Source organism: Balaenoptera ricei, chromosome 19 (genome assembly GCF_028023285.1).
Source record: "Balaenoptera ricei isolate mBalRic1 chromosome 19, mBalRic1.hap2, whole genome shotgun sequence".
NCBI lineage: Eukaryota > Metazoa > Chordata > Mammalia > Artiodactyla > Balaenopteridae > Balaenoptera > Balaenoptera ricei.
Window position 1 is genome coordinate 4,472,419 of NC_082657.1, and position 103,203 is coordinate 4,575,621.

Below are 103,203 nucleotides of genomic sequence, written 5' to 3' on the forward strand. Positions count from 1 at the left end.
AAACTGAGAGGCACTGGATAATGGACCTGGATAAAACGCAGATTTGTTTGTAGGAAAAAAAACCCAAAGGATTATTTTGAACTCCATTTTTTTATGTTCCTTAACAAATCACAAAAGCAACCAGTGTTCATTTCTGAAAATTCAACAGAAAGTAAGTGTAGAAGATTGCGGGAACCATCCAGCACTCTTGAATTGAGTAAGTAGCATTTGTTTGTCTTGTAGATAAAGGAATGGCATATCTGACCACCTGATCCATATTGTCTATAATTCCATTTTAATTGTCGTTGAACTCTTGGTGTCATACTCCCCCTTTTTCTTGTATCTCTTTGAAAATCCTTCTCAGGTACTTTGGTTTCATTTCTTTGCTCCTAATTTAATGGTAGTTCAGCTCAGTGGTCTGATAATTAGGAAGAACTCACTTTGGGGTGGAAGAACGTGTCATCAAAGCAGAACATCCACTGAGGCCCACCTCCAGGAATGGAAATGGCCTTTACCAAGCATTTCAAGATCCCTTCGCAAATACTATCTAGAGACTTGTAATTGGTTTTGGTAATTAGCAACTTCTGGGAAAAAAAAGTTTTTCATAAATGTTCTCAACTCCCCAAGCCTGCAGGGTCATGGCCACTACAGGTGAAATGGTAATTGCAATTCTAAGGGGAGGTGAGGTCACTGAATCACAAACCCATATCTCAGGGTCTAGCTCCCTCCTTCTCACATGGTCGTGATCATACACCGAGCATGCAGACGTGGGATGAATCTGGGAGAATATTTGCTATTTCAATCTGAGAGGCAAAGTCTATATGGTATGGATGCCTATCGAGAGTAAATGTGGGTAAGTGATCATATAAAATGAAGGGATTGCTCCAGGTTTGAAGTTGATCCAGTGCCAAAGCCTCACAGGAGGAGGAATAATTCTGAAGCTTGAGCTGAGTTAGTAAAGAGAGATGGGGTCCTAGACCCACCACCAATTCCTGATGCCTCCTAAAGTGACTTAGTGTAATTCTCAATGACAGTGATTGCTATTGTTTAATCCAAGTGAAGTGAAACCTGATTTTTAATTTAACCAATGATGATAGTTCAGAAATACAGTAATCAGGTTACCTTACAGGAATCATAGAATGCATTTCCAGGGTTACTAGAGGTATGCCATTAACATCTCCATGATTAACAAAAGCTACAATAAATCTACAGGTATCATCTAAACCTGCAGAGAAACAGTGTATATAAATGACAATTGCTGGAATAGAAATATTTCCTCTACCTCTGGGTGTATGAAATTCCTTAAGGAGATATTAACTGAAAACATTCATTGCTGGTTAACTTTGGTAAGAGTGTTTTCTGTCTCCAAATTAGGGAAGGAATGTTTTTTTATGGTAATTTCATAAATGGGTTTCAGATAGCAGATATCAGGCACAAAAGTATCTAGTGACCTATTCTTTGATTTTAAAATATTCTTATATCAGTTCCAATCAATGTATCTAATTTTATTAAAATACTTAAAACTTTATTCATAATTAGTATTGACCTGTACAATAAATATTTAAAGGTAAATGGAAACTTGTTACAAAAAATATTTTAAAACACCATCAAATCTAAAATGAAATGAAAAAAGTATGAAAACAGGTAAATATACACCTGTATTTTATTTAAGAACATAACTAACTAGCTTTGTTAAATAGCATCGTGTTTAAATGCACTGGCGTTTTACCAACCTATCAAGGTTCTAACTTCTTTTTTCCTTTTCATAAAAGGGCTTTAAATTTGGACAAATCATGAATTTATCTGCCTCAGTGTTCCTTATCTTTTCATTGAAAGTACTAGTGCCAACTGCGTCACGAATTATGAAGAATAGAGGGTGTACGACATACTTGGCTTTTACACAGTGATCCATATACTGCAAAGCTCTTTCAGTGTTATATATTCAACTTTCAGACGCCTGTTTAAGAGAAAAAATATATAAATAACTACTTATAAGTGGGAACTAATTTAAGTGAAGAATATTGAAATTTCAGTTACATGCTATAGAGTTCTGCCTCATGTTCCAATGCAGGAATCTCTGGCTCAGAAGAAAAATATTATTCTTTGGGATTTGACAGATGGCCACCAGGAATTTCGCAATAGGATTGATCTTTGTATTACAGACTACAGTTGGAATTCTGGGGAATTTCTGTCTTGTTTACCATTTTCTCTTCCTTTACTTCACAAAGTGCAGGTTTAGGTCCACAGATTTGATTCTCAAGCACATGACTGTACCAATCTCTTGGTTATTTTCTCCAAAGGAATCCCTGAAACATCAGCAGCTTTGGGGTTGAAACTTTATTTCAATGATTTTGGATGCAAACTTGTTTTCTATATTCACAGAGTGAGCAAGGATGTGTCCATTTGTACCACTTGCATCTTGAGTGTCTTCCAAGCCATCTTGATCAGTCCCAGAGACACTAGGTGGGCAGAGCTTAAGGTAAAAGCTCCCAGGTTCATTGACACCTTCAACACCCTCTGCTGGATCTTGAACATGATGTTAAATATTTTGGTTCCTTTTCATATGACCGACAAAAGGAACAACACGAACATCATAAGGAAAAAAGATCATGGCTACTGTTGTGCAGTATATCAGGGCAAAATTACTGAGTCATTCTATCTGCTGTTGGTATTATTCCATGATGGTTTCTGTTTGGTGCTGATGGTCTATGGTAAGATTTCTTGCCATGTCAGCCTCCCAGATATCTGCCCACAAGGTCTGGTGGAAGAGAAAATGATGAGTCCCTTTCCTCTCTCTAAATTTAGATTAACAGGAGACAATATTTGCGTAGCTAGTTCCTTAGGACATAGTGACTCTGGTTTTGGTAAAGGAGTATTCTCATTTTTTTTTAATTGGTATTTTCCTCCCAGAGATGGTCACTGTTTTTCTTTGTCCCTTTTCTCTTCGTTCACGCGAATCACCTCATTGTTAATCATTTTACTTAATACAGATGTTAATAAATAGATAAATATATGATCTGAAATTAGTAACAATTTAGTTTCTACTCTACATTATTTTATCTTTCAGTACTGTTTCATATCTCATAGTTTAGGGCATGGCATGAGACTGTTGCATAATGCATGTAGGGAATTACCTTGTGGTCCAGTGGTTAAGATTCTGTGCTTCCACTGCAGGGTACAGGTTCAATCCCTAGTTGGGGAACTAAGATCCTGCATGCGCCATGGTGTGGCCTAATAATAATAATAATGATAGTAATTCATGTAATAGTTTCCTTTATGCTTTTGTTTGTAGCACAAAGCAAATGAGTCTTTCTGTTCCCATCCTAATATTGAGCCATGCACACTTGCATCCATTAATCCAAATTGGGATGGGGTAGATTTCTGCAGTATTATACATGTATCTTTTCAATTAGTGTCTTTATTTTCTTCAGAAAAATACCCAGAAATGGAATTGCTGGATCATATGGTAGTCCTATTTTTTAATATTTTGAGGAACTGCATACTGTTTTCCATAGTGGCTGTACCAATTTACATTCCTACCAACAGTGCATGAGGACTCCTTTTTCTCCACATCTTCACCAACACTTGGTATTTGTTGTCTTTTTGATAACAGCCATTTTCACAGGTGCAAGGTGATATCTCATTGTGACTGCGACTTGCATTTCCTTGATGATGTGGAATCTAAAACACAAAACAAATGACTGTATAAAATAAAACAGACAGACTCACAGGTACAGGTATAGAAAACAAACAAGTGGATACCACTGCAGAAAGGGAAGTGGGGAGGGGCAAAATAGGGGAATGGGATTAAGAGACACAAACTACTACCTATAAAATAGATAAGCAACAAGGATGGTATTGTACAACACAGGCAAATGTAGCCATTATTTTGTAATAGTCTATACAAATATTGAAACACTATGTTGTATACTTGAGACCAATAGAATATTGTAAATCGACAATACTTCAATTAAAAAATTTTTCTAACGCTGATAATAACCCAACTGTCCTTATCAGGTCAGATTGTGGATGCTCAGAAAACTCCATGGGAAACAATGAGGCTTCCAGAATAGATGAGGAAACATGAGGGGAAGTTTCCCTATCCAGCTAGACTTTCTATTGTTTCAGGATGCCCCGTTCAAGCACCAGTGCTAACTTAACCAATTCAATATGTATGGCTGTGAGTATAACTCTATACTGTTAGTCCCCAAACAATAATGAAAACTCTCGATGATGGATTCTCAGTGCCCAGAAGACTAGTTAACTGCTCATAAATCTTAACTTAGGAAAGTTCATCCAAGCACCTACCCCTGATACCCTAGGTTAACTATAAAATTCTGGAATGGGCCCTGGGTGGTGTGGAATGCAGCTGTGAAAACTTCCGGATCTTATCATTGTCAGCCTGATCTAGATCCCACCCTGTGAGTAAGTTACACTATCATAGATGGATCCATTGATTAGATAAAGGTCCTTGCCTCCTTTCTCAGTCTCAAGATCCTTCTCAAAGCCATACTTAGAAAATATACATGCACCACAATGTTCATTGCAGCACTATTTACAATAGCCAAGACATGGAAGCAACCTAAATGTCCGTCAATAGAGGAATGGATAAAGAATATGTGGTATGTATGTATACAATGGAATATTACTCAGCCATAAAAAAGAATGAAATAATGCTATTTTCAGCAACATGGATGGACCTAGAGACTATATATTAAGTGAAGTAAGTCAGACAGAGAAAGACAAATGTCATATGATATCACCTATATGTGGAGTCTATAAAATGATACAAGTGTACTTATTTACAAAAGAGAAACAGACTCACAGGCTTAGAAAACAAACTTATGGTTACCAAAGGGAAAATGTGGGGGGGGGGGGGGGGGGTTGGTATAAATCAGGAGCTTGGAATGAACATACACACACTACTATATATAGATAGATAACTAACAAGGACCTACTGTATAGCACAGAGAACTCTACTCAATATTCCATGATAACCTATATGAGAAAAGAATATGAAAAAGAATGAATATATATACATAAAATAAAAATTAAAAAAAATAAATATCATCATGAACTCAAGAATTAAAAAAAAAAAGATGCCTTATCAGTTCACTGGGCATTTTTTTTTCCCTTTGCCCTCGAACACAATGCAATCACATGAGATCGAAACATGGGGGTCCACGGGAATCGATCTGGCCAGTCTCTCACCCACAAGACCTTAAGAGATATTTATTTCCTGTTTACTTTTCTTCTGCATTTTGATTTGATCACATATGTATGTATCTGATACAATCAACTATAATTTGATATTTCTCATTCCCAAAATTTTAAGAAATTCTAACATACATGTACATACTTTGAACACAGTATATTATTTTCTGCAAATGTAAAATATTTATACACGTCCTTATACTGTCTAACATTTTATCAGGACTTTTCTTCCAATTGTTTTGGAAAAATCTCCTTTTTACACATGTACCTATAGTTCATTGTGTTTTACCACTGTTTGTAATTTTTGTGTGTCAATGTTCTGGACTTTTTGGTTATAATCCCTGATCTTATTGGTGTGCATTTATGTTTTTCCTTCCACTATCAATGCTCCCATGAATACACTTGGGCAATCTCATTGTTGTTATAAACAGAAAGTGAGAAGCTGAATTGCTGAGTCATCATTTTCACGCATCTTCAGGTTTAGTTTGCATAATCATGTATCTCCTGAAGTGGTTAAGCCCAAAAATCTCACTAACTCCAGAGGAGAATCTCCAGTTCCCCACATCATAGGCACACTGGATAACATCTGAATTTTTATTAGTAGTATGTATGTGAAAACTTGGTGGTGTTTTTATTTGCATTGACTTTATTATTAGCAATGCTGTATGTAATGTAACATAGTTTTCATCATATGAGTTTACTAACCTGTGAATTGTTTTGTCAATTGTTTTCCAGTTTATTGTGAATAGTTTCCTTTTGTTTTGAATTGGTAGAAATTAAACTTTATATATCTGGATACAATTTCTTTCTGAGTGATGGGAATTATAAGTACGTGCTTCCATTTTGTAACTGCTTTTAATGATATTTTCAGACAAAATGTACCAGTTCTAATGTTATGAGAAGTAATTTTAATGTAGGAACTTTGTTTAAATCCTGGCTAAAAAAACCCCAAAACCAATAAAATGTGTTTGAGTAATCTAGATTTAGAAGAATGTGAATATGAACTGGGTATTAAATGATATTTAAAATTTTTTGAAATAATTTTGTGTTATAAAGCCTGGGAGTCTTTTATTGTTTTTTATATCCTTAAATGATTACTTCCTAGAACTGATTTGATGGCTTCCAACTTATTTATTAGACAAATACATAATTCTACGATTTGCATTCAAGTCTATCATCTCCATGTCTCACCTAACACACCCCCCCCACACACACACACACACACAAAGGAGAAGTTTGAGATGGATGATCCAAGACTGGAAAAACACTGAACATTTTGAAGTGGTCTTAACGGTAAACAGAGATTCACTTTCTCTTCCTGTGTCGGGTTCCCCCGTACAACCACAACCAACAAGGTTCCTAATCTCACACCATCTCAGGCTGGGACAAGTGATAGGATTGTAGAATCCAATCAGCCAATAGGAACAAGCCACGCCCCATGAGGGTCTAATAAAAGGCAGGCGCATCCCGCCTGTGGACATTTCTGACTCTGAACCGCTCTGAGAGAGGACCTCTCGTTTGGGCTTCAAGATGGAATCGGGCACTGAAGACCTACACCCGCACAGCCCCTCCATGGAACACCCCACTGACCAGCCTCCCGTCCAGCAGGACTCCATCGAAGAAAGGGGCTCTGATGCGGAGGAGAAACTCTCCGAAGAAGAAGACAAAATATTCTCTTCCCAGTTGCAACAGAACTCCATGGAAGAAAGGGGCTCAGATGTGGAGGAGAAACTCTCCGAAGAAAAAGGCAAGACATTCTCTTCCCAGTGAAGAGACAGCCACGACCAAAGGCCAGATAGGGTCCTGGGCTGTTTGTCCGAGGCTGGAAGGAGGGATGGAATCAGGGATACCGAATTTGTGTTTTGTTGGGGTTTTATTTGGAGATCGGTGATGGGAGACGTCCCCCAGCCCTATGGGGGCTTTAAGTATTCCGGCAATGATTCCCTAGAAACATATTGCTCCAGTTCATGTGTCTGAACGCCCTCGGTAGAGAGAACTGTCCACAAATACAGGCTAGGGGTGGACTAAGGGCTTCTGTGTCCCTCGAGGGAGGACAGTCATCTCAATCCCTCTTTTTCTCCAGGGTCAGAGCCCGAGACAGATGAGGAGGAGAATTCGAAGGAAAGCGAGACACAAGACAGAAACAGCTGCACTGCTCTGTCAGGTAAGATTTCATTTTTCTGGGGAGGAGGGACAGGGCATATGGAGTAAGTCAGTCTCCCCGGGCAGGGAAGTGGGTGAGCTTTGGCAGCCAGGCCTTGCACATCCTGGACTGTAGGATGGGACACGAGCTTTGGTTGGGATCCTGGCTCCTTGTGTGTCCGGGATAGGCTAGGTTTCCAGCGTGCCGGGTGCAGGCAGTCACTCAAACTCTCACTTGATCCACAGATTCAGAACGCGGCTCCAGTCCGGAGATCTCCTGGAAGAGGAAGCTCAGTTCCAGGGTCGGCACCTGCGAGACAACAGGTAGGATCTTGCTTCTGGGTCCCGAGGTGTACAGAGAGGAAAGCAGGGAACCTATCCAGTGCGTGGGCACAAAGGGCGGTGTCCAATGGCTGAAGCCGTTTGGAGACTCTGGGATCCAGGGAGCATTGAAGGGCCCAAGATGGGCATAGCATCACCTCATTCTAGAGCTGAGGGGGCGGGGCAGGAGCAGGAGAGAGGTGGGGTTTACGGAAGGAACACTGTGAGATCCTGGGAATGGGGGTCCGTGAGAATCGATGGGGCAGGTCTCTCACCTACATGCTTGCTCCACAGGGGCCTCTCCAGATGAGCGCAGTGCGACTCCGGAAAAGAAGAAACAGAAGGTCCTTGACTCTGGCCACAGCAGGGAGAGTGAAGAAATCCGGGATGCCCGCCCCAGGAGATCCCAGAGGAGGCGCCCTGGGCGCAGCAAGAGGCCCAGATCCAGGTCCCCAGGAGACCAGCCGCCTCCACTTCGGGAAAGCCTCTTGACCTCCCTGCGCTGTATGTCGGAGGCCATTTATCAGAACATAGTTAATGTGCACAACCAGAAGGGCTATTCCCCGCTGCTCTGGGAGCAGCTGACCCAGCTGCGGGAGCCTCTGTGCACCGCGGTGCTGACCACGTACGCCATGGCCAACCAGGCGGCCTATGTCTTCCCTGCTGAGGGCTGGCTCGTCCCAACCCCACTGCCGGCTCCCTGGAGTGCAGCCGGGGATGGAGGAGAAGGTCCGTGCTCCAAGGACAGCCTACCTCTTCCCTAGACAGGCTGTCAGTGGATCAGGCTTGATTTAAACTAAGGGTACCCAAGCCTATTCAGCAGAGACTGCAGTTCCGAAAGAGAGCAAAGCCCTGCAACCGCCCAGATCCTCCAAGGTGACCGGCAGGGCCAATTTTTCACACAGGGTGTTCCTCCTAAACGCTAGAACCTGGGGTGGTCATAGGAAAGGAGCTTGAAAACTTGAGTCAAAATGGTGAAATCTGGGTTTCCTTGAGGACGAATATTACAAAGCTTTTAACATTCGTGTTAGACAATTGATGCGCCTTAGGACAATCAAGTTGCTGTATTAACCCCCCAGGCCTCTTGCCTCTCAGGAGCGCTAGCGCTGAGGTGCACATTCTACACTGGCATTATTTTAGAGTGAGGAAAGTCGAGCATTATTTTATAATGAGAACAAATATCAGGGTGTAATTCATATGCATTTGCCTACTTTAAAGTGTAGCAAAGTAAACATGTATTCGTATCCTCCCCCTTTTATTCGGAAAAGGCTGCAGCTCTTCCCTCCTTCACCTCCAGCCCGTGGAGGACAGATATCCACAAACCTTTAATAACAATCTACCTTGAGAAATGTTCATATTTTTCAGTTTGATGAAATGAAGGTGATGCCACCACATGTTTTTGTTTGCTTTTTATTTACTTTAGATAAACTGGAAGTCAAGATATATGAAATGTTTTTTGACCATGTGTATTTATTCTTCATCCGTTTCTCCTTATGTACCTACTTTAAAATTTTCTCCTACTTCATAGATTTCAGTTTGTTATATTTCCTAGAGGATATTAAATATAATATAGATATAGCCATTGGCTTTATATTAATACATTGTTATATTTAATTCTATATACTCTTTGATTTGCATTTTACACTGGGATCATGCAGTCTCAGCATATAAATGTATATAATTTTATGTAAGAAAAATAAAGTTTTGAGACTGTTTTAGCCTTTGCCTTATTATTCCCATGTCACTTAGTGATGAAATAATAATGTCTTCATGTATTGTATACCTGAATACAACCCCATATGGGATTAAAATCCCATATGGAATTTCTTTTATTGTATGTGTGGGTAGGGAAGCAGTGTTCTTTTCACCTCTACTTCATCTCCACCTTGACTTTCCTACGCCTACCAGCTCTTATTGTACGTAAGCTTAGCAATTTATCATTCCAGTAAATGGGGCCAATTCAGTGATATTATATTACAAATCAGTTTGCACCCATGACATGGCTTCAAATTATACAAAATAAGTGATTACGTATGTACAAAAATTTGAATTGACAAGTTACACTTGGAAACTGAGGATGCAATTACAAAATGATAAAAGAAAATAAACTACTTAGGAATAAATGTAATAAAAATGTGTGAAGGCCGCCACTGTCTCCCAGGCTGGTGGGTTCGCCAATCTGCAGTGGGCTGTTACCTGGGCGTGGCGCCGGGCGGCGGGGGCGACGGGAAATCCAGTTTTCCCTTGAATAAAGGACATCAAACTAGTTACTACATTGTTTTGTCATTTGACATCATTTTACTAAAAAAAAAAACAGACGAAGGAATACATAGAGCAGGTTCTGGCTCAGTAGCTTCTGTTCCCCAGCAGGAAACTCCCTCCAGCTTCTCTGTCCAGAGTTTTTAATCAGGGTTGTATTACCAGGCATGATTGGTTAAATCACCAGCCATGTGATTGAACCCAATCGCCAGCCTCCCTCCTCTCTCCAGAAGTTGGGCAGCTGCATGTTTCAATCCTCTGATCACCTGGTTGGTCTTTCTGATGTCTGGGCTCCCATTCCATAGCTTTGTACGGAACCCCCATTCAGAGTTGCCTTATTAGTATAATAGCAAAGACACTCCTATCATTCAGGAAATTCCAAGGTGGGTTTTTGGTGTTTTTTTTTCAATTGAAGTATACTTGATTTACAATGTTGTGTTAGTTTCTGGCGTACAGCACAGTGATTCAGTTAGTGGAAATTCCAACGGTTTTTGAAGTTTTGCACCGGGAGCCTGGGACAAAGGAGATATGTTTATTCACAACTGATAAATCAGTGACATTAAAAATTCAGAACTATGCCAAAGTGCATAAGAAAAGTTAATAAGCAGCAGAACTACACTGAGGATAACACCATTAGTAGTTGATATTTGGAAAATGGAAATTTCTATCAAAATGGTCTTACTCTTCACATCCTATAGCATGATGCAAGTCAAAGGAAAGAAAAATCTATACAACCATACAAAAATATGGTTGAATTCCTTCCGAAAGTTTGTTTCTCCAGCTCCTGACTATAGCCAACTCCTTGCTCAGTCTCCAACGTAGTACCTCAGACAATGACAGGTTTGGGGTTGAAATTTTTCCTCACTGATCTTTTTGATGCCTCCAAGTGAATGGGGGACAGAAGTTTAAAGTATGCTCTGGAGGGAAGTGAGTATAAAACTGCACATTCCGCACAGGCACAATTTTGCCTTTCCTGTCACTCCAGTTTCCATCACCTACTCTAAATAAAACTCAGGCTTTCGCTTAATTAAATAAAAAGCTGTAACTGCGTGGGGTCTCAGAAGTTCCGGGATCACGCCCACAACGCCAAGCCCCGCCCCCAAGGTCCCAGCGCTCGTGCCGCCCTTGGTGGATCCGCATCTTCAACCGCTCGCTGTTTTCATGTAAACCGTCCTCAACTCTCCGCTTCCAATACAAGTGGCCCGCGCATCTCTAATCCTGCACGTAGCCTGGCTCCAGAGGACACCAGACACGTTCAAAGGATTCAAAATAGAAACGCGGAGCCTGTCCGCAAAGAAGAGGAACACCAGATTCTTCCAGGGGCGGGTGCGGGGTGGGGGAGGTCAGACCCGGCTCCCGCAGGGAGGTTACACCAGAGACACCGCCTCCCCCCGCCGGAGCGTCCGAGACGCGCCCCTTGACGGCCCCGCCCCCGCTCCCGCCCCCGCTCCCGCCCCCCGGGCCCGCCCCCGACCCCGACCCATCCCCCCCGACCCGCCCCCCGACCCGCCCCGGTGCGCACGCGCAGTTCCCTGCAGACCCGGAAGCGAATCCCGCGGCGCGGGCACTCAGGAGAGTTAAGTCTCGGTTTTTCTGGGAACTGCTATGCGGTTTTCGGGCACCGCTCCACCACACCCGGGTTTCCGGGGTCTCCCGGTAAGTTAAAACCCCTGAACGCGCTCGTCGCTCTTGTTCTGAGTCTGCTCTTTCGCCTGTCTCGGCGTCGGCAGAAGACTCGGTTCGGGTCCCAGGAGTCTGGGTCCGGTTCCGGTTAAATCGCTCTGAGGCAGGTACCGGCCCCAACTTTCTGCCTTCGGTCCATGTAGACACTGACTTCCTGCAGCGATGTCTTCCTACTCTGACTCCCTTTCTCAAACCTTTGTGTGACTCCCGGCTCCCCTCCCCACCCCTATTCCCGCCCCACCCCACCCTGCGTCGGGTAAAGTCCTTATTCAGGAGGTGGATTTGCGCTCTTCACCTCCCTCCAGGGAGACCAGTGAGGGATAGAGAGACGGAAATACATGCAGCTAGTGAGGCATCAGAAATATTGTGGAGACTGACCACGACCACCCCCCCACCCGCCTTCCCCCCCTCCACCCCGCTCCAAATCTTACTCCCTTGGTTTGAATTCTCTGCTGGGTTATTTCGGTACATTTCGTAGGGGACCAACGTCCTGTGCCCCACCAAAACTAAGTTCTTAGGTTTTGGGGTTTTTTTTCTTTTTTTTTACAGTGATTAGAAAAATGAGAAGGGACTCCTGTCATGTTGGTTTCTAGTGTATGAGATACTGTCTGCTGTGTTCTGTATCTTTTTATTTTATGACTAACTGTATGGAAAGTCGTCAGGAAAGCCTTTGTCAGAGGATGGATTTAAAAAAAAAAAAAGAAAGAAATATTGTAGGGAAAGAACAACAGGTGTTGGTACAGAGATTGCAACAAAGTGAGGCCAAACAGTCTGGGGGAGGAGGAATCGAGAGAGAGGGAAAGAAAATGATGCCTAGAAAAGAGAGGAGGAAACATAGAAATGGTCAAAGGCGAAGGGAGAAGCAGAAGGACACAGAAAGACATACACAGAGAAAAAAGCACATAGTGGTGGAGAAAATGGTGTCCCCAAACCTAGGTGAGTATTGAGTAGATTGGACGTGGGATATTAAGTCCTGAAGTACTAACATGTGGCTCTATAATCTAATTTATGTAAAATTTATTGACTTGTTTTAATTATGCAGAAGAGAGTTGCCAAGCTAGGTGTGTGAGGCGTCTGCATTTTCTAATCATTGCATCAGATGATAATGCCATTTGCAAGCCCTATTCATCTAGAAGGCAGAGACTTAGTCAATTCTAGGTCCTCCTCTTACCTTTCAAGAAATGGGGAAGAATTTCTTTCACCACTTGGTGCTTTTTTAAAATGGCTATTTTTGTTTGTTTTGTTTGTTAAAGATTTTTTTTTATGTGTACCATTTTTAAAGTCTTTATTGAATTTATTACAGTATTGCTTCTGTTTTATGTTTTGGCTTTTTGACCGCGAGGCATGTGGGATGAGATCGAACCTGCATTGCAAGGCAAAGTCTTAACCACTGGACCGCCAGGGAAGTCCCTATAATGGCTATCATTAACAGCACTGTTGCCCTCTCCCTTTTCCACTGTGGCTCATGCCATCCTTTTCTAAATTTGATGTATCTTCACACTTGTTTTAACTTTAATCTCAGAACCCAGTGGCTATTCTTTAAATTTCCAGATTATTTTCCCTCTAAATTTTATTGTTCAGATTATGAGGGTTTTATGCTTTATATCCTAACTTGGAACTGTTCTTTGATGTCTGATAGATAACTTTACAGCATTTCACTATGCATGTGGTTAAGGATGTCGATAATCTTTTAACACTCAAATCCTAGTTTAACCAGTTAGTTTAATATTTAACAGCTTTTTTCTTCCCTTAAGAAAAAATGCTAAATTAGTGAGCTCTGAGCTGAAGTCTGCAGCTAAGTAGATGTTCCCCTCTAGTCCTCTTTTGTCCTTTCTGTGCAGATGTTGAAAGATGGACTGGATTGATGTAGAACTTTGTTCCAACAGAGGCCATGTGTTCATGATGGAGAGATTGCTTAGAGCTCATCTCCACAGGCGACCCTCTTCCATGTTCTCCTGCAGTAATAACTATTTATAATTTGGAATTTTTGATTCTGTTTTTTTCTGGAGTAGAGGAATTAAACGTCTGTGTTTGATTAAACCCCTGAAAGAGAAGCTTCTCTCGCTAAGGAATATGAAAGGTAATCTGGAATTGGGACAAACTCTTTCTACTTAAACCTATACAAGCCACCACTTATACTCAGTTCTGCTCACTCAACTCAGGCTTCTTCAAAGTAACTTGGTTAAATTACTTCCCCTGTGAATCTCATGCACCACCTAGAACATGGAGAAATTAAAGTAGACCAGGTTTTCTGGGTCTGAGCAAGTGAGATCCCTGAAAGGATTTTCAAAATTGGTCTTGTGTTTGCATTTGGCAGTTTTCTGGAATGAGTGCCCAGTTATAATTAGAATTTGAAACGTGCCCCAGTCCTCCAACAAGTATGAAAAACACTTAAGAAAGGGGCAGGGGCATAGGCCCAGAGACAGAGGCATACCTTTCTCTCAGCTTCTCTTTCTCTATCTCTGTATCATGGGGTAGATCTTTTTTTAAGACTTACCATGAACATTTCATAGTGTATGCAAATGTCAAATCACTACGTAGTATACCCAAAATTAACGTAATATTGTATGTCAACTGTATTTCAACAAAATACAGAAGAAAAGCTAATGTGACTTTAGAATATGTTGCTATAAATGCAACATTCGATATCAATAACATAAACGCAGATGGTTGGTCCTCCATCTCTTCAGTATAATATTCTGTTTTGGACTTTGGGCCAAATTTTAGGAAGAACCTTTGACAACGTAGGATGCCTATATGAGAAAGCAGAACTGAGCCAAAGGACTTGTGACAACTTTTTGAATAATTGCTTAATTACAATCTTCACATAAACACTGGAGCACTGTAACTGAGTGCAGAAAAACACAGTATTGTGTTTTATTGGTTTATGATGTTTGTCATAAAAAAGTACACAGTATGTTTTACCGAAGGCAGAGGTTATGAAGAAGAGATGAGACCATGTGTTTGTGGAAACTTGTAGTGTTGGATGTGTTGCTGTGTGTGTCCACACTCATCAGTATCAACGAGAGTATGAGTGGGCAGGTAATGCGGTCAAATGGAGAACAGTTCCTACTCTGATTACGTTGAGGGGGTAAGAAGGCTACTTGTTGAAGATAGAAAATGCCCCATCAATATGGACTCCCCTCGCTCCTTAGGTACTATAGCCTCATAGTTAATGCCCTGGTTCCAGGCCCAGCTGGCATAGAACCCACTTTGTAAACAGTGCTCGAGGTTGCACCCGGGGACGTGTTGGGAGCCACATCCTTGTACCTTCTGGTATACGGACAAATTTCAGCACTAGTAATCCAACAGGAAAGTAATAAAATGATATTCATAATAAAATGATATTACTATGCAAGTAATATTGCTGTAAGCACAATGACATCTACCAACTGGTGTATGCTTACTTCTGCTTCTGCAGTTATACCTCTGCTCATTCAGTGTCAACAACCTACTTCCAATAAGACATTGAAACACAGATATTTCTTTCCTAATAATTATGTTTTCATCAAGTGTTTCATCAAGTGTCATCATGATTAAGGATATCATCTCGGGAGTTCCCTGGTGGTCCAGTGGCTAAGACTCCGCACTGCCAATGCAGGGGGCCTGGGTTCAATCCCTGGTCAGGGAACTAGATCCCCTCTGCTGCAACTAAAGCTTCCACATGCCGCAACTAAAAAGATCCCACATGCCACAACTAAGACCCGACGCAGCCAAATAAATAAATAAATACAATTTTTAAGAAAGGATATCGTCTTACCACTCAAACGCCTTGTTTCAAATGGCCTATAAGTAGACCCCACTGAATGATGAGGAGCTGGGTAAGTCAGTTACTATAAGGTAGGCTTTCAAATTATGTTCAGAAGAGATCTCAGGAGATGGTTGCCAGCATGTGGAACCGAATGCAAGCTACCAGAGTGGAAAACATGTTCCCTTTTACACAGAGTTTACATTCTTTTAGGGAAAATAGATATGTGAATATTTTAAAACATACCTTGTTAAATAATAGAGGCATGCATAAACTGCAGAGGTGAATAATTCTTTCTGGGTGGGATTAAATGGGACCGTTAGGGGAAGAGAAAGAATCAGGAGAGGCAACTCTTACAGCCATTTTATCTTCGTTTATTTTTATTATTCAGGTTGGATTTAAATAGTTTATATTAATTCAACAGCTAATGAAGGAGAAGCAGCATTCCAAAAGAAAGTAAGCGTGCTGTCGGGGTGAAGAAGAGAATATCAGCATCCTGTAATGTTGCTTGGACGCAGAGCATGGCGCAGAGAGGGAAAGAAATGCAGGCAAAGCGGGGGTCCTGTCGCCAGGGGCTCACGACATCGTCTCTCCCGAGGAGCTTGACTTGATCCTGTTGACACGAAGAGGTCACGGAGAGGCTAAAACAAGGTGCTACTAGGTCAGTGTTGCATTTTAAATAGTGAACTCTCCTAAGTGTATGGATTATGGATTGAAGGAGGAAGAAATCACAGGCAAGGGAAACACTTGGCAGATCTTTGAAATTATCTGAGTGACACGTGAGGATGGGCGTGGGGGAGAAAGCATCTTACGAAAGGAAAGGATAAATTTGAAACCTATTGAGAAGGTAGAGTCTTTGTCATTCGATGATTTATTAGACGTAGGTAAGAGGAAAGGATGGAGTAATTGAAGATGATACATTGTTGCCTGGTAGAATAGATACTGTGCCACTAATTAAGTTGAAGAAACAAGTATAATTACAGATTTTAGGGTAAATCTTAAGTTTAATTGTGTCATCTCTTGGCATTAAACCCTCTTAGGGTTTCCCGTTGCCTTCAGGACAAAAATCTAAAGTCTTCAGTGTAGCTTCCGCAGGGAGCTCTGGAGCTGGGGTGGCCCCTCGGAGTTGCTGCCACTTGTCGGATGGGACAAGCATCCTATCCTGCATCAGCCAGTCACTGGATGCTGGCTTCCTCGGGAGGAGCCAGGGGCTGGGAGGAGGCACTTGCCCCTGGCTGAGGGCCAAGTGGACAAAGGACGGCGCAGTTGCAGCGCAGGGGGCGTTCCAGCAGCAGCAGGGAGGGCTTCCTGAGGAAGCGGGTGACAGGCTCACTGACTGGTCTCCTTCTAGGAGGTTATTTTGTCTGCATCCCTCCTGTTGCTGTGGTCCTTCTCTCCCCCATATTAAGGTTCTCCCTGTGTGTATACTTGTGGCAGGGGAGGGAGGTATGTTGCTTCTAAGCATTTAAGAACGTATTTTTGTCACACAGAATAATCCTACCTGAGAAAGAAGCTCAGAGGAAGAGGAAAGAAAGAAGGAATGGCCCTTTCCCAGGTGAAAGTCATATTCTTTGTGGACTGTTCTCTCCTTCCTAAAATGACCCGTTTTGGACACGCTGAACTTCTTGGTCTCTGAAGGTTCCTGTCTAAAATATTTACTCACACACAGGGCCTTCCCTCAGTCTCCTCTCACCTCCCTGGAGATTCCATCTCACTGTGACCCAGTGACGGGGAACTTGGGAAGAGCCCCCTTTTAGGTGGTCATCCCGTGAAAGGTTTTATACTGAGGCGTGGATTGGAGATGGGGAGTAGGCTCTGTGGTGTCAGTGAGGTAGGGCAGTGAGGATGGTTTAGTGCACCCTTCTGGATGCCCTTTCAGCTCCACATAAACCAGGATGAAAGAGACTACATATGTAAGTGATGTACTGCTGTGCACAAACACCTGAGGAGGTCTGGGAAGGAAGACTGACATGGGGAAACGTGCTTTGTCAGACTTTATAAATGCCTTTGAAGTTAAGTGAATCAGTGTGTTTCTGACTCCAAAATATCAGTACTTTAGAATAAAATGGGAAGTTCCAAAATAGAAATAAGGTGTAGAGAGGGTGTTTTAGTACATAATTCGTTTTAAAAAGTGGAATCAAATTAATTATCTAACGGGAAAGGCTCTATAAATTATCCACACCGCATTCATCTCACAAAGACCCAGGTGTTCCTGTAGGGACTCTCATGCAGCAGGTGTTTTAGACTAAAATGATTATAATTTAGCCAAGACATAGGAGCAGAACTTTCTACCATCAGAGAGCCTGGAGCCACATTCTGATTCTACTAACTGTTGTTCAGCGTTACATTTTTTTAAATTAGACATCTCATGAATGTATATTTGTGGTTCAGCTCCACGTAGTGATGCAGTTTAGAGACTGAGAAGTAAAACATCCGCTTCTCTGTCATGACAGTCTTCCACCATCACTTACTGTCTCCATTAGGTACAACTGTTAGCTCTTAGCCCAAATCTTATAAAAATGCATTTTATATTCTAAAGTGATTTTAGAAAATTTTTTTTGGTAAATGTTTTGTTATGGGATTTTATTCTGCAAATTTAAAAAAAAATTTTATTGGAGTTGCTTTACAATGTTATGTTAGTTTCAGGTATATGCAAAGTGAATCATTGTACATATACACATGTCCACTCTTCTTTTTTTTAGATTCTTTTCCCATACAAGCCATTACAGAGTATTGAGTAGAGTTCCCTGTGCTATACAGCAGGTTCTGTTTTTTTTTTTTTTTTTTTGATTGTCCTAAAAAGTATACCTTTTATTTATTTAAAAATATTACATACTAGTATGAGAAAATCTGGAAAAGCAATAGGAAGAACCATTCCATAATCTCATTCCATAGTAATTTCTCTCTAGTTTCTTGATACAAAATCATTTTTACAGTACTAATTGGCATGCATATACTGATAATCATAAATAATAATTATGTAATCTCTGAAAGTAAAGTTAATGTGTAGTGTGCTTACTGGAAAACATTCTGAAAATAACGAAGAAGAGAAATCACCCGGAAGCCCACACACAAAAACACTCTCAGTATTTTGGTATACATTGTCATCCTTTTCACATTCTAGATCTTTTTTTTTTTTTTTTTTTAAGATTTTTAGAAATTTCATGTAATGTCTGAAACATTTATATTAACATATTTCCATACAAATAACCCAATGAAAGTTTAGTATTAGTTGTTTTGTTTGTTTTTTTATACTGCAGGTTCTTATTAGGCATCAATTTTATACACATCAGTGTATACATGTCAATCCCAATCGCCCAATTCAGCACACCACCATCCCCACCCCACCGCAGTTTTCCCCCCTTGGTGTCCATATGTCCATTCTCTACATCTGTGTCTCAACTTCTGCCCTGCAAACTGGCTCATCTGTACCATTTTTCTAGGTTCCACATACATGCATTAATATATGATATTTGTTTTTCTCTTTCTGACTTACTTCACTCTGTATGACAGTCTCTAGATCCATCCACGTCTCAACAAATGACTCAATTTTGTTCCTTTTTATGGCTGAGTAATATTCCATTGTATATATGTACCACACTTCTTTATCCATTCGTCTGTTGATGGGCATTTAGGTTGCTTCCATGACCTGGCTATTGTAAATAGTGCTGCAATGAACATTCGGGTGCATGTGTCTTTTTGAATTACAGTTTTCTCTGGGTATATGCCCAGTAGTGGGATTGCTGGGTCATATGGTAATTCTATTTTTAGTTTTTTAAGGAACCTCCATATTGTTCTCCATAGTGGCTGTATCAATTTACATTCCCACCAACAGTGCAAGAGGTTTCCTTTTTCTCCACACCCTCTCCAGCATTTGTTGTTTGTAGATTTTCTGATCATGCCCATTCTAGCAGGAGTGAGGTGATACCTCATTGTACTTTTGATTTGCATTTCTCTAATAATTAGTGATGTTGAGCATCTTTTCATGTGCTTTGTGGCCGTCTGTATGTCTTCTTTGGAGAAATGTCTATTTAGGTCTTCTGCCCATTTTTGGATTGGGGTGTTTGTTTCTTTAATATTGAGCTGAATGAGCTTTTTATATATTTTGGAGATTAATCCTTTGTCCGTTGATTCATTTGCAAATATTTTCTCCCATTCTGAGGGTTGTCTTTTGGTCTTGTTTATGGTTTCCTTTGCTGTGCAAAAGCTTTGACGTTTCATTAGGTCCCACTTGTTTATTTTTGCTTTTATTTCCATTACTCTAGGAGGTGGATCAAAAAAGATCTTGCTGTGATTTATGTCAAAGAGTGTTCTTCCTATGTTTTCCTCTAAGAGTTTTATAGTGTCCAGTCTTATATTTAGGTCTCTAATCCATTTTGAGTTTATTTTTGTGTATGGTGTTAGGGAGTATTCTAATTTCATTCTTTTACATGTAGCTGTCCAGTTTTCCCAGCACCACTTATTGAAGAGACTGTCTTTTCTCCATTGTATATCTTTGCCTCCTTTGTCATAGATTAGTTGACCATAGGTGCGTGGGTTAATCTCTGGGCTTTCTATCTTGTTCCATTGATCTATGTTTCTGTGTTTGTGCCAGTACCATATTGTCTTGATTACTGTAGCTTTGTAGTATAGTCTGAAGTCAGGGAGTCTGATTCCTCCAGCTCCATTTTTTTCCCTCAAGACTGCTTTGGCTATTCGGGGTCTTTTGTGTCTCCATACAAATTTTAAGATGATTTGTTCTAGCTCCGTAAAAAATGCCATTGGTAATTTGATAGGGATTGCATTGAATCTGTAGATTGCTTTGGGTAGTATACTCATTTTCACAATGTTGATTCTTTCAATCCAAGAACATGGTATATCTCTCCATCTGTTGGTATCATCTTTAATTTCTTTCATCAGTGTCTTATAGTTTTCTGCATACAGGTCTTTTGTCTCCCTAGGTAGGTTTATTCCTAGGTATTTTATTCTTTTTGTTGCAGTGGTAAATGGGAGTGTTTCCATAATTTCTCTTTCAGATTTTTCATCATTAGTGTATAGGAATGCAAGAGATTTCTGTGCATTAACTTTGTATCCTGCAACTTTACCATATTCATTAATTAGCTCTAGCAGTTTTCTGGTGGCAGTTTTAGGATTCTCTATGTATAGTATCATGTCATCCGCAAACAGTGACAGTTTTACTTCTTCTTTTCCAATTTGTATTCCTTTTATTTCTTTTTCTTCTCTGATTGCCGTGGCTAGGACTTCCAGAACTATGTTGAATAATAGTGGTGAGAGTGGACATCCTTGTCTCGTTCCTGATCTTAGAGGAAATGCTTTCAGTTTTTCACCATTGAGAATGATGTTTGCTGTGGGTTTGTCATATATGGCCTTTATTATGTTGAGGTAGGTTCCCTCTATGCCCACTTTCTGGAGAGTTTTTATCAGAATTTTGTCAAAAGCTTTTTCTGCATCTATTGAGATGATCATATGGTTTTTATTCTTCAATTTGTTAATATGGTGTATCACATTGATTGATTTGCGTATATTGAAGAATCCTTGCATCCCTGGGATAAATCCCACTTGATCGTGGTGTATGATCCTTTTCATGTGTTGTTGGATTCTGTTTGCTAGTATTTTGTTGAGGATTTTTGCATCTATATTCATCAGTGATATTGGTCTGTAATTTTCTTTTTTTGTAGTGTCTTTGTCTGGTTTTGGTATCAGGGTGATGGTGGCCTCATAGAATGAGTTTGGGAGTGTTCCTTCCTCTGCAATTTTTTGGAAGAGTTTGAGAAGGATGGGTGTTAGCTCTTCTCTAAATGTTTGATAGAATTCACCTGTGAAGCCATCTGGTCCTGGACTTTTGTTTGTTGGAAGATTTTTAATCACAGTTTCAATTTCATTACTTGTGATTGGTCTGTTCATAGTTTCTGTTTCTTCCTGGTTCAGTCTTGGAAGGTTATACCTTTCTAAGAATTTGTCCATTTCTTCCAGGTTGTCCATTTTATTGGCATAAAGTTGCTTGTAGTAGTCTCTTAGGATGCTTTGTATTTCTGCGGTGTCTGTTGTAACTTCTCCTTTTTCATTTCTGATTTTATTGATTTGAGTCTTCTCCCTCTTTTTCTTGATGAGTCTGGCTAATGGCTTATCAATTTTGTTTATCTTCTCAAAGAACCAACTTTTAGTTTTATTGATCTTTGCTATTGTTTTCTTTGTTTCTATTTCATTTATTTCTGTTCTGATCTTTATGATTTCTTTCCTTCTGCTAACTTTGGGTTTTGTTTGTTCTTCTTTCTCTAGTTTCTTTAGGTGTAAGGTTAGATTGTTTACTTGAGATTTTTCTTGTTTCTTTAGGTAGGCTTGTATAGCTATAAACTTCCCTCTTAGAACCGCTTTTGCTGCATCCCATAGGTTTTGGATCGTCGTGTTTTCACTGTCATTTGTCTCTAGGTATTTTTTTATTTCCTCTTTGATTTCTTCAGTGATCTCTTGGTTATTTAGTAACGTATTGTTTAGCCTCCATGTGTTTGTCTTTTTTACGTTTTTTTCCCTGTAATTCATTTCTAATCTCATAGCGTTGTGGTCAGAAAAGATGCTTGATATGATTTCAATTTTCTTAAATTTACTGAGGCTTGATTTGTGACCCAAGATGTGATCTATCCTGGAGAATGTTCCGTGCGCACTTGAGAAGAACGTGTAATCTGCTGTTTTTGGATGGAATGTCCTATATATATCAATTAAATCTATCTGGTCTATTGTGTCATTTAAAGCTTCTGTTTCCTTATTTATTTTCATTTTGGATGATCTGTCCATTGGTGTAAGTGAGGTGTTAAAGTCCCCCACTATTATTGTGTTACTGTCGATTTCCTCTTTTATAGCTGTTAGCAGTTGCCTTATGTATTGAGGTGCTCCTATGTTGGGTGCATATATATTTATAATTGTTATATCTTCTTCTTGGATTGATCCCTGGATCATTATGTAGTGTCCTTCCTTGTCTCTTGTAACATTCTTTATTTTAAAGTCTATTTTATCTGATATGAGTATAGCTACTCCAGCTTTCTTTTGATTTCCATTTGCATGGAATATCTTTTTCCATCCCCTCACTTTCAGTCTGTATGTGTCCCTAGGTCTAAAGTGGGTCTCTTGTAGACAGCCTATATATGGGTCTTGTTTTTGTATCCATTCAGCCAGTCTATGTCTTTTGGTTGGGGCATTTAACCCATTCACGTTTAAGGTAATTATCGATATGTATGTTCCTATGACCATTTTCTTAATTGTTTTGGGTTTGTTTTTGTAGGTCCTTTTCTTCTCTTGTGTTTCCCACTTAGAGAAGTTCCTTTAGCATTTGTTGTAGAGCTGGTTTGGTGGTGCTGAATTCTCTTAGCTTCTGCTTGTCTGTAAAGCTTTTGATTTCTCCATCAAATCTAAATGAGATCCTTGCCGGGTAGAGTAATCTTGGTTGTAGGTTCTTCCCTTTCATCACTGTAAGTATATCATGCCACTCCCTTCTGGCTTGCAGAGTTTCTGCTGAGAAATCAGCTGTTAACCTTATGGGAGTTCCCTTGTATGTTATTTGTCGTTTTTCCCTTGCTGCTTTCAATAATTTTTCTTTGTCTTTAATTTTTGCCACTTTGATTACTATGTGTCTCGGCGTGTTTCTCCTTGGGTTTATTCTGTATGGGACTCTCTGCGCTTCCTGGACTTGGGTGGCTATTTCCTTTCCCATGTTAGGGAAGTTTTTGACTATAATCTCTTCAAATATTTTCTCTGGTCCTTTCTCTCTCTCTTCTCCTTCTGGGACCCCTATAATGCGAATGTTGTTGCGTTTAATGTTTTCCCAGAGGTCTCTTAGGCTGTCTTCATTTCTTTTCATTCTTTTTTCTTTAGTCTGTTCCGCAGCAGTGAATTCCACCATTCTGTCTTCCAGGTCACTTATCCGTTCTTCTGCCTCAGTTATTCTGCTATTGATTCCTTCTAGTGTAGTTTTCATTTCAGTTATTGTATTGGTCATCTCTGTTTGTTTGTTCTTTAATTCTTCTAGGTCTTTGTTAATCATTTCTTGCATCTTCTCAATCTTTGCCTCCATTCTTATTCCGAGGTCCTGGATCATCTTCACTATCATTATTCTGAATTCTTTTTCTGGAAGGTTGCCTATCTCCACTTCATTTAGTTTTTTTCTTGTTCCTTCTTCTGGTACATAGCCCTCTGCCTTTTCATCTTCTCTATCTTTCTGTAACTGTGGTTTTTGGTCCACAGGCTGCAGGATTGTCTACAGCAGGTTCTTATTAGCTGTCTATTTTATATATAGTAGCGTGTATATGTTAATCCCAATCTCCCAATTTATCCCTCCCCCCCATTCTGCAAATTTAAATATTTACATGTCATATGTGTTGGAGTTATTTTCATGTTAGTAAACATAGAGATGACTTTCTCTTTTATTTCCTCATTGGACTGTTCTCTTAATGAAAACACAAGGGTTTTCACACTTTCTACTGTTAAAAAAAAATGCCATAGTGGCTGCTTTTGTGCAGGCCAACTTCAGTACAGATGTCTAAGGATTTCTCCAGATTGGGCAGCTTAACCATGATTACTGCATTAATGATGGTGTTTCCGAGGAAGAACAAACATTGCAAGTACTAAGTAAAGATTTTTTTTTTTTTTACAGGAGTCACTGAGCTTTATGGTTTCATTCGGCCCCAAAATACACTTTTAGGGGGCCTCAAATTACTAGACATGTGAATCTGAACGTTCCCCGCCCCCAGGTCCCTTCCACCCTTCGGTTCCTCCGATGAGCTCCAAAGCCGAAGTTGAGTCTGTCCCACTCGGGTCATTCCACAACGGCTCTGCTCCCTGGGGGCTGCAGTTGTGATGTGAATGACAGTGACATTCCAGCGCAGGGGCCTCTGCCGGCTGCTGTCACATGATCGCACAGCATGAGTTTTGCTTCCGGGCCGTTTTATAAAAGGCTTTAAACTGTATTCCCAGCGCTTCGGACTTGGACACCAGGTCATCTAGCTTCCCGCCTCACTCTAACAGAGATTCCGTGGTGTTCTGCAGGATGATTTTGGTCTCATCTAGTTCAGCCTGCACTTTAGTCATGGGGTGAGCTTCTCGGGGGTTCTGGTATCTACTGAGGTGACCATCCAGGCCTGCGTACTGGCTGGTACCAGGGGATCCAACTGGCCAGTCTATCCTGTCGACCTGCTTGGAGAATTCGTCTAGTACCTTCTCCAGCAAGGTAAACGCCACCCAGGATGAGTATTCACTGTCAGCAATGACCACTCCCGCCAGACTGTTGTTTGTCATGTAGACATGGCACAGATATTCTTGTTCTTTGGTAGAAGCTTTGCTGCCTTTCAAGGAGCACTCCACAATCAGTTGACTTGTGGAGGCCATGAATTCCTGAACGCTGGGTCTCTGGAAGAAGCTGAAGGAGGACATATCGTACGCGGCTTTGAGCAGCACCGCTTTGGCATAGCCTTTGTACAGGACGCTGAGGCTGTACAGCTTCATGGCACCGTGCCCTCAGGCTGGCTACCCGCCTGGCCACGGGACCAGCTCGCAGGCAGCAGCGCAGCGCCGCCCCTCGAGACCACCGATGGCTCCTAAATAAAGATTTTAAATCAACTGTCTTAAACATACTCCAAGAGCTACAGGAAACCATGAACAAAGAACTAAAGCAAAGTAGGAGAACAGTGTTTCAACAAATAGAAAATATCAATAAAGAGACAGAAATTATAGAAAAGAGAAGAAAAAGAAATTCTGGAGCCCAAAACTACCATAGCTGAAATTGAAAATTTATTACAGGGTTTTGACAGCAGATTGGCAATCAGAATAAGGAGTCAGTGAACTTAAACATACATTACTTGGAATTATCCACTCTGAGCAGAAGAAAGGTAGAAAAAAGAAGAACAATGAACAGAGACTAAGAAACCTTTGGGGCACTCTCAAGAATACTAGTATAGGGGACTTCCCTGGCGGTCCAGTGGTTAAGACTCCGCACTTCCAATACAGGGGACACAGGTTCGATCCCTGGTCAGGGAACTAGATCCCTGAATGCCGTGTGGCACAGCCAAAAAATAAAAAAATAAAAGAAGATGCACATGGTGATTCTTAGTTAAACAATGTGGGCACAAAATGAGAACTCGATAAACATTTGTTAAAAAAAATAGAAAAAAAAAAAATAGAATACTAGTATACATATAATAGGGGTCGCAGAAGGAAAGGAGAATGGGCAGAAAGAATATTTGAGGAAATAAGAGCTGAAAACCTCATAAATTTATTTAAAAACTACAAATGTAGGAAACTCAACAAATTTCAAGTGGATAAACACATAGAGAGCCTGGGCAACACACATAACCAACTCTTAGACAAAAAGAGAATGGGGAAAGTAGCAAACAGAAACAACTTCTCGTGTACAGGGATCCTCAATAAGATTAACAGCCTATTACTCATCAGAAACTGGAGGCCAGGAAGGAGTCTGACAATATATTTAAAGTTTGAAAGGTTAAAAAAAAAAAAAACTACCAGGAATTCATTATCAGGGAAAGTATGCCTTAAAACTGATAGTGAAATTTAGAGATGCCTACATAAACAAAAACTGAAGGAGTTCATGCTGACTCACTTATCCTACATGAAATATTAAATGGAGTTCTTTAGACTGAAATAAAGGGATAACAGCAGTACCTCAAAGCCATGGGAACAAATAAAGAACAGTGGTAATGTAACTACATAGGCATACCTAAAAGCCAGTATTATTGTATTTTTGATTTTTAACTCACTTTTTCCTATGCAACTTAAGAGATGTGTAAAACAATAATTGTAAATCTGTTACTGAGTGCAAAATGTATAAAGAAGTAATTTTTGACAATAACAGTATAAAGGGGGACAGTATAGGAGCAATTGTTATATGCTGTTAAAGCTAAGTGAGTATCAACTGAAACTCAGATATTAGTTTAATATAAACTAATAAACTGTAATTTCCAGGGTAACCACTAAGAAAATAATTTTAAAATATACAGAAAAGTAAATATGAAGGGAATCCAAATGTTATGCACACAGAGACACAAGGAAGCAAGGGAGGAATTACAAAACAAAGAAAATATTGGACATATAGAAAACAAATAGCTAAATGGCAGAAGCAATTCTTCCCTTGTTTAGAGTTACTTTAAATGTAAATAGATTAAATTCTACATTAAAAGGCAGCAATTGCAGGAATTTTTAAAAAATGATTCCACTGTATCTTTCTACAAAATGCTCACTTTAAGATACTCAAATAGGTTGAAAGTGAAAGGATAGAGAAAGATATTCCATGGAAATAGTAACCAATCCTAGCTATGCTAATATCAGACTAAATAGACTTTAAGTCATAAAATTGTTACCAGCAATTTTTAAGGACATTATATATCAATAAAAGGATCGATCCATCAATATGAAACAACCATAAATAATATGCACATAACAACTAAACCCCAAATATTTTGAAGCAAAAATTGAAGAGAGATGGACAGTTCAACTATAATAGTTGGAAACTTCAGTACTCCCCTTATAATAAGTAGAGCAACCAGATGGAAGACCAATAAGGAAATAAAGGACTGAGCAACTCTGTAAACCAACAAGACGTAACAGACATGTACAGAACACTCCATGTAACAAAAACAGAGTGCACTCAAAATTAATAATAGAAGGAATATCCTTGATCTGAAAAGGCATGTTTATTAACATCCCACAGCTGACATCATACTCACTGGTGGAAGACTGAAAACTTTCTTATAATGTTAGGCAGAAGACAACGAGCCCCATTTTGCAACTATACTTCGATATTGTACTGGAAGTTGTAGCCATACAAATTAGAAAGAAAAGAAATAAAGGGTATCAAAATTGGAAAAGAAGTCAAACTATATTTACAGGATACATGATGTCATATTTAGAAAGACCTAAAGAATCCTCAAACTACTAGCAATATAAGCAAATTTACTGAAGTTACAGAATACAGTATCAATACTCAATATCAGTTGTATTTCTGTACCTAGCAATCAACAAATTCAAAGTAAAACAATTCCATTTACAACACCATCAAAAAGAATAAGAATTTAACCAAGGAAATGGAAGATTTATATAATGAATACTATAAGTATTGCTGAAAGAAATGAAAAAAAACTTAAATAAATGTAAAGATATCCTCTGTTCATGGATTGGAAGACTTAGAGTTGTTAAGATGGCAGTACTCTCCAAAGTGTTATGAAGATTCAATGCAATCCCCATCAAATCCCAGCAGTCTCTATTGCACAGATGGAAAAGTTGATCCTAAAATTCATATTGGGGACTTCCCTGGTGGCGCAGTGGTTAAGAATCCACCTGCTAAAGCAGGGGTCATGGGTTCGAGCCCTGGTCCAGGAAGATCCCACATGCTGAGGAGCGACTAAGCCCATGCGCCACAACTACTGATCCTGCGCTCTAGTCCGTGAGCCACAACTACTGAGCCCACGTGCCACAACTACTGAAGCCTACGCACCTAGAGCCTGTGCTATGCAACAGGAGAAGCCACCGCAATGAGAAGCCCGCGCACTGCAACGAAGAGTAGCCCCCGCTGTCCGCAACTAGAGAAAGCCCGCGTGCAACAAGACCTAACACTGCCAAAAATAAATAAATCAAATAAATAAATTAAAATAAAATAAAATTCATATTAAATTTGAACAGACCCCAGATAACCAAAGTAAATGTGAAAAAAAACAGCAAACTTGGAGGACTTACTGTTCCCAACATCAAACCTTACTACAAACCTAGAGTAATCAAGACTGGGGTTCTAGCATGAGGATAGAAATGCAGATCAAAGCAATAGAATGAGAGTCCACAAATAAACCCATACATCTATGGTCAATTCCTTTTTTTTTAACAAGGGTGCCAAGAATATACAATGGAAAAAGAATAGTCTCTTAAGTGGTGCTGGGACAACTGGATATCCATGTGAAAGAGAATGAAATTGAACCTCTGCCTTTCTCCATATAAATAAATAAATTCAAAATGAATCAAAAACTAAATGTAAGAGCTAAAACTATAAAACCCTTAGATGAATGCATAGGGGTAAAAATTCATGACCTTGGGCTTGGCAGTGGATTTTTTTGATACGACACCAAAAGCAAAAAACAAAGACAAAATACATAAATTTGTCTTCAACAGAATTAATAATGGTTGTGCACTGAGTGACACAGTCATGTAAGTGAAAACATAATCTACCAAATGGGAGGAAATATTTGCAAATCACATATCTGGTAAGGGTCTACTCTATAGAGTATATGAACTTCTACACATCAACAAAAATACAAAGAACTCAATTATAAGATGGTCAAAAGACTTCTAGTAGACATTTCTCTGATCCTAAAATTCAAGAATAGAAGATATAGAAACAGCCAAGAAGCACATGAAAAGACGTTCAACGAAATTAGTCATTAGGAAAATGCAAAATTAAAACCACCATGAGACATCATTTGGGACTTCCCTGGTGGTCCAGTGGTTAAGAATCCGCCTTCCAGTGCAGCGGACACAGGTTCCATCCCTGGTCGGGGAACTAAGATCCCACATGCCTCTGGGCAACTAAGACTGCACGCCGCAACTACTGAGCTCGCACACCACAGCTAGAGAGAAGCCTATGTGCTGCAACAAAAGATCCTGCATGCCGCAACTAAGACCTGACACAGCCAAAAATAATAAATAAATTTTTTAAAAAGAGATATCATTTCACACCCACTAGGATGAGTATAATAAAATGCAAAATAGCAAGTGTTGGTAAAAATGTAGAGAAATGAGAATCCTGACACATTGCTGGTAAAATGATGTACTGCTGTGGAAAACAGTGTGGCAAATCTTAAAAAGTTTAAACCACGTGATTCTAATTCCTCTCTAGGTATATACCAAAAAAAATTGAAAACAGGTATTCACACACATATTTGTACATGAAAGTTCCAGCAGCACTATTAACACTAGGCAAGAAGTGGTAACAAGCTAAATGGCCATCAAGAGATGAATGAATAAGTAAAATGTGGTGTAGTCATAGAATTAAATAGTATTCAGCCCTAAAAAAGGAATGTAGTACTGATACTACATCATGGATGAACCAAAAACACCATTCTAAGTGAAAGAAGCCACACAGAAAAGATCATTTCATATCATTCCATTTATATGAAAATATCACAAATAGGCAAATGTGTAATGACAGTAGGCATTAGTGGTGTACAGGGATGGGGGCAAAGGAGAATGGGAAGTGATTGCTTAATGGGTAAATTTCCTTTAGCAATGATAAAAATGTTTTTGAACTAGACAGGTGGTGTTTGTGCAACATTGTGAATGTACTAAATGCCTCTGAGTGATACCTTAAAATAGTGAACCTTATGTTACATAAATTTCACCTCAGTTGAAAAAAAATCGAAAAATGTAACTTGCTCAAAATTATCTTATGGATCAGTGAGAACATTTGCTCTAGCCAGAGCTGCTTCTGTAATTTTGTGTCAAACTCAGAACTCTCTCCTTGTCCACTTGGTGAAATGTGCTGTCCTTTCAGGGACTGTTGACATTCAAGGATGTGGCCATCGAATTCTCTCAGGAGGAGTGGGAATGCCTGGACCCTGCTCAGAGGGCCTTGTACAGGGACGTGATGCTGGAGACCTACAGGAACCTGCTCTCCCTGGGTGAGGGTAACTCTTCTCCGGAAGTTGGTAACTACTGTATATCTTTGCATTTTCCCTTCTGAGTCTTTTATGAGCCCCTAGCATGCTTGTGAGAGTTTCAAATCTCTGTTCTTGAGAGAGTGATTGAAGCTGTTTGGATTCAGAATGAAAAGCCTTCATAATGTGGCTTATGACTCTATAACTTCTCGTTTCTTCAGAAGTTCTGCATTCATGCTTGATTAGTGGTGGTTGCAGAACATCAGCAGTCAGAGAGCCTTACGGCAAATTTTTAAAAATATCTCATTCTGTGGTTTCACTCTTGTGCTTTTGATTCTGTAGTTCTTGGAAGAGAGCTAGATATCTGCATACTTAAAATAATCTAAGCATTCAGGAGGCAGTCAGTTGACTAATTTTTATAATACATTTCTAGACCCAACTATAATTTTCTTTCTTCTTAGCTGAACAAAGAGCTGGGCATGTGTTCTGGAACAGCATAGCATGTCGTACTCCATTTTACTTTATGAATTGAAATCTCTCTTAAGCTGAATATTACCTCCATTTTAGAACAAGGGAAAGAGCCCTGGACTTTGGAGGGTAAAGTGAAAATAGGGAAAAATCCAGGCAAGTGGGAATATATCGAGATGTGAGCTCAGGTGGGCACAAAGTAAACTGCTCCATTAAATATTGTTTAGGAAATTCTCCTCAAATGGGAAGGATCTGTGGAAGAATACAAGTTTGTTTCTTATGGGTGCTCAAAGGGAATCCCTCCCACACACTCAAACTTTTCACTCTGTTATTCAAATATATAAAAGTTTAAGCTCCCACTCTACCGCGAGGCTCCAGCTCATTCAGACCTGAGGAAAAGCTTTGTCATGACCTACAATACCCTATTTTCTGACACCATTGACCATTTTGGTGCCTTGGTTTGAGAGGGACTGAGATGGCTCTCTCTGGAGTCCTCTTTCCCCTTGATCTCTTTTGGTTTTCATTTAATACATATCGGGGCTAAGTCCTCTGTAGTCCTGACTGCAGGACCTATTTAGTTTCCTTTCATATTTTATATCCTTGGAAGAACTCAGGAGATAGACAAAGTTCAGTGATTCTCAACATATATTTCACTTTTCCTTTTATATGTTCCTTCTAGAATGTAAATTCTTTCTTTGGTTTTTATGGAAAAATCCTTTAGAATGCCAGAGACTATTATTTTGTATAATTGTGGTTACTTATTAACTTACCTGCTAGATTTATCATGGGTTACTAAAACATTTTATTAATTATTACTGTGATATACAGACTTTTTAAAATATCTTTTTTCTTATATATTTCTACATGTTATTGAACACATTTTTTGTATAATTATGTAATTCAATATAAAATATTTATTTTCCAACTGATTTAATAGGAAGCCTTTCTGCTGGATTTGCAATCAAGGAGTTATCACCAAGAGAGGACATTAATAAAGGAGAATTATACCATCTAGTGATACTGGACAGAAATGAAAACCATGGCATCAAGGATTTTGAGCTCAAGGAAGTCTGTGCAGATGTGCAGGAGTGTGAGAGTGAGTGGGGATGTGATGCAAGAAATGACAAAGAAGTACTTTTGACCCATAACAAAAATCTCAGTCATGGAGAAGATCACAATAATAAATCCTTAATTAATTTTCCTCAGAGTGTTTCTGTAAGAAGTAATACACGTGAATATTTCACGCATGACAAGCCATTCATAAGAAGTTTGTTAACAACGAAAAATAACGTCAGCGTTGCTGGAAACAGAGATCTCAAGTGTTTGGAAAGTAGACCTGGAGTGAGGCTGCAGGCCCAGGCGGCTCAGCTGCAGAGATTTCCAGCTGAGGAGAAAGTGTATGCATGTGGTCAAGTTGAGAAGCCAGTCAGCAGTGGTTCCTCAGTTTCACCCCTTCACAGAATTGCTCCTAGTGTGGAAAACACTTTGTCACCTGCACAACACAGGAGAACACACTCTCGAGAAAAACCTTACAGCTGTAATGACTGTGGGAAGGCTTTTAGCAAAAGCTCAAACCTCAGGAATCACAGGAGAATTCATTCTGGACAGAAACCTTACAGATGTAATGTGTGTGGCAAAGCCTTTAACCAGTGTTCTAATCTCACTACACATCAGAGAGTGCATACAGGAGAGAAACCATATAAATGTCATGTATGTGGCAAGGTCTTTAGTCGAAATTCACACCTTGCAAATCATCAGAGAATGCACACTGGGGAGAAACCATATAAATGTCATGAGTGTGGTAAGGCCTTTATCCAACATTCACTCCTTTGGAGTCATGAGAAATTGCATACTGGTGAGAAACCTTACAATTGTAATGAGTGTGGCAAAGCCTTTGCTGAGCGGTCAAGCCTTAACAAACATAAGAAGATCCATACTGGAGAGAAACCTTACAAATGTGTTGTGTGTGGCAGAGCCTTTACCATGCGATCAAATCTTACTCAGCATGAGACAATCCATACTGGAGAGAAACCGTACAAATGTAATGAGTGTGGCAGAGCTTTTACCCAATTTTCACGCCTTACTAGGCATCAGAAAATGCATGCTGGGGAGAAACCACACAAATGTAATGTGTGCGGCAAGGCTTTTATTGAACTTTCACAACTTTGGGGTCATGAGAGAATTCATACTGGTGAGAAACCACACAAATGTAACGTGTGTGGCAAGGGATTTACCCAACGTTCAAGCCTTATGGCACATCAGAGAATTCATACAGGAGAAAAATCTTATAAATGTAAAGACTGTGATAAGGCTTTCATCCAACGTTCACAACTTTGGGGTCACGAGAGAACTCACACTGGAGAGAAACCATACAAATGTAATGAGTGCGGCAAAGCTTTTACAATGCGTTCATATCTTACTCAACATAAAACAATCCACACTGGAGAGAAACCTTACAAATGTAATCAGTGTGGCAAAGCTTATACCCAATTTGCAAGCCTTACTAGGCATCAGAAAATACATACTGAAAACAAACATAAACCTAACATATGTGGCAATGCTTTTATTCAAAGCTCAGGCTTTGGAGATCTTCAGACAATTCACAGCAAAAAGAAACCTTAAAAGGTAATGATTGATACATAACTTGTGCAAGTATCCAAGCCTTACTCAGGCTGAGAGACTCCCATCATGGAAAAGGAAGACATACAGATGGCCAACAGGTGCGTGAAAAGAGGCACATCCCTAATCATCAGGGAAATTCAAATCGGAACCACAGTGAGCTACCACCTCACACCTCTCAGAATGGCTGTCATCAAAAAGACAACAAATCACAAGTGTTGGTGAAGATAAGGAGAAAAGGGAACCCTTGTGCACTGTTGGTAGGATTGTAAATTGGTGCAGCTACTATGGAAAACTATATGGTGGGTCCTCAAAAAATTAAAAATAGAACTGCCATATGATCCAGCAATTGCTCATCTGGGTATTTACCTAGGGAAAACAAAAATACTAATTCAAAAAAATATATGCACTTCGTTGTTTGTTGTATCATTGTTTATAATAGCCAAGATAAGAAAGCCACCTAAATGTCCACTGATAGATGAATGGATAAAGAAAATGTGATACATATATACACATGCATACAAACACACACATAATGGAATATTAGCCATGAAAAAATGAAGTCTTACCATTTGTAACAACATGGATAGCTCTGCAGGGTATTTTGCTAGGTGAAATGTCAGAGAATGGCGTAGCACGTGACTTCACTTATATGTGGAATTTAAAAAACAAAATACAAGGAAAATAGACTCATACATAGAACAAATAAATGGTTGCCAGAAGGTGGGAGGGAGGGTTCGAGGTGTGTGTGAAACAGGAGAAGGGCTTTAAGAAGTACAAATCTGCAGTTACATAATAAAGCACGGTGGTGTAATATACAGCATAAGGAATATAGTCAGTAATAATAACCGTATGGGGACAGATGACTACTAGACTTACCGAAGTGATTATTTCATGATGTATGCAATTGTTAAACCATTATGTAGTACACCTGAAACAAAATATTGTATATCAACTGTGTTTCAGTGAAGGGGAAAAGAAGACTCCATCATGGAGAGATACCGTGTAAAACCAATGTGTATGGCAAAGCCTGTAGCCAGGACTCGTACCTCACTTGATATCAGATTATACATCTTTGAGAAAAACTACACAAATGCATGGAGTGACAGAATATAAATGTAAAACTGTTTTCTAAATTACTGTGCTTTTGGGGGTCACAGCCCCTTCTCTGGATTTGTTGATAGGACTCAGGGCCTCTGTTGATGATTATAGGAAGGGCCTACTCTACCAGCTGATCATGAAAGAGAGCAGGACAGGATATTGCGAGAATGAGGTTTTCATGTGAGTAGAATGATGGGTTACTAGAGATGGCATACATGGGAGAAAAAATGGGGTGGCGGAGAACAATGGTCTCCCTGTCCTTTGAAAGGGAATGGCTGCTGTATATATAAAATAATAAAAATTAGTCTTATTTTTGGAAACTGAAGACTGAAGACACAGTATGATAGAGGACGGTAATCAAAAGAACCAGAGTAGAGTGTGCTTGTGAAGGCTGCAGATTTGGCCTCTGGAATTGCATTTTGACACCATTTTATTTAGAATGTATAAGTAACATGTCGGGACTTCCCTGGTGGTCCAGTGGTTAAGACACTGCAGGGGGCATGGGTTCAATCCCTGGTCGGGGAACTAAGATCCCACATTTCTTGGGGCGTGGCCAAAAAATAGGAAAACAACAACAAGTAAGTAAAATATTATCTTTTTTATAACCCTTAATTAATCATGTGCCTTCTGTTACCCACGCATATCCCACCGCATTGGGGCGCTTTATAATAATGATCACTAATTACACATCATCATGCTTTCTAAGTTGAATGACATCTGTAACAATTTCTATGTTAGAGTCAAACAGCAGTTTTTGAAATACATGTATATTCATAATTTGCATGTGAGCTATGAACTCCATAGTGCAACCCAGATTATTTCTGTAACTATAATGAAAATACCATAGCAGTACAATTTCAGACTCAAACCCCCTGAAACCTGCCTCCCCATTTGTAAATATGCACCACATGATCAGATTTCTACATACCTTTTTTGTGTGTGCCAAAACAAGACCCCTGGGTTGCACCTTTACATGAGATGAAGATACAGTAAGCATGTAAAAAATATTAGGAAATAAAATTTCAGAAATAGGGATAAAAATAATCTCTTTTTTGTGCTTGGAGTTGATGAAATAAAATTTGTATTTTAAGGCAAGACAAGATAAAATTAAGCATAAAATTCTCTGTGTGTGTTCGGGCCTCCTCCCTCCCGAATGTGCAGCATGCATCTGCATTACACATTACCCACAGCTCCTCAAACGTGGGAGTGCCTGCTCGACCCTGAAGATCAATTTATTTTTTTCTTCTGACACTAGTGATTTAACTTCTTAAAAGAATACCGTTTTTTCCCAACTCTGTGGGAGGTCATGGTGACTTGCTGCTTGCTCTGTATGTACTAACCTGGATATGTATCCTTGGTGAACTTTATGAAAAATTATCAGTATGTCATTTTGATGAACGATCCTTTGTCTTGAAATTGAATACAACTGTGCCTTTGACTTCTAACAGAACAGTTCTCAGAGCTTTTTGAGAGTCTGTTTCCCAAGTTAGAATCCTCAGTTTGGCTCAAATAAAATTCCCTTTTTTTCTCCTTGATTCTTAATTGAATTTTTGTTGACATTTTCTTGTTGTACTCAGTATGATACCAGAGACACCTATCAGAGGACACCTGGAGTCTACCCCAAACCGATGGGTCCTTTGAGACTCATCCACTTCTCGGTACTCCTCAGCTGCTTTGATGATTTCTCCTGATATTCAGACATCATTGCTTTAAATGACATCCTGAATTTTATTTGAGCTGTTTTTTTCTTGGGACTTGGAGTCCTAAGAGGGAGTATGGTACATTCCCTAGGCAGGGACCTGGGAGGGAACTTGGGAGTGAATTGGGTTGGCTGGTCTTTTTTAAAATTTGGCTTAAATTTAAAAGATTATATATAATCTGAACAAACCATTTGATAGTAGAATGAGAGACTGAGCCTGCTTAGCTCCAAACAAAAGGAACGCTTGCTCTTTCCAGCCGCAAGGCCTTCTCAGGTTATTGAGAACCTAGTGGACATATCTGAGGATCAATCCTTTAGATGTGCTGCGGTCCTACAAGGGACCCCACTACAACCATTCAGTAAATTCTCACCGAGGGGCACAGCAGTTTTTGCTGGAGGGAGAAACCGAGACCTGTAAGAGGCTCCAACCGACCCAAGAGTAACTCCTTAGGGAGCTAGACTCAGGAGCAGCACAAATGCCATCCATCACAGCGCCCTCAGAAGGTTGTTCAGATTATATCTGAATTAGGCTCCCAAATTAATAAAGAGAAACTGCACTTCAAAGGCTGACCAGCTCCCTAATAAACAGCCACTCCCTGGAACTCTGGCCAGCTTCGTGTGCAGTTGGAACAAAGCCAATACTTGCAAGCATTTAACTTTTAAATGGCCAGGATGGCACTCTATTGACATTCCAAAACTGTAGAGAAAGCTGGTTTAATCTTTTCGATTCTGACCTTGAGAGAACAAAAGTATTCCCAGGAGAAATCTTAAAATTTACAGTTCTTACCATATCCTTGAAATGTAGCCCATGGTGCCTGACCTACAGCCTTGGGTCAATTAGTAGAATTTAAAGCTGGAAAAAAACAAAGGGCGGGGGAGGGGAAGGACGTTTAAACTCAAGCAGGAAAACTGAGATCTCTGTGTAGGGGACTTTCCTGGCAGTCCAATGGTTAAGACCCTGTACTTCCACTGCAGTGGGCCCAGGTTCAATCCTTGGTCGGGGAACTAAGATCCCACATGCTGTGCAGCGTGGCCAAAACAAACACAACAAAAAAAAGATCTCTGTCTGTGTCTATCTGGACGAATGTATGTCTATCTATACATAATAAATGTGATATGTCCCTAACTCCAGATGGTGTTATTAAAATTAACTTCTAAAGGAGCTCTATTGAATTGACTTACAAGTAAGTGCTTACAAATCAAATATTTGTAAATATAACAAACTAGCCCAAAATTTCTTTTTCATTTATTTATTTTATTTATTTATTTTTGGCTGCATTGGGTCTTCATTGCTGCATGCGGGCTTTCTTTAGTTGCGGCGAGCTGGGGCCACTCTTTGTTGCAGTGTGCGGGCTTCTCACTGCGGTGGCTTCTTTTGTTGTGGAGCACGGGCTCTAGGCGTGCGGGCTTCAGTAGTTGTGGCATGTGGCCTTAGTAGGTGTGGCTCTCGGGCTCTAGAATGCAGGCTTAGTAGTTGTGGTGAACAGGCTTAGTTGTTCCGTGGCATGTGGGATCTTCCCGGACCAGGGCTCGAACCTGTGTCCCCTGCATTGGCAGGCGGATTCTTAACCACTGCACCACCAGGGAAGCCCCCTAATTTAGCTCAAATTTTTAAAGGATCACATGATCTAGGATTAATCTTTACTGAATAAAAACAAGTTTAAATTGATGGCTTCATTAACATAGACATGCCTTTAGAGTCATCAACGTTAAGTATACTTTCATTGTACCTAGGTTTACTGAAATAAAAGTAGTATCTCTCTTTGAGATGTTCGTGTTATCTCTGTCACAAAGTTTGTCCACAAGAAAATTAACAGTGTGAATAAAATATAGCATGACAAGTTATCACAAATGTTCAGAACATTAGATTGTAAAGTACGGGAGTAAAGAATTCAATGCCACAAATATAATCACAGGTTTACTTGACCACAACCTACTGATCTGTGAACTGATGCATTGCAGTGACTTTCTTTGCAGTGATAAAATGCGTGCACTCATTCTATCAACGAGGAACGATTCTAATCACTGGTGATACAGCAGGAAATCAATGCCTATCTTCAAGTAGCTTATATTCTATAAGGGTAAGTCAGCAATAATAAAATATGATGGTGATGAATACAACGAAGGTGTACATGTACAATGATAGAGTGACAGGCCGTCCTAACTTAAACAATGCGGTCAGAGACTGCCCATATGATAAGGTGATATTTGAGCAGAGTCATTAATTAATTGAAGAGTGTCATGCAAATACAAATGGGGAAGGGCAATTAGGTGGAGAAAATAGAAGGAGAAAATCCCCAGGATGGGAACATTTACAATGATTGAGGAATAGCCACAATTGATGTGTGGCTTGGTGGGGTGTGATATTAAGTTTCCATAGGAGACATTTAAAATTCGGGACTTATAGTTAGAATTTTTTTTTTTTTTTCAGGACTTAGAAGCAACCCTATATAAACTGGCTGTGTATTCTTTTGTATGAACCAAAAAAGGGGTGTTGTTGGAAATCCCAATCTATAGCCAGTTGGTCAGAAGCACAAGTGGGTGACAACCTGGACTCGCAACTGACATCTGAAGTGTATTGGGGGGAGGGGGGCAGACTTGTGGGATCTGTGGGATTTGATCCTGTCTCCAGGAAGTGTCGGAATTGAGTTGAATTGTAGGACACCCAGCTGGTGTCACATACGATTGCTTGTGGAGAAAACGCCCACATATTTGTTGACTCGAAGTGTCAGAAGTGGAGTGTTCTCTGTGAATGTGGCAGTAGCGTAAGGGTAAAGGAGACATAGAGGAAAGAAACACACAGGTAGGAGGAACTGGATTTTTCCCTCCACAGGAAGAAGAAACAGAGTTTTTCCTTTATTAGAAACTCCACCTTACAAGAGAATTTCACACAGTCTTTCAAAGTGCACATAGTACTTTATCAAGACAAACCATTCTGGGCCATCAAACAAGTCTTGATAAATTTTAAAAGAATTCAAGTTATACAAAATATCTCTATAACCACAATGTCATTAAAACAGAAATCAATAACAGAAAAATCCATGGAACATCAAATATTTGGAATATAATGATCTACTTGTGACTAATCCTGGGACAAAGAAGAAATTGGAAAAAAAAAACATTGGAATGTATTCTGAATTGAAGGAAAATGAAAACAGAACATATCACCATTTATAATTTGCCACCAGAGCAGGAGAAGTTCAAAACAGGACCCATAGAGAAGGGATAGCAATTTAACAAAACACTAAGAGCCTAAAGGCTCTTTCATTTTCTTGTTTGCTTGGGGTTTTCGGTCATCAGTGTGAACTTCCTGTTTGTAGTAGGATTTAAGTCGTTAACTGAGCTCATCCAGGTCTGAGCCTTGCTTCCTCAGATGAAGGCAGCACCGTGTAAGAGAGCAAGTTTCTTTTTTTTTTTTTTTTTTTTTAATTTTATTTTTTATTTTATTTTATTTTTGGCTGTGTTGGGTCTTCATTGCTGTGCGCGGGCTTTCTCTAGTTGCGGTGAGCGGGGGCTACTCTTCATTGTGGTGCGCAGGCTTCTCATTGCGGTGGCTTCTCTTATTGTGGAGCACGGGCTCTAGGGTGCGCGGGCTTCAGTAGTTGTGGCACGCGGGCTCAGTAGTTGTGGCTCGCGGGCTCTAGAGCGCAGGCTCAGTAGTTGTGGCGCACGGGCTTAGTTGCTCCGCGGCATGTGGGATCTTCCTGGACCAGGGCTCGAACCCGTGTCCCCTGCATTGGCAGGCGGATTCGTAACCACTGCGCCACCAGGGAAGGCCGAGAGCAAGTTTCTTGACGTTATTTACAAATATTTGATCACGATAAACCAGTTGGAAATGTTACAACTGGGAACACACAGTCCATTGAGGGTAGTTAGACAATGAAAAGTAATATATTTGTAGGTGAATTAAAAGTAAATGGATATTCTAATGGAAAGAGTGAATATATGTAATAGAAGGAATGAGGGTAATAATTTAGGAAGGGAATTCTTGAAATCAAGATTTTAAAGGTGGGACAATTAGTACTGGAGATAATGAGCTCCTACCTGTAACCTTGAATTTGAGAGTTTCAGGTGGGTGAGGAAAAAAGAAAAGGTCATTGAAAGTGTACCAGTCAGTTTTCTGGAGGTTTTGCTATGGTAATAAATACCCCTGGATTCTCCTTGGCTTACAACAAGAAAACATTTATTTCTTCCTCATATCGTATCATTATTCACCTCTTGCTTGTTTCTCTGATTTGATTCTGGGGTTCAGGGTAAAATTCCAGTGTATCTGGGATGTACCATTCTTGCAGCAGAGAGAAGAGAGGGTTCAAAAAAGCAAACAAAGGCTTTGAAATGTTCCATTTAAAGTTAAAACATGCCACTCTACTCACACCAAATGGGCCAAGGAACTCACAAAGCCAAGCTTGCATAAAATGGGCAAGGAAATGCAGTCCTCTCAACGGGAAGAAAGAGTTGCCTAAGTCAAGAGACCAAGCTTGATATCAGAGGAACAGATGTGTATAATCTCACAGCAAGGTGATAATTAATTGGAAATAATATTTCAATATATGATAATGCTGCTTCTATCAGAAATAATTTGTCCATCCTTTGTTCACACACAAAATACATTTACCTCTGTCCCAAAAGAAAGGTTAAAAAAGTTCTACTCAAACATGAGAATCTCATAATCATCTCATGAGATTCCTCTGAACTCAGAGCCCCACGTGGAGTTCTCTTCACTCATAACGCATTGTGGTGGAACAGAGAAATATAACCTTAATAAACCCTCCCACTTAAAAAAGAAAGAGAAAGGAGGTACCCAGTAATCTTGGGTCCACAATAAATTTGCAGTCTTGCTGGCCAGATGCAGTCAGTTCTGGGGGCCAGGAATGAACAACGATCTTGTCTTGGCTCCAAGTTTTCTACTGAGAATCGATATAGGGTGGTTTGTGTTTCACTGTTCTTTTTTCCTTTTTTTTTTTTTTCAGTAAGTAAGGCTTTTATTCATATATACAACTTAGCTATGTGTATACAGCTAACCATGTCAAAAAAAACCCACCCCCACCAAAAAAAAAAGCCCACAACCCACCTTTTAAAAGTATTTCACTAAGGAAAACAGATTTAGCTTTGGCTGTTTATGTACATATTCATTTTATATCCCCACTTGTTAGCCTGTGCCTGGCACACAGTGGATGCTCTGTGAATTTAGGAATGAATTTGTTTTTCCTTAAAGGTCCCTGTCTCTCTGAGGCCTTTGTGTCTTTTTTTTTTTTTTTTTAATAAATTTATTTATTTATTTATTTATTTTTGACTGTGTTGGGTCTTCGTTTCTGTGCGAGGGCTTTCTCTAGTTGCGGCGAGCGGGGGCCACTCTTCATCGCGGTGCGTGGGCCTCTCACTATCGCGGCCTCTCTTGTTGCGGAGCACAGGCTCCAGACGCGCAGGCTCAGTAGTTGTGGCTCACGGGCCCAGTTGCTCCGCGGCATGTGGGATCTTCCCAGACCAGGGCTCGAACCCGTGTCCCCTGCATTGGCAGGCGGATTCTCAACCACTGCGCCACCAGGGAAGCCCACCTTTGTGTCTTGCGCTTATTCTCTCTCTCCAGTCTTTTCAACTACGTATTTATTTATTTATTTTTTTATTGGAGTAAGATTGCTTTACAATGTTGTGTTAGTTTCTGCTGTACAATGAAGTGAATCAGCTGTATGTATACCTATATCCCCTCCCTCTTGGCCACCCCATCCCACCCATCTAGGTCATCACAGAGCACTGAGCTGAGCTCCCTGTGCTATACAGCAGGTTCCCACTAGCTATCTGTTTTACACATGGTAATGTATTTACATCAAACCTAATCTCTCAATTCGTCCCACCCTCCCCTTCCCACCCTGTGTCCACATGTCCATTCTCTACGTCTACCTCTCTATTTCTGCCCTACAAATAGGTTCATCTGTACCATTTTTCTACATTCCACCTATATGCATTAATATACGATATTTGTTTTTCTCTTTCTGGCTTACTTCATTCTGTATGACAGACTCTAGGTCCATCCACATCTCTACAAATGACCCAATTTCCTTCCTTTTTTTGGCTGAGTAATATTCTATTGTATATATGTACCACATCTTCTTTACCCATTCATCTATCGTTGGACATTTAGGTTGTTTCCATGTCCTGGCTATTTAAATAGTGCTGCAATGAACAATGGGGTACACGTGTCCTTTTGAATTATGGTTTTCTCAGGGTATATGCCCAGGAGTGGGATTGCTGGGTCATATGGTAGTTCTGTTTTTAGTTTTTTAAGGAAACTCCATACTGTTCTCCATAGTGGCTGTATCAGTTTACATCCCCACCAACAGTGCAGGAGGGTTCCCTTTTCTACACACCCTCTCCAGCATCTATTGTTTGTAGATCATTCTTGACTTCACCTAGTTACACCTAATAGAGTATTAGAAACCATGCCTTCTTTCCCATAAATATTTACAGTCCCAAAGACTATTGTAAGTCTATGAAGTCACAGGGGTTTTTAAAAAAATTTTTTTTTAATTTATTTATTTCATTTATTTTTGGCTGTGCTGGGTCTTCGTTGCTGGGCGTGGGCTTTCTCTAGTTGCGGCAAGCAGGGGCTACTCTTCATTACAGTGGCCTCTCTTGTTGCGGAGCACGGGCTCTAGGCATGTGGGCTTCGTGGCTCCGTGGCATGTGGGATCTTCCTGGACCAGGTCTCAAACCCGTGTCCCCTGCATTGGCAGGTGCATTCTCAACCACTGCACCACCCAGGAAGCCCTGAAAGACATTTCTTAATTTTTTCTTTCTTTTTTTTTTTTTTTTTTTTACTATGGATGAGGGATTGTCCGTTTTATCTTTTGATTTTGTAAACTACACACCACTGGATATTTCAGGGGGCTGACACTCTTCCATACATAAAGCTGTTCTGTGACCCTCACCTCAGAAGCTTCCTCCTCAGCTCCTCTGCAGTTGATGAGCACGCCCCACAGTACACTCACTGCCCCGTGTTGCGGACTTGGGAGTCCACCCTCTGTCTTCCAAACAGGCTAACTGGGACCATCACTTGATGCAGAACATTCTACCTTCTAGAAACCCCAAAATTCTGTCTTGTCTTTTTTTTTCCTTTCTTTTTTTTTTTCCTGATTCACATTAATCATTTCTGACTTGAATTATAGGTAAAACCTTCTGACTTGCTTCCAGTGCACAGTTTGCCCTCCAACCACATCTGCCCATTTTACCTGCAAGTTGTTTCATTTTTGTTTTTTGGGGGGTTTGTTTTTGTTTTCATTTTTGTTTTCTTTTTTTGGCCACACAGCGCGGTATGTGGGATCTTAGTTCCTGAACCAGAGATGGAACCTGCACCCCCTGCAGTGGCAGCGCGGAGTCTGAACCACTGGACCGCCAGGGAAGTCCCAACCTGCAAGTGTTGTAAATATGCTCCCCTCCACCCTAAACGATCATATATTTTGGCTGACTACCTTTCCTCTCAGGATTTGAGATAAACACACAACACCTGGTCTCCAGTGTCCTTCAGAGTCTGAAGTACTGTGTTATCTCCAGCTCCATCCGGGACCACTTGTTAGAGAGCCAGGATTTTTCCTGCTCATGTTCAAGATCATCACACAGGCTTCCCCATTCAGCAAATTCTTCTCACACTTCTCTGCCCAGTTAACACTCAGGAGATTTTAATTGATCAGGTTTAAAGTTACATGCTCATATAAGTTTCCATTATCTCCAAGGTATTAGAGACCCCAATTTTAAATGAATTCTTAGGCTGTAGACTTCTCCTCTGCAACATTTAATAAAATGGAAATTATAAAAGCATTGCACATAATATTTAGTTGAGGGCCTGCTGTGTCTGCTATGTTACGATTTCTCTAAAGTCAGAGACACGGTCTGTTCTTCACACCCTCTCTGTTATGTGATTGCTCATTCTAGTGCTTAAATCTCTGTAAAGAATGAATGAATAAATGACAACTCTGTTTAAATAAATATAAAACACACAGCTATCTTATCATTTTTAAGGAGTCATGTAACCTTCTGCAGTGCGCAGAGAAGACACTGCAGACAGTGGGGTCACGGCTCAAGAGAACAAAGGGCTGATTGCTGGGAAACGTGAAGTGATTGGGGGAGAGGGTGATCAGCCACCAACAGGGATTATCAGAAAGACACGAACAAGAGGAAGAGAAGGAAAAGAGGCTGTGAAGAGATACAAAGGTCCTTACCAAGATGAGGATGCTTCGGGTGGCCGTCATCTCAGGGGAAGTTTGGCCGACACGTTGTTCCTATGAATTGTGCGGGACCCACTGCTTGTGTCTTCAGAGGCTGAAAAGCATGCAGACGCTGCCCAGATCATGAATCCCAAACATGCAACATGAGGGAAGTTAAAATGCTTCAAGTCGTGATTGTGTGACCTTGTTATTCCGATTACCAATTATAGTTCTTTGTGATATTTTGCTGTTCGTGTATCAGACACATAAAGAGGAAAAGTGATATTTACCAGCATGTTCAGGATCAAGTGTGGGCTGTTAGAGAGGCACATGGGAGCTTCTATCTTAAGCTCTGTCATCTTGGAGCTCCCGGGGCCAGTCGTGATGTTGCAGAAGATGCTCAAGGAGCAGGTGCTGCCAATGGATACACCACTGGCCACTCGGTGAAGGTACGAAAGAAGTTTAAATCAAAAATCACTGAGGAGGGGCTTCCCTGGTGGCGCAGTGGTTAAGAATCCTCCTGCCAATGCAGGGGACACGGGTTCGAGCCCTGGTCCGGGAAGATCCCACATGCCGCAGAGCAACTAAGCCCGTGCGCCACAACTACTGAGCCTGTGCTCTAGAGCCCATGAGCCACAACTACTGAGCCCGCGTGCTGCAACTAATGAAGCCCACATGCCTAGAGCCCGTGCTCCGCAACAAGAGAAGCCACCACAGTGAGAAGCCCGCACACCGCAATGAAGAGTAGCCCCTGCTCTCTGCAACTAGAGAAAGCCTGTACGCAGCAACGAAGACCCAACGCAGCCAAAAATAATAAATAAATAAATAAATAAATAAATAAATAAATAAATAAATAAATAAAAATTAAAAAAAAAAATCACTGAGGAGACACAGAAAACAAACTTATGGTTACCAAAGGGGAAAGGCGCAGGGGATAAATTAGGAGTTTGGGATTAACATACACACACTACTATATATAAAATAGATAACCAACAAGGACCTACTGTATAGCACAGGGAACTCTACTAAATATTCTGTAGTAACCTATAAGGGAAAAGAATCTGAAAAAACCCCCAGATATATAGTATGTATAACTGAATCACTTTGTTGTACACCCGAAACTAACACAGCATTGTAAATCAACTATACTTTAATTTTTTAAAAAAAGAATAATCACTGAGGAAATTTTTCAACCCCAAACCTGTCCTTGTCTGAGACACTCCTTTGGAGGCAGTGAGCAAGGAGCTGGCTGCAGTCAGGTGACTGAGAATCAAGCCTTGTGAAGGAATTTAACGGTGTTTTATTTATTTTTTTACCATACAGATTTCTCTTTCCTTTGACCTTGATCTTGCTACAGGCTGTGAAGAATAAAACCAGTTATTGTCATTTTTTTAAAATAAATTTATTTATTTATTTATGGCTGCGTTGGGTCTTTGTTGCTGTGCGCGGGCTTTCTCTAGTTGCAGCGAGCAAGGGCTACTCTTTGTTGCGGTGCACGGGCTTCTCATTGTGGTGGCTTCTCTTGTTGCAGAGCACAGGCTCTAGCTGCACGGGCTTCAGTATTTGTGGCACAAGGGCTCAGTAGTTGTGGCTTCCGGGCTCCAGAGCGCAGGCTCAGTAGTTGTGGCACATGGGCTTAGTTGCTCCGTGGCATGTGGGATCTTCCTGGACCAGGGCTCGAGCCCGTGTCCCCTGCACTGGCAGGCAGATTCTTAACCACTGCGCCACCAGGGAAGTCCCAACTTATTGTCATTTTGGTAGGAATCTCCATTTCCCAAATATTAAGTATTAATGATAGCTCCGCTGTAGTTTTGCTGCTTATTAACTTTTCTTCTGCATTTTGGCATAAATTTTAGCTGCACTGATCTGTCAGTCTACTCATGAATAACATATCCCCTAGAGATAGCCTCCCTCATTTTGATTCATTTCTAGAGTTTTTGTGGCTCTTATTTGCTCTTCATTCTGTAAGATTTTTGCAATAACGTTGCTAGCTCCAAAACTAACTGAAGTTGTCTATACAGGGAGACAGTAATTTTATTAATTAGCTTAAGGAGAATTGATCTTTTTGTAATATTGAGTTTTTCCAACCAAGAACAAGATGTCAATTTTCATTTGTTTATACCTACTTTCATATATTTCAGGAATGTTTTATAGTTTTACTCACATAGAGTATTTCTTTTTTTTTTTTTTTTAATTTATTTATTTATTTATTTTTGGGTGTGTTGGGTCTTCGTTTCTGTGCGAGGGCTTTCTCCAGTTGCGGCGAGCGGGGGCCACTCTTCATCGCGGTGCGCGGGCCTCTCACTGCCGCGGCCTCTCCTGTTGCGGAGCACAGGCTCCAGACGCGCAGGCTCAGTAGTTGTGGCTCACGGGCTTAGTTGCTCCGCGGCATGTGGGATCTTCCCAGACCAGGGTTCGAACCTGTGTCCCCTGCATTGGTAGGCAGATTCTCAACCACTGCGCCACCAGGGAAGCCCACATAGAGTATTTCTAACAGACTCACAGACGTAGAGGACAGACTTGTGGTTGTCAAGGGGGAGGGGATTAGGGGAGGGATGGAGTGAGAGTTTGGGATTAGCAGATGCGAACTATTATATATAGAATGGATAAACAACAAGGTCCTACTGTATAACTCAGGGAAATATATTCAGTACCCTGTGATAAACCATAATAGAAATGAGTTATTTCATGTTTACTTTCTTTAGGGTTCATATTAAAAAGACTATACCTCTCTACTAAATGCCTTACATATATTGCAAAATTGATTATTCTTTAGGTGAAAATAAATCCCAAAGTCTTCTCAAGACTATATATTTACAGGGTTTGTCATCCACACCTGACAGAACGTGCAGAAATGGAAAACACAGAAAAGAGCTAACATATATCACAATTTTTAAATTAAAGTAAACTTTCTAATAGTCTCAAAATGAACATACAGATACTATGAAATTATATTTAGATATTATTGACTTAAGCATATTAGGATGTAAACAAGTTTTTCTGAAAGATATTTGAAGGTAATCCATCGCAACATTTATAACTGTTATAAAGACAAATGTAGTTCCCATCAAAAATGAAAAAGAAATTTCTTTTGTGCCTTCCCTTTTTATTGTATCTATATGAGATGATGGAAGCTGATTAAACTTATTGCAATAATCATGTCACAATATATGTAAGTCAAACCATTATGCTATACACCTTAAACTTATACAGTGAAGTGTATCAATTATATCTCAATAAAACTCGGGGAAAGAGTTGGTTTTATTTATTTGTTTGTTTGTTTGTTTGTTTTGGGCGCTCCACACGGCATGCGGGATCTCAGTTCCCCGACCAGGGATCAAACCCACGCCCCGGCAGTGGAAGCGCAGAGTCTTAACCACTGGACCGCCAGGGAATTCCCCAAGAGTTGGTTTTTAAAAAGGCAAATAATTAAAACACTTTAGCAAAAAGAAAACAATGCAATTTATAATTTAATTGTAACAAAATATACTTATTTTAAAAGCGATGGTTACCAACCTAAATTATCACATGCCTCAGGCCTCCAGTCTCAGACCCCGTCTTGTCGACGAAAATAATCAGTAAACAGTCAATAATAAGAATAGAAATGACGTTTATTTGAGCCAAGCTGAGGACTAGCCCAGAAACCTGCTTCCCAGATTCCTCTGAGAAACTGCTTCAGGGAAGCAGGGTTTTCAGCCACACTTTTATATCTTGTCAGGACAAAGAACATTAAACAAGTCAGGGTTACATTTCTACAGGTTTCAAAAAAAAAAAAAGAACAGATCAGCACGTACTCCAGCAAGTCAGCAAACATAGCCTTGGCACCTGGGAAAGGAGTCTTATCATCAAAGGAGAACCAGCATCTGCATCCCAAGAAGAGAGGCATTTAATCTTTATTTTTAGTATGAACATTCTTTAGTTCTGGTCAATGTGCCCTTTCCTTTAATAATTAAAGCAGATGTACAATGTATGTTTGCTAGGCCGCAAACAGGCTGTTTTAGTTAACATCAAATTCGAGTTAACATCAAGTTCAAGTTAACTCATGTATAAGCCAGAATGACTTCCCTACATCTCAATATGTGAAAACGGCTTTTATCAGTCTTGTCCCTGTGAACCTCTGGAACTGAGCTCCGTGTTCAGTTGGCCTCCTGCGAGAACAGGGAATAGAAAAGGAAATGCTGTTAAGTAGGGTGTCAGTATGAAGTGGCAGAATCTGAAGAGGCAGAGTTTTGGTTTTTTTTGGGTTTTTTTTCTGAAAAAAAGTATTTTTATTTTTTTATTTTTTTTAATTTTTATTTTATATTGGAGTATAGTTGATTAACAATGTTGTGTTAGTTTCAGGTGTACAGCAAAGTGATTCAGTTATACATAGACATGTATCTATTCTTTTTAAAATTATTTTCCCATTAAGTTAATACAGAATATTGAGCAGAGTTTCCTGTGCTATAACAGTAGGTCCTTGTTGGTTATCTATTTTATATATAGCAGTGTGTACATGTCAACCCCAAACTCCCCCTACCTTTCCCCCCCACCCCCCCGTAACCATAAGTTCCTTCTCTAAGTCTGTGAGTCTGCTTCTGTTTTGTAAATAAGTTCATTTGTATCATTTTTTTTAAGGTTCCACATATAAGCGATATCATATGAAATTTGTCTTTCTGTTTCTGACTTACTTCACTTAGTATGATGATCTTTAGGTCCATCCATGTTACTGCAACTGGCATTATTCAGAGGCAGAGTTTTGTATGTCACATTCTAGTCAGCATTGCTACACAGACAACTCCAGCTCTGGTTTACTTAAACTGCTTAAATGAAATCCAATTGCAGGAAGTGTTCCTGGATCCAACCAGCGATCCCTCACCACTGAATTGCTTCAGCCTCACTAGCAGGACTGGGGCGCAAGTCACTGGCACAAATAGCTTTTGACTTAAACCGTTTTCAACTTGTTAAGAGGAAAACATCTTATTAACATCATAAGTGTTTCACACAACAGTAAGCTTTACGGTTAGAGACAGTAACTTAATCCAGGCAGGGAACAACGCTGCGTCATAAAACGCAAAAGACACTCAAGTATTCCTAAAGCGTAAAGCTACGCCTTCGCAGCGAGGCGGAAGGACACCCCCTTCCCAGCCTTCTCCTGCGGCCGCTCAGACCTTGGCCCCATGCCTCGCCCCTCGCGGTAGCGCTCCGCCCAGGCCCCGCCCCCGCCGCTCAACTCCTCGCGTGTGCGCAGTTGCCAACGGACCCGGAAGCGGAGAGCGCGGAGCGAAGGTCACAGGCGGAGCGTAAGTTTCTTCTTTCTAGCGTAAATTTGCGCTTCACGACCCCCACCCCAACCCATCCTCTGGGTGTGGGAGTCACTACGGACCTTAAAATCACCTCACCTGCCCCTCCGCCCCAAGTAAGTCCAGACGTCGCCGTCACAGGGCAGGGGTCGTTTCCGTCTGGGTTTGAAATCGCTCTGAGGCTAGTTCGTTCCTTTGGCTTTTCTTATCGCTTCTTTTTCGCTACATTTTCCTGGTTAAAATCCTTTACTGCCCTCCGCCCCCCCTGTGAAGTTCTCTTCTGCGAGGTGGAGTCGCTCCGCCTCAGCCTCGCTCTCTCGGCCCCTGGAGGGCAGCCATGGCCGCCCTGCTCCCGGAGAGCCCGCGTCCTCTCCCCGGTGCCGGGATTCTGGAGAGCCCGCCCCTCTCCGTAGACCCCCTCCCTCCCTCCCCGCCCGTCTTTTTTCGTGTCTTCCTCAGGCCGGTCCTTCAGCTCCCCCTGCCTCCGCTTCTTAGCCACCCCTTCCCCTCACCCCGCATAGGGGGAGGTGACCTGGGCCAGCCGTGTGACGCTCAGTGTTCTTCGGCCTCAAATTCCACCCCGCTGGCAAATGCGCACTTCCGCTTGGCGGGCATCTTAATTCAGTCGACATCACTGTAAATATGTGGGCGAGGGGGATCAGGAGAAGCAGAGACAGAGCGGTTGACAGAGAAATAGGAAAACTAAGGTGAAAATAAGAATGAGTGAGAACAGATGGCAACGTAGAGGATGGGTGAGGGCCTGTTTCAATGAGTACTTGGTAAGGATGTCAGTGATCTTTTAACAGTTGAAAGTGAGTTCCGTCAGACAATCTAGTATTGCGTTTTCTTCCCTTTTATGTGATCTGTGAGCTACTAAGTGGATGTTCCTCTCAAGTACCTCTTGTCTGTTCTCTGCGAGTGATGAAGAATGGGCTGGATTGACCTGGAACCTTCTTCCAACAGAGCCCCTCTGTTCACGATGAAGACGTTTGCCCAGAGCTTATTTCTAAGCTGACCCCTTTCAGCGTTTTCCCAGGACGACCAACTTCTTGATCTGCATACTGAATGCCCAGTGTCCTTCAGTTTGCAGCTTGTGTCTGTTCCTCTCGCGACCCTGTGCCCATAGGTCTCTGTGCCTTTCAGCCCTGTTTGCTCATGCATGCATGGAGGAGAGGAGGAAAGATGGAGAAAGTGGAGAGGAGCCTGTAGGTGCCTGCCGGAGGGATACGGAAGTAAGTGTGGGCTTCTGGATGAGCCCAGTGAATGGTGTGTGCACCTGTCCCAAGCAGAGTTGTGGGATCATGGGGTGTGTGGAACTGTTGGCAAGGGATGCTGCAGTTCTGGCTGGAGCATCTGCAAGTGCGTTTTTGGGTGGTTGTGGGCTGCGTGGAATGGTTTGGGGTGCCCTAGTGTCTTAGCTCATGTTTCCTGGGACACAGATGCGGAGACAGATTTGCACGCATGGGTTTAATCGAGTAACTCGTGATCACACCTGTGGAGGAATGAAGGCAGTGGATTTGGCAGAGAGAAATGTATTCCTGCGATGTTGTAAGAATCAAGGCCTGAACCGAGCCCACAGGGAGCTCTGTGTGCAGGAGGATGGTGTGTTGGTCCTAACGGGTGCCTAGAGGGTGTCCCACAGAATCCACCCCAATCAGTGACGTCTGTGGGATCTTTTGGGAAGGCAAGAATCATCATGCATCCCATATAGTAATTACAGGGAAAACCTTCAGAGATCATTTTGTGGGTTACCTTTTGTGTTTTGAGATATTTTGAGTTGCAGGTGAAGAAAGTTCCAGTAGCATTTTGGAAGATACGAAAGAGAACTTGGAGTGTTTTCTTCAAAGATGTTGGGGTCTTGTTGGGACATGTGCATCACCGGAGACACCTCTCTTAGTAGTAGTTTTTGGAGATGACAGTTTGTGCTGAGGTCACTGAATGAAAAGATGGTGTCTTCAGTCTAGTGGGTCCTCGAGGGTCTTCATGTGTACTGTTCCATCTAAATGCATGAGTTATTAGGGTTTGGAATGTTTTGTGGGGTTTCATAGTAGGATAAGGGATCATTATGGGGTGTCTTGGGAGTGTCTTGGGCCGCATGAGACTTCGTGAAGTCTGTATGACTCCAGAAGGGAAACATTGGGTCTTAAGCTGCAGATGGCAGAAAGGGTTCATAGGGAGGACCTGTGGGGGATGTGTCTATGGGCACAACTTGAGAGGGGCCATAACGCCCTATGACTCGGGGAAGGATTGTTCCAGGAATCGGGGGCAGTCAACACCAAGGTGAATTGAAGTACAGAGGCCCATTGTTGGGAAAAGGCAGCTTCTGCTTTCTTCCTGCCAGGCCAGTGGTGGGTTCTCTACTGTCCTCTGCACATCTGTCCCAAAACACTACACACACACACACACACACACACACACACACAACAGTCACAAGGCAGCTGGGGAGCAGAGGAGCAAGATGTTTTAAACTAAATGCAGAACCAATGCGAAGGGCTGCTGTGGGCTGAGCAGGGCATTTGGAGACAGGAAGGGGAGCCTCCTCTGGGGAGTTACAGCCCTGGTACTTGCGGGAAAACTCAGGAGTGGGATGAAGGAAAAGCTCTGTTCACACTCACCAGTGGATCTGGGGCTCAGCAGTTAGTAGAGTGTAGAATGGGGTGAGCTGATGGGGTCAGATGACAGAAAGGAACTTGCGTTCCTACCCAACACACACTCACCCTTCATACACGTTTCTCTGTTGTGTTCGCTAGAATGGCAGTGATGGTGGTTTCCCAGGTAGGTGACTTGAGGAAGAAAAGTGTTTTCTCTCTTTGTGCCTTGCTTCCCTCAAGTCTTCCAGCTTCCCCTCTGCTGTTCTGTTCAGACACCCACTTCCTGCTGTGCTTTTGCTGTTTGCACAATCCCAACCAACCCCATCAAGTCAGGATTTCAAGCTGTGACCCTCCCACCCCCCGGCCCCACCGCAGCATATGGGATCTTACTTCCCTGACCAGGGATCGAACCTGCGCCCCCTGCATTGGAAGCACAGAGTCTTAACCACTGGGCCACCAGGGAAGTCCCAGGTTGTGATTTTTTTTTTAAGCCAGTGTCATTGCAGAGTGAGAAATCCTAGACACCGAGACCTTTTCTCCATCGAGGGGTCTAGGCAGCCGGGAGGCCTCTCCTTTTTCTGCTGATTTTAGGCTCTTTTATTTCCGAACTGGGTCTTGCTCAGCCTTAGGCACCTACCCCTTGGTCGAGCTCACTGCGGTCCCGGTTGAACTTACACTTGCCCTTTGCACTTGTTGAGGGTAAGGGGCTTTGTCTGGATGGAGGACCCTTGGCTAGACCCACCTCTGCTGTTCCTGGTCAGCTCCTTCCTCACTCTTTCCAGGGCAAAGGACCCCTGCACACATCCGTCCCCCAAAGTGAAGACCATGCCGCAGGGTGTACGAGTTTCACTCTGTGTTCTTCTCATTAATTTGCTGACTACATACGGAGTACGTACTGTAGTCCGGGCTTGTCTTGTCTGCATCAGGGGTAAAATGATAAGCCGGTGGAATACACTCCCCTGCCTTATCCAGGTGGTTTTTCCGTCATGGGGACAAGCACACCCTGTCACTTACTCACAGCCGTGCAAGTCAGATGCCGCAAAGCAAAGGACGGGTGTGCACTCATTCTCCTGTGACCCTCCACGTCCTTGCCCTCCCTGACATCCCCATCACACCCAGCTGTGCCGCCTCTGCTGTCCCCGTGGGGCTCATCACCGCTGGGGAAAAGCACACCCCCAGACTGACCGGTCTCACTTCAGGTTCCCGGCTCTGCTCCCTCACATTCCCTGTGTCTGCTCCCTACCTTTCCTTTACAGGCCCTCATCAGCCCAGTTCATCCGCTCCCATCTTTCCTCTCAGAGACCCTGCTTCTTCTTCATGGAGCCCCTGGAGCGAAGGGAAGAGACCTCCTCTAACTGGCTCACCCATCTGCCTCAGGGCCTGTGTTCTCTCCTCAGTACCGACTGTGAAGTCTGTCCCTGCTCCTGGCTGCGGCTGACCCTGCGATTGTGCCCTTGTTGCCAACTTCACTCTGTGTCAGGACAGCGTGCCATCCTTCCTCCACTGCATCATGTATTTGACTTTTAGGGGTTTATTTTCATCAGCATACACAAATGGTGGTGTTGCCTACCTTACACACGAAGACCAACACACACACACGTGCACACACACACACACACGCCAAAACCTTTTTATGCACTCTACCATCTTTATTTTTTTAATTTTTTTTTTTAAAGGAATTATTTATTTATTTATTTATGGCTGTGTTGGGTCTTCGTTTCTGTGCGAGGGCTTTCTCTAGTTGTGGCAAGCGGGGGCCACTTCATCGCGGTGCGCGGGCCTCTCACTATCGCGGCCTCTCTTGTTGCAGAGCACAGGCTCCAGACGCGCAGGCTCAGTAGTTGTGGCTCACGGGCGTAGTTGCTCCGCGGCATGTGGGATCTTCCCAGACCAGGGCTCGAACCCGTGTCCCCTGCATTAGCAGGCAGATTCTCAACCACTGCGCCACCAGGGAAGCCCTTTAATTTTTTTAAAGATGTCTTATTGGAAGTTGCACTCTTTTTTTTTTTTTTTAATTAATTAATTTATTTATTTTGGCTGCGTTGGGTCTTCGTTGCTGTGCGCGGGCTTTCTTTAGTTGCGGCGAGCGGGGGCTACTCTTCGTTGTGGTGCGCGGGCTTCTCATTGCAGTGGTTTCTCTTGTTGCAGAGCACGGGCTCTAGGCGTGTGGGTTTCAGTAGTTGCGGCACGCGGGCTCAGTAGTTGTGGCTCGAGGGCTGTAGAGCGCAGGCTCAGTAGTTGTGAGGCACAGGCTTAGTTGCTCCGTGGCATGTGGGATCTTCCCAGACCAGGGCTCGAACCCGTGTCCCCTGCATTGGCAGGCGGATTCTCAACCACTGTGCCACCAGGGAAGCTCACTCTACCATCTTTAAAACAAAGCATTCTTAATTAACTACATTGTCCCCACTACTAAGTACCTTTTTTTCTATGTTCCATTTCAGGTCACAATGTACTACAAACTTGTTTATGTTCTTTGTCTTCAATTCTTGCCTCTAGTTCCCCTGTGAACCCCACCCAATCAAGCTTTCACATCCACCAGCGACTGATACTTTCTTTTCCAGAGTCACCAATGACCTCCTCATCTCTCAATCCAATCATTTATTTCCTCTTCTCATCTTGCTTGTCGTATCGGCAGCGTGTTGCACACTCGATCACTCCTTCCTTGAAAGACTGATTTTCTTGAAAGACTGATTTAACCTTTAAAAGTCTGTTTGCTTCAATTTTCTTCTCACTTCCCTGTTCCCTTCTCGCTGTCCTCTGATGAATTTTTCTGAACACCCTGGTTTCTGAACGTGGGAGCATCCAAAAGTTTTAGTCGTTGAACCTCTTCTCTTGTCTACATCCGCTGCCTTTCCTCATCATTTCTTCTCATGAGTTTTCAACACCACCTGCTCGTCTCCCAGTTTGCCGTCTCAAGCACACATCTCTCCCTTAGAGTCTGGAATCCTGTGTCCAGCTGTCTCCTTGACATCTCTGCTGGGACATCTAACAGGCATCTCCACCTTAATTTGTCCGAAACTGACTCCTTGAGATCCCTGGCCATGTTCCCCCTGCCATCTAACACATCTTGCTTAAGGGCGACACCGTCCTTCCTGGGGCTCTGATGAACATTTTGGTATGTATATAAAATATATAAAACACTATATTATGTGTAATTGTTCTAAAATGTAAGATACAAATATATTAGATGTTTACTTAAAATGAATGATGGAATACGTGGTTGCTAAAATTCTTTTTTTCTTATGGAAGAAAAATGTTTGGAGACCAAGGCCCTTCCTCATCAGCTTCCCCTAGTGCCTCTCTGACCTCCCCTCCTGCCGTCTCCTCCTCCTCACCCTGCTCCAGCCACCCAAGGCTCCTTCCTTTTCCTGGGGTCAAGGTTACTACAGTCCCAGGGCCCTCACAGGGGCTGTCCCTCAGATCCAGGTGGCAAACACGCTTCCTCCCCCAGGCCTTTGGTCTGATGTCAGCGTCTGAGTGGAGCCTTCTCTGACCCCCCCCTCCCATTTAACATGCCAGCCACACCCTCCCCCCCACCTCTGGTCCATAACGCCTGCTCTGCATGTTTCCTTCTGCTGCTTCCCCTTCCACTGGCTGAGTCCTGGTGAGAACCAGGCCTCAGGGGAGAGCAGACCCACAAGGAGGTGTCACACCTTTCAGAATGGCTATTAGCCAATAGATAAGAGATAACAAGTACTGGCAAGGGTGGGGATAAAAGGGAACCCTCCTACACTGTTGGTGGGAATGTAAATGGTACAGCAGTTGTGGAACTCAGTGTGGAGGTTTCTTCAAAAATGGAAAATAGGTCAGGCAGACCGCCTGGCAAGCCCATTCTGGCTGTTGATGCGAAGGAGACAGAGTCAGTATTTGGAAGGAGATGCCTGCACTCCTGTGGGCATCCCGCATTAGCCATGGCAGCTGAGGTGTAGGAACAACACGAAGGTCTGGTGACAGATAAATGTGTTATATGTATACCATGAACTATTACTATTCAGCCGTAAAAATGAAGGATCCTGCCATTTACGACACTGTGGATGAACATGGAGAACATTCTGCCAAGTAAACTAAGCCAGACCTAGAAAGACATACTGTCTGATCTCGCTTATGTGTGGAAACTGAAAAAGTTAACTCATAGAACCAGAGAGTAGAATGGTGGTTACCAAGGTCTGGGAGTTGGTGAAAATGGGGAGATTTTGGTCAAAGGGATAAACTTTCAGTTGTAAAATGAGTAGGTTCTGGGGAGCTAGTGTGCAGCACGCTGACTGTGGTTAACTGTAGTGTATTTCTATGTGCTTGAATTTGGCAGAGAGAGTAAACGTTACGTGTTCTCACCACACGGACACAAAATGGTAATTGTGGGTTGATGGAAGTGTAATTACTTGATTGTGGTAATTATTTCACAGTGTATGTGTCTGTCAAATGATCACATCGTACACCTTATATTTACACCTTTTTAATTCGTCAGTTATACCTCAGTTAAGCTGGAAAAGAAAAAGCAAGTGGGGGCTGTGCTGGGCTTGCCTCCTCTGAGCACTGCTCAACCCAGGCTTCCCATTAGATCAATGAGGCATTTTGCATAGACATGTTTTGTACCCTCTGACTAGGGATTCCTCTTCATGTAGTCAGTGTAGGGCCCAACCTCAATCATATTTAAGGTGCCCCAGGTGATTCCAATCCGGATCCCTCACTGAGCATCGTGACTCTGAGTCCCCCCGTTCCTGAGGGCTGAGATCTGGGCTGAGGCTGAGGGGCTCTGCTCTGCGTGGGGATGGACCAGGGCTGGTCTGTGACCTGCAGGGGGTCGTCGGGTCCAGCTGAGGTGCCCACTGCTGCTGTGTACGTGAGGGCCTCACCAGGAGGGGAGCCTGATCTGAAGGAAAGTGTGGGGAAGCTCCCTTGTTGGTCTCTGTGTGGGAGTTTACTGTCCTGAGCCCCTCCTGGGACAGTGGGCAGCAGGGGACTGTCTGTTCCACATGCTGAGGTCTTCCCTGTGTGTGTGGCTGTGACTCAGGAAGCGGGTGTGTTGATTCTAAGCATTAAACAGCCTGTTTTCCACTTTCAAGATTGACTGCTAAAGAATCATGTTGCCTAAGGAGTATACCCGGAAGAGGAGGACAAGGAAAGAACTGGAGTTTGGAATGGCTCTTTCTCAGGTAAAGTCATATTCTCAGTTGTTTCTTCTGTCTGTCCTTCCTGAAATGCCCTTCTTCGGACTTGCCAATCTTCTGTGATGCTTCAGTATGTTCTTGCTCAATAAAAGTTTTTTTTTTTTTTTTTTTTTTTTAGTATTCTTTTTGTCATGATTTTTAATTATCCAAGAATTTTTCAACTCTACTATTTTGATAATTTCTTTCCTTAATCTGTTAAATTAATGTACACCACTAATAACCCTTCCAATTTTGAATCAATATTTTATTAGTGGAATAAACAAATAAACTCGGTTTGGCTTTTTTTTAATAACTACATATCTATATTTAAATGGATAAAATTATATTTGTATTTTTGAGTAATGTATTTTATAGACATTAAAGCATTATATATTTCTTCATGTTTGTACCTGTTTTTTACTAACCTACTATAGAATAATGTTGACAAACTAAATTAAGTACACTTAGTACATTTTCATTGACCCAGAGATGTTGAAATACATTGATCAAAATGATAATTTAAAAAATCATCCAAAATACGTTGAGACAGCTGCTCTCATTTTAGTGAGTGGTGTGTCTACATGTGTGTGCATTAGTGCATGGATGTGCAAGTCCATGGCTTTTATAAAATATCATTTTATAAATAAGTTTTATATTTTTTTAGCAGTTGAAATTACATGGTACTTCTCTCTTACACTATCCCATTAATAATTTAAATAGCAAAAATGGTAACATTATGTGTAGACATGTATGTATCTATATATGACTTTTTATGCATTTGCACATTGTTCACCTTGTACTCATTTTAGGATTTTTCAGGGAACCCTCTGTCAGGGTACTTTTCATGCTGTACTTAACTATTTGATTGTTTAGGTTTGATTAGGGGCCGACCACCTGAGTTCAGGTGCTCGCTGTGTCATTTCCTAGCTATTTGCTCTGAGGCGAGTTTCTTAGAGTGGCTGTGACACAGTTTTCTCCTCTGTGAAGTGGGGACAGGTCTTTCTCTAATGAGCTATTATGTCGATAACAAGTTAACATATGTAAAGTCTCAAGCGTGATGCTCAGCACACAGGAAGTGTTCGCACACGTTTCGTCATTGTTCTTGTTACCCGCATCACAATTTTAAGATCCTGATCTCCCGGTAAAGCCACTGTGGAGTCGCCTCTGAAGACGCCACTCATGTCCTAGCTCATCTGCGTACCGAATACCCGCAATGTGTAGAACGTAATATCTGACACTCCTGTGTAGACAACCTGTGTTGCGTTTTTACTTGTATATTTCATGTATCATCCACAAAAACCAGTAATCCACACTGACTCAGAGGATATCGTAATCTTTTATGGAAGCAAAGAAACTAAAATTTCAGGCATATAACTTGCTCAAAATGCCTTTACTCAAATCTGTCAGAACTCACTCTTCAACCCAGTTGACCCTCTCTCTTCTCCTTTTATGTGACAGTAAGAACTCTCCTCATGGCCCCTTGGTGAGATGTATCTTTCATTTCAGGGACAGTTGACCTTGGAGGATGTGGCCATCACGTTCTCTCAGGAGGAGTGGGAATGCCTGGACCCTGGTCAGAGGGCCTTGTACAGGGACGTGATGCTGGAGACCTACAGGAACCTGCTCTCCCTGGGTGAGGATAACTTCCCTCTAGAAGTTGGGATCTGCCCTTGCGTATATTTGCATTTTCCCTTGTGTGCCTCTTGGGAGGCCCTGTTGTGCTTAACTGACCTGAAAGCCCTGTTGACTCAGACGTGAAAAGCTTTATGATTCGACATCAGGAGTTTAAAATTGCCTTTCTTCAGGAATCTGCCCATTTCATGATATACTAGGAGTTGTTCCAGAGCTTCAGTATTTACAAAGCCCAATGGCAAACTCTTAATATATCAGATTTCTTGTTTTCTACCCCTGTGCTTTTGATTCAGTAGTTCTAGGAAAAGAGCTAGATGTCTGCATATTATACTGTTCCCTGTGTATTCAGAAGGAGGCAGTGGATGAATTTGTGAAATGTTTCTCCAGACCCATCTGTAATGTCCTCACTCCTCAGCTGAACAAGGAACTGGGATTCTGGAAACGCCACAGTACACCATGTTCCTTTCTTTTTATGAGTACGAATTTCTGTTTCTGTTGTGAATATTATCTCCATTTTGGAGCAAGGGAAAGAGCTCTGGCCTCTGGAGAGTGAAGTGAAAAATAGCAAAAAATCAAATGAATGGGAACGTATCAAAGGTGCCAACACAGGTCGGAGCTCAGAAGAGCAGAGAGGAAACCTCACCATTAATAGTGTTTGGGAAACTTTTCTTAAGTGGGAGAGTTTTATGGGAAAACAGAAGTTTATTTCTTGTGAACTCTCAGAGGAAATTTTTCTCCTCCCTAACTTATCACTCTGTCCTTCAGCATGTAAAATGTGTCTTTTCACCCTTCAGGGGTGCTGCAGCTCCAAAACAGACAAAGGCAGAGTTTTTATCATGATCTGCACTCCGTCATCTGGCTCCTGTGAACTCTTTGGTTCCTTGACCTTGAGGAGCATGGGACGGGATGTTTGAAAGGGGTCTCTTTTCCCCTTGGTCTCTCATTCTGTTCTTGATTCCATCAGATGCTTAGTTCTTAGTCCATGTTGATCGGAGGTGACCCCTCCACAGTCCTAACCCCTGGACCTTTCCCATTTCCATCTCCATTTGCTGTACTTGGGAGACCTAATCAGGAGATGAGAAAACACTGGCTGCTCTTTGATTCCATCTGTCACCCAGAACCTGCATGGGGCTGTCTCAAGCCCCGTCTGCCTGTTCAAATCCCTCCACCCTTCCTCCTGTTCTATTTTTGTCACACAGCTTGAGGGTGTGTAATGGGAGGTGGGTTGGATCATCTGTGATTGTTACTTAGGAAAACTGTAAAGATGGTGGACAGAGAGATCTTCTTTTTAATCCCCAGTCCTACATGAGGAGCATATGCCAGTCTGTCAGGCTCTTAGCTTGGCATCTGTGGATAGAGCACATGGTCCCATCTCAAGATCCTACAATATCTGACCCCACATCTTGTATTTTCCTGCCTTTTTCACTACTCGATCTAGTTGGGTAATGGAGACTCTTCCAGATTTCATACTCTCTTAAGTTTGCATGAATTTGCCCCTGAAACTTGCTTCTGAAATACACAGTCCTAGGGTCTGAAATTTTATCCTATTTTTTTACCATGATCATCCACCTTTAAGTAACGGGCGATTTTTGGTGGACTCTCCTATGGAGTGGGTTTCCTTGGTGACAAAATTCTTGATGGAGAATACTGTCACTTATATCTTGTGACGTTATCCTGCTACATGAGAAGCACCACTTGAAGCTACTCAGTAGAGTGGTCAGCATGTCCCAGGATACTGAGATGGAAAGTATCAGGAGAGCCTGACTGATAAGTGTTTTCAGTAATCTTTCCAGTTTGGAGGAGTGTCATGAAAGCACCTCTCAAGGACACTGTGACAGTGGTGTTCACATATGCTAATGACCATCCCCTTTGTGCCACAATAAATAACACGAATTTCTGCTGGGAACAACATTTGTTATGAAGATCATATCCTCATATATCTGAGGCTGTTGACTAAACTGTTGTCCATACCACATTTTCTATCCTCTGTGTGTGCCATTGTTCATTCTACCTCAACACATTATTTTCAAGCAACTTAGTGAGGGAACTTATGAAGCTGAATGATGCCTTCAGTGAAGTACCGTAATTTGTTGTGTTTGAGCCGCTGCTACTCTTTGTTCTTTGTTTCATATTTGCAGTGTGTGGGAGGGGGGATTAGGGAGTGGGTATTGTTGTCTATATTTTACAGTATTTCCTCCTTTAGAGTTGGGGGTATGGCTCAGCAGCTGTTTCCCTAAATCCTACACTTAGTCCAGAATATTTTGAAAACATATTCTTATTAATTCCTTCTACTTATTCTCACCTAACTGAGTACCAAATATTAAATTTATTACAGTTTTTAAGTTGGGATTTTTAATATCTTGAGAATATATGTATTTTTAATTGTCACTCTCTTAATCCCAGGAATACCATTTGATTGCCTTGCCATAATTTGTTATATAAAATTCATTGCTTTTCCTATTGTATGTTTTCAATTTTCTGTGCATGATTTGTTGAATTTTATATAAATTTCACTGAGTTTTTATTTTGGGGCATGACTGTGATATTCTAATAATCATGCTCCCTGTCTAGGTTCATTGTGTCCATGTTGATACACTGAATTAATACTTATATATGCCATTGTGTTTTATAGAAAATTTAGCCCATTTCTTGCACTTTATGAACTTCTCCACTGTTGTTTCTGACACCTGTATTTCCTGCAAAACTTCTAACGTTCTGGAAACTTCATTCCTTTTTTTTTTTAGTTTATTTTATATTGGACTATAGTTGATTTACAATGTTGTGTTAGTTTCTGGTGTACAGCAAAGTGATTCATCCATACATACATGTAATAGTTTGCATCTGCTAATCCCAAACTCCCAATCCCTCTTCTGGAAATTGCATTCTTGAGTGAACACAGGAAGACCGTCTTGTTCCCCGTCTTCCTTTCCATTAGCTTCATATAAAGGGCACCTGGTCCCCGATGTCCCTCCTACTGGCGCTGTGCTGTTGTCCTCTGGCTTATCTGCTGTGTGTGCTGGTCACCACCTCTGTGCACATGGGTCTCCTCCATCGGTCTCCACGCCACAGCCAGAAAATGTTTCTGCACGGAACTGCTGTTACTACAGCGCCCATTAATACAAGTCCTTCCCCATGAGGGCCATTCACCTGTTTTCTCCATAAGGTTACTTCTGTTCTCCTGATGATATTTATGAAGTCTAATTGATTAATTTTAGACATATTACATATTATTGATTGATTCGAAATAATTATGTATCTACTAACACATAGTATTAACAGTAGAAGCACCCCCAACCTCATGTTCTTTTTTTTATTGTGTCAAATAACTTGCATAATGTTTTACATCATTTGAGCTTAGAAGAGTTAATATATACCACGTTTTTCTTGTTGTTTGACTATAGATTCAGTTGATGACCCTGAGTATTTAAACTCACTTGATTTCTCCCCATTATCCCCCCTCAGCCGCCCCTAGCAAACACCATTCTGCTTTCTGTTTCCACGAAGTTGACTGTGTTTGATACCTCACATAAGTGGACTCATATAGTATTTTCTGTGACTGGCTTATTTCATAACATCCTCAAGGTTCATCCATGTTGTAGCACATGACGGGATCTGAGTCTTTTGTTGTTTTGCCTGAATAATCACCTTTTTGTGCATTCATCTGTCAGTGGACACTTGGGTTGCTTCCACCTCTTAGCTATTGTGAATAATGCTTCTGTGAACATGGGTATGCAAATATCTCTTCCAGATCCTGCTTTCAATTTCTTTGTTACATATACAGGGAAATGAAATTGCTAGATCATAGGTCTCTTAGTCGGTTTTGGCTCCTCTAGCAAAGTTCCATAGACTGGGTGGCTTGTTAACAACAGAAATTTATTTCTCACGGTTCTGGAGGCTGGAAGTCTGAGATTTGGGTGCCAACATGGTTCAGTTCTGAGGAGGACCCTCTTCCCCATGTCTGGCACAGAGCTCCCCAAACCCTTGGAATTTCCTGAGTGATAACAGCAATGGGAGCATCTTTTGTTATAATATTAGGTGTCTTGTCCTCAGTTTCTGAAATTACTTCAGAGCCATGAAGGTAGAATGGGTGTCTTGTTATTCATAACAAATCGCCTTAAGTCACAACTGAGTTTATGGTAATAAGGTGACCTTTGGAAATTCCCTCAAGATGGGGGGCTGTCACCAGGGGAACCAGCCATGTGATTAGAAGGTTGGAACTTTCAGTCTCACCCCTGATTGGAGGGGTTGGGGAGAGGGGCTAGAAGTTGAGTTTGCCTGCCAATAGCCACTGATTTAATCAGTCATGCCTGTGTAATGAAGCCTCCATAAAAACCCAGAAAGAGGGTTCTGAGAGCTTTCAGGTTGATGAACAGGTGGAGATTTGGGGAGGATGGTGGTCTGGGGGAAGGCGTGGAAACCCCGAACCCTTTCCCCATACTTTGCCCTATGCATCTCTTCCAGCTGGCTGTTCTTGAGTTATATCCTTTATAATAAACTGATGATCTAATAAGTAACATATTTCTCTGAGTTCTATGAAACATTCTTAACAAATAAATTGTTGGAACCTCTGATCTGTAGGCTGCTGGTCAGAAGCCCTGGTGACATCCTGGACTTGAGATTGGCATCTAAAGTGTGAGGTGGAGGGGGCAGTTTTATAACACCAAGCCCTTAACTTGTCGGATATGACTATCTCCAGGTAGATAGTGTCACAACTGAGTTCAATTGTAGGACACCCAGCTGATGCCTGAACATTGCTGGTTGGTGTGGGGATCCACCCCTACCCCCATGATGGAATTGCTGATCAGACCCTTTTAGAATTCTTTCTATATTCCCAATATTAACCTATTATCAGATACATGATTTGCAGATATTCTTCCCATACCGTATGTTGTCTTTTCACTCTACCGAGTGTGCTTTAATGCACAATACATTGTAAATTTTGATGCAGTCCAGTTTATCCGTTTTCACTTCTGTTGCCTGTGCCTTTGATGTCATATCTGATAGATCATTGATGAATTCAGTGTCATGAAGGTTTCCTCCTGTTTTCTGCTAGGAGTCTTATACTTTTGGAGCTCATGTTTAGACGTATGTGGTGTAAGGCAGTGGTCCAGCTACATTCTTCTGCATGTGGATATTCAGTTTTCTTAACATCTTTTGTGGAATACACTATCGTTCCCGCACTGACTGATCTTGACACCCTTGTGGAACATCATTTGACCATATACACGTTGTTTCCTTCTGACATTTATTTCTCTATTCTGTTCCACTGGTCTCTCTGTGCTTATGCCAGTACCACACTGTTTTGATGAGTGTAGCTTTGTGTTAAGTTTTTTTTTTTTATAAATTTATTTATTTTATTTTTGTCTATTTTTGGTTGTGTTGGGTCTTTGTTGCTGTGTGCGGGCTTTCTCTAGTTGCAGTGAGCAAGGGCTACTCTTTGTTGCAGTGTGCGGGCTTCTCATTGCAGTGGCTTCTCCCGTTGCAGAGCACAGGCTCTAGGGCGTGTGGGCTTCAGTAGTTGTGGTGCATGGGCTTGGTTGCTCTGCAGCACGTGGGATCTTCCCGGACCAGGGCTCGAACCCGTGTCCCCTGCATTGGCAGGCAGATTCTTAACCACTGTGCCACCAGGGAAGCCCTGTGTTAAGTATTGAAATAAGGATGTGGGAGACCTCCAACTTTATTCTCTTCAAGCTTGTTTTTGCTGTTCTTTGTCTCTTGAGATTTTATATGCATCTTAGGATGAAATTATCTATTTTATATGCATCTTAGGATGAAATTATCTAAAATCCCAAGAAACACTTGGGATTTTGCTAGGTATTTGCATTGAATATGTTGATTATTTTGGGTAGTATTGACATCTTGACAATATTGTATTCCAGTCCATGAACTTGGAATATTTTTGCATTTATTTGTATCTTTTCTAATATTTTTCAGCAATGTTTTTAGTTTACAGTGTACAAATCTTCTTCTTTGCTAAGGTTATGCGTGTTTTATTCTTTGATGTTATTGTCAGTGGAATTGTTTTCTCAGTTTTCTTTCAGATTGTTCATCGTTAATGTATAAAAACACACTTGATTTTTACATGTTGATAATATATCTTGCAACTTTTCTGAATTCATTCATTAGTTCTAGCAGGATTTTTGCAGAACCCTCAGGTCTTTCTCCACATTTGATCGTATCGGCTGGAAACAGATAATTTTCTTTCCTTTTTCTATCTGGATACCTTTTATTTCTTTTTCTTCCTATTCTGGCTAGGACTTCTAGTAATTTTTTTTCAGTAATATGTTTTATACAGATAGTGAGAGCGTGTATCATTGTCTTGTTCCTGATCTTCAAGGAAAAGCTTTCAGTCTTTCAACATTGAGTATGATGTTTTGGCCATTTAATACATGTCCTTTCCTGTGTTGAGGTAGCTGTTCTGTATTCCACTTTTTTGAGTGTTTTTTATCATGTTAACTTTTTTCAAATAGTTTTCCTGCATCAATTGAGATGATTGTGTAGCTTTTTTTTTTTCCTTTTACTCTTTTAATATGCAGGTTTACATGGAAAAGTTTTTATATGTTGAACCACCCTTGCATTCCAAAACTATATCCCCCTTGGTCGTGGTGTATAATTCTTTTAATGTGGTGTTGCATTTGGTTTACTATCGTTTTATTTGTGATTTTTGCATCAGTATTCATCAGAGGTATTGGTCTGTGGTTTTCTAGCAGTGTCTTTGTCTGTTTTAGTATTAGAGTAATTCTGGCCTCATAGAATGAGTTTGGAAGTATTTCCTCCACTTCATGTTTTTTTGGAAGTGTTTGAGGAAGATTGGCATTCATTGTTTTTAAATGTTGGATAGAATTCTGCAGTGAAGCTATCTGGCTTTCCTTTGTTGAATGCTTTTTGATTAGTGATTCAATCTTCTTACTAGGTATAGGTCTGTTCAGTTTTTGTATTTCTGTGTTGTTCAGTCTTCAGAGGTTGTGTTGCTGAAAATTTAGCCATTTCTCCTTGGTTTGCCACCCTTTATTTACACATAGAATTGCTTATACTATTCTCTTATAATCCTTTTGATTTCTGTAGCATCAGTTGTAATGTTCCCTCTTTCATTTCTGATTTTAACTATGAGTCTTCTGACTTTTTCCTAATCTTGCTGAGTGTAAATTTTGTCTCTCAAAGAACCAACTTTTAGTTTTGTGATTGTAGTTTTTTAATTTTCTAGTTCCTTTATCTCTAATCTTACTCTTACTTCTTTCCTTCTGGAGCTTTGGCTCTGTTTTGGTCTTTTGAGATCTTTTTTTTCCCCATCTTTTCTTCCTTTCTCTCTCTCTGCTTTTTTTTTTGAAATTCTTATTCACATGATAAACCAGGATCTCTTTTGTGTACTCCTTTGTATTTTCTTTTTCCCCAGGTCTGTTGACATATAATCAAACATAACATGGTGTAAATTTAAAGTGTACAGAGTGATGATTTGATATACATATATAAATATATTGCTAAATAATTACCACAGTTTAGTTAACACATACATCAGTTTACATAATTACAATTTTGTGTGTGTGTGTGTGGTGAGAACATTTAACATCTACTGTCTTATCAAATTCAAGTATATAATTACAGTATTGTTCACAACAGTCACCATGCTATGTATTAGATCCCCTGAACTTATTCACCTTATAACTGAAACTGCCAATCCCCAGCCCCTGCAACCACTATTCTACTCTTTTTCTAATCGTTTGGCTTTTGTTTTTGTTTTAAAATTCCACTACGTGTGATATAATTGAGGTCATACTGTATTTGTGTTTCTCTCCTGACTTATTTCACTTGGAATAATGCCCTGAAGGTCTGTCCATGCTGGTACAGATAGCAGGATTTACTACTTAATTTTTTTTATTGCTGAATAATATTCCATTGTGTGTGTAACATTTTAAAATTCATTTACATACTGTTGGACACTTAGGTTATTTCCATGTCTTGGCTATTGTAAATCATGCTGCAACAGCATGGGGGGCAGATATCTGAGGTAGTGATTTCATTTCCTTTCAGTATGCATCCAGAAGTGGGATTGCTATATCCCATGGGAGTGAAATCATGCACCTCAGATTGGGACTTGAACCCACGCAGCTGGGACTCGAACCCGGCCAAAACCCACAGTCTTCCAACTGAGATCACACACCTGGTTTCAGGACTTAATGAAGCTCAGGTTCTTGATGTCTCATCGCAGAAAGAATTCAGTGAGAAACAAAGCGATTGGTAGGAAGTGGATTCATTTAGAGAGAAACACGCTCTACAGACAGAGTGTGGGCCATCTCAGAAGGTGAGAAAAGCGCCAGGGTATGGGGTTGTCAGTTTTTATAGGAGTGGGCAATTTCATAGGCTAATGAGTGGGAGGAGTATTCCATTTATTTTAGGAAGGGGTGGAGATTTCCAGGAATTGGGCTACCGCCCACTTTTTGATCCTTATGGTCTGTGTTGGAACTGTCACGGCCCCTGTAGGTATGTCATTTAGCTTGCTGATGTGAGGGTATACTGAGGCTCAAGGTCTAGTGGAAAAAGTCGACTTGTCCGTCATCTTGGATCCATTTGGTTCTAATCAGTTTATGTCATGTCCTCGGGCTGTGTCATTCTTTCAAAGGTTGTGCCCTGCCTCCTTCCCTCCTGTTTCAGTAGTTCTTTTTTTGTTTGTTTTTTTAAATATTTTGAGGAACCCTCCATACTCCTGTCTATGGTGGCTGCACCAATTTACATTCCCACCAGCATTTCACTGGGTTCCCTTTTCTCCATATGCTCACTTCCCCTTATTATCTCTTGACCTTTTTTTTTTTTTTTTTTTTTTATTTATTTATTTTTGGCTGCGTTGGGTCCTCATTTCTGTGCGAGGGCTTTCTCCAGTTGCGGCGAGCGGGGGCCACTCTTCATCGCAGTGCGCGGGGCCTCTCACTGTCGCGGCCTCTCCTGTTGCGGAGCACAGGCTCCAGACGCACAGGCTCAGTAGTTGTGGCTCACGGGCTTAGTTGCTCCGCGGCATGTGGGATCCTCCCAGACAGGGCTCGAACCCCTGTCCCCTGCATTGGCAGGCAGATTCTTAACCACTGCACCACCAGGGAAGCCCTCTCTTGACCTTTTGATGATAGTCATTCTACCAGGTGTGAGGTGATAGCTCACTGTGATTTTGATTTGCATTTCCTCCTAAGGAAGGAGCTGGAATTTGGGAAGCTTCCTCCCAGTTGTGGTTGTGGTTTTCTGTACTTTTTATTCTCTATTTCATTTATCTCTAATCTACTTTTTTCTACTTCTGCTAGCTTTGGTCTTTTTTGTTCTTCTATGTATATATATTCCACCTATAAGTAAGATCATTCAGTATTAGTTTTTACGTGTGACTTATTTTACTGAGCATATACTCTCAACGTCCATCCATGTTGGTACAAATAGCAGAATTTCCTTCTTTTCTGTGGCTAAATAGTATTGCATTGTGTATGTCTACTAGATTTTTTTTTATCCATCCATGTCTTGGACACTTAGGTTGTTTCTACATGTTGGCTATAGTGAATACTGCTGTAATGAATGTGGGAGTGCAGATATCTTTTTAAGACAGTGATTTTATTTTGTTCGATATATACCCAGCAGTGGAATTGCTGCATTATATGATAGCAGGGTGTTTTTTTTTAGTATTTTGAGGAAATTATATACCGTTTTCCATAGTGGCTGCAACAGTTTACATTCTTCCCAGCAGTGATCCCTTTTTTCCACATTCTGCTCAACACTTGTTATCTCTTGTCTTTTTGATGATAACCCATCTAAGGGGTGTGAGGTGATATCTCACTGTGGTTTTGATCTGCATTTCCTCCTGAGGGCAGATCTGGGTATTAGGAGGCTTTCTCCTGTTCAGTCTCACAGCAGTGTGCTGGGGAGTGAGTGAGTCAAAGGCTGACACTTTTTGGCTCAGTGTTTTGGGGGTAGTCATTTGTTTGAGTGCTGCAGCTTTATTACTGGTTTCCAGAGTTTTCCCAAAGGATTTTTCCCCCCTTTGGTTGTATATTGTTGTTAACTGGGTGTCTCCATGGGGTAATCATTGCCTTGAGTTTATTGGTCTTACCATCTTGCTGACATCACTCCTCATGCCTTTTATATGGCAGAGATTGTGTTAAGAGATCCAGGATATGAGTTCAAGTAATTAGAGACCCCAGGAAAAGGGACACTATTATTTTTAATATCAAACAAAGAGTCTTAGATTTTTTTTTAAAGATTTTATATAATTAGTGTTTTATTTAGTAAAATTCTTTTTTTGTTTGTTTTTTTTAAAAACTAACATTATCACATCTTAAAATTCTCAGACCTTTGCAAACACCTCCTGCTTTCTTGGTATCTCCAAACAAACTCTCTGCCCACCCAGCCAGGAGATCATCATTTTGAAATCAAGATCCCCCTATTTTGCTGTACCATTGATAACATTTTATTGTACCTGCATGTGTGTGTACAGAGTAAACACATCCATCTACTCTTGATGGCCATTTCCTGATTTTTCTCCCATTCTTGCACATATCCTAGAATATCGTTGTGTGTTGAATACATGCCTGGAAATGGAACGCATGAGATACTCAGTTTAACAAATTTCACAGCACATATTGATGTAGGTGTAAACATGCTTTCTCCCTACAACATCACACTCTCTGCATTTTAAAATCTCTTCCATTTTTGCCCCATAGTCTGTATATAATTCCATTAGTTAAAAATGGGACAGCATTGTGCTCCTTGCCAGGTCTTCTTTTCTTCTGAGGTCAGTATTTTAGTCACCCTTGTACAGTTGTATACCCACAGATATGCAAACACAAGCTGTGCACCCACATGTTTGTTACTCCCTGCCCTCCACTCTTGCCCTTCCTCATACCTGACCTTTCTTCACCAAGTGTCTTGATTTGGATGGAATACACTGTTATTTCCTAGAATTATTAAGTTTTTACTCTGGAACTCCCCAATTTCCACAACACTCCTTTACCCACCCACCCTACCCCTGCACTACTCACACTGTAAAAAATGACCCCTATTTATCCACTGAACAACTTTCTCCAGACAGGACCTAAATCAGAATGTACAGGGCTGGTGACTCAAAAGCCAATTCCAGGAGGAGTGGCTGAGTCACACTATTATAGTGACACAGCTGAGTTCTTATATCTCCCTTGAAGTATTTCTTTCTAAGCTCCTGGTATTCGTTGTAATATTTTGTAATATATACTGCCTGAGTGGCCAGTCATGCTTAAGAACATGTCTGATTCTGTAGGTACAGGTTCAAATCTTGCTTCTCTCACTTTCTGTGTAAATTTGTGTTATGTACATAAACCGTGTGAATCAGCTGTCCTTATTTTAAAAATAGTGGTGATTTACCTCAAGCCTTAAAACAAATTAGTGTTTTTTTGTGTTTTGGGTTTTTTTATTAGGTTGTGTGGGGTCTTAGTTGCGGCAGGTGGGCTCCTTAGTTGCAGCTCGCCAGCTCCTTAGTTGTGGCATGTGAGCTCTTAGTTGCAGCATGCATGTGGGATCTAGTTCCCTGACCAGGGATCGAACCCGGGCCCCCTGCACTGGGAGCGCGAAGTCTTATCCACTGCGCCACCAGGGAAGTCCCCAAATTAATGTTTTTAAATGGCTTAGAATATTGTATGTTTTACAGTAAAGACTCAAAAAGTTACTTTTCTATAATAAGATATGTCAACTTTCTGTCATATTTATTATGAGATAACCCTTTGTCTGCAATACACCTTGTATGTTTTTATTTTTCAGTATATTCTCAACAATGTTGTCTCTGACCTTAATTGGTAAATTTTCAAAGCACATTACTCTGTATCACATATAATTTGGTGCCAGTGAACAGGATAATTAAAGGGCACTGCATAGAGAGGGAATTCCTCTATTAATTGACTGATATAACTGCAGTCATGAAATCATAACTGTGACTTCTGACTTCTTTCTCCAGCTCTTCTTTTAATGTTATGTATTTTCCTGACATGATATTGCATAAGTCAGTGATTTCAACATAACTCTCAGTTCTTATATTGTGTGCTCCTTCTAGAATATAAGTCCTTTCTTTATTCTAAAGGGGGAATGTTAAGAGTTCCACAGAGTAAAATTTTCTATAATATGGTGACTTATTATTTATGCTGGCTTTATCATGATTTACTAGAATATTTATCAATTTATATTGTGATTTATAGATGATGTTTTTTCAGCATGTTATTATGCAATATATCTGACACGCACCACTTATTAATGCTGTAAAATGCCTATTCTCAATGGGTACATTTGGATTTATAATGTGTATTAAGATAAATATTTTGTTTTCTTATAAATTGTTTTATTGATTTATTTTCTCAATGCTACAATGGCTTTGTGATTCTAAACTGCGAGTTATTTAGATTATTCATTAGATAAGCTTGTTTTGGATTATTTACCATTACAGTACATTGTCCTTTAGTACTTATTTATGTACAATAATTATGCATAAAATATATATTATGGTTTTTTTCTCCTCAGTTATGAGACAGCGGTATGTTTACTGCCAACAGGTATGTGATCTTTGTGGTCATGGTGGAAAATACCCTTTCTTTGAGAGCTAAGTTTGCACAATGTGAGTGTTTTTGTCGTAGGGTGTTTGACTAGGCTACCCTAAAATTAATTTGAATTACATGTGATTATTCTTTCATTAATAAAGGATCCTATTTCTTTAGTGTGTCAAAAAATTTGAAGATCACGGTTGGGAAGTTTTATAACTCTATTCAGGATAAGTATTACCTTTGGCGTCATATCACGTTTTCAACATGAAACGTTTATTTACGATCTGTAATTAATAGGATACCTATGTTTCTTTGTATCTTGTAGCTGTCTCTCATATACATGTGATCAAGAAATTAAAACCAAAAGCGAACAGTGACACAGGAGAAATATTCCAAACAGTGATGTTGGGAAGACATGAAAGCCATGAAATCAGAGATTTTTACTTCAGGGAGATCCAGGAAAACATGCATGTGTTTGAATGTCAGTGGAGAGATGATGAAAGAAATTACAAAGGAATGCCTATAACCCATAGTGAAAATCTCACTGACGGAAAAAATCAACATGGTGGAAGGGATACTGGAAACAAACTTATTGAAAATAGGCTTACATTAAGTTTTCAGGATGAACTGCATATATTTAAAAGTGCAGAGAAATTTGATGAATTTAATCAGGCTGACAAGAGTATCAACAGTAGTACCTCATTTTTACCACTTCAGACAATTTCTTCTCTTGTCCAAACCAACATTCCTAATACATATAAGAATGACTTTATGCATCCTTCAATACTGACACAAGACCAGAAAGCATACAAGAAAAAATCTTACAAATGTAATGAGTGTGGCAAAACCTTTCCTTATGGCTCAAACCTCAGTAGACATCAGTTAAGCCATACAGGAGAGAAACCATATAATTGTGATGTATGTGGTAAGGTGTTTAGTCGAAATTCACACCTTGCGTGTCATCGGAGAATTCATACTGGAGAGAGACCTTACAAATGTAAAGAGTGTGGCAAAGCCTTTAATCAGCGCTCCAACCTCAGTCGACATCAGGTCATCCATACAAGAGAGAAGGCATATGAATGTGATGTGTGTGGCAAGGTCTTCAGTCGAAAATCAGTCCTTGGAAGTCATCAGACGGTGCATTTTGGAGAGAAATCTTACACATGTAATGAGTGTGGCAAAGCCTTTAGGAAGCGTTCAAGCCTTACTCAGCATAAGAGGATCCATACTGGAGAGAAGCCTTATCTATGTGTTGAGTGTGGAAAGGCCTTTAGGAAGCATTCAAATCTTACGCAGCATAAGATAATCCATACTGGAGAGAAACCATACAGATGTAATGAGTGTGGCAAAGCCTTCAGTGTGCACTCAGCCCTAAGGAACCATCGGATAATCCACACAGGAGAGAAACCATACAAATGTGATGTGTGTGGCAAGGTTTTTAGTCGAAATTCAGTCCTTGCAAGTCATCAGAGGCTGCATACTGGGGAGAAACCTTACAAGTGTCATGAGTGTGGGAAGTCATTTATTCAACGTTCACTCCTTTGGATTCATGAGAAAATTCATACTGGCGAGAAACCTTACAAATGTAATGAGTGTGGCAAAGCCTTTCCCGTGCGGTCAATCCTTACCCAACACATGAGAATCCATACTGGAGAGAAACCTTATGTATGTGTTGAGTGTGGCAAAGCCTTTACAAAACATTCAAATCTTACTCAACATAAGACAATCCATACTGGAGAGAAACCGTACAAATGTGATGAGTGTGGCAGAGCTTTTACCCAAATTTCAAGTCTTAGTAGGCATCAGAGAAGGCATACTGGAAAGAAACCAAATAAATGTAGTGTGTGTGTCAAGGCTTTGATGCAACCTTCACAGCTTTGCGGTTATGAGAGAACTCACACTCACACTGGAGAACACAAATGCAATTTATGTGGCAAGGCTTTTATCCAGCACTCAAGCCTTGAGGCACATCAGAGGATTCATAGAGGAGAAAGACCTTATAAATGTAATAAATGCGATAAGGCTTTTATCCAGAATTCACAACTTTGGCGTCACAAGAGAACTCATATTGGAGAGAAATCTCATAAATGTAATGAGTGTGGCAAAGCCTTTACAGATAGTTCACATCTTAATCGACATAAGATAATTCATACTGGTGAGAAACCTTACAAATGTCATGAGTGTGGCAGAGCTTTTACCCAATTTACAAACCTTGCTAGGCATCAGAAAATACATAATTGAAAAGAAACATTATAAAGCTGATACATGTGGCAGTGCTTTTATTAAAAGCTGAAGCTTTGGGGATCATTGGAGAATTCATAGTAGAAAGAATATAATACAAATATAAGGATTGAGATAAAACTTATGCAGGTGGTCAAGCCTTAAAATCAGAGACTCCATCAAGGAGAGAAATCATATAAAACTTAAGTATGTGGCAAAGCTTGTAACTAGGCTTGTGGAACATACCAGAATTTTTTTTTTTTTTTTTTTTTTCATAACAGGATTCTTACTAGAGAGAAACCTTCCAAATGTAATGACAGTGATCAGCTTTGTCAGAAATGTGTACCTTTGTGGTCATGAATGAATTCACATAAGATAGAAACTGTACAAGTGTGTCAAGGCCTTTAAGCAGTGACCTCAGGATACACCACAAAGAATTCATACCGGACAGAAACATTACAAATGTAACAAAGGTGATAAAGTGTTCAACTACTGCTGTCAATCGACTTACACATAAGAAAATTTATACTGGGGAACTAAATCTGCCAATGGAGAAAGGACGTCTGTGGGAAAGTTTAATTATCTTCAGTTTGTGACATTTTTTTATTCAGTTATTTGAGGTTTCTTGAAAAGGCTACATTATTGTTGATGACCCGCAGCCTGAAGTTAGAAACCTGTTGATGTTGTAGTTTCATTACATGCTTTTCATTTGTCACCATGATGGTCTCAGGGAAGGGATCAGTAAGATGAAAGGACCTACTTCTTGGGAATTCCCTGGCAGTCCAGTGGTTAGGACTCCACACTCTCACTGCCAAGGACCCAGGTTCAGTCCCTGGTCAGGGAACTAAGATTCCACAAGCTGCGCTGCACCGCCAAAAAAAAAAAAAAAAAAAAGGACCTACTTCTTTAGGTGGGGTTTATTCATATCCATGTAACCTAGAAAAACTAAGACACAGTTTTAAGATACAATGTGATATAAATTTGAGAGCCTGGGAAGTGACAGAATAGATGAACACTAATAATACATTATTTGGCTGTTTGAGTTGAATGGCATCTATAACAATCCATGTTAGACTCACACAACTTACAATTTTGAAAATGTATATTCATAATTTGCATTTAGCTATTCACTCCATGGTGTATCCTAGATTATTTCTGTGGCTATAATAAAAATACAGTGAAATTTCAGATTCTCACACCCTAATACCTGCCTCCCCATTCATGGATATACACGATATGATTATAGTTTTGCCTGCCTGCCTTTTTGTGTGTGGAGGCCAAAATTAGACCCGTGGATTACACCTTTACGTGAAGTGAAAATAGAAATATAGTAAGGATACGAAAAATAGAAGAAAAGAGAAGAAATTTCAGAAGTAAAGATAAATATAGCAGCCAATTTTTGTAAGTGGAGCACTCAGGGAAATAATTTGAAAGGATTGGTGTTCATGAGTTTCCTTTTAAGAATGAACATACACAATGAGAATTTTTTGGATAGCTCATATATTCACCCTGTAACACGTTTCGTTAGTTTGAACTTGTGCTAACTCTGCTGGAACAGGACAGAGCCCCACTCAAGTTTTGGATGTCAGAGGACTAATGATTCCATACACTAAAGTGTTTGCATATGAATGTTTGTTACATAATGAGCCTTTCTGGGGAGAGCAGGGTAGACTTCCCAAGTTGTTCCAAAAATGGCTACAGAGAGCAGAGAACGCTTGATGGGCTTGTGTTATGGTGGATACAGGACCAGGCTGGGGTGAAGATACTTTATTGTGGTGTGAACCTACAACTGCTGCCAAGGTTGGGAGCACTCAGGCTTTATCTAATCAGCCTGTCCTGCCCAGTTGGGCAGAATCGGAAGAGGTTTTAGTGAGGCTTAAAGGTGTCAGTAGTCAGACATCAAAAATGGAAACAGACTCTTTTGTATAAAACTGAACGTTTACACTTGAAACTCCTGAATTCTTGGTTGGGAAAAGACCACAATTTTCATAATGTGATAACGTACTTGCTACATTCCTTCTCCTGATGCACACGTAGATCCCATTGCACAATATGATTATTGAAAATGGTTGTGAAATCCTATTTACATAAATTGCCTAAGATATTTTCATACTTGTTTCATGAAAATTAATATGTGGAAGTGTGTATGAGACAGTACATAATGATTCAATAATTTTTCATAATAGCCATTTTGGAAAGGCTATAAAAATCTATTTGAAGTTACAGTAATAAGCAATATGTTTCATAGTTTCTATACCGTAGTAACATTCCATTTTGTTAGTCATATTTATCGTCTTTTTAAAATACTGTTTAGCCCAATTTGTATATTTAATTTGTATTTCCTTTTTATTGATTCAGTGAAAAATCTGGAGGATGCATAAATCAAGTTATTTTCAGTTTTGTGTGGTATGAAAATGTACATAGAGCAATGACAGGTACAAAGCATGTGTTATATAAACACAAAGAAAGAGGCCTCTCACGTTTTTAATTTAGGTTGAGAGAATTGAAATGATACAGGATAATGAACTAAAGTCTCAGAATGTGGAAGCAGGAGACTTGTTGCTAATGTGCAGGTGCATCACTGGAATGTTTGGAAACTTGATATGTTAATTTTAACTTACAGTGTATCTCTCCAGTTCCTCCCCAAATTGCCGTTATTCCTGTCATCGTCTTTTCCTTCCATTAGTACAATGGAAACTGGAACTCATATCCCCAACACCTTGTAGGCCGTGGGTAGTATAATAGAGCAGATCTCTTTTCTGAGTTTGATATGGAGATATTAGATTATGTTTGTTTTGTTGAGATATAATTTGCATACGATAGAATTCACACTTTTTAAATGCACAGTATGGTAGGACTTGTATATTTACAATGTCCAACCACAGTATTTTCATCATTTATCACTCCCCTTTAAAAATAACAAAAACAAACCTGCACACTTTAGCAGTTATTCCATATTCCATCCCCAGCCACAAGGAAACATTAAGTTATCTTCTGTCTGCATGAATGTGGCTCTTTGGGGCATTTCATATAAATTAAGTCATATAACGTGGCCTTGTTTCTCTCTTCTTTCAGTTAGTTTACTGTCTACAAGGGTCATCCATATTGTAACATTTATCAGTGCCTCATAACTTTTTATTGCTGAGTAGTAATATCCACAGTTTGATTACCCAGTCATCACTCGTTGGAGAGATTCTTTACACATTTTGGCTATTAAGAAAAATGCTTCTATGGACACCATTTACAAGAAGTCTTTGTGGATATGTGTTTTCCCTTCTCTCAGGTATATTTGTGTAAGAGGAAGTTCTGATTGTGATATTGTGATTTATGACATATAGATTTGGTCATTCAGATGAGTAATGCATTACTTCCGCTCACACCCTATTTGGCAAAAGTGTTCTCAAGGCCTTGCCTAGCTGCACAGTGGCTGAGAAATAAGGGGAACACATAGCTCTTGATGTGGAGCTATTAAAAGAGCGAAGAAAGTCATTATGTTGGTGTAATTACCATGCAACTGTATGTGGAAATTAAAATGAATAAAAGTGAAAAATATAATTGAGAAGTATAATGTAAGAATTATTTCATGTCTTTCAGAACAAACATAACTTTAAAATAACATTTTAAGTTCACCCTCAATTGAGTATGTTTGCCATTTCCAGGGAAATCCTGTTGACATCTCTGCTGCTTCATGGGAAATATTTATTGTAGCTTTCCCAATTCTGAACATCACTGAGTTATAACAGTTATATTTCCATTAAGTTATAGTCCAATATTAAAATACATTTAGAGGTGACATTAGACTATTTCCCAAGTACAAGCCTTTTGTATGTCTCTGTCAGGGAGGATGGCATGGATGAATAACATCTCAAAATGGATTTTTTAATTTCCTACCCTGATACTAGAATCAGAATATCTGTATTAAAACTTGAAGAATTATTATTTTTTTAATTTATTTTATTTTTTAATTTATTGTCGGCTGTGTTGGGTCTTCTTTGTTGTGCGCGGGCTTTCTCTAGTTGTGCTGAGCAGGGTCTACTCTTCATTGCGGTGCACGGGCTTCTCATTGCGGTGGCTTCTCGTTGCAGAGCACAGGCTCTAGGTGCTCGGGCTTCAGTAGTTGTGGCACACGGGCTCAGTAGTTGTGGTTCGCGGGCTCTAGAGCGCAGACTCAGTAGTTGTGGCGCACGGGCTTAGTTGCTCCGCGGCATGTGGGATCTTCCCGGACAAGGGCTCGAACCTGTGTCCCCTGCATTGGCAGGCAGGTTCTTAACCACTGTGCCACCAGGGAAGTCCCTGAAGAATTAGTTTGTTTAGATTGAGATGAAGCTGAAAGGAAATAAATCTGTAATTTAGACAACACTAAGTCCTCTAATAACTTTTGCCTCATTTGGAACGCCTCATAGATTGGCCATGAATTGCATGGAATATTATACTCTCAGGCTTTAGAACAAAGTCAGTTGCTATATCTCTTGCCACAATTATCCTTGGCTACCTTGTCATTTAATATCATTAATAAGGGGTATTTTACTTTGATCTGCAAAATGTTTTCTTGAACATCTTTTTCCTTTACCTTCCTCTGTTTTTGAGGTGTGAATATGAAATTCCAAAATTCCAATCCCTTATTAATTATGGTGGCCATTTAACACAACTAGCTAATAATATTTGGGGGGAAAAATGTCTGGGATTATTGTTTCCATGAAAACAGGACGAAATCTAATAATGAAAAGGGTTTTAGCCTCAGCCTTCACCCTTCTTCGTCATCCCTCAGCCAGGCTGCTATTAGGACACCGAAGACTTAAGTGTTCATGGCAGTAGAAGGGACAGAGGACTCATCACGCCTCACACGGCACCCTCTGGACTTCCTGTTAGGCAAGAATGATAAACCTACTTGTTTCATTCACTGTTTTCTAGGCAGTCGGTCACTTACAAAAACAAAAACACAAACCTGTTCTACGTGACAAATAAGATTATTATTTTGTATTGGGAGTAGAATGGAGCATTGGAGAGGGAATCTTGAAATTAATATTTGGCGGATTGGAAAAATTCCATGAAAACATTACTTCCCTGATGAGTTAGATCTGTTTAGCACATGTTGCCTAAAATTCACAATGTGTGAACAAAACGCAGCGTGACCATTTACGACATGCTTAGTACACTATGTTGGAAAGTTAATTCTATCAGTAAGAGATGATTCTGGGACTTCCCTGGCAGTCCAGTGGTTAAGACTCCGCGCTTCAAATGCAGGGGCTGCGGGTTTGATCCGTGCTTGGGGAACTAGCATCCCACATGCTGTGCAGCACAGCCAAAAAAAAATTTTTTTTAATTTTTTAAATAAAATAATAATGTGACAGAAAGAGAGTATCATCCCCTTTGGAAAAAAAGAAAAGAAATGATTCTAATTACTGATGACATAGCAGGAAACAAAATCAATGCCCTAGCTTCCAGTAGCTTATATTCCATAAGGGTAATTCAGCAATAAGGTACGATGTTTTAAAGTACAGTGAAGGTGTACATGTACAATGATAGAGTGACAGCGTGTCCTAATATAAACAGTGTGTTCAGGAAATGCCCAGATGAGAAGGAGAAAGAAATTATTGGATTGAGAGAAGAGGAGGTCATTGGTGACTCTGGAAAAGAAAGTATCAGTGGATGGTGGATGTGAAAGCTTGATTGGGTGGGGTTCACGGGAGAACTAGAGGCAAGAATTGAAGACAAAAAGCATAAGCAAGTTTGTAGTATATTATGCTCTGAAATGGAGCATAGAAAAAAAGGTACTTAGTAGTGGGGAAAATATAATAGTTAATTAAGAATGCTTTGTTTTAAAGATGGTAGAGTGCATAAAAAGGTTTTGGCGCGCGCGTGTGTGTGTGTGTGTGTGTGTGTGTGTGTTGGTCTTTGTGTGTAAGTTAGGCAACACCACCATTTGTGTATGCTGATGAAAATAAGCCCCTAAAAGTCAAATACATGGGCTTCCCTGGTGGCGCAGTGGTTAAGAATCCGCCTGCCAATGCAGGGGACACAGGTTCGAGCCCTGGTCCGGGAAGATCCCACATGCCGCGGAGCAACTAAGCCCGTGCGCCACAACTACTGAGCCTGTGCTCTAGAGCCCGTGAGCCACAACTACTGAAGCCCGTGTGCCACAACTACTGAAGCCCACGCGCCTAGAGCCTGTGCTCTGCAACAAGAGAAGCCACCACAATGAGAAGCCTGCACCCCGCAACAAAGAGTAGCCCCCGCTCACTGCAACTAGAGAAAGCCCGCGTGCAGCAGCGAAGACCCATTGCAGCCAAAAATTAAATAAATGAATAAATAAATAAATTTTTTAAAAAATCAAATACATGATGCAGTGGAGGAAGGATGGCACGCCGTCCTGACACAGAGTGAAGTTGGCAACAAGGGCACAATCGCAGGGTCAGCCGCAGCCAGGAGCAGGGACAGACTTCACAGTCGGTACTGAGGAGAGAACACAGGCCCTGAGGCAGATGGGTGAGCCAGTTAGAGGAGGTCTCTTCCCTTCGCTCCAGGGGCTCCATGAAGAAGAAGCAGGGTCTCTGAGAGGAAAGATGGGAGCGGATGAACTGGGCTGATGAGGGCCTGTAAAGGAAAGGTAGGGAGCAGACACAGGGAATGTGAGGGAGCAGAGCCGGGAACCTGAAGTGAGACCGGTCAGTCTGGGGGTGTGCTTTTCCCCAGCGGTGATGAGCCCCACGGGGACAGCAGAGGCGGCACAGCTGGGTGTGATGGGGATGTCAGGGAGGGCAAGGACGTGGAGGGTCACAGGAGAATGAGTGCACACCCGTCCTTTGCTTTGCGGCATCTGACTTGCACGGCTGTAAGTGACAGGGTGTGCTTGTCTCCATGACGGAAAAGCCACCTGGATAAGGCAGGGGAGTGTATTCCACCGGCTTATCATTTTACCCCTGATGCAGACAAGACAAGCCCGGACTACAGTACGTACTCCGTATGTAGTCAGCAAATTAATGAGAAGAACACAGAGTGAAACTCGTACACCCTGCGGCATGGTCTTCACTTTGGGGGACGGATGTGTGCAGGGGTCCTTTGCCCTGGAAAGAGTGAGGAAGGAGCTGACCAGGAACAGCAGAGGTGGGTCTAGCCAAGGGTCCTCCATCCAGACAAAGCCCCTTACCCTCAACAAGTGCAAAGGGCAAGTGTAAGTTCAACCGGGACCGCAGTGAGCTCGACCAAGGGGTAGGTGCCTAAGGCTGAGCAAGACCCAGTTCGGAAATAAAAGAGCCTAAAATCAGCAGAAAAAGGAGAGGCCTCCCGGCTGCCTAGACCCCTCGATGGACAAAAGTTCTTTGTTGTTTGCAGTGACATTGGCTTAAATATTCACAGCCTCAAATGCTGACTTGATTGGGTTTGTTGGGATTGTGTAAACCAACAGTAGAAAGTAGAACAGCAGGAAGCTGATGTCTGAACCGAACAGTAGAGGGGAGGCTGGAAGACTTGAAGGAGGAAATGTAGGCAAGGGGCAGACAAACCACTTTGTTCCTCAAGTCTCCTACTTGTGAAAGTATCACCATTACTATTCTAGAGAAGACAATGGAAAAATGTGCATAGAACCAATGTGTGTTTGTCAGAAAGACAAGCTTCTTTCCTAAATGGGCCCTCATTAGCTTCCTGCATTCTATTCTACTAATTGCTGAACACCATTAAATATTGTTGAGGGTGGAAATGAAGTTATCAGACCTCAGGTAATCTAGTTTTACTTTCTCTAGTGCTCATATTAAAGAGAATATACCTGCCTACTAAATATCCATAGAAATAATGCAAAATCGATTATTCTTTAGGTCAAAAGAATCCCAGTGTTATCTGGAGACTATATATTTTACAAGCTTCGTTATCCACACCTGAACATTCAGAAATATAAAGCAAAGAGCTAAAGTGCCTTCCAATTTTAAAATAAAAAATAAACTTTCCAGGTACTTTCAGAATGAATGTATAGTGAATTTGAAATTACATTATATTTAGATATTATTGATATGTATATGATGAAGTGAACAAGTTTACCTCAAGTGTGGAATAGAATAACAATTATATAAAAAATGCAATTTGATTAAAGTTCATATTTTAAAGGCAAGACAAGAAAAACTTTTTCTCTACCCTTTGTCTTCCCTTCTCTCTAGTGTGCATTGTGCTTGCACATTATGCATTAACTAGACCTCCCCAATGGCAGAAACACCTGCTCCACATTAAAGATCGACTTTTATTCTTCTGGTGCTAGCTACGTAACTCCTTAAAAGATAACATTCCTTTCTCAATCCTGTAAGGGGTCATGGTGACTCACCACCTGCGTTATACATGCAGACATCTTTAGTGAACTTTATGTACAATGTCAATCTGTTATTTCCCTTAAAGATAACAGTTGGTTCAAAAAATAGGCAGAAGATCGAAAGAGACATTTCTTCAAAGAAGACATACAGATGTCCAATAGGCACATGAAAAGATGCTCAATATCGCTAATCATTAGAGAAATGCAAATCAAAACTACAATGAGGTATCACCTCACACTTGTCAGAATGGCCATCATCAAAAAGTCTACATATAATAAATGAGGGAGAGGGTGTGGAGAAAATGGAACCCTCCTACACCGTTAGTGGGAATATAAGTTGCAGCAGCCACTATGGAGAGAACAGTATGGAAGTTACTTAAAAAATTCAAAATAGAGTTACCATAGGATCCTGCATTTCTGCTCCTGGGCACATAGCTGAAGAAAACTCTAATTCAAAAAGATACACGCACCCTAATGTTCATAGCAGCAGAATTTACAATAGCCAAGACATGGAAGCAACCTGAGTGTCTGTCGACAGATGAATAGATTAAGAAACTGTGGTATATATACACAATGGTATATTACTCAGCCATAAAAAAGAATGAAATAGTGCCATTTGCAGCAACATGGATAGACCTAGAGATTATCATGTTAAGTGAAGTAAGTCAGCCACAGAAAGACACATATCATATGATATCACTTATATGTGGAATCTAAAAAAACATATAAATGAACTTATTTACAAAACAAATAGACTCACAGACATAGAAAACAAACTTATGGTTACCAAAGGGGAAAGTGGGGGTGGGGGGAATAAATTAGGAGTTTGGGATTAATACATACACACTACTATATGTAATATAGATAAACAACAAGGACCTACTGCATAGCACAAGGAAGTATATTCAATATCTTGTAATAACCTATAATGAAAAAGAATCTGAAAAAATATATATTATATATATACTTTAGGATATATATAATATATAAATATTATAATATGTTATGTGTGTGTGTATACCTGAATCACTTTGCTGTACACCTGAAACTAACAACATTGTAAATTAACTATACTTCAATTTTTAAAAATGGTTTAAAAAAAAGATAACAATTGGTGCAGAACAGACTGGGTCTGACAACTTTGGGAGATAATGGGTCGCACCTAGTGGAAGTTAACTTAAATACTTAGGACCTTATTAATGATAATAGCTATACTACTTGTATTCTGCCTATTTTACAAGATTATTGTTTCTTGCATTACCAAATGGGTGACCGAGCCTCCAATAAAAATAATAGTGACCATGTGACTTGAAACAGTGGACCAAATATAGTCCTATAAGATCAATGATTGTAATAGTGTAACTCTAGATATGGGAAGAAGCAACAAGAGGGAACCCGGACCGTAACAGACTAGTAAGATAGGCGGTCCAGAGGCTTTTGTCTACTGTTAACAGGGCTTAGTCCAGTTACAGCACATCGAGTAGCCCATCCACGAAATCCTCACCTGACCTGGGAATGAGCATTCTTAGCACCGTGGGACAAATTGGTCTCGAAATGCCTCCCAAAACTTGGTTGAAGTTAAGACCGAAAGGGAGGGGGTTGTAAAATAGAGAATGTTGCTCACCAACCAATTCTACAAGAAACAAGACATTAGCCACCGCAGTCACTGAACTACAGCCACCCTGACAGGAATTCAGGGCGAAGATCAGGATGAGGCACTCTCTTCTCTGCTCTGGGAAAACTGGCAGAACTGGCCCACACATAGATATTTTTAGGAGACAATTTTATGAACCCAGTTTCTTGCATCTTCCCATAGTTAAAAAGGCACTAAAACCATTAACTAAGACAGCTGTTCCTCACCAACAGCAGTAACCTTCTTCCAATACGTGTGCTTGTATTGCACTGTGTCTCTTCCCCAAAATCACATATATACTGGCCTCCACCCTTACCTCTTCCGAACGGTCCTCAGAGCTCTCTGAGGGACTGTCTCCCGGGTTATGATCCTCAGATTGGCTTAAATAAAATATTCCATTTCTTCCTTAGATTGACTATTGATTTCTTTTTTTTTTTTTTTTGTCGACAAATTTATACAGTTCATAAAAAACTTTTGCTCTTTTTTAAAGCAAAGATTAGGGACCTAAATTGTCACTGCTTAGGCCCTCCACTCCTCACATCCAGGTCTTGTCCCCATCAGAGTCTCTGGAACTGAACACAGTTGAATTTGGCCTCCTGGGTGAATGGAGACTAGAAACAAAATGCTGTTCACAGCGTTTTAGTATTAAAGAGCCCATTCTACCCAGGGAGAGTTTTGTATTTCATATTCTAGCTTGTAATCCCTACAGAGATAACTCCAGTTGCTGTTTATTTAAACTGCTTAAATTCATTCTAACTGCAGGATATGTTCCTGGATCCAAACACCACCCCACATCAATCCCTCACTGAGATCCCAGTTCTCTCAGTTCAGGACGGGCGTTCAACCCTCTGGCAGAAAATAGGTTCTGACTTAAACCGTTTTCAGCTTGTTAAAAATAAAATATCTTAATTTCCAAAATAAGTGGCCCACACAACTGTAAGCTTTTACTGTTAAACTATTTTTTTTAAATTTATTTATTTTATTTTTATTTATTTTTGGCTGCGTTGGGTCTTTATTGCTGCAGGCGGGCTTTCTCTAGTTGCAGAGAGCGGGGACCACTCTTCATTGCTGTGGCTTCTCTTGTTGAGAAGCACGGGCTCTGGAGCGCAGGCTCAGTAGTTGTGGCGCACGGGCCTAGTTGCTCCGCGGCATGTGGGATCGTCCCAGACCAGGGCTCGAACCCGTGTCCCCTGCACTGGCAGGCAGATTCTTAACCGCTGCGCCACCAGGGAAGCCCTACTGTTAAACTATTAAAGACAATAACTTAAACTAAGCTGGAAGCAATGCTATCTCACAGGACACAAAGACTCTCAAGCATGTCTCAACTCGGAAAAGAGGTTGAGAGGGAAACTGAAACACGCGCAGACCACGCCCCTAGCCGGCACGCGCCTCTCCCCCTCGCAGTCGCTGCGCAGGCCTGGGCTCCTCACGCCCCGCCCCTTATTGGTGGTGCTCCGCTCAGGTCCCGCCCGTAGCCCGTATGCGCACGCGCAGTTTCTTTCAGACCGGGAAGCGAATAGTGCAGAGCAAAGGTCACACTGGGAGCCGTGAGTTAACATTGTTTTTCTAGCTTAAAACCTGCGCCTCGCAGTCCCCTCTCCAGACAGACACTTAAAATGAGCAGTTTCGAAGCAGGGGGAACCACCCCTCCCTCCCCATCACCGGCCCCGCCGCCCGGCGTTCCCTGCGCGGGCCTCGGCTCCCTCTTCGCCCCACCCCTCGCCAATAGCGCCCAGGCCCCGCCCCCGGAAGCCCCGCCGGAGACTCTGCGCGCGCAGCTTCTTATGGCCCGGGAAGCGGACGGTGCGGAGTGGAGGTTGTACTGCCCAGCGTGTTTCTCGTTTGTAGTGTAAATCTGTGCTGCGCGGTTCCGCTGATTCCACCCTCAGGGTCTTGGGAGTCACTACGGACCTTAACTCCCAGCAGCCGGCCCTCCGACCCAGTGAATCCAGACATCGCTGTTACAGGTCGGGTATGTTTTCCTTTGGGTTTGAAATCGTTCTGAGGCGGGTCCCGGTGCCCTTGGCTTTTCTACCTTCGGCCCAGGCAGACACCTCTATTCGTGACATTTTCCTGCTTTAAATCCTTTACTACCTCCGCCTTCCCCTATAAAGTCCTCTTGCGCGAGGTGGATTCGCGCCCCCCAGCCTCGCCCCCTCGGCCCTGGAGGGCAGCGCCGGCCGCCCCGCTCCCGGCGAGGCCGCGTCCTCTCTCCGGTCCTGGGATTCTGGAGAGCCCGCCCCTCTCCGGAGACCCCCTCCCTCCCTCTCAGCCCCTCTGTCCTCGCGTCTCCTCAGGCCGGTCCTTCTGCTTCTCTGGCCTCCCCTTCCTGGTCAGCCCTTCCACTCACGCCGCGTAGGGGGAGGTGACCTGGGCCAGCCGTGTGACACCACCTCCATTGGAAAATGGTCCCTTCCTGTCCGCGGGCATCTTATTCAGTCGCCGTCACCGTAAATATGGGGGCGAGGGGGATCAGGAGAAGCTGAGACAGAGCGACTGAGAGAAATAGAAAAACTGAGAAGGAGAAAAGAATGGGGGAGAACTGATGGGAACATGGAGGGTGGCTGAGGACTTGTAAAGAGACGGAAAATGAAAGTGCTTAAGCCTTGATTGTAGCAGGTGAATAAAACAGAGAAGTCAATTAAAAAGCCGGATCTCCGGGGATTGGAGAGCAACCTAGAGACAGGGGCTCTGGATCAGCGGTAGGGGGCGGGTGACAGCGGTGAGGCCCTTCACACACGGAATTGGGGGAGAGGATAAAAGAGTTGGAACCTCGGCCTTCAGAGCACCGTGGTGCTGGGAGAGAAAGAGGACTAGTGACTAGAAGAGCAGAGGAAGAGAGAGAGAGAGCAGGAAGGAAGCGTCCCCACGGGGTGCTAGAGAGTTGGGAGGAAGGGAGTGTAACAGGGAGAGAAGTGAAACCACACACCTCAGATTGGGACTCGAACCCACTGTCTTTTAATTAACATCGCACACCTGGTCTCAGGACTTAATGAAGCTCAGGTTCTTCACATCTCAGCGTAGAAGGAATTCAGCAAGAGGCAAAGTGAGAGGTAAGAAGTAGATTATTGAGAGACATACACACTACATAGACAGAACGTAGGCCCTCGGAAGGCGAGAGGCCCTGGGATATGCACATTCCATAGACAGAATGCAGTCCGTCTCGGAAGGTGAGAGCGGCCCCACAATATGGGGTGGTTAGTTTTTAGGGGCTGAGTAATTTCATAGTCTCATGAGTGGGGGGATTATTCCAACTGTTTCGGGGAGAGGCGGAGATTTCCAGGAATTGAGCAACTACCCATTTTTTGGCCTTGTATGGTTGGCCTCGGAACTGTCATGGCGCCTCTGGGTGTGTCATTTAGCTAATGTATTACAATGAGCGTATAACGAGGCTCAGAGTCTACTGGAAGTCGGGCCTGATCGGTTATAACCAGTTTTTGTCGTATTCTCAACAGCTGTGTCATTCTTCTAAAGGTTGCGCCCCGTCCCCTTCCGTCCTGTCTCAGAAAAGGTGTAACCGAGAGGGCAGAGAGGGAGGAGGAGTGGGGGAAGAAAGAAGCAGAAATAATGGACATTGAGGGCAGTCTGGTTGGACAGAAAGCAACAAGAGGGGAAACGGTTGCAGAGTGGGGGCAGGACAGGTGTGAGGGAAGAAATAGAGAGGAGGGGAGAAACAGCAGGAGAGCGGAGGGGAACGAGACGAGAGACAGAGAAAGAAATAGGGAGACAGAGAAACAGAATGAAATGGAAACACCTAGTAGTGCAGGTAGAGAGGGGAAACTGGATTCGGATGGGTGGTGAGTTGTTTGCATATGGATGATTAAGTTGTGATAATACTGATTTGTGTCTTTAGAATCTCATACATTTAAAATTTGTTTAAATTGGGGTTTCCCTGGTGGTCCAGTGGTTAAGACTCCGCGCTTCCACTGCAGGGGGCACAGGTTCGATCCCTGGTTGGGGAACTAAGATCCTGCATGCGGCACGGTGCGGCCAAAAAAATATATATATATTTTTTTTTTGTTTAAATTATGCAGATGAGGATGGGAATTGCAAAGCTGCTGTCTACAAGGCTTGTGCATTTTGTAATTACTTGTATGCGAAGATAACATTTGCCCACCATGTTCAGCCAGGGGGCAGTGACTTGATTCACTCAGCTGTGAGTCACCCCCTTCCCTTTTCCTGACTTGGAGCAGAGGAGGAGGGAGAGGACACCTGGGGCAAGAAATGATTGAATCTGTCACTACATGGTGCCTTTGTAAAGGAACGATTGGAAGTGTTGGGTTTTTTTGTGATGGATTTACTTTTCCTTTATCATTTCTTTACATAGCTTGGAATAAATTTTAGTATGTACAATTTGAACTTTCCTGTAAATAATTGTTAACTTCTGGAATAAGCTTTGGTGGCCTTCTGTAATCAACTCGTGTACTACTTTTCTAAATATTATATATTCTCAATTTTTTAAAACTCTGACACCAGAATTTTTAGATTTAAAAATAATTCACTGGCTTCCCTGGTGTCGCAGTTGTTGAGAATCTGCCTGCCAATGCAGGGGACATGGGTTCGATCCCCTGTCTGGGAAGAGCCCATGTGCTGCGGAGCAACTAAGCCCTGTGCGCTACAACTACTGAGCCTGCGCTCTAGAGCCCGCGTGCTGCAACTACTGAAGCCCGCGCGCCTAGAGCCCGTGCTCCGCAACAAGAGAAGCCACCGCAATGAGAAGCCCGCGCACCGCAAGGAAGAGTAGCTCCCACTCACCGCAGCTAGAGAAAGCCCGCGCGCAGCAACAAAGACCCAACACAGCCAAAAATGAATAAATAAAAATAAATAAATTTTTAAAAAGAATTTCACAAACTATTTCTTTTAAAAATGTTTCAGGTTTATTCGAGACCTGCCTGCTTTCTCCTCATTAAGGTATATATTGGAAATGTTCTTTGGTAACTAGTAAATAATTTGACTGTTTTGATAAGGACTTGGAAAGATGTCAGTGATCTTTTCTATTAACAGTTAAAACTTAGTTTAACCAGTTAGCTTAATAATAATACATTGCCTTCCCTTTTATGTGATCTGTGAAAATCGTGAGCTGTGAGGTGACATGAAGATGTTTCCCTCAGGTCCCTCTTGATTGTCACTGCAGTTGATGAAGGATGGGCTGGATTGACTTGGAATCTTCCAACAGAGCCCCTCTGTTCATGATGAAGAAGTTTGCTCAGAGCTTATTTCTAAGTTGACCCCTTGCTATGTTTTCCACAGCTATGCTTTTGCGATTCTGTATTTTTAAAGTATTTTACTGTGATTTTTCTGGAAAAGAAGAATTAAATGCTTGGTATCAGTGTGATCAGACCTTGAAAGAAGCTTCCTTTGCTCAGGAACATAAAAGATGGTCCCAGTGTTTTTTTCTTGTTTTTTTGTTTTTTTTTAATTTTATTTATTTATTTTTGGCTGTGTTGGGTCTTCGTTTCTGTGCGAGGGGTTTCTCTAGTTGCAGAGAGTGGGAGCCACTCTTCATTGCGGTGCGCGGGCCTCTCACTCTTCATCGCGGTGCGCGGACCTCTCACTCTTCATCTCACTCTTCATCGCGGTGCGCGGACCTCTCACTCTTCATCTCACTCTTCATCGCGGTGCGCGGGCCTCTCACTATCGCGGCCTCTCTTGTTGCGGAGCACAGGCTCCAGACGCGCAGGCTCAGTAATTGTGGCTCACGGGCCTAGTTGCTCCGCGGCATGTGGGATCTTCCCAGACCAGGGCTTGAACCGTGTCCCCTGCATTGGCAGGCAGATTCTCAACCACTGCACCACCAGGGAAGCCCGGTCCCAGTGTTTTAAATGGGACAGGCGTAAGCAGAAATTCTCAGTCTGATAATCCCAACATCCCTGGCATATCTGATTCTAATGTTTCCTCTGCCTCTTCCAACTGTGATTGCTGCCTTTGATGTGCCTTGTACTTCTTCTCGTGATAGACATGATGCACTGGGTAAAAGCAGTTGCTGTAAATAGGCCTTTAGTAATGTGATGGTGGGGTGTGGGGGGATGGGAAGCGTTTAGAGTTCTATGAGTGGGTCTCAGTCTTTTAGTGAGCCTATAACTCTGCGCTGTGAACTGCATATGTAATTCTCATTCTCCCTTCCTTTTGTGGGACAGCATGATTAGTATGGTCGGCAGTTGGGTGTTTCCCTCCCAGCAAGTCAGTTAGGTTCAAAACCCCAGCAGGTAAGGCTAAGGTTAAATAGTCTCACCTGTGGGCGGGCCTTTTTAAAAGGAACAGCATGCTCACGTGTATTTCGAAATAGTTTCTTTTTCTGTGTCCCCGCTGGAAGCTCCAGTCTTTGTCTCCAGTATTTACTATGAGAACTGGGTTGAGCTCCTGCAGGTGAAACCCACAGTTGCATGGAGGGGCCCACCTATGACTGGGTCCCTTGGAGTTTTTACATCGTGGACTTGTCTGCTCTGAGCCTCCAGCAATTTGTTAATTACAGTTCAGGTTTTTTTTCTTTGTTTACTCTGGGACCGGTTCTGGTGGAGTTTCAACTCATGAGTTTCCACTCCAGTAAGTTGTGATTCTTTTTGTCTGCCTCTCTGTCTCCAATTTTCGGTTCAACTGAAAACTGTTGTTGGCTCTGTGACTTTACTTTTCTTAAAGTTGTTGATTTTTTGGTTTGTTCAGCCTTGTGGTTAGAACAGAGTTGCAACTTTCAATCTCCTTTCAAGCAGATTCAAGACACATGGGAAAATTTTAATTTTTTTTTTAAAGTTTTTTTTTTTTTTTTTAAGGAATTCCTTTATTTTTATTATTTATTTATTTATTTTTGGCTGTGTTGGGTCTTCGTTTCTGTGCAAGGGCTTTCTCCAGTTGCGGCAAGCGGGGGGCCACTCTTCATCGCGGTGCGCGGGCCTCTCACTATCGTGGCCTCTCTTGTTGCGGAGCACAAGCTCCAGATGCGCAGGCTCAGTAGCTGTGGCTCACGGGCCCAGTTGCTCCGCGGCATGTGGGATCTTCCCAGACCAGGGCTCGAACCCGTGTCCCCTGCATTAGCAGGCAGATTCCCAACCACTGCGCCACCAGTTAATTTTTTTATATATCTAGGACGTTTAATAGATTACTTTGTATTTTGTCTTTAGTATGGGATATTTAGTATTTCAAAAGGTAAAGATGATAATGTGGTTTATCCTTATTATAAAGGACTGAGGTTTCTCCATTAAAAATTTATATGTGCTTTCATATAAATTTTTCAGCCTATGTGAATTATATGCTCTAAAATATTTTAAATAATATTTCATTTTACCAGACTTAAGATTTTATTCGTTAAGTATTTTCATGGACCTATTCTGAGCAGAAACTGTTACTAGTGATGGTTAAAATACAGTTTGAAGACAAATTGGCATGTCTTCGTGGAGTTTCCAGGGAGTTTTTTATTTAAATAATTTGTTTATTTGTAAAATTTCCATTTTGTCCTTCTTATAAAATTTTGTATTTCTTTAAAATTTCTACCTTTTTGATTTATTTCAAGTATGTTTCTTTGCCACACAGAGCATAGCTTTATAATAGCTGCTTTTAAAATCTTTATCTGATAATTTTATCATCTGAGTCATCCCAGAATCAATGTCTCTCAGTTGCCTTTTCCCTTGAGAATGACTCCTATCTTCCTCAGTTTTGGTATGTTAAGTGTTGTTTTATTATTATTATTTCATGGATGTTGTGAATTGTGTAGACTCTGGGTTTTGTTATAATCCTCTGAAGAATGTTGATGGTTTGTTTCTGTAGGAGATCGAGTTTATTTTGTTCAGACTGCCAGTTGTGTTTAACCTTTTGTTGCAGTGGCTCAAGTCTCAGTTGTTTTCTCAAAACCTTGGTCATGCTGATTTTGGCCTGTCTCATTTGAACCTGTGAGGTTCAGGGGTTAGGCTGAGGTTAGGCTGAGATTTTGCCAGTGGTTCAGATGTCAGCTGAGTGCTCAAAATTGTTGCTATGCTGATTTGGGTTTGTGCAAAGCACGTGTGGTTCACATGTTAGGCTGGGAGTTTTATGGGCTTCTACACAGAAACGCTGGTGCCTCTTTTCAAGCTTCCTCTCCTCTAGGATTTTCTTCCCATACTCTGGTCTAACTAACTGACTTTGTTCCATTGTTCCCTGGCCAGAAATATCCAAACTTTCTGTCAGCGCTTTAGCTGCACGTGCTACGTGCCGCTGTGCAAGTGGTGTCTACCGTTGGTGCGAAACCATGCGACTGGTCGCTTCTCCAAGTTTTGGCTCATTCCCATCACCTCTCTGCTCTTGTTTACCTCCCAGAGTCCTCAAGTAGTGTTTGTTTTCTTTTGTAATGTATCCAAATTTACTATTGTAATTAGTGAGAGGAATGGGTGCCAGGGGCTTTGATCTCATAGGCAGTATTTTATTAAATACATATTTCCCTTGACAGTGAGCCATTAAAGGAGTCGCCGCCCACATTTTGAAAAGTAGTATGTTTGTAGCATTTCTGAAGGTGTGTCTGATGAGTCCCTGAATGGTATAGGCTTCTGAACCAGTCAGTATTGGATTCAGCTCTAAACTGAACCCACATGGTAATTAATTGGCACCAATTAGGTAAGCGTGCTTTATGGCTGCCCAGCTGCTTGGCAGGAAAATAAGGTTGGGAAATCAACTTTCATCTTTGCTATTTAAAATCACCCATATCCATTATTTTTGAATTTGAGCATCTGCTATCTCTTCTGAAAATTGAACAGACACATCTGTCTTGGTAAGCTGGTAGATTTAAACAACAAAAAGGTTTCTGATAAAGTAAACATTTAAAAACAAATCCTATTGCTGCTACAGCTCTGTCAGGTACTCACATGCAACTCACTTTTAAACTGGAAAATAATTCACTCAAATTATACACACTTTTATGCTTTAGTAGCTTTTTGCTAAGAGGGTACAAAAGATAATCGTCATCTATTAGTTGAGTGCTTAATCTTTATGTGGTAACTGCCACAGTCAAATCCAAATTAATGATTAGATTTCCAAAGAAAATGTTTTTATTTTCTTGCTGATGGCAGTCAGTCTGGCATCCTGTATATGGACCCTGTTGTTAAACATTTTGAGCCAGGAAAATATTTTAAAACACACAGCAGTAGAACTTACTATTGATTGAATTATTCATATATATTCCCAAGATGAAGATGGGGAGAAAATCATGGCATCAATAAATACAGGATACAGTTCTATTTTATTAATCCTCTGAAGATCATCCTGCAAGTCTGTAATAATTTTCTTATTAATTCTCTCTCTATTTGTATGTTATATCCCTTGTGTTGGGTAAGTGGGTGTGTAATTGATTTTAATTTAATGTTATAACACCACATTGACTTCTCTATTTTTCTCATTCTGAGAACTTTATTTTTGTTATAGTTTCTTGAAGCTCATGGTCTGAAATTGAATAGTGTATAAAAGTTTTTATAATTGTTAGAATCAAAATGGCATTTGCCATTTTATAAATTACCTAGAATATAATGATGAAATAGAGAAATTGTCTTTTTTCTGTGAAAATGACACTATTTTCATAAAAGAAACTTCAAAAATAGATTTAATAGTTACATATAAAAGCAAATTGAGAATAAGATGTTTCTAACTTTTGACCTCTTAACGAATTCTTTTCTTCCAAAAATATCGCTGTTGATTATTTCATAAAGAAAATAAATAGTATTAAGAGGAAAGTATTTTCATGTAGAAAAATAACTAGGTCTCTAGGCTCCTGTATGAGGTTGCTAGGGCTGCTGTAACAAAGTTCCACAAACTGAGTCTCTTAAACAGAAATTTATTGCATTACAGTTGAGGAGACGAGAAATCAGAGATCAGGGTGTCAGCCTGGCTGGTCCCTTCTGAGATCTGTGCGGGACACTCTGTTACTTGCCTTTCTCCTAGCTTCTGGTGGTTTCCTGATGATCATTGTCATTCCTTGGCATAGATATTTTTCTGCCTAAGAAAAATCTTCATCTTCACATAGCATTTTCCCTGTGTGTGTCTCTGTGTCCAAATGTCCTTTTCTTATAAGGATACCAGTCATATTGGATTAGCATACTCACTAATGACCTCATTTAAACTTAATCATCTCTATGAAGACCTGTCTTCAATAAGGTCACATTCTGAGATACTAGGAGTTTGGACTCCAACATATCTTTTCTGAGGAGAAACAGTTCAACCCATAATAGCATCCAAAATCAGGAAATGATTGGAGCTGGAGATTTATTTATTAATCATTCCCTTGCTTTTGCATGTTTGTGTAATTTCCAAGAATATAACAACCCACTTCTGTTTGTTTCTTTCTATTCAGTTCCTACCTGTTTTAGGGAGAAGAAATACACTGATGAAAATTTAATAAAGCAAATTATTTAATTCTGTAAGGGCTTATTTCAGTATAACAATAACTCATTCATTTTCTCTTTCATTCAAATAAATATTTTTGAGTACTCTGGGAAAACAGACTTTCATTTCATTAGGAAGAATTCAAAGGGTTCTGCCCTCTTGTGGGTTGAGTGTCTCTGGACTTGTGCAAATTAAGAAGTTGTTGTCTAAGCATTAAAAAAAAAAAAGCAAGCTGGAATTTTCTGATTGTTGCACTTCTCCAAGAAAATGTTCCCTTTCATTATTGGGATTAAATAAATGGGACAGGTGATAAGGACAAACTGTGCCCACTGGCCCTTCAGGTGACCGTTTCAGAATTCAGTTCCACGTGGTCTGTTCTCTAAACTCAGACCTTCTCAGAAATGTCTCCCCTCTAGGCCTCAAGGAGATGAGATGGGATGACAGACTAGACCAGAAATTCTCAGTCTGAGCAACCCTGACCCCTGAAAGGATTGGCCAAATTGGGTGTGTGTCCGTGTGTGGCAGTTCTTGGAAAGAGTGTGCAGTTGTAATTAGAATTTTTTAAATGGGTCCCAGGCCTCCCAGAATGAAAAACAGAAGGGTTAGGATGGAGGCAGGAAGCTAGGCTCCGAGTCAGAGAGCCCGTAGTCAGTCTTCCTTCTCTGCATTAAGTGTAAACCTAAAGGGAGTTTATGTCGGTCCTGGCACTCAGACTTCCAATGGCCTCCATTTATCTTCAGGACAAAATCCCGACTCCTCACTGTGGCTGCTCAGCCCTGTGTCATCCTCAGGGCCCTGCCAGGGTCTCCAGCCTCATCCTGGGCGCTGACCCTGTTCTCACAGTTCACTCTGCCCCAGTCACATTTCTCCTTTTCTCTGTTTCCAAACACCAGCACCTTTTCTGTGTCAGATCTCATTTCTTGTTCTTACCTTTGGCCTTTAAGTCACCATGGCTCAGGCCCCTTGTCCTCCTTCAGGTCTAGGCTCAGAGAGGTCTCCCCGTCCCCTCCTGACAATCTCTGTCACGTTACCCAGGTTTTATTGCCTCTGTATCAATTGCCATCAACAGAAATGCCCTTCTCCATTGATTATTTTGAGTCTTTCCTGTTTTCCCTCCGTTGAAGTGCACACAGCGTTCCTCTTTTTCCCAGGATGACGGCAGTACATGACGTTGAGAATGTGTTTAGATGCTAGGACTGTGGGTTGGGCTGAGTAATCCTCAGAGAAAACCAAGGGACTTGAACAAGTGATGATGATGGTTTGCATATTTGTTCTGGAAATTTGAACTTAAAAAAAAAATTATTTTCCATTATGGTTTATCATAGGATATTGAGTATAGTTCCCTATGCTATACAGTAGGACCTTATTGTTTATCCATTCTGTATATAAAAGCTTACATCTGCTTACCCCACCCTCCCAGTCCATCCCTCCCCTAATCCCCTCCCCCTTGGCAACCGCAAGTCTGTTCTGTATGTCCATGAGTCTGTTTCTGTTTTTGTAGATAGGTTCATTTGTGTCATGTTTTAGATTCCACATATAAGTGATATCATATGATATTTATCTTTGTCTTTCTGATTTACTTCACTTTGTATGATAATCTCTAGTTGCATCCATGTTGCTGCAGATGGCATTATTGTGTTCTTTTTTATGGCTGTGTAATATTCCATTTGTGTGTGTGTGTATGTGTATATCTATCTATATATCTCCCATCTTCTTTATCCATTCATCTGTCGGTGGACATTTAGGTTGTTTCCATGTCTTGGCTATAGTGAATAGTGCTGCTATGAACATAGGGGTGCATGTATCTTTTTGAATTATAGTTTTGTCTGGATATATGCCCAGGGGTGGGATTGCTGGATCGTGTGGTAATTCTATTTGGAAATTTCAACTTTAATTGATCCTTACCCGCTGTGGCTGCTTAATTACTCAAAATAAGAACAAAACGATTTAGAGAACCCTAGTAAGCACTTTAGACTGGTACCCGCAGGCAGTGTGCTGAGATGTCCCCACGTGTAGTCCGCTGTGTCATTGATCCACTATAGTTCTCAGGTCTTTCAGGCTCTAAACATCCAGGGCCAGTCGCCACCTTGACAAGAGGTTTTTGCCTTCCAGCAGTTCATCTGTTTGGAGTCAAGGATACTGATTTCACTGTGTTAAAGGTAGGCAGAAAGTCAGGAATATAAGAGGGTGTGAAGGAGGCCCCTCGTAAAGAGCTAGGGTATCTTGCAATTAGCTGTGCGTGGGGAGATCAGGACACAGTGAGACCTGAGGACCCTCTCTCGGTGACTTCCTCCCTGAACTCAGTAGCCTTTGTAACTGGACTCTATATCGTCCCCAGTTGCTGGCAAGTTTTCCCAGGAGGGCCAACTTCTTGATCTTCATACAGAATACCTAGCATCCTTTGGGTGGCAGCATTCCTACTGTGATGTCTGTGCTCAGAAGCCTCTGTGCCTTTTAGCCCTATTTGCTCAGTCATGCCCGGAGGAGAGGCAGTAAAATGGGGAAAAGTGGAGGGGTCTGCAGGAGGGATATGGCAGCAAGTGTGGTCAAACAGAAGAGCCCAATGAACGCTGTGTGCTCCTGTTCCTTGTGGGATCAGTGGGTGTGTGCAATGTTGGGAAGGCATGTCTCAGTTCTGGCTGGAGCATCTGCAAGTGGGTTTATGGGCGGTTGTGGGCTGCATGGAATGGTTTGGGGTGCCCTAGTGTCAACTCAGGTTGCCTGGGACACACGTGCTGAAACAGATTTGCATGTACTAGTTTTAATTGGGTAGGCCCTGATCACACCTGAGGAGGAATGTAAGGAGTGGAATTAGGCAGAGGGAAGTAATATCATGCAATGATGGTAGAACCAAGGCCTGAGCTGAGCCCACAGGGAGCTGTGGGTGCAGGAGGACGGGTGCCTTAGTCCCGAGGGGCTGGATCTAGAGGGTGCCCCCCAGCACCCACTCCACATGCTGACTTTTGTTGGGTTTTTTGGGGGGCAAGCATCGTCATCATTGCAACCCATGGAGTAATATAGGGAAAGTCTCAGAAACCATTTTCTGGGTTACTTTTGGTATTTTTGAGTATTTTGGGTTGCAAGTGAAGAAAGTTTTAGATGCACTTTGAAAGATACAAAAGAGAAGTTGGAGTGTTTCCGTGGAAGATGTATGTTCTCATTGGGGCATGTGCATCATTGGAGACATCTTACTTTTATTATTAGATTTGGAGATGACATTGTTTGGGCTAGGGGCACTGTGAATTAAAATATAGTGTCTTGGGACTTCCCTGGTTCCAAGGCACAGTGGTTAAGAATCCACCTGCCAATGCAGGGGACACGGGTTCGAGCCCTGGTCCGGGAAGATCCCACGTGCTGCGGAGCAACTAAGCCCGTGCGCCACAACTACTGAGCCTGAGTGCCACAACTACTGAAGCCCGCTCGCCTAGAGCCTGTGCTCCACAGCAAGAGAAGCCACCGCAGTGAGAAGCCTGTGCATCGCAGTGAAGAGTAGCCCCCGCTCGCCGCAACTAGAGAAAGCCCGCGGGCAGCAACGAAGACCCAACACAGCCAAAAATAAATAAATAAATTAATTAATTAATGCTTTATATTAAAATATAGTGTCTTGGGTCTAGAGGGTCTTTAGGTGTCTTCATATGTATTACTCCAGCATGAATGCATGAGTTATTAGAGGTTGGAATGTCTTCTGGTATTTTATAGCAGGATAGGAGGGGGATATTATGGGGTATATGGAGAGTGTGTTGGACCTCATGAGAATTTGTAAGTTTGAGTCCAGAAGGTTAATTATGAGTACTAAGCTTCAAATGGCAGATTTTCGTTAGGGAGGTCTTGTTATGTATGGGTCTGTGGGCACAACTTACCAGGAGACAGAGTCCTGTGATGTAGGGAAAGATTTTTCCAAGAATCGGAGGGCAGGAACACCACAGGGATCTGCAGGCCAGAGGCTCGTCCTTCGGAAGCTGTATGAGACTTTCCTGTTGCCAGGCCAGTGCTGGCTACTCTATTATCCTCTCCCTTTCTGTCCCAAAACATGCAGACACACACCCACGCACGCATGCACGCACAATACAGAGAACAGGGAACCCTTGTGCACTGATGGTAGGAATGTAAATGGTGCGACTATTATGGAAAACAATGTGGAGGTTCCTCAATAAATTAAAAAAAGAACAGGCACACAATCTATCAAAAACTATTCTGGCGAGATAGCTAATGAAACAAAATCGATATTTTGAGGGAAATGTCTGCACTCCAGTGAGCATTACTGCATCATTCGCCATAGCCAAGATGTAGAAAGAACCAAAATGTTTGTTGACAAAAGAATGGATAAGGAAAATGTGTGTGTGTGTGTGTGTGTGTGTGTATACACACACAATGAAATGTTATTCAGCCATAAAAATGAGGGATTTTGCCATTTATTACAAAATAAATGAACCTAGAGAACATGCTAGGTGAAATAAGCCTCACAGAGAAAGACATATTATATGTGGAAACTAGAAATGTCAAATTCATAGAAACAATAGAAAGGTTGTTACCAGGAGCTGGGTGGTGGGGAAAATGGGGAGATGTTGGTCGGAGGGTACGAACTTGTAGGTATAAAATGAATAAGTTCTGGGGATCTAATACACATCATGCTGACTATAGTTATCCATGCTGTGTTTCTGTATACTTGAAATTTGCTGAGGGAGTATCACTTAAGTGTTCTCACTACTCAGACGCAAAATGGTAATTGTGAGTTGATGGAAGTGTAAATTACTTGATTGTGATAATTATTTCACAGTGTATACATCTGTCAAATAATCATGTTGTACACCTTATATGTGCACCATTTTTATTCATCAATTATACCTCGATTAAGCTGGGAAAGGAAAAGAAGGTGTGCTGGGCTTTCCTCTTGAGTGGTGCTCAACCCAGTCTTCCCATTAGATCAGTGAGGCATTTTGCATATACATGTTTTGTGTCCCCTGACCAAAGATTCCCTTAAATAACTGCGGTGAGGCCCAACCTCAATAATATTTAACATGCCCCAGGTGATTCCAATCTGTATCCATCATTGAGCATCGTGACTCCGGGTCCCCCCGTTCCTGAGGGCTGAGATCTGGGCTGAGGCTGAGGGGCTCTGCTCTGCGTGGGGATGGATCAGGGCTGGTCTGTGACCTGCAGGGGGTCGTCGGGTCCAGCTGAGGTGCCCGCTGCTGCTGTGTACGTGAGGGCCTCACCAGGAGGGGAGCGAGATCTGAAGGAAAGTGTGGGGAAGCTCCCTTGTTGGTCTCTGTGTGGGAGTTTACTGTCCTGAGCCCCTCCTGGGACAGTGGGCAGCAGGGGACTGTCTGTTCCACATGCTGAGGGCTTCCCTGTGTGTGTGGCTGTGACTCAGGAAGGGGGTGTGTCGATTCTAAGCATTAAACAGCCTGTTTTCCACTTTCAAGATCGACCTCTAAAGACTCATATTGTCTGAGGAAGGAGCCTGGAAGAGGAGGGAGAGGAAAGAAAAGGAGTCAGAAATGGCTCTTTCTCAGGTAAAGTCTTATTGTCAGTTGATTTTTCTGTCTGTCCTTCCTGAAATGCCCTTCTTTGGACTCGCTGATCTTGTCTGACTGTGAAGTATCCTGCCTGACACCTGTACAGTCACAGTCACCCGGGTCCTTCCCTCAGGGCCTGTCATCTCCACTTAGATCCCGTCTCCCCACGACCCAGTGACCTGGAACTTGTGAGGAGTCTCCACTGGGTGTAGTCCTGGGCTGGGCTTCACACCCACAGATTCAGACGTGGTGTCAGTGCTACTGGGCAGCAGGGATTGCTTAGAGCCCCATCAGGATGCACTGTCTGCTCTCTGTAAACCGGGATAAAGAAGCTGCACATGGAAGTGATGGTATTAATATGCACAGTACCTGGTAAGTGCTAGAAAAGAGACCAATAAGGAGAAATTTGCTCTGACTTTTTCTAATGCAGTTGAAGTTAAATGAGTGAGTCACTGACTTCAAAACCTTAATGACTGAGAATGGAATGGAAAGTTCAGAAACATCAGTGATAGAGGGTGTTTTATTCCATCACTGATTTTAGAAATTCTTTAAATCACTTGCATCACCTCCGTTCTTCAGAGGTTTTCTTTTCCCTGTGTTGATTGCCTCCTCTGACACAAAGAAGTTTCTGCGTTTGATGCAGGTAAGGTTCCAGCTTCATTCTTTTGCTGGTAGATACCTGGTTTCCCAGCACCATTTGTTAGACTGTCGTTTCCCCTTATTGTAGTCTTGGTACCCTTGTCAGCACATTTTAAGGGACTTCCTTGGTGGCACAGTGGTTAAGAATCCGCCTGCCAATACAGGGGACACAGGTTCGAGCCCTGGTCCAGGAAGATCCCACATGCTGCGGAGCAGATAAGCCTGTGCGCCACAACTAATGAGCCTGTGCTCTAGAGCCCGCGAGCCACAACTACTGAGCCCACGTGCCACAACTACTGAAGCCTGTGTGCCTAGAGCCCATGCTCCACAACAAGAGAAGCCACCACAATGAGAAGCCCACACACCACAACAAAGAGTAGCCCCTGCTTCGCACACCTAGAGAAAGCCCACACACAGCAACAAAGACCCAATGCAGCCATAAATAAATAAATTATATATATATATATATTTAAATATACTTTACATATATTCCAAGAATTATTTCTGAGTTAATCTGTTCCATTGGTTTAAGTATCTGTGTTTATGCCGATACCACACCATCTTTTTTTTTTTTTTTTTTTTGGTCAAGCCTCGCTGCTTGTAGGATCTTAGTTCCCCGACCAGGGATTGAACCCAGGCCCTCGGCAGTGAGAGTGAGGAGTCCTAACCACTGAACCACCAGGGAATTCCCAGTACCACACCATTCTTGATTACTTTGTACTATGTTTTGAAATCTAAAAAAGGGTGGCCTCCATCTTCTTTTTCAAGAATATTTTGGCTATTCGGGGGTCCCTTGAGATTCCCTATCAGTTTTACCATGTTTTCTTCTATCTCTGCAAAAATTGCCATTGGAATTTTGATAGGGATTTCACTGAATCTATAAAACATTTAGGATTTTCTGGGCATTTTAAGTCTTCCAATCCATGAGTATAGGATGTCTTTCTTATTTGTATCATCTTAGATTTCTTTTAGCAACATTTAGTAGTTTTCAGTGTGCAAGTCTTTCACCTCCTTGGCTAATCTGTTCCTAAGTATTTAATTCTTTTTGATGCTATAGAAATAGGATTGTTTTCTAATTTTCATTTGACTTTGTGCATTGTGTATAGAAATACAACTGATTTTTGCATGTTGATGTCATATCCTGCAACTTTTCTAAAATTGTTTTTTGATGTAGCAGTTTTCTTGTGGAATCTTTACAGTTTTATAAACCTCATTATCTACTAAAAAAGATAATTTTACTTTTTTGATTTTTGGGTTTTTTTGTCCAATTACTCTGGCTAAGGCTCTCAGTACTTTCTTGGACAGTAGTGCAGAGAGTGTGCGTCCTTGACTTCCTCCTGATCTGAGAGGGAAAGCTTTCACTCTTCCACCATTGAGCATGATGTTAACCCGTGTTCTTTTCATATACGGCATTTCTTATGTTGAGATACTGTTCCTAGTTTGTTGAGGTTTTTATCCTGAAAGGTTGTTGAATTTTGTCAAATGCTTTTTTCTGCAATTGAGATGATCATGGGTTGATTTATTCTGTTAATGTGGTGCATTGCATTAATTGATTTTTGTATGTTGAATCATCCTTGCCTTATAAATTCCACTTGGTCATGATGTAGAATAGTTTTAATTTGCTGTGAATTTGGTTTGCTGGTATTTTGTTAATGATATTTTTATCAGTATTCATCGGGGATATTAGTTTGTAGTTTTCCTTCCTTCTTGTGTTTTTCTCTGAGTTTGGTATCAGAATCACACCAGCTCCATAGAACAAGTTTGCCAGTGTTCCCTCTTCAACTCTTCAGAAGATTTTTATTAGGGTATGAGGTAATTCTTCCATAAATATTTGGTAAAATTCTGCAGTTAAGCCATCTGGTCCTAGGTTTTTCTTTGAAGTTTTTGATTACTGCTTGAATCTCTTCAGTTATATGTCTGTTCAGACTTTTTCTTAGTGATTAGGGCTTAGTAGGTTATATGTTCCTAAGAATTTTCCTCTATCTTCTGTATTATGTAATTTTTTGGCCTATTATTGTATATCGTACTCGCTTATAATCCTGTAAAAAATTTCTGTGACATCAGTTGCAATCTCTCCCCTTTTATATCTGTTTTTAGTTATTTGAATCTTGCTTTTTTCATAGCATAGCTAAGAGTTTGTAAATTTAATTTTGTCAAAACACCAACTCTTGGTTTGTTAGTTTATATATTATATTTCTGTTTTCTATTTCATTTATCTGTGGTCTCATCTTTCTGATTTACCTCTTTTTCTAAATTTGGGTTTAGTTTTTTTCTTCTCTTTCTGTTTCTTTTAGGTGTAAAAACAGATTTCCGATTTGAGATCTTTTCTTTATTATAAGCACTTTTCAGTGTAGCTTTCACTGTATCTTATAAATTTTGGTATGTTTTATTTTTATTTTCTTCCAGATATTTTAAAAATTCCTTTGTGATTTCTTCTTTGGCCCATTGGTTTTTGGCTTTTTTTCCCACATTTTTGGTGTTTTTTTTTTTCCCCGTCTGCTTGTTTCTATTTTCATTTAATTGTGGTTAGATAAGATACTTTTATGACCTCAGTCTTCTTAAATTTATTTTGTGCCCCAACATGTGGTCTGTTATGGAGAATGTTCCATGGATAGTTGGGAAGAATGTCTTTTCTGCTGTTTTTGGGTGGTTGTGACGTGTACATGTCTGTTATGTCCAGTCAGTCTATAGTGTTATTGACGTTCTCTGTTTCCTTATTGATCTTCTGTATGGTTTCATCCATAAATAAAACTGGGGTCTTATAATGTCATACTATTACTGTGCTGCTGTCCATTTCTCTCTTCATTTCTGTTAATTTTTACTTCATATTTCTGGGAGCTCTAATGTTAGATGTGCGTGTGTGTGTGTATTTATAATTGTTGAATCTTCTTATTGAATCGACCATTTTTAATTATATAATATCCTTTGTCCCTTGTGTGTCAGTTTTTGTTTTTAGTTTGTCTGATATTATGTAGCCACCTCTACTCTGTAGGATAGACTATCTTTTTCCATCCTTTTAGCCTATACATGTCCTTAGATTTGTGAATTTTAACAGTTACAATTCTTTGACACTCTTTAGCTTCCATTCCAGATCCCAGCCACGCCACCTGAGTTCACATGCTTGCTGTGTCATTTCTTATCTGTTGACCTGAGTCGAGTTTCTCAGAGTGTCTCTGACAGTTTTCTCCTCTCTACCATGGGAACACGTCTTTTTCTAATGAGCTATTCTGTTGATAACAAGTTAATACATGTAACATTTAGAGTACTGCTTATCATATAGGAAGTATTCAGACCCTTTTAGTCATTGTGGTTGTT

General features: G+C 41.3%; 4 protein-coding genes, 1 long non-coding RNA gene and 1 other non-coding gene across 10 annotated transcripts; 5 read left to right on the top strand and 1 right to left on the bottom strand.

Moving 5' to 3' along the window:
* Positions 1-6,723: 6,723 nt before the first annotated feature.
* LOC132353914 (protein FRG2-like-1) lies at positions 6,724-8,420 on the top strand. Its single transcript, XM_059905405.1, has 4 exons — positions 6,724-6,940; positions 7,277-7,357; positions 7,582-7,659; positions 7,951-8,420. The coding sequence occupies exons 1-4, from the start codon at positions 6,724-6,726 to the stop codon at positions 8,418-8,420; spliced, it is 846 nt and encodes a 281-aa protein (XP_059761388.1).
* A 3,043-nt stretch (positions 8,421-11,463) lies between these two features.
* LOC132354081 (zinc finger protein 677-like) lies at positions 11,464-33,477 on the top strand. Of its 4 annotated transcripts, XM_059905696.1 has the most exons (6): positions 11,464-11,571; positions 13,611-13,678; positions 15,738-16,007; positions 16,837-16,901; positions 29,883-30,036; positions 31,391-33,477. In XM_059905696.1, exons 4-6 carry the CDS (start codon positions 16,887-16,889, stop codon positions 33,073-33,075), a joined length of 1,854 nt encoding a protein of 617 aa, XP_059761679.1. In that variant the 5' UTR covers positions 11,464-11,571; positions 13,611-13,678; positions 15,738-16,007; positions 16,837-16,886; the 3' UTR covers positions 33,076-33,477. The 4 variants fall into 4 exon arrangements, with proteins under 4 accessions (XP_059761679.1, XP_059761678.1, XP_059761677.1 ...); XM_059905695.1 differs by lacking the exon at positions 13,611-13,678; XM_059905694.1 differs by lacking the exon at positions 13,611-13,678 and having other exon boundaries at positions 15,771-16,007.
* Positions 15,157-15,229, top strand: TRNAG-GCC (transfer RNA glycine (anticodon GCC)). Its single transcript has one exon. It is a non-coding gene; the product is annotated as a tRNA-Gly (tRNA).
* LOC132354132 (synaptobrevin homolog YKT6-like) lies at positions 24,350-24,926 on the bottom strand. Its single transcript, XM_059905809.1, has one exon. The coding sequence runs from the start codon at positions 24,836-24,838 to the stop codon at positions 24,350-24,352; it is 489 nt and encodes a 162-aa protein (XP_059761792.1). The 5' UTR covers positions 24,839-24,926.
* Positions 33,478-49,311: 15,834 nt separating the features above from the next.
* LOC132353915 (zinc finger protein 665-like) lies at positions 49,312-73,490 on the top strand. Its single transcript, XM_059905406.1, has 7 exons — positions 49,312-49,352; positions 50,496-50,584; positions 57,007-57,096; positions 58,597-58,750; positions 60,298-60,385; positions 71,262-71,323; positions 71,575-73,490. Exons 3-7 carry the CDS (start codon positions 57,025-57,027, stop codon positions 73,488-73,490), a joined length of 2,292 nt encoding a protein of 763 aa, XP_059761389.1. The 5' UTR covers positions 49,312-49,352; positions 50,496-50,584; positions 57,007-57,024.
* An 11,702-nt stretch (positions 73,491-85,192) lies between these two features.
* On the top strand, positions 85,193-99,565 carry LOC132354140 (uncharacterized). 2 transcript variants are annotated; one of them, XR_009499184.1, is made up of 3 exons: positions 85,193-85,367; positions 99,157-99,246; positions 99,383-99,565. It is a non-coding gene; the product is annotated as an uncharacterized LOC132354140 (long non-coding RNA). The 2 variants fall into 2 exon arrangements; XR_009499185.1 differs by having other exon boundaries at positions 99,403-99,565.
* Positions 99,566-103,203: the final 3,638 nt, after the last annotated feature.

Bases quoted from the DNA above. Each gene is read 5' to 3' on its own strand.
- LOC132353914 (XM_059905405.1), top strand. From the start codon at position 6,724: ATGGAATCGGGCACTGAAGACCTACACCCGCACAGCCCCTCCATGGAA. The intron at 6,941-7,276 runs GCAAGACATTCT...CTTTTTCTCCAG, and splicing joins GAAACTCTCCGAAGAAAAAG to GGTCAGAGCCCGAGACAGAT. The intron at 7,660-7,950 runs GTAGGATCTTGC...CTTGCTCCACAG, and splicing joins CGGCACCTGCGAGACAACAG to GGGCCTCTCCAGATGAGCGC.
- LOC132354081 (XM_059905696.1), top strand. The intron at 30,037-31,390 runs GTAACTACTGTA...CTGATTTAATAG, and splicing joins TAACTCTTCTCCGGAAGTTG to GAAGCCTTTCTGCTGGATTT.
- LOC132354132 (XM_059905809.1), bottom strand. From the start codon at position 24,838: ATGAAGCTGTACAGCCTCAGCGTCCTGTACAAAGGCTATGCCAAAGCG.
- LOC132353915 (XM_059905406.1), top strand. From the start codon at position 57,025: ATGTTGCCTAAGGAGTATACCCGGAAGAGGAGGACAAGGAAAGAACTG. The intron at 57,097-58,596 runs GTAAAGTCATAT...CTTTCATTTCAG, and splicing joins TTGGAATGGCTCTTTCTCAG to GGACAGTTGACCTTGGAGGA. The intron at 60,386-71,261 runs GTGACGTTATCC...TACTGCCAACAG, and splicing joins AATACTGTCACTTATATCTT to GTATGTGATCTTTGTGGTCA.